This window comes from Stomoxys calcitrans, chromosome 5 (genome assembly GCF_963082655.1).
Source record: "Stomoxys calcitrans chromosome 5, idStoCalc2.1, whole genome shotgun sequence".
Lineage (NCBI taxonomy): Eukaryota > Metazoa > Arthropoda > Insecta > Diptera > Muscidae > Stomoxys > Stomoxys calcitrans.
The window spans coordinates 73,348,606-73,484,105 of NC_081556.1; the positions used below are offsets into that span (position 1 = coordinate 73,348,606).

At 38.4% G+C, this 135,500-nt stretch overlaps 2 protein-coding genes across 2 annotated transcripts; both read left to right on the top strand.

Moving 5' to 3' along the window:
• Positions 1 to 914: 914 nt before the first annotated feature.
• Positions 915 to 51,743, top strand: LOC106081353 (protein late bloomer). Its single transcript, XM_013243241.2, has 4 exons — positions 915 to 1,298; positions 50,535 to 50,693; positions 50,810 to 51,142; positions 51,205 to 51,743. Exons 1-4 carry the CDS (start codon positions 1,239 to 1,241, stop codon positions 51,274 to 51,276), a joined length of 624 nt encoding a protein of 207 aa, XP_013098695.1. The 5' UTR covers positions 915 to 1,238; the 3' UTR covers positions 51,277 to 51,743.
• Positions 51,744 to 75,290: 23,547 nt separating this feature from the next.
• LOC106081352 (CD63 antigen) lies at positions 75,291 to 131,599 on the top strand. The gene is made up of 8 exons (XM_059369816.1): positions 75,291 to 75,598; positions 75,694 to 75,867; positions 76,013 to 76,168; positions 76,241 to 76,435; positions 130,753 to 130,926; positions 131,009 to 131,164; positions 131,265 to 131,462; positions 131,528 to 131,599. The coding sequence occupies exons 1-8, from the start codon at positions 75,539 to 75,541 to the stop codon at positions 131,597 to 131,599; spliced, it is 1,185 nt and encodes a 394-aa protein (XP_059225799.1). The 5' UTR covers positions 75,291 to 75,538.
• Positions 131,600 to 135,500: the final 3,901 nt, after the last annotated feature.

The window sequence follows — 135,500 nt, forward strand, 5'->3', positions numbered from 1 at the left end:
AAATGGGAACAGACGCTGTTGTTGGCTATTTGAAGGCGCCTTATCATCTCGAGAATCATTGGCACTCAGTATTTAATTTAGAGCAAGTGTCACCTGACTCCTAACTGAGACACTCCTCTGGAAAATCGCTGACTGCCAGCGGCCACATTTGCAGCTACTTCGCTTAAAATCGAAGCTTTCCACTGTCCGTAACCTGTGGACGTTTTAGCTAAGCTTCCCGTTCCAGCCTGTGTGGTGCTCATGGTTATCCTGTGTCGGTCGGAATATATATATATATATATATATATATATATATATATATATATATATATATATATATATATATATATATATATATATATATATATATATATATATATTTGAAGTCTTTCAGACAAAACATAAAGTACAGAGAAAATTATTCCTTATCGTGTTCCCAAATTTATTTATTGATTTAAAAATGTCAAAAAAAAAAATGGGTAACCCCGTCTAATATTTGTCTAGCATCACGCTGTGGTGTGGTAGTGACGGATGACTTTAGGTGTGCGGCATGTCTGCTAATAACTTTTTTCATTCAGATTTTTAACGTGTTTGTTTTAAGTTGTCGTCTGTCGTCTGTTCATTACCAACCACATTCGGGTAAACGGGACTCCAGTCTGGCGCTTCCATGTTTCTACTTGCCATAAGTGACGTCATTGTTCCATACATCCCATTCCAATCGTTCTTCTAGACTCGTCGCTACCGCACTCGGCTCTTGCTAAGGTAATGTCATCGTGGAAGTCGACGTCGGCAACAACGTTGCCATTGACGCCGACGTTGTCGTCAATGCTGTCTCTGTTGCTTTGTTTGTTCCATTTCACACGATGTGTGTGCCGTGTCTCTGAGCTCATCCATGATACAGAGCACTGGGCTGAGCGGTGGAAAAGAAGGCAAACAAACTGTTGGCTGTTCGATTGCTCGCACTCGTCTGTTAGCTGGCCGAGTTTGTTTAGTTTGTAGGTGAACACCAAGCGTGAAAGTTGAACGAAAAATATAAGTACGCCGGATACGTCGTTAGCCGTGTTTCCTTCCTTCGAATCACATTTTAACGAATTTTTAAACTCGAAATACAATAAAAAAAAAAATTGAACAATTTTCTCCGCGCTTGTGAAAAAGTGATTGGCATTTTCAAAAAGAAAAATCTAAAAAAACAAATTCTTTTGCCAAAAGTCTCTAAGTGATTGTGTTCGAAGAAGTTTTTTTTGGGAAAATTAGCAAACATGGGTTGTGCTACTACCACCGTCAAAATTGCATCCATCATATTTAACATCATTTTGGCGGTAAGTTCAATGAGTCGCCATGGAGGCATACTTGAACCACCCATAGAGTATGGCAGCAAATACTCAAGTACATCCATAAATCAAATTGAGATGTCAAATGTCGTTACACCATTTCCTATGGAAAACTGTTAATAGTTAGTTTCGGCGGAACAGAGTGGAATGAAACAAAAAATAGAAAACCGTGACCGAAGGAGAGATCCATAGTTGCTTTTAACAATTTTTGCCAATGATCTCAAAAATAGTAACAAAATTTACACATGGTGTTGACAAAAATTCTATCCAAACAAATAATAAATAAAAATTCAATTCGTTGCCCAGCGCATCAACTAATCAAAATATATATTAACAACTAAAATGTGTTTGAAAATCTTTTATCATACCTCCGCATATATCCAATGACTAATTCTTCCTAATGTATGACAGAACTAATTTTTTTTCAACGTTATATCTAAAATTGTTTTAGTGTCGTGCTGATCTACATATAAGTGCTCTAGTGTATATATATATGGCCAACTCCATGAGAAACAAAACAAAAGAAATTAAAATCAAAAACTACTTAATCCTAGTTAGTACGACCAGAATCGAATCTTCCAACGATCTACGCCAACCGGTTGGAATAGATATAAAAAAATTACCATATCACTATTTTTGCCATTTTGAAATTGCAATTATATTGTGGTGAGAAATAGGCCAATCAAACAGTTAAAAAATCTTGTTAGTAAAAAAAGCAAACATGTTTTCTATAACAACAGAAAATGTGGTGAAAAGGAGAACTCGGTGATTTTCTGCTATTTTCGGGTGTTGAAAGTCTAACTCCAATCTTAAAAACTCATTACAAGGGTAGAAGGTTGTTAGCAGAAGGCTCAAGCATTAATCGGACTGTACTCATTGGTATGAGAAAAGTATTTCCTGATCCTAAATGGAATGTTTTTGAGAAATTAAGAATTTAGGTTATTAGCAGTGTGCAATCAGACTCACTATGTTATTAGCATACTCATCAGTGAGAGACAAGTACAGATTGGGGATATAATCAAGGAGAGTAACGCCCCCCAGTGCTAGTAATGACTTAGTATATGACATGAGTTGCTTTTTTCTCCCTTTCCAAAAGTTGGATTTAAAGTTCAATTTCCTGTTAGGCATAACGACTAGGTATTTTGCGCTTTCAGCAAATGGAAGAATCTTTCCTTCAAATTATACATGTGTATACCCTGCTAAATACGGATGGTTCCAAACTAGACGACCAGGTGGGCTTTGGGGTGTACTCTAAAGATCTAGAACAGGTCATATCGAAGAGGTTACCCGACCACTGCAGTGTGTATCAAGCGGAGATCCTTGTAATTAAGGAAGTGATGAAATGGCTAAGAACATCAGAACTACGATGCCATAAATAACTTTTCGGACATCCATGCAGCCATTAAATCCCTGGGGGCTGTATTTCTGAATACAAAAACCGGCCGCCAAAATCGCAGATCTCTCAACAAGATGGCGGAACAGTTCAAAATTCACTTGATTTGGGTGCCGGGCCACAGAGATATCCCTGGGAATTGTAAAGCGGACGAGCTTGTGAGACTAGAAACTACCTTACACATTCCAGGGAAACTACAATTTGTGGGTATGCCTCTAGCGACTTGTAAGCTAAGTTTTCAGGACCAGGCCTGAAAGACAACGAATGATATATGTTCACAAAGAGGAGCTGTGAGCATTCCAAAACTTTGTGGCCTAAACTAGACTAGAAGAGGTCTACTGCTTAGCTGTCACTGACTATAACAGACGTCTCAGTCATTGTGTCCATCACGACACGTCACTATCTAATTGGAAAACGTGCTGACAGACTGAAGGTTGCCAGCAACGATTTTTGTAGAAGCTGAGAGGAAATCGAAGAAGAAGAGACTATAGAACACCTTCTGTGTGTGTTTCCCTTACTAGCAGTCAGAAGGAGTTCCACATTAGGTTCTCATTTCTTCGAGAATCAGTCTGATTTAGCGGATGTGAATATTCGCAAGTTGTTGGGCTTTTTAAAGCGATCTGGATGGTTGAACGGTAGGAAATAGAAGACATCTTCCTTCTTCTATTCCTGTGGTATTACAATGGACGAAAACGTCTAAGTGAGTCTGATGGTAGACTGCCACTTAAACCTAACCTGACCTTACCTTACCTAACCAAGCAAATTGCAAATTTTGCCCATGAACATTCCACTAAGGAACACGTTCAATCTTCTTACATATCTATGAGTGCAGTGCGATTTAAGTTTTAAACTCAATGATAAGGGGCCTCCTTTTTATAGCCGAGTCCGAACGGCGTGCCTTAGAGCGACACCTCTTTGGGAGAAGTTTTTATATGCAAAGTACCTTGCAAATGTCCCTAGCATCAGGAGGGGAAAACCACCGCTGAAAATTTTTTCTGATGGTATAGCCAGGATTCAAAAACAGGCGTTCAGCGTCATAGGCGGACAAGCTAACCTCTGCACTACGGTGGCCTAGCCATACCCTGCTCAAAACTGAAAGCAATTACTCTGTTTTTGGCGGATTTACGCCTTTAGAGGGCGCAGTTCCCCTCTAAAAGCTAATGTAGTAAAATCGATAGTTCAGTTTAATTAGGAGCTAAATGTTTATAAAGCAGATGGACCCATATACAATCCTAAACAACCTACATCAATAATCAAAATTCCATGCGGCTATCTTTACTCGGAGCCACCGTAGCTCAGAGGTTAGCTTGTTCGCCTCTGACGCTGAACGCCAGTGCACCTTATCATCAGAAAACATGTTTAGCTATGGTCTTCCCTCCCAATGCTGGCGACACTTGTGAGTTATTTACCCTTGGTAATCAGCCGTGTAAACTTGTCTGCTAAGTGTCAAGCCGTTCTGACTCGGCAATAAAAAGGAGGTCCTGCATCATTGAACTTTAATTTGAATCGGACAGCACTCATTGATTTGAGAAAAGTATCCCCGCTGTTCCTTAATGAAATGGTCAAATTTGCAAAATTTTTTGTTTTTATCTTTACTCGTTCGAGAATTAAAATACTTTCGTAGACCGACGGGTATTGCTAGATCAATTTAAAATGTCAGAACAATCAAGAATATATACACTTTACGAGGTCTTACACCAATATTTCGAGGTGTTACAAACGGAATATCGTAGTTTGAATACCCTTATCTCATGGTGGAGGGTAATTATACCTAACAATTATACCTATGCGCAGTATCTCTTTTTAGCCAAACAAAGACTATTGAATAAGAACTGTTATGTTATTGGAGCTATATCAAGTTATAGTCCCATTCGGACCATAAATGAGTGTTGAACATTGAAAAAGTCATTGTGTATTATTTCAGTTCATTCGGATTATAATTGCGCCTTGTAGGGGCTCGGGAGATCGGTTTATATGAGAGCTGTATCAAGCTATTGATCGATTCAGACCATATAAGACACGTATGTTGAAGATCATGAGAGAAGCCGTTGTACAAAATTTCTTCCAAATCGGATGAGAATTGCGCCCTCTAGAGGCTCGAGAAGTCAAGATCCCCGATCGGTTTATATGACAGCTATATCAGGTTATGTATCGATTTGCGTCATACTTAGCACAGTTATTGGAAGTCATAACCAAACATCTCAGGCGGAATTTCAGCCAAATCGGGTCTGACTTCTTCATCTCTATTGGCTGAAGAAGTCAGATCCAAGATCGGTTTATATGACAGCCATACCAAACTTTGAACCGATTTAAGTCATACTAAACACAGGAAAAGATATCAAAACACTACGTGCTAAATTTCAGTCAAATCGGGTGAGAATTGCGCCTTCAAGAGGCTCAAGAAGTCAATACCCAAGATCGGTTTATATGGCAGCTATATCAAAACATGGACCGAATTGGCCCTTTTACAACCCCAACCGATCTACACTAATAGAAAGTATTTGTGCAAAATTTCAAGCGGCTAGCTTAACTCCTTCAAAAGTTAACGTGCTTTAGACAGACAGACGGACGGACATGGCTAGATCGACTTAAAATGACATGACGATCAAGAATATATATACTTTATGGGGTCTCAGATGCATATTTCGAGGTGTTACAAAGAGAATCCCATGGTAGAGGGTATACAAATCACACTTTATAAGAAAAAAGTCTTTACTGATAAAAGAAACCCTTTTTTCTGAGTGTATTAATTAAATTAAACTATAGTTACATACTAGCAAAGAAAACAATCAACATAACAAACGACAAAATAAACATGAAATTTGGGTTTGCTATGGTTAGAGTAAATATTTGTATCATAATTCATAACATAACAGATCTAAGCCCGTACACATTCAGACTTCAATTTCAAGGCGGAATTAATTTTTTTGCACTTTAAGCATCAAGCTCGTGGTGACATAATTATTACATTACCTCATTTTTGTTTTCTTTCTAAATATCATGGTTATTCCAAATATTTTATGTCATTCAATATGCTACAGTCAATCTATAGAAAACAATGCCAATAAAACTGTGAATTAATGTTACACTTAGAAAAATAAGTTTATTGCTGCAAATGTTGTCTGTTGACTTCAATTTAAATTCAATATAAATATAATTTAAATAAAATGTATCATGTTATGAGACATACGGGTTTATCTCTTTGACATGCATTAAAAAAGAATTTACGCCATACCCTTTATTTAAAAAAAAAAATGTTGTCGCTGGTGACAGAATACCACTTTGAATCAATTTAATGCCAGACGAAAAAGGATGTTAAGAATTGAAGGCGTCACATTTATATTATTGGCAAAATTCTTATTGAACTTTGCACTTAAAATATTGGCGGTGTTATGTAATATTTGTTTTAATTTGATAAAATGTGCGTTATACGTGTTGAAATACCCAAAATCTGTGAAAATGGAAATAATAAAAACTAAGGACGATTCATTGTTGGTGTATTCCTATGAAACCATTTCTGGGAATCAATGGATATGGAATCAAATGCTGGAAAAAATCGTAGTTGGTCACGGTGCAATCATAGTTTTTGAAATTATTAACATAAGAAACCAGTCAAATGCTTCTTGCAACAACACTTTTGCTGGCTTTTAAGTGATTTTTTTTACTATACTATTCTTTGAAAAGAAATCATTAAACAATGATCTTAAGCCGGACATATTGTCCTGCAATGGAATCTTAATCATTGTTGTTGGAGCAGCGTGTTGTACACTGAGGTGGCAGCCCTTGCCGATGAAGGAATCCATCGGATCGTTATAAACATACATAGTCGAAAAAAGTTAAATTATATTTTTCTTTAAATTTTTTTAAATTTTTTTTATTTTGGTACATTATGGGTGGAATAATAATCTAGTGATAGAGAGATTTGTATTAAAACAACACCGGTCTGGTAATAAAACCAATAAAAGTTTGGTATTAACAACAATACAGATTAGGTTCTAAGGTTAGTACCAAACGGTACTAATTATATTTTATATTTCATCTATACCAAGCTGTATTGCTTTGATACCAAACGGTGTTGTTTTACTATCAATACCGTGTAAGAGTCAAATGAGAACGTTTGGTATCAATTTTTTTCTAGGTTTATGACATTTAGGGTGTACATTTATCTGTATTTTTGGATTATTCAATTAATTGTTTATTGGAAAATCTGGGTTAGAACAAGACCAAAAAAGGTTGATTAAACGAAAATATGGGCTATTTTTTACCCAACACCGAAGGATGGGGGTATATTCATCTTGTCATTCCGTTTGCAAAGCATCGAAATATCCATTTTCGACCCTATAAAGTATTAATATTCTTGATCAGCGTAAAAATCTAAGACGATCTAGCCATGTCCGTTCGTCTGACCGTCTGTCTGTTAAAATCACGCTATAGTCTTTAAAAATAGTGATATTGAGCAAAAATTTCGAACAGATTTTTTTTTGTCCATAAGCAGGGTAAGTTCGAAGATGGGCTATATCGGACTATATCTTGATATAACCCCCATATAAACTGATCCGCCGATTTAGGCCCTTAGGCCCATAAAAGCCACATTTATTATCCGATTTTGCTGATATTTGGGACAGTGAGTTGTGTTAGGCCCCTCGACATCTTTCTGCAATTTGGCCTAGATCGGGCCAGATTTGGATATAGCTGCCATATAAACCTATCTCTCGATTTAAGGTCTTGGGCCCATAAAAGGTGCATTTATTGTCCGATTTCGACGAAATTTTGGACAGTAAGTCGCGTTAGGCCCCTCTAAATTTGGTCCAGATCGGTCTGGATTTGAATATAGCTGCCATGTAGATAGATCTCATGGTTTAAGATCTTGGGCCCATAAAAGGTGCATTTATTGTCCGATTTCGGCGAAATTTGGGACAGTGAGGTGTGTTAGGATCTTCGACGTCTTTCTTCAAATTTGCTCAGCTCGGTCCAGATTTGGATATAGCTGCCATATAGATCGATTTCTCGATTTAAGGTTATGGGCCCATAAAAGGAGCATTTATTGTCCGATGCCGGTGAAATTTGGGACAGTTAGTTAAGTTAAGCCACTTGACATACTTCTGCAATATCGCACAGATCGGTGCAGATTTGGAAGCTGCCATATAGACCGGTATCTCGTTTTTGGGTCCATAAAATTCGCATTTATTGCCTTTCGACATCACTTTTCACTTTGGCCCAGATCGGTTCAGATTTGGATATAGCTTATAGACTGATCTCTCGATTTGAAGTTTTGACCCCATAAAAGGCGCGTTTGTAATTTATTTATTTACATCCGCACAACAAGGATATAAAATTCTTAAAATTAAAGTACGGGTAATTTCTCCAACAATTGTACATAGTGAAGACTAATAAGCTATAGCTATACAATACATCACAGATTTTGAATGAATAATTTATTAGATTGAAATAAATTGATATAAATTGGTAGATTTATAATCCGATTTGGCTGAAATTTTAAACAGTGACTTATGTAGGGCTTTTCTACATCCATGCCGTATATGGTTCAGATCGGTCTATATTTGGATAAAGCTACCAAAAAGACCAATATTTTGTACTACAAAATTGAACAATGACTTGAGCTCCTTAGACCACTCAATGTCCGTGCCGAATTTAGTCCAAATCGGGCCATATTTTGATATATAGGCGCTATGGGGACATAAGTTATGAATTTTTCACCAGATTGTGATGATAGGTGGTTTACATATATACCCGAGGTGGTGGGTATCCAAAGTTCGGCCCGGCCGAACTTAACGCCTTTTTACTTGTATGGAATCTTATGGATGAAATTTCGGCCAGGTAGGGCACAAATGTTCGGAAAAATTTAGACAACTGACGCAATTTATATGTTTTTAAGCTTTTTTTAACATCCAAACGATTGATTAATTGAAAATATGTCATTTTTTCATCACACGTTCTGTTATTATAGCAACTTCTTGAAGTGTAGTCTTTTGGAAAATATGACATATAGACTAACGCAGGAATAATTTACGTCTGTCTTTGCTTTACATTAGCTTCCAAATGCGTTTAAGCTGTAACATGCATTAGACTTTATCGAAAGCCAAATTTAAAACTAGGAAAGAATTATTGAAAGTATTATAGATAGAAAACATTAAATAATATGGTGAAACACTAAAATTTTAATGAATGTCATCGCTAAGAAACACGGCAGGAAATATGTTATAAATATTAACAATAAAAGCAAATACTTAGCTACAAAACAAATATATATTTTTCCCAAAATTTCAAAGAAAATCGGATTTGTGTGAAGATATACCCAAAAGGAGAAATCAGAAAGGAAAATCTTTTTCCAAACATGAATAAAAGACAAAGTATATAAAATTTATGCTTTTTGGATAGATCTGAAGTTGTTTGAAAGTGGTGTGCAAAATTTTCATAGCTAATTTTCAAATTTTATGAACTTTTTATGTTGAAAAAACTGAGCGTTGCCAGCATGGCTTTTAGAGTACAATGTTATATTGTTATATCTTCAACCAAACGATAATCTGTGTGTCCAAAATCATGTCAACGCTCCACCCAGTAAAGCTAACTTCCCGAAATTTCGCACAGATACTTCCCATTGATATAACTCGATTGGGATAAATGGGCCAAATCGGTCTACGTTTAGTTAAAGCTCCCATAGAAACCGAACTCCCGATTTGATTTCCTCGTTAGTCGTTAGAAGACGTAATTTAAGTCCGATTAAGCTGAAATTTTGCACAACGTCTTCCGTTTTGACTCTCATCTGACATGGTAAATTTTCAAATCAGTCAGTAATCTGATATAGCTTCCATATAAACCGATCTCTGGACTTCTTCTGTGTTTCCAAGGTCCTGGTCGAATATAGTTCAAATCGGTCATTAAGCTGATGTATCTCCCATATTAACCATAGCTCAAATTGGCTTCATAGACGGTGCAAATCTTATCTGATTTGACAAAGCGGCTATGGTGAAATGTTCTAAATACTTTTTTAATCAAATTCAATAATATTTGAAATTTTCGTATACAAAAAACCTGTATCCTAACATCCCTGGATTTTGAAATATCTTCACCATCATGCATTATCTAGTGTAAAATTTCAAACTACTATCTAATAATTTTTTTATATATAATTTTATACCCTCCACCATAGGATATACTAATTTCGTCATACTATTTTCGTCGTAATAGGTATACTAATTTCGTCATTCTGTTTGTAACTACTCAAAATATTCGTCTGAGACCCCATAAAGTATATATATTTTTGATCGTCGCAACATTTTATGTCGATCTAGCCATGTCCGTCCGTCCGTCCGTCCGTCTGTCTGTCGAAAGCACGCTAACTTCCGAAGGAGTAAAGCAAGGCGCTTGAAATTTTGCACAAATTCTTTTTATTAATGTATGTCGGTTGGGATTGTAAATGGGCCAAATCGGTCCATGTTTTGATATAGCTGCCATATAAACCTATCTTGGATATTGACTCTTGAGTCACTAGAAGGCGCAATTCTCACCCGATTTGGCTGAAATTTTGCATGAGGTGTTTTGCTATAATTTCCAATGACTGTGCAAAGTGTCGTTCAAATCGGTTCATAATCTGGTATAGCTATCATATAAACCGATCTTGGATCTTGACTTCTTCAGCCAATAGAGCAATATATATATATGTATATATATATATACATTATGGGGTCTCAGACGAATATTTCGAGTAGTTACAAACAGAATGACGAATTTAGTATATCCCCATCCTAAGGTGGAGGGTATAAAAATAGGTAAATTTTCGTTGTAGCCTTATCCTCTTAAGAAACTACCTGTACCGTTCTTGTTGTGACTATTGAAGAGTATCCCACTATAGTGTTTACTAAGAATTGTAACGCTTTCACATCTTCCGCAATAAGACAGATACATCATATTAGAATTTAAAATCTTTTGACGCTTTGCCTGGCCTACTCTATTTCAAAAACACTTTTCAGTTTCAATTTGTTAATATCTTAATTAAATATGGTACTCCAATGTCAACTAGAAATGTGGAACATTCACCGTATTTTAATTTGTTTTTTTGGAAAGCTACAAAAACTAATTTTTTACGGCAGTGATGTCACATTTATAAAAAAAAAATAAATAAACAGCGCTATCCATAGCAAGGCCTTAAAATTCTAAATTGAGCAAATTAAACGAAGAGCAAGTCGGACAATTAAGTTAGCAGCTGTAGTCATTCAGGAGGACTTTGCGTGAATTGTAAGTCTGAAAATAGGTCAGACAGCAGGTGCACTTACAAAGTATTCGTCAGCACAATTTTCATTTTTTCCGGATTTGGATTTGTATGCTTGTGGGTTACCTTATATTATTTTTTGGTTCAATTCGTGCATAATTTATATGGTCATTGTATGGTCTACACTTTATTTCCCATAAAAACCATAACAACATAAGTCATGCGAGAGTGTACGTAATGTGTTGGAACACTGAAATACTTGCATATAGAGACACAATTTCGTGTCTAGCTTCCCAGTTTGGTTATGAGGAATTATTTCATAAGTACATAGTCGTCTTAGGAGGTGTTCTCCTTACTTTGCCCTTTAAAATATGTTGAAATATTTATTGGATTTTTCTTCGTATGACAAAGTTCGGCGGATAGAATTTTATGAATAAACACACAATCACACGTGTATATAAACAAAACATTTTTAATCAAAAATTATTACATAAACGATTAAACAATAGGTTGTATCGAATAAAAATCATCTGAGCATTTATAAATGGTAAATTAAGGAACAGAGGACAAAAATTTTATATATCAATGAGTACAACGATTTACGATTTTAGATTTTTTTAGGGTAAATGATAAGGTATCTCTCCTTTATAGCCGAGTCCGTACCACCAACATGGATTCTGTTAAAAACTTCCGCAAATGAAAATAATTAGAGGTCATATGTATACTTTACGTACCAAAGTTCCGCCAAATCAATTACATATCATATAACGCTTCCAGGGGCTCAGATTGCAAAATCCTGGAGATGGACCATACTTGGCATGGTTGTTGGAAGTCATAAGAGAAAACTATGTGCAAAATGGAAGGTAGTTTTTTTTTGGGAGCTGTTTTAGGCTATATACCTATTCGCATCATATTTGGCATGGTTGTTGAATAAACTCCTTGTGCAAAATTTCAACGAAATCGGATGAAAATTGAGTCTTGTTGTGGCTCGAGAAGTTCAAACCGGGAACAGGTTTATATGGGAGCTATATCCAAATCTGAGCCAATTGCCCCAACGACCTATATCAAATAAGAAATGTCTATGCAAAACTTTAACAGAATTGGCCAACACACAATATGAACCGACTTACTTCATTAAATAGTATTTGCGCAAATTTCGAGTCGCTAACATGCGATGGAATATAGATCATGAGATCAACTTAAACGGTCATAACGTTCAAGATTATATACACTTTAGACGCTGAAAAAACTACTGTCCTAATTTTAAAGATGTTTTCTAAAAATCGCGAACTTATTTCAATTTTACTTACTACTTTTAAGGAAACATTTCCTTAAGTAAAAGATTTATTACTTAATATTAAGGTTTTTTATCTTAAATGGTAGTTTTGCTTTGCGCCATGATATTGAAGGGACCAATAAATGAAAGTGAACATGTTGTTGAAGGTTAAGAAATGGACTTTGGGGATAGGCAATGATGTCCCTTAGTTTAAGACACAGAATAGCCTTACAAATAGAAATGTCTATAAACGTTGACATTTTTTGAGTAAAGATACAATTATTTATTTCAGTTCAAGCTCAAGGTTGAAGGTTGAATTACAAATACACTGCGAAGTAAGAATACGAGTCTCTGAAGTAAATTAATACCCAAACAGCAATTGAAATTCGAAACGGGTGATTTTGTCCTTTAGTATAAAGCAACTTAAATTTTAAGGTAGCATCTTTATTTTAAAGTATCGATTCTTTAGCTCGTAATCACTGCGTAAATTCTTCGAGCAAAAAAAATTCAAATGTTTCAGCCAACTTTTTTTCTGTATAGGGTCTTAGACCAATATGCGGTGTAAGTGCACCATCACCATATAAATAGAAGGTTACCCTACCAATTACCTATAATTTATTTGGACATTTCACTTAAGCACTTCCTTCTTGTTCCAAAACTTGAATACCGGATTCATAATCATCTCTTACAGATTTTTAATACGAGTCTTATATTGTTCCGATCGGCCTACATTTCCGTTTGGAATACCTTCTGAACGACCACCAGATATATGTTCCTAAAATTTGATATCATATTCGTAGTCTATTCCAAAATATCTGATTTTGCGGGGGATGTAGTGTTTTTCAAGTCCAATTTCAATTCATTTTAATAATTCCCGCCATAGAAGATGGGTATGCTAACTTCGTCATTCTATTTGTAACTCGTTGAAATATTGATTGGAAACCTTACAAAGTACATACATATACAGGGTTTAATTCAGGGACGCTACGAAAATAGACCGATAGTTTCAGCAAACGACGTCATATTTTTTGATGCTCTTTTGACATTTCTCTTAAGCAAGGTTTGCCGTTTCATGATGGAAAGATATACGAGCCAACAATGAGTCAAAATAATTCAAATTTACTACCGTAATTCGGACTGCTCATAAGGATTATTTCTGGCTGAATGGCTTGATCAATAAGCAAAATATGTTATTGGTCAGACAGCAATCCAAACGTACCCCATGAGTCATTACTTCTTCTGTGGTGATCAAGACCGGCACGTTACTGTGAATGGGAATTGCTACCGTTCAATGATAACAGAATATTTTTGAGCCCAATTGGATGATATGGACTTGGATGATATATGATTCCAACAGGACGGCACCACAAGCCACGCAGCGAATTTCATAATCGAACTTTTAAAACCCCAGTTTGGAGAACGTATTATCTCATGAAATGGTCCAGTTAATTAGCCGCCTCGCTCTTGCGATTTGTCGCCGTTAGACTATTTCCGTCAAGCCAATGGTCTATGCCAACAAGCCAGTGGCGATTGAAGAACTTCGTTCGTATATCGAAAGTCAAATTGCAGCAGTATCGGCCGATTTATACTTGAAAACCGTCGTAAATTCGGTTCAGCGTCTGGACTTCTGCAAGCGTCCTCGTGGTGGCCATGCAAAAAATCGAGTTCCATACATAATGGCATGTTGATATCCACAAATAGTACACTCATATCTTTTTATTTACTTTAGTGATGGCCTTGACTGCCATGGTTTAAATCCCGTTCAGGCTCCCCCAAAGTTCTATTCATAATTTTCTTTATTGCCTCTCAAGATCGATTTAACGATGTCCGTGTGTCTGTCCGTCCATCTGTTGTAATACGCTACAGCCTTCAAAAATTTAAGGTTAAGTTCTTGAACAGCACAAATCGGACCATATTTAGATCTAACTGCCATATAGATCAATCTGCCAACTTAGGGTCTGAAACCCATAAATGCTTTATTTACTACCCAATTTCGCAGAAATCTGAAGAAAATGAACTTTATTAAGACTCCCGACATCCGACCTAAATATGAATTAGATCGGACTATATTTAGATATAGCTGCCATATAGACTAATCTGCCGATTAAGGGTCTGAAGCCCATAAATCCTTAATTTATTACGAGATTTCGCTGAAATTAAAAATAGTGAACTGTTTTGAGCCTTCCGACTCCAGCTCAAATATGGTCAATATCGAACTATATTTAAATATAGCTGCAACATGCTGGCAACATTTGTGAGGTACTATGCCATGTAAAACTTCTCTCCAAAGAGGTGTCGCACTGCGGCATGCCGTTCGGACTCGGCTATAAAATGGAGGCCACGTATTATTGAGCTTAAACTTGATGTCGGACTGCACTCATTGATATGTGAGAAGTTTGCTCCTGTTCCTTAGTGGAATGTTCATGGGCAAAATTTGCAATTTGCATAGCTAGCATAGATAGCACCGATTTGCCGATTAAAGATCTGAACCCCCTAAAAGCTGCATTATTACCAAATTTTGCAGAAATTTGAAACGGTGAGTTGTAATAAGACTCCCAACATTCCACCCAAATATGGTTCAGATCAGACTATATTTAGATATAGCTGCCATATGGATCGATCTGCCGATTAAGGGTCTTAATCCCATAAAAAGCGGATTTATTGCCTGATTGCACTCAAAAAATTTTTAATCTCAACACTAGTTAAAATGAACTAAATTTGGGTAATATTGAACTTTCTGTGGCGCTAAAGAACAATATACTCGTTGCGAGTTGAACAATATCTTTGTAGTTACGAAATTGTTTATACATAGTTCTAGTCCACTTTTAACTTCCCACAGGTAAAATATTAACTTAAAAGAATTGAAAATTAAAGATACAATAAAATTATTGAAAAATTCGCTTTTTCGAACACTCTGTTTTTACTTGTTTATTATACCCATCACCATAGGATAGAGGGTTTGTTCATTTAATCATTCCGTTTGCAATACATCGAAATATAAATATCCGACCCTACAAAGTATATATACTTCGGATCGTCGTAAAATTCTCGTCGTAAAATTCCGTCCGTCTGTTGCAATCACTCTGCAGCCTTCAAAAATTGAGATATTGAACTGAAATTTGGAACAATGACGTCTTTTTGATGCACGCTGCTTAAGTTCTTGAACAGACCAAATCGGACCATCTTTGGATATAGCTGCTATATAGACCGATCTGCCGATAAAGGGTCTAATGCCCATAAATGCTTTATTTTTATCCGATTTCGCTGAAACTTGACACAGTGAGTAGTTTGAGGCTTCCCGATATCTGGCTCAAATATGATTCAGATCGGACTATACTTAGATATAGGTGCCATATATACCGATCTCCCGATAAAGAGTATGAAACCCATAAAAGCTTTATTTATCACCGGATTTCGCTGAAATTTTAAACTGTAAGTAGTTTTACACCTCCCAACATAGGACCCAAATATGGTTTAGATCGAACAATATTTAGATATAGCTGTCATATGGACCGATCTGCCAATAAAGGGTCTAAAGCCCATAAATGCTTTAATTTTATCCGATTTCGCTGAAATTTGACACAGTGAGTAGTTTAAGCCTCCCTACATCTGACGAAAATATGGTTCAGACCGGACTATATTTAGATATAACTGCCATATAGACCGATCTGCCGATAAAGGGTTTGAAGCCCATAAAAGCTTTAGTTTTCAACCGATTTCGCTGAAATTTGAAACTGTGAGTAGGTTTACGCCTCCCAACATGGGACCCCAAATATGGTTCAGATTGGACTATATTAAGATTTAGCTGCCATATTGGCCGATCTGCCGATAAAGGGTCTGAAGCCCATAAGAGCTCTATTTTTTACCCGATTTCAGTGAAATTTTGAAGCAGTGGGTAGTTTTAATTTTCCCTACACCGGACACATATATGGTTCAGATCGGACTGTATTTAGATATAGCTGTCAAATAGTCCGATATGCCCGTTAAGGGCCTGAAGCTCATAAAAGCTTTATTTATTACACGATTTTTTTGAAATTTGAAATACGAAATTCAACAGTGACTTATATTTGTTAGACAACTCAATGTGCTTGCCGAAGTTGAGTGCATAAGTTATCCAATTTTCACCGGCTTGTGACGAAAGGGGGTTTACATATATACCCAAGGTGGTGGGTAACCAAAGTTCAGCCCGCCCGAACTTAATGTACATGTTATACCCTCCACCATAAAATGGGGGGTATACTAATTTCGTCATTCTGATTGTAACTACTCGAAATATTCGTCTGAGATCCCATAAAGTATATATATTCTTGATCGTCGTGAAATTTTATGTCGATCTAGCCATGTCCGTCCGTCCGTCCGTCCGTCTGTCTGTCGAAAGCACGCTAACTTCCGAAGGAGTAAAGCTAGCCGCTTGAAATTTTGCACAAATACTTCTTAATAGTGTAGGTTGGTTGGTATTGTAAATGGGCCATATCGGTCCATGTTTTGATATAGCTGCCATATAAACCGATCTTGGGTCTTGACTTCTTGAGCCTCTAGAGTGCGCAATTCTTATCCGATTGGGATGAAATTTTGCACGACGTGTTTTGTTACTATATCCAACAACTGTGCCAAGCATGGTTCAAATCGGTTCATAACCTGTTATAGCTCCCATATAAACCGATCTTGGGTCTTGACTTCTTGAGCCTCTAGAGTGCGCAATTCTTATCCGATTGGAATGAAATTTTGCACGACGTATTTTGTTATGACATCCAACAATTTTGCCAAGTATGGTTCAAATCGGTTCATAATCTGGTATAGCTGTCATATAAACCGATCTTTGGTCTTGACTTCTTGAGCCTCTAGAAGGCGCAAATCTTATCCGATTGGAATGAAATTTTGCACGACGTATTTTGTTATGATATCCAACAATTTTGCCAAGTATGGTTCAAATCGGTTCATAATCTGGTATAGCTGTCATATAAACCGATCTTGGATCTTGACTTCTTGAGCCAAGTGGCGCAATTCTCATCCGATTTGGCTTAAATTTTGCATGAGGTGTTTTGTTATGACTTCCAATAACTGTGCTAAGTATGGCCTAAATCGATATAGAACCTGATATAGCTGCCATATAAACCGATCTGGGATCTTGACTTCTCGAACCTCTAGAGGGCGCAATTCTCATCCGATTTGGCTGAAATTTTGTACAAGGCCTTCTCTCATGACCTTCAATATACGTGTCTAGTATGGTCTGAATCGATCAATAGCTTGATACAGCTCCCATATAAACCTATCTCCCGATTTTGCTTCTTGAGCCCTTACAAGGCGCAATTTTTATCCGAATGAACTGAAATATTACACAATGACTTCTACAATGTCAATCAGCATTAAATTATGGTCCAAATCGGACTATAACTTGATATAGCTCCAATAGGATAACAGTTCTTATTCAATTATTATTATTTGTCTAAAAAGAGATACCGCGCATAGAACTCGACAAATGCGATCAATGGTGGAGGGTATATAAGATTCGGCCCGGCCGAACTTAGCACGCTCTTACTTGTTTTTATTTTGGTTTTACTTCACATTTGAGTACATAGTAATAATAATTCAATTTCCTCGTAACACCCTTATATTAAATCGCAGACACCAAAAAGTCGCAATGGAAAACCTCATTTCGAGTATTACAACAGCCAATGTAATACCTCTATGTATTACGATTTCTATAAACGAATTGTTATTTGCGTATAAACAATAATATCCATACATAAAAGTTCATACATTTATTTTATGTGTTTATTAGCATTTCAATATTAGCAACAATAAAATCTTAAACAGCATTGCATGCACAAATATTTGCCATGAGGTATTTGTTAATAGGAAAATTCATTACAAATCAATAAAAAATAAACCGCACACCCCTAAAGGGTATTTAGCCAATAAAATAGATTTGTGGTCTCTAAGTTCATGAAAGGGGGTTTCAAAACTTAACGTGCTTTGTCGGAAACTTTTTTTTCAATATAGCACAAACACTACGAACATTGGGTGTCTTAATAGATTTTAACTAATAGTTGGATCGATATCCTTCACAAAGCAACAGTCCCTATACATACGTATGTACATATAATATGTAAAATGAAGAAGATTTAATACACGAGAAGGTAAGGTGTAAAAATAGATTTTTTTTATATGTGATCAGTTATTGGAGACCAATTTTCAAAAAAAAAAAATAATTTTGTTATAACTTTTGCTACTTCTTGTACAGCTAACTATTGGGTTGCCCAAAAAGTAATTGCGGATTTTTTAAAAGAAAAATCATCAAGATGATTTTTTGACAATTTCTTAAAATAAAATACTAAATCAAAAAATTGTTTGAAAACCATTTTTTCAGTTGTGGCAAAATAGGTACGTTTAATTCTTTTAGTGTAATGCTTGGAATATTAATAATATTCGAAACCCATAAATTAAGTGCTGTGTTAATTTAATGATTGCCTTAAAATGTTAATTAAATGTGTATGCTAAATTGTTGAAAATAACTGAAAGCAATGAAAAACATATGATGTGTATTGAGTGACCAATGACACGACCATTTTCTTCTACATTTTTTACTTATGACATCATAATATGGTCGTACTTAGTTGAGACATGTGAGTGAACACAGAACACATGGGACTTTTTAAGAAATAAAAAGATTTATTGTGCAAACTGATTGCCCAATGCAATGATTTTCAATTCTCAGCAAATTACAATTTTTTTTTTCTGTGTGCTGGCAGAGAGTTTTGGAAAAACAGCAAGAAAGAATTTAATATGTAAAAACATTAAGGTGGGTCGATAGGAAATTTGAAAAATTATATAAATGAACAACAAATTAATGAATATTCGACGATTTTCACAATTGTCTACTCTATTGTCCACCGTAGCTCAGGGGTTAGCATTTCCGTCCATGAATCTGAACGTCTGGATTCGAATCCTGGCGAGAATATCAAAACAAATTTCAGCGGTTGTTATCCCCTTTAAATGGTGGCAGCATATGTGAGGAACTATGCTATTTGAGAAATAGTATGACAGCCATGTAAAAACTTCTCCCCAAAGATGTGTCACACTGCGGTACGCCGTTCGGATTCGGCTATAAAAAGGAGGTCCTTTACCATTGAGCTCAAAACTTGAATCGGACAGCAATTATTGACATGTGACAAGTTTGTCCCTGTTCCTTAATGGAATGTTCATGCAATTTCGCTGCTAAATAAATTTTTCGATTTTTTTGATGGAAAAAAACTAAAACTTAAACTTAAAGGCCACCGTAGAGCAGCGATTAGCAGGTCCGCCTATGACGCTGATAGCCTGGGTACGAATCCTGTCGAGACCATCAGAAAAAAAGAAAAACAACTTTTTCAGCGGTGGTTTTCCCCTCCTAATGCTGGCAACATTTGTTGCCATATAAAACTTCTCTCCAAGAAGTGTCGGCACGCCCTTTGGACTGACTCGGCAATAAAAAGGATGAGGCCCCTTATCATTGAGCTTATACATGAATCAGACTGGACTCATTGATATGTGAGAAGTTTGCCCCTGTTCCTTAGTGGAATGTTCATGGGCAAAATTTCCAAATTTACACTACTACTGTGGTACAAGGTATTATAACTTAGTGCATTTGTTTGTAACACCCAAACGAAAGAGAGATAGACCCATTGATAAGTATAACGATCGTCTCATAATCACTTTTTCATTCGATTTAGTTATGTCCGTCTGTCCATGTTAATTTGTGTACAAACTACATACAGGTCGCAATTTTTATCCGATCGTCTTCAAATTTGGTACAGGCATGTTTTTTTTTTTCCAGAAAGAAGAAAGATAGACCCATTGATAAGTATAGCGATCGACTCATAATCACTTTTTGATTCGATTTAGTTATGTCCGTCCCTCTGTCTGTCCGCCTGTCCATGTTAATTTGTGTACAAACTACAGGTCGCAATTTTCATCCGATCGTCTTCAAATTTGGTACAGGCATGTTTTTCAACCTAGAGACGAAGCCTATTGAAATTGGAAAAAATCGGTTCAGATTTGAACATAGCTCCCATATATATGTTGTCACTTGTCAAGCGTATCTATTACAGTTTGAACATATTTGTTCTTAATTTGATACGGGTTATTTTAATAACCCATCTGAAAACATCAGCCGAGGTCCATCAAAATTGGTTCAGAATTGGGTATAGCTCCCACATTCTACTTAAAGTGTAGGTGTAGGGTATAACACAGTCGGCATCGCCCGACTTTTGCCCTTCCTTACTAGTTTTATTTTCATATTGTCCGAAACAAATTGCATGTTCGTTTGGCGGTGGAGGCGTCACTTGGTCCCAAATTTGAATACAAGATTTTTTACTTTACTTATAAATACCCATCACTAGCTACTCATATTCTCCTGATGGGTCTTTTTGTGTTCAAAGTGGTTTTATTAGGTGAGGCCCACAGACCCACGATCTTACAAATTTTATGCTGTACAACAGCCAATCTGGGTGATGTCAGAGTAAGGGTGATGATATTAGGTGAGTAGAGCATAACTCCAAAAGAGCAGAGGGTTCTCAGGCCAATCTTACGATAATTTTTATATGGCCTAAAAATGTATTAATCGAATCTTATGTATCCTTCACCATAGATCGCATTTGTAGAGTTCTTTCTTTATAGGCAAGCAAAGGATAATGGACAAGAATTTCATTGCTATTGGAGCTATATCAAGTCATCGTCCCATTCAAACAGTAATTGAATTGAATATTGAAGACCATAGTTGAAGTCATTGTGTACAATTTCAGCCAAATTCTAATAAGAATTGCAACCTTTCAGGGCTCAAGAAGTAAAATCGGGAGATCGGTTTATATGGGAGCTGTATCGGGTTATAGACCAATTCGGACAATATTTAACACGTATGTTGAAGGTCATGGGAGAAGCCCGTCTGTCTGTCGAAAGCACGCTAACCTTCGAAGGAGTAGAGCTAGTCGCTCGAAATTTTGCACTAATACTTCTTATTAGTGTAGGTCAGTGGGGATTGTAAATGGGCTATATCAGTCCACGTTTTGATATAGCTGCCATATAAACCGATGTGGGATCTTGACTTCTTGAGCCTCTAGAGGGCACAATTCTTATCCGATTTGGCTGAAATTTTGCATGAGGTGTTTTACTATGACTTCCAACAACTGTGCTGAGTATGGTTCAAATCGGTCCATAACCTGACATAGCTGCCATATAAACCGATATGGGGTCTTGACTTCTTGAGCCACTAGAGGACGAAATTATTATCCGATTTAGCTGAAATTTTGTGCAACGGCTTCTCTTATGGCCTTTAACATACGCATCGAAAATGGCATGAATTGGTTCATAGCTTAATGCAGCTCCCCTATAAACCGATCTCCCTATTTTACTACTTCAGCCCCTAAAGTGCGCAATTCTTACTGGATTTGGCTGAAATTTTATACAATGACTTCTACTACTGTCTCCAATATTCAGTTTAATTATGATCCGAAATGAACCATAACTTGATATTGTTCCAATAACATAGCAATTATTTTCTTTTATTATTTGTTTGCCTAAAAAGAGATACCTTGGCAAGAGCTCGGCAAATGCGATCCATGGTGGCGGGTATATAAGATTCGGCCAGGCCGAACTTAGCACGGATTTACTCGTTTTTATTAAATTTATTTATCAATATTTTGCATTTCAATGGAATGCATTTTCAAGACAGTGAGAAACAAAATTCAATTTCCATGTACGAAATATCAATCTATAATTTAAATAGAAAACAAAAATTTATCGAATAAAGTATAGCAAAATTAAATGGAACAGTCTTGTATAAAAATATCTACATTTTTGTTCTTATTCCAAAAATTTTTAGAATATTTTCTTTTACCCACCACGGTAGGATTGCGGTACATTTATTTAGTCACTCCATTTGCAACACATCGAAATATCAATTTCCGACCCTACAAAGTATATATTTCGGATCGTCGTAAAATTCTAAGACGATTCAACGATGTCCATGTGTCTGTCCGTCCGTCTGTTGTCTGTGCAGCCTTCAAAAATTGAGATTTTGAGCTGAAATTTGGAACAGATACGTCCTTAGTGCTTTCTGGTTAAGTTCTTGAACGGTCTAAATCGGACCATTTTTGGATATAGCTGCTGTTTAGACCGATCTGCCGATAATTTAGACCGATCTGCCATAAATGCTTTATTTTTTATCCAATTTCCCTTAAATCCCGAAATTAAGGATTCCCGACATCTGACCTAAAAATGGTGCAGATCAGACTATATTTAGATATGACTGCCATATAGACCGATTTCCCTATAAAGGTCTGAAGACCATAAAAGCCTTATTTATTACCCGATATTGCTGAAATTTGAAACAGTGGGATAATTTAAGCCTCCCTACATCTGACCTAAATATGGTTCAGATCGGATTATATCTAGGTATAGCTGCCATATAGGCGGATCTCCCGATTTAGGGTCTAAACCTCATAAAAGCTTTGTTTTTTAACCGATTTCGCTGAAATTTGAAACTGGTGAGTAGTTTTAGGCCTTTAGGACCCAAATATGGTTCAGATCGGACTATATTTAGATGTAGCCGTCATATAGACCGATCTGCCGATAAAGGGTTTGAAGCAGATGAAAGCTTTATTTATTACCCGATTTCGCTGAAATTTAATACAGTGGGTTATTTTAAGCCTCCCTACATCTGCACTTAATATGGATTAATCAGACTATATTTAGAAGACTTTTCAACCATATAAACTGTAGTGGCTTCAATGGCCGTGCGTAAACGCCTCAAGGATACAATTACCACATTAACCACGCTCGACAACCCTGTCTATTATCTGTACTTTTTCACAATGCATGTATTTTTGTGTAAAGACAGAATTTTTTCTGCGACAATTACACTACTTCTGTGGTACACATGATTCTGTGCATCTGTTAGAAGTTGTATTGATGGCTTCGAACGCTAGACAACGGCAAAGGCTCTCGCCGTTGCTCCGTGTGCCCAGGTTCGAATGCAGGGCGGGCTATGCCGAAGTTTTTTTTTCATTTTCAAGTTTTTTGTCTGTTAGGGCGAAGATTATTAAATTTTACAATTTTTGTTTGTTTCTCTTTCGAGACTAGCTCAATAATCGGATTGTTTTTTGTTGAAACATTTGTTGCTCTACGTGCGAAGTCGGAGTGGAGATTATTTTCTCGTGATAATTTTCTCGACTACGAATCCGTCTCTGGGCAAAATTACTCGACGCTGACTCCGCAGCTGTAACAATAAAAAGTCTGCTGAAAATGGGACAGCAGTAATTTTTTGCTAAAACAGCAAACATTTTCTGCTATTGTCAGATGGTTAAATACTCATTTTAGACTTAAAATGTCAAAAAATCTTAAAGAACTTGTATATTACAACATATCTTTATTTTAAAGGAAAATTTTACCCAAATAATTTAAAAAACAGCTATAAACTAAAAATGCCTTAATTTGCAAAAAAAAAAGTACATTATTATATAGGAAATGTTTATTATTAAACATTTGAAACTGTTTCCTCCTAAGTTAAACATTAGAAAACTCAAAGTCTGCAGAGAGAGTTAGTTGATATCAACATTTTTTTTTGTAATTGTTACTGTTATTCATCTGACGCTATCTGCAATATTTGTATCCTATGTTTAGTACGACTTTAAAAAGGGTCTTATCCAATATGTCTTAAATTTTCCATATGAATTAGGTAGAATTCTTCTTATTGAAAGACATTCTTTGGAAGCGCTTTCAAAAGGGGCGTCACAAAATAGTCCATGATTGAAACCCCTTAACGGATAGCTTAACCTAAAACATTCAACCATAACCAAGTTCAATTTATGTGGTAAACCCCAATACTGTTTCTTATACATCTAACGTACCGTTAAAGTGTGTATCAAAAAAAAGGAAACAAAGTTCCGATAAGTCTTACTTGTGTTTAGTTTCGGTTTGAGTCACTAATTGCGGTCTCGGAAACCAGTCAAGCATGGCGACTGGTTCGTTATACTCGTGCCAATTTCAATTGATAATTTGTCCAAAACTAAAAACCAAACAACAAACCATTCTACTAAAAAATCACAACTAAAGTATAATAAATTAAAATCTTCAACTGCCAGAGAGTGTTGTCCGAAAGACTGATGATGCAACTTATTTTTGATGCGATTCTCTTATAGAGTGTTTCCCCGTATGGTAGCTAATCAGAAATATATAGCGAATTAATTGTTGGTACAAATCTATTATAAATACATTTGAAACCAGTTTAAAACACCTTCTAATATTTTTTTAAAAAATGCAAAACCATTCTCAGATGTGAAATTTCCACTTAATTTAGCCATTTCAGTATTGTTGTTAATCCAAATATTAGACATCATAATATTCCGGATTTTAAAACTCTACACTGATAGAAAAATGACGGTAATATGCCAATTGCAAATTTTTCCCATGAACATTCCACTAAGGAACAGGGACAAACTTCTCACCTATCAATGAGTGCAGTCCAATTCAAGTTTAAGCTCAATGATAAGGGGCCTCCTTTTATAGCCGAGTCCGAGCGGCGTGACGCAGTGCGACACCTCTTTGGAGAGAAGTTTAACATGGCATAGTACCTCACAGATGTTGCCAGCATTAGAAGGGGAAAGCCACCGCTGAAAATTTTTTCTGATGGTCTCGCCAGGATTCGAACCCAGGCGTTCAGCGTCATAGGCGGACATGCTAACCTCTGCGAAACGGTGGCCCCCCCGTTGGACTTGCCAATACCGCCTGTCATTAATTTGTTCGCAAAGATTTTCAATACCATTTGGTATTAATTCAATACCAGACAAAGTAGGCTATTAAGAATTGACGGCGTCATAGTTATATTCTTGTCATCGTGCCAGAAGTGTTGATTTTTGTACCTAAAATATTGACACCATTATAAAATATTTGTTAAACAAATAAATAAAATGATCTGATACAGTTTGAGTGCGTAAAAACCTGCTCAATTACTCGTAACGGTGAAAGTGGAAACGGTACAAATTCTAAGGACATTCTACATCAAAAATGTGACAGTCTCTTGTGTGGAAAACAATGCTGTGTTGGTGTATTCATCATGTTACACGGATGGATCAAAGCTAGAGGACAGAGTGGGCCTGGGGTTTATATTGGGAACCCAGAGACTGAGATCTGTTTTAGAATGCCTGACCATAATACGGTCCTGCAGGCGGAGTTCCGGGCGATCACGGAATGCGTGAAGTGGTGTGGTGTTAACGCGAGGACGTCGATTGTGAACATCTTTACCGACAGTAAAATTGCCATAAGGGAGGAAGGAGATAAACGCCTTTTCTGAGAATGGCAAAATCCGCATCCTTTGGGTGCCGGCCCATAACGAAGTAAGGGGAAATAAAAGGGCAGATGATTTGGAGGTGAAGGCCAGAGGACTGCCATCAATAAACTTGGTTAACCCGAAGCCTTTCGGGTCCACGCAGTCCGATTTAAGCGACGAATGCGCATGCAACATTGTGGAACAGCAAAACGGTCGGTAGGACGGCGAAAATCCTATGGGGGATCCAGATCGTGCGAAGACGAGGCTACTACTGAAAGGAAGCAAGAAGGTGGACGGAATAGCTATTGGAATCATAACGGGACACATAGGACTACGAGCTCACTTATGTAAAATCGTTGCGGCAAGTGATAGCATGTGTAGGGCATCCAGGGAAGAGGATGAAACGTTGGAGCATTTGCTTTGTCATGGCCCGACTTTCGCGTCTAACAGATGCCGGCACTTAGGTGGGGACACAATACCAGACATGAACCAACTTAGGGGAGTGGTATTGAAAACAATTAAGGATTTTATAAATAGCACGGAATTCCTAACTTAAAATGTTCTTTTTAGAGGTTACTTTATATTGTTTAGAGCGCACAACAAGCCAATTACAGGCTTAGGTGTATGCCCATAGTGGCATGGGGCGGATCAATATCTGCACCCTCTTTTCAACCTAATCTAACCTAACCTGGTGTATTCATATGAAAACCACTTCTGGGAATCAATGGATATGCAATCAATTCCTGAATACAATGAAGTGAGGTTGGTCACGGCGTAACATTACTTTTTTTAATAATTAACACAAATAATCGAAATAAAATTAGATTGAAATTAATTTCAATGTATTTGTTTTGGTTTATTAGGGGGTAGAATAATCAATAACGGTTTGGTACTAAAAATAATAACTGTCTGGTGCTAAAACCAATAATTGGTATTAGAATCAATATCAGTTCGGTATTAAGGCAAGTACCAAACGGTGCTAATCATTTTATGGTTCATTCATACCATTCGGTATTGTTTTTGTACCTTACAGTGTTGATTTACTATCAATATCGTATGATTCTGAAATGAGGACGTTTGGTTTTCAACTTTTCTCTGGGTGTATAAAGCTATTATGTCGGAAATTTGAATAAAAGCGAGTTTTCATTCATAAACAGAAAATTTTGCTTTGATGTGGTTTCTAAAATTCGACATTCCCTAAACCTCATATTGGGAGAATGTAAGACACAAACTTACCGATTTGTGTTTGACGATGTATAAAAACTACAGATTTGGAATGCTTTTCGAGAAGACTTGCTGCAACTTAATCAATATCGCCTGCTAAATGCTATTTCCAATCAATTCAATTATAAACGAATATTTAATATTAGTGAAATCACCCTAGCCCTTTAAAAATGTTTTTTGTGGGAAAGGCCATACGTTCAAATGTATTCTTAAATGCTGATAGTGTGACAAGTTTTTGAACAATTAGGGTATTTAAGATTGATAAATTATTTATTAAAATTTTAATTACTTTCAAATGATACTACTGCTTATGTCTTTGACTTGTTAAAACTTTCAACCAAAACACTGAAAAAAAGTTTGTCCTAATTTTAAATAATCGAGTCAAAGATTAGCAAACTTAATTTAAAGATGATCAATTTGCTAACTTTTTAAGGAAACATTCCTTTTGGTGAAAAATACTTCCGTTCATATTATGGATGTTTTATTTAAAATGAAGGTCAAAATATCGTGGAAATTTAGGAAGTTGATCTTGGGGCAAGACAACAGTGAATCGTAGTTAATGACCACGGTTCAGAAATAGAGAAATGAGTTTTTATACCTTACAACCACTGTGGTACAGGGTATTAAGGGTTAGGTTGAAAAGAGGGTACAGATATTAATCCGCCCATGCCACTTTGTTTGTAACACCCAAAAGGACAAGAGATAGACCTAATGATAAGTATACCGATCGACTCAGTATCACTTTCTGATTCAATTTAACTACGTGCGTCTGTCTGTCCATGTTAATTTGTGTACAAACAACAGGTCGCAGTTTTCATCCGATTGTCTTCAAATTTGGCACAGGCATGTTTTCGGACAAGAGACAAAGCCTATTAAATTTGGAAAAAATCGGTTCAGATTTAGATATAGCTCCCATATATATGTCCGTCCTATTTAAAGAAATATTGCAATAAAGTGGTCATTTGTTAACCGATTTTGATTGACTTTGACTTTTAGTATTACTGGTGAATTTCATAGAAATCGGTTCAGATTTAGATATAGCTGCCACATATGTAAATATTTATCCCGATTTTCACTTCTAGAGCCATTGCTATTGCATTTATTGCCCAATCTTGCCAAAATTTTGAACAACGATTTTCTCATGACTAGCGCAATATGTAAGAAGTTGGGTCGAAATCGGTTCAGAATATAAATATTAAAGTCAGATTTTGGGTAATTTGCAAAAATGTTGTCAATTGTCAGCCATAGTTATTACAGTTTGAACATATTTGCTCGAAATTTTGTACGGAATGTTTAACACCCTATCTGAAAATATCTGTCGAGGTCCATCAAAATTGGTTCAGAATTGAATATAGCTCCCACTTTGTACTTATAGGATAGGTGTGGGGTATTTACAGTAGGCCCGTCCCACTTTGGCCTTTCCAAGAATCTGGTTCCAAGTCGAGTGGTTTTGGCTGGGAAATCAAACAGATGATATGTGTCGTGTGGACCCAGGTCACAATCAGGACACACATCCTGCTCGTTAGCAACAATTCTTGCTGTGTAGGGGTTGAGACGGCTGCACCTGCTGGATTGTAATTGAGCCAGAACTACTCCGATTTGCCGGGGGAGGTGAATTTATTCAGGTGCAATGGAAGGCGCTCGTTCTCCAGCGACCATGTTCATGAATATTGTCTAGACCCGCTTGATGTAGAGGTTTTTCCTTGTGTCGTTGAACCTCACGCTCTAGATAATATATTTCCACTTTAGGGCTTCTGGGCGGTGGATACTTATGCACAAGATGACGATTTGGATGGTCCTGCTATAACATCCTAGAAGATTTTACTTGGACAGCATGTAGTTATGTCTTCGAACGACTAGGATTTTTGTCTCCTTTTCATTGAGAATTAATGAGACAGCCCGTCTCAGAGACCACACTGGCGCTGCATAACTTACCAGAGACCGGCCAATTGCTTAGGCAATAAGGTTTCTTTGGGAGCATCCCAAGTTCTGCCTGCAAGTGTCTTGTGGGCCTTGTTTCTACTTTTGACCTTATTGTAAATACCTGAGGCATGTGGGAGGAATGTGTATGAGCCATTAAATTTGACACCAAGGTCGGAATCGTTTATCTATTGACTTTTACATTCAGCTTATTATTCACCTCACCCGTATTTGTAGTAAAAAATGTGGCTAAAATGTGTTGATAACCTAATATAAACCAATATAAACCGATCTCCCAATTTGAAACTCTGAGCCACTGGAGGGTGCAATTTTTTCTCGATTTGCCTGATATCCATATCCGTCAATCAATTGATGTAGTTCATATATTCATTGAAAAGGTCATTCAAAGAACTTGACAAATGCGATCCATGGTGGAGGGTATATAAGATTCGGCCCTGCCGAACTTAGCACGCTTTTACTTGTTTTTTGATTCTGTTAAAAACTATTTTTTTTTTTTGGCTAGGTTTATGACATTTCTAATAAACGTCGGAAATGTATGTCGGGCATATAAGATAAGGCCCGGCCGAACTATACGCGTAGTTATTTCAAAAACCAATCTGAATGATTTGCTGTGGTTGCTTGTTGGTAAATTTTCACACAATGAAATGGCAGACTATACTGAACACTTTTCACAGATGACATTTGGATACATTATCAATACATACAATTTTTGGGAAGATTTTTTTGATCTAAGTGTGGAAATGGGCCTCACTTCTAGTAGACACAAGTTAATTTTAAGGCATACTTTAAGAACGAAATTGGGTAACCTAACATACACCTTTATTTCTGAACTTTTTTTTAAACAAATCTACGTTTGATAAACAAGCATTAATCGATTTTTACTCCACAAAGCGTCTTTTCGGGATATCTATATTTTCTTTTGTTAAACAAACAAGAATAACTACAAACAAGAAACAAACAAAAAAACTACAAACAAGAAGATTTAAAATTGTAATAAATTTCCATTTTTCGTTTATTTTCCATTTATTAATAGTCCATAGTGCTGAAAGGATTGTATACTCGTTTATCATCGCTTTGTACATTTGTACGAAATATTTAAAAATTAACTTCGCTTTAGATATCATTTGCGGCAGGCCTACAACCTTGCCTCAGCATCTCGGGTTGTTTGAATAAAATTTTGAAGATGTTTCTTATTTTGTCAATGAATGGTTTATATTAGCCCAGTGCTATTGGACTCATTTGAACTTAAATATTTGTTTTGTTTATTCTATTGTATATCATAGGTATCCAAAAACCATTGTTATTATTATTTTCTCATTTATAGATTTGATTTATAATTCACTTTCCCTTTTTATACCCACCACCATAGGATGGGGGTATACTAATCTAGTCATTCTGTGTGTAACACCTCGAAGTATTCGTCTAAGACCCAAAAAAGTATATATATTCTTGATCGTCTCGACGTTCTGAGCCGATCTAGCCATGTCCGTCCGTCTGTCGAAATCACGATAGCGGTCGAACGGTTAACAAATGACCATTTTATTGCAATATTACTGAAAATCGGACGAACATATATATATATGGGAGCTATATCCAGATCTAAACCGATTTTTTCCAATTTCAATAAGCTTCGTCTCTAGGCCGAAAAACATGCCTATACCAAATTTGAAGACGATCGTATGAAAACTGCGACCTGTACTTTGTACACAAATTAACATGGACAGACGGACGGAAAGACAGAAGGTGATTCTGAGTCGATCGGTATACTTATCAATGGGTCTATCTCTCTTCCTTTTGGGTGTTACAAACTAATTCACTAACTTATAATACCCTGTGCCACAGTAGTGGTGCAAGGTATAAAAACAAGTAAAAGCGTTCTTAGTTCTCCTGGGCCGAATTTTATATACCTTCCCCATGGATCGCATTTGTCAAGTTCTTTAAATGACTTTTTCAAATATATATGTGACCTATATCAAATTATTGACCGATAAGGACCATATTTGTCATGGCTGTTGTAAGTCGTAGAAGAACACCACCTCCAAAATTTCAGGCAAATCGAGAATTAATTGCGCCCTCCAGAGGCTCAGAAAATCATATTGGGAGATCAGTTTATATGGCCGCTATATAAGGTTATCAACTGACTAACACCATACTTGAATCAGTTGTTGGAAGTCATACCAAAAAATGTCTAAATTCATATATGATTGGCCGTACTCAAAATGTGAAATTTTGTAAAGCGATCTCTGAAACCATTATTGTTTCTTCCGGTTTTCCCAAGGTAGCCATCTCGGCCCTATCTTGTTTAGTCTTTTTATTAATGACTTACCTACCATAATAAAGCATTGTAATATTTTGATATTTGCCGATGATGTGAAGATCTTCGGATCTTTTAATGACCCAAATTATCAGTTTTATCTCCAGTCCCACTTTGATCTCCTTTATAAATGGAGCAATGTTAACGTTATGCAACTGAAGCTTTCCAAATGCAAAAGAATGAGTTTTTCACGACGAAAACCTTTTATTACTAATTATTTTATCGGATCCGATGAGCTTCAATCAGTCCATTCATTTAAAGATTTTTGGCTACTACACCCTTCTCTCTAATCTGATCGAATCCGTTCAAAGGCAATTTTTTATGTCTTGCCTCCGAGGACGTGGATGGGATCGTCAGTCTCCAGCTACATATAAATATAGACTGGGCCTTATTAAACTACCTACATTGTCGAGCCGGAGAACCAAGTAAAATGTTAATTTTGCAATGAATATCATCCATGGGAAAAATGAGTCTGAGTTCCTTCTTTGTAGAATTTTTTCAATGCCCCGATCAGACCTACCAGAAATGATGAATTATTACGTATAACTTATTATACAACAAATTTTGAAAACAGTGATCTTTTTCGATGTATATGCTATCAATTCAAAAAGTTCTGTAATATCATAAACATATCCGAGAATCGAGACACATTAAAAAGAAATATGCAGTTAAACAGTTAGTTTTTATATTATGTTATATATTTTTATACCCTCCACCATAGGATGGGGTTATACTAATTTCGTCATTTTGTTTCGAAGTATTCGTTTAAGACCCCATAAAGTATATATATTGTGGATCTCATGATATTTTAAGTCGTTCTAGCCATGTCTGTCCGTCCGTCTATCTGTCGAAAGCACGCTTACGTTCGAAAGAGTAAAGCTAGCCGCTTAAAAGCCTGATACGGCTCCCATATAAACCGATCTCCCTATTTTACTTCTTGAGCCCCTAATGGACGCAATTCTTATTCGAATTGGCTGAAATTTTGCACAATGACATCTACTTTGGTCTCCAACATTTAGTTTGGTTATGGCCCGAATTGCCCCATAACTTGATATAGCTCCAATAGCACAGCAATTATTTTCTTTTGTCCTTTGTTGGCCTTATAAGAGATACCAGGAAAAGAACTCGATAAATGCGATCCATGGTGGAGGGTATATAAGATTTGGCCCGGCCGAACTTTGCATGCTTTTAAATGTTTCATATAATATAATAGGTATTTATATATGTATATAGTGGTCTGAAGGATTTTTGTTATCTATAGACATAATAAAAACAAGTAAAAGCGTGCTAAGTTTGGCCGGGCTGAAGTTTGGGAACCCACCAATATGGATTCTGCTAAAATATGGGGCCATATCTAGTTACAGACCGAATTAGACCATACTTGACGCAGTTGTTGAGAGTCATAATAGAACATTATATGCAAATTTTTAGCCAAATCGGATAAAAATCGCTGTTTTTGCATGAGCTCAAGAAGTCAAATCGGTAGATCGAGTTATATGGGAGCTATATCATGTTCTTGGCCGATTTGAACCGCACAATTGTTTGAAAGTTATAATATTGTACAAAATTTCTGCCAAAACGGATGAATATTGAGGCTTCCAGGGACTCAAGAAGTCAATTCGGGAGATCGGTTTATATAAGAGCTATTTCAGGTTCTCGAGCGATTTGGACTGTACTTGGCACAGTTGTTACAAGTCATAACAGAACACTATGTGCAAAATTTCTGCCAAATCGGACAAAAATTGTGGCTTCCTTGGGCTCAAGAATTCAAATCGGTAGATCGGTTTATATGGGTGCTATATCCAAAGCTGAACCGATATGGCCCATTTGCAATCCCCAACGACCTACTTCAATACGAAGTATATGTGCAAAATTTCAAGCGACAGACGGACCAACAGGACAGACGGGCATGGCTATTTCGAATCAGAATTCCGAGGTGATTATATATATATATATATATTTTTTTTTTTTGGGTCCTAGATCAATATTTCGAGATGTTACAAACGGAATGACTAGATAAGTATACCCCCATCCTATGGTGGTGGGTATAAAAAAGGTCTTATCGGGAGAACGGTTTATGTGGCAGCTTAATCAAGTTATGAATTCATTTAGACCACACTTGGCACAGTTGTTGGAAGTCAAACTAAAATTGTAAATTTTCAGCCAAATCGGATAAGAATTGCGCCTTCTACAATAGAAGCTCAAGATGTCGAATCGGGAGATCGGTTTATATGTCAGCTATATCAGGTTATGAACCGATTTAAACCGTACTAAGCGCAATTTTTTGAAGTGGTACCAAAACACCACGTGCAAAACTTCAGCCAAATCGGATATAAATTGCGCCCTCTGAAAGTTAAAGCAGTCAAGACCCAAGATAGGTTTATATGGCAGCAATTTTTTGAAGTGGTACCAAAACACCACGTGCAAAACTTCAGCCAAATCGGATATAAATTGCGTCCTCTGAAAGTTCAAGCAGTCAAGACCCAAGATAGGTTTATATGGCAGCTATATCACAACATGGACTATTTGGCCCATTTACAATCCCAACCGACCTACACTAATAATAAATATTTGTGCAAAATGTCAAGCGCCTAGCTTTACTCCTTCGAAAGATAACGTGCTTTCGACAGACAGATTGACGGACATCGCTAGATCGTCTTAAAATGCCATGACGGTCAAGAATATATATACTTTATGGGGTCTTAAACGCATATTTCGAGGTGTTACAAACGAAATAAGTATACCCCCATCCCGTGGTTATAAAAAACATAAATCACAATTCAAAATTGGGGGGCAAATACCTAAGGGGAACTCCCCACTCATAAAGACGGTGTACACCACATTCCCGCTTCGGGTTGTTTTGAGGTTAAACGCCACTGGCACATAGCCCCAATCTTTCATATAAGTCATATATTGTATCTGGCGGTCTTCATACCCGTTTTGAAGGGGGCAGGTGTTTTCCACCCCTGACACTTGAACATGTAGACGTTATTTTACACGAATTTTAAAGTGCGGTAATAACCGTTACAAATCTTTCCTCATTTCCCTCATCGAAATGGAACCACTCTAATATTCGTTCACAAAAACATGTGTGCAATTTACTTTCAAAATTTATTAGCTAAATGTTCTTCTTTCAATCATCGTACGAGATGATTTCTTTATTTGTTTTGTTATTCTCTTTCATTTTCTCATCGTATTTATTTATTATCTATGTTTGTTTGGCACTACATAGTTAGTAACGGGCAAAGCATTTTTTTTATTTCTCATTTGTAATGACATTTTTTGTTTGTGTTTTTTGAAAATTAAAAACAAACGTGGAAACGACATTAATGTTTTAGTGGTGAGTTTATAATTTTTGTTTGGGGGGCTGTCAATGTTTTTTTTTCGTTTTTGTTGTTGCTATTGGGTTGTGGTATGAGGTCATCAGCTGTTACATTGTACACGCCGAGAACTGAGAACTGGCCTAAATGAGTGAAGTAAACCTTCGCTTGTCTCCATTTCAATTGGAAATAAATGAACAAAAATGAAAGTAAGGTGTACAATTTGTGTGTATGTGTACATTTTTTCCTTCCCGCCCGTTGGCAAGGTAAGGTGATGTCACTGTCTTTGGTGTTTTTTTTTAGGTCATGAGAAAAAGGATAAACCAAAACATGTTCTATGTAAGTAATAATTCCCACACAAAGGTAACAACAATACTCACCAATCAACCTAACCACCCACGCACTTTGAGCGTGGCCAAGCGCGTAGGTGTTGCCTAGGTGTCAAAGATGGTTCCATTTTTGAATACCACCCAAGAGCAGCACTTTTTGTCAGTTGAATGTGTTTTTTATTTTATTCATGACATCGAATACACTTTGCTGCTTTCTAAACCCAGAACTTTACTATTGTACAAAGGTGAATACGAAGTAGGTGGCATAAAGTGGACCAACCCAAACCTATCCATTACATATACTCGTTCATACTTAAATATCCCAATATTTGTTAATATAGTCCAAATCGTCAAACATTTGCCAGTATGACCATATATTTGAACTTTATGTTAAAAACGTGTTTCATTAAGAGTAAATGGCGCCATTTAGCATTAAATGTTATCTTTGACTACAAAATGTACCATCCATGTTTCCAATATCAAAACATGTTCACTAAGAGAAGAGCAATCAGACCTAAATACATTGAGATAACTTCAAAGAACTTTTAGAGTCTGGTCGAAAAACTGAAACTACAGGTACAGGTTTTTCAACTAACTTCAGATATGATAACAAGAATCATAGGAGTCATAGCGTTGGCATTAGAAGAAGTGAAAACCAGTGCAAGAATGATTTGTTTAACTCAATACAAATTAAATATGGAAGTTATATGCGAGGCTTTTTAAGCTACAGCAGTTTTTGGTCAACGAAAGTGTATAGAATCAAAAAAAAAAAAAAAAGAAAAGACTAATACAAAATATGCCATTTGAGAACGGCTAGAAATAAAACTTTGAAATTCAAAATGGTTAGAGCTGGGATGATATCGAGATCATCTGCAAAAGTTCAAGGCCCTCGGTATTCCGAATGCCTCTTGGCAGGGCCCTAAATTTGATAACTTTGGTATTGGGAAAAATTGTTCGGACAAATCTTTATTGTGGTCCGATTTTCAAAATTCATTTCTTGCTGGATGGTGCTCAAAAATGTCTACAAAAAAGTTCGCCAGATGTATACAATATATTCACTAGTTTCGGGGATATTTGGAAATAGGAAATGAGGCGAAAATTAAAAAAAAAAAACAAGTAAAAGCGTGCTAAGTTCGGCCGGGCCGAATCTTATATACCCTCCACCATGGATCGCATTTATCGAGTTCTTTTCCCGGCATTTCTTTTTAGGCAAAAAAGGATATAAGAAAATAGTTGCTCTGCTATTAAAACGATATCAAGATATGGTCCGGTTCGGACCATTGGGGCTCACAAAGTAAAATAGAGAAAACGATTTATATGGGATCTGTATCGGGCTATAGACCGATTCAGACCATAATAAATACGTTTGTTGATGGTCATGAGAGGATCCATCGTACAAAATTTCAGGCATATCGGATAATAATTGCGACCTCTAGGGGTAAAGAAGTCAAGATCCCAGATCGGTTTATATGGCAGCTATATCAGGTTATAAACTGATTTAAACATTATTTGACACAGTTGTTGAAAGTAAAAATGAAATACGTCATGCAAAATTTCAGCCAAATCGGATAGGAATTGCGCCCTCTAGAAGCTCAAGAAGTCAAATCCCCAGATCTGTTTATATGACAGCTATATCAGGTTATGGGCCGATTTCAATTATACTTGGCACAGTTATTGGATATCATAACGAAATACTTCGTGCAAAAATTCCTTCAAATCGGATAAGAATTGTGCACTCTAGAGGCTCAAGAAGTCAAGACCCTAGATCGGTTTATATGGCAGCTATATCAGGTTATGGACCGATTTGAACCATACTTGGCACAGTTGTTAGGTATCAAAACAAAACACGTCGTGCGAAATTCCATTCTAATCGGATAAGAATTGCGCCCTCTAGAGGCTCAAGAAGTCAAGACCCAAGATCGGATTATATGGCAGCTATATCAGGTTATGAACCGATTTGAACAATACTTGGCACAGTTGTTGGATATAACAACAAAACACGTCGTGCAAAATTTCATTTCGATCGGATAAGAATTGCGCACTCTAGAGGCTCAAGAAGTCAAGACCAAAGATCGGTTTATATGGCAGCTATATCAGGTTATAAACCGATTTAAACCATACTTGGCACAGGTGTTGGATATCATAACAAAACACGTCGTGCAAAATTTCATTCTGATCGGATAAGAATTGCGCACGCTAGAGGCTCAAGAAGTCAAGACCCAAGATCGGTTTATATGGCAGCTATATCAGGTTATGGACCGATTTAAACTATACTCGGCACAGTTGTTGGATATCATAGCAAAACACGTCGTGCAAAATTTCATTCCAATCGGATAAGAATTGCGCACTCTAAAGGCTCAAGAAATCAAAACCCAAGATCGGTTTATATGGCAGCTATATCAGGTTATAAACCGATTTGAACCATACTTGTCACAGGTATTGGATATCATAACAAAACACGTCGTGCAAAATTTCATTCTGATCGGACAAGAATTGCGCACTCTAGAGGCTCCAGAAGTCAAGACCCAAGATCGGTTTATATGGCAGCTATATCAAAACATGGACCGATATGGCCCATTTACAATACCAACCGACCTACACTTATAAAAAGTATTTGTGCAAAATTTCAAGAGGCTAGCTTAACTCCTTCGGAAGTTAGCGTGCTTTCGACAGACAGACGGACGGACGGACAGACGGACGGACATGGCTAGATCGACATAAAATGTCGCGACGATCAAGAATATATATACTTTATGGGGTCTCAGACGAATATTTCGAGTAGTTACAAACAGAATGACGAAATTAGTATACCCCCCATCTTATGGTGGAGGGTATAAAAAACAAGTGAAAGCGTGTTAAGTTCGGCCGGGCCGAATCTTATATACCCTCTACCATGGATTGCATTTGTCGAGTTCTTTTCCCGGCATCTCTTCTTAGGCAAAAAAGAATAAAAGAAAAGATTTCCTCTGCTATTAGAGCGAAATCAAGATATGGTCCGGTTTGGACCACAATTATGTTATATGTTGGAGACCTGTGTAAAAAGTCAGCCAATTAGAATAAGAATTGTGCCCTTTGGGGGCTCAAGAAGTAAAATAGAGACAGTGATTTATATGGGAGCTGTATCAGGCTATAGACCGATTTGAACCATAATAAACAAGTATGTTGATGGTCATGAGAGGATTTCAGGCAAATTGGATAATAATAGCGACCTCTAGAGGCTCAATCCCAGATTGGTTTATATGGCAGCGATTACAGGTTATAGACCGATTTGAACCATACTTGGCACAGTTGTTGGAAGTCATAGCAAAACACGTCGTGCAAAATTTCATTTCATTCGGATAAGAATTGCGCCCTCTAGAGGCTCAAGAAGCCAAGACCTAAGATTGGTTTTTATGGCAGCTATATCAAAACATGGACCGACCTACACTAATAAGAAGTATTTGTGCAAAATTCCAAGCAGCTAGCTCTGCTCCTTCAAAAGTTGCGTGATTTCGACAGACGGACGGACGGACGGACATCGCTAGATCGGCTTAAAATGTCACGACGATCAAGAATATATATACTTTATGGGGTCTTAGACGCATATTTCGAGGTGTTACAAACAGAATGACGAAATTAGTATACCCCCATCCTATGGTGGAGGGTATAAAAACGAATGGAGAGGTATCGGTTTACGCATACTGCAGCAAGGTCATTGTCCAAAATTGCAAAAAATTTATATTAAAAGGCGAAAATCTCTGAAACCAGTGAAGATATTGAGTACATTAAGCGAACTTTTTTGATGGGATTTTTGAATTTGTAAAATAGGACCACATATGAAGATTTAAAAACCCGAACAATTTTTTTAAACCCCGAGGTTACCAATTTTAGGGCCCTGAGGCGCCGCGACCACCGAGGCCCTTAAACTTTTGCACATGATCTCGATAGCATCTCAGCTCTAACCATTTATTTCAAATTTCAAAGAGTTATCTCTATCCGTTTGCAAATAGTATACTTCCACTATTTTTTGTTTCGATTCTATCCCACTGTGCAACATATATATAATGCCTAGTAAAGAAACACTGAAACTGGTCATAGAAATACAATTCCGCGAAAAGTAATGCCGGAAGATGATGGCACTGAGATGCATTTGTCAGTGAAGAAATCGCGTCAGTAAAGATCGCCTGGCGCAGATTATGTTTTATTGGTTGAATTATAGCCTATGCCCTATAGACAGGCTCTCTTGGTTAGGGAGATGGTAAACTATGCTAACATCGCCATGTCGTATATGCCTGTGGGATGGAGCGACAGAAATTGCATTTTCATTCCGAAAGCATTAAAGCCGTATTACACCACAATAGTAAAATATTTCCTTCTCATTAATTTGTCATTCATTATGCCAACATGCTCTAAGGCAGTTAAGATATATATATCTCAGGACATACATTTTTAAGGACAAAAAAGGTTATCGAGTTAAAAATTCCAAAACTAAATAATCATGTTATGAACTCGAATGAATGGAATAGAGGACAGATAAAACAAAAATCAGGTCATTTAAAATCAACTACATGACCTTGTTTCGCCTCAGTTATATTCAACTGTTTGGAAACGATGGCACCTCTTCTCCAAAGGCGACAATTCATTATTGCGCCAATAAATTGAATAAGAAAAATAACAAGAGTGCTCGTGCAGTTAATTTCATTTACTGCAAAAATAAGTCTAACATCCGCCAGCAAATTAAAAATAGATGATGCATATTTTTCAATTAACCAATCCACATTGGATAAATGATGAGTCTTTGCCATTGTTGGAGGCCAAGTGGGTCACTCGACTCAATGCAAAACATGTTTGCCTAACCAATTATTGAGGTGGCAGCCGCCAACACTAATAGTGAATCATTTTCTGAGTGTTTGGGTAACACATTGACACATTACACATGGGAATGGGATGTCCAAGGACGCCTTACAAAATGATTAATGAAATGATGGCAGAACTAGGGATGCGGAGTTGGAGTAGAAGTCAAGCAATATTTCCCCGACTCCGGAAAAGCTGAAAAAAATGTTTGAACAAAAAATGTATATTACAAATTTTTTCTGGAATAAATAATTGTTTTTTTCATGCTGAGGTGACGATCCTCGTCAAGCTCCTGCAGTTGGGAAAGCTCGTTCGGGTCCAATGGACCGATCGCCACTGGAACAGTTTATCTGTCGAAAGCACGCTAACTTTCGAAGGAGTAAAACTAGGCGCATGAAATTTTGCTCAAATATTTCCTATTAGTGTAGGTCGGTTGAGATGATAAATATGCCATTTCGGTTCAGATTTGGTTGTAGATCCCATATGAAGCCCAATTTTTATCCGATTTGACTGAAATTTTGCATGGAGTGTTTTGTTATGACTTCCAACAACCATGCCATGTCCAACTCAAATCATTCTATAATCTGACTTAGCTCCCGTGTAATCCAAACTCCCGGTTAGTCTACTACGGCCCCTAGAAACTGAAGTTTTTGCCAAATTTTGCCGAAATTGAGTTCAAAAAGTTAATTTGAGAAAACTTTTAGTAGGATCCATGGTGATGGGTTCCCAAGTTTTGTTGCGTTTTGCATTTTTACTTGTTTTAATTCAACACGGAGGTCTTTTTTGCTTTTTATTTAAATAATTTATCGATATTTCGTAAATGGAAATCGTGTTTCGTTTCTCATTTAGATTTCTCATGATTTTAAAATGCATTCGATTGAAAGGCAAAATATTAATAAATTAAATAAAAGCAGGTAAAAAGGCGTTAAGTTCGATCGGGCTGAACTTTGGAAACCCATCACCTCGGGTTTATATGTAAACCGTCTTTCGTCAAAATCCGATGAAAAATGCATACCTTATGCCCCAAAGCAGCTATATCGAAATATGTTCCGATTTGGACCAAATACTAATAAGAACAAGTCATTGTTCAATTGTGTATAACAAAATTTTGGTGTTTTTAGTAGCTATATCTAAAAATTAACCGATCTGATGTCAAAAAACCTAACATAAATCACTGTGTCAAATTTCAGTGAAATCGGATTATAAATGCGCCTTTTATGGGGCCAAGACTTTAAATTGAGATATCGGTATATATGGCAGCTATATCCAAATCTGGACCGATTTGAGCCAAACTAAAGAAGAATGTCGAAGGGCCTGATACAACTCACTGTCCCAAATGTGGGCCAAATTGCAGAAGGAACAAAATCGTATAACAAATGTGGCTTCTATGGGCCTAAGATCCTAAATCGGCGGATCGGTCTATATCAAGATATAATCCGATATAGCCCATCTTCGAACTTAACCTGCTTATGGACAAGAAAAGAATCTGTCCAAAGTTTCAGCTCAATATCTCTATTTTTTAGGACTGTAAGGTGATTTCAACAGACAGACGGACGGACATGGCTAGATCGTCTTAGATTTTTACGCCGATCAAGAATATATATACTTTATAGGGTCGGAAATGGATTTCGATGTGTTTCAAACGGTGGTGGGTATAAAAATCAGAAAGACCCTCAAATGAAATTAAACAAGTAAAAGCGTGCTAAGTTCGGCCGGGCCGAATCTTACATACCCTCCACCATAGATCGCATTTGTCGAGTTCTTCTCCCGGCATCTCTTCTTAGGCAAAAAAGGATATAAGAAAAGATTTGCTATATCAAGATATGGGCCGGTATAAAATTTCAATAAGAATTGCGCCCTTTGGGGTCTCAAGAAGTAAAATAGAGAGATCGATTTATATGGGAGCTGTATCGGGCTATAGACCGATTCAGACCGTAATAAACACGTATGTTAATGGTCATGAGAAATCCGTCGTACAAAATTTCAGGCAAATCGGATAATAATTGCGACCTCTAGAGGGTCAAGAAGTAAAGATCCCAGATCGGTTTATATGGCAGCTATATCAGGTTATGAACCGATTTAAACCTTATTTGACACAGTTGTTGAAAGTAAGAATAAAATACTTCATGAAAATGTTCAACCAAATCGGATAGGAATTGCGCCCTCTAGAAGCTCAAGAAGTCAAGTCCCTAGATCTGTTTATATGACAGCTATATCAGGTTATGAACCGATTTGAACCACACTTGGTACAGTTGTTTGATATCATAACAAAACACTTCGTGCAAAAATGCATTCACATCGGATAAGAATTGCGCACTCTAGAGGCTCAAGAATTCAAGACCCAAGATCGGTTTATATGACAGCTATATCAGGTAATGGACCGATTTGAGCCATACTTCGCACAGTTATTGGATATCATAACAAAACACGTCGAGCAAAATTTCATTCCAATCGGATAAGAATTGCGCACTCTAGAGGCTCAAGAAGTCAAGACCAAAGATCGGTTTATATGACAGCTATATCAGTTTATGGACCGATTTGAACAATACTTGGCACAGTTGTTGGATATCATAACAAAACACGTCGAGCAAAATTTCATTCCAATCGGATAAGAATTGCGCACTCTAGAGGCTCAAGAAGTCAAGACCCAAGATCGGTTTATATGGCAGCTATATCAGGTTATGGACCGATTTCAACCATACTTGGCACAGTTATTGTATATCATAACAAAACACGTCGTGCAAAATTTCAATCCAAGCGGATAAAAATTGCGCACTCTAGAGGCTCAAGAAGTCAAGACCAAAGATCGGTTTATATGGCAGCTATATCAGGTTATGGACCCATTTAAACCATACTTGGCACAGTTGTTGGATATCATAACAAAACACGTCGAGCAAAATTTCATTCCAATCGGATAAGAATTGCGCACTCTAGAGGCTCAAGAAGTCAAGACCCAAGATCGGTTTATATGGCAGCTATATCAGTTTATGGACCGATTTGAACAATACTTGGCACAGTTGTTGGATATCATAACAAAACACGTCGAGCAAAATTTCATTCCAATCGGATAAGAATTGCGCACTCTAGAGGCTCAAGAAGTCAAGACCCAAGATCGGTTTATATGGCAGCTATATCAGGTTATGGACCGATTTGAACCATACTTGTCACAGTTATTGTATATCATAACAAAATACGTCGTGCAAAATTTCAATCCAAGCGGATAAGAATTGCGCACTCTAGAGGCTCAAGAAGTCAAGACCCAAGATCGGTTTATATGGCAGCTATATCAAAACATGGACCGATATGGCCCATTTACAATACCAACCGACCTACACTTACAAGAAATATTTGTGCAAAATTTCAAGCGGCTACCTTTACTCCTTCGGAAGTTAGCGTGCTTTCGACAGACAGACGGACGGACGGACGGAAAGACGGACGGACATGGTTAGATCGACATAAAATGTCGCGACGATCATGAATATATATACTTTATGGGGTCTCAGACGAATATTTCGAGTAGGGTATAAAAATACAAATTTTAGGGAATAATTTCTTAGAGGAACTTTTGCCGAAATATTTTTTTTAGAGAAAAAACATTTCACAAAAAAGTTTTTCGAAATTCCAAAAGAAAAAGTTTTATTAAAATTTTTCCAAGAAAAAATTACATTAAAATTTTGCCTTAACACGTTTTGAGCTAAATTTTTTCGGTCTAAAAACAATTCATGCAATCTGATATTATCCGGCTGCAGGCGGTAGGGTTCTCTGTTTTTATTACAAACAGAAAAATAAAAACAATTTTTTTTTTTTAAATTTAAGCAGAAAATGTGTTTTTGCTTTTCAATAGCATTTGACTGGTATCCTAGATCCCGATTTAGTTTCGTACCACACCAAACTCGTCAGTACCTGCAAAAAATTAATGTTCTGGAAATTTTTACGACAAACAAAACACTTTTATTACGAAGATTTTCGTTTGTTGTAACCGTGTAACATATCGAACGTAAGCTATAAACGTAACTAACTTTGTTAATTGTGACCCCTTTAGCAGCTTCGTCTACGGTGAAAGGATCTTCCTTATGTTTTAAACCAAAAATTCTTTTATTGCAAAAATGCATCGATACCCGCGAACGATTATTCGTGTACTGGACCAATAATTATTCTCTTGTGTCTCTCCTACTAGAGAGAAAGTTTGAGTATTTGAGCGTATAGACCAGCGGTTGACAAAAATACTCACACTATTGCACAGTACTTTGTACGTACACAAGAAAATAATCCTATGCAGACCCATGGGTAGAATTAAGCCAAGGATAGCAAGGGGTCAGGGGGGTTCCAAAGCGTCACATAGCTTCAAATTTCAAAAAAGGGCGTAAGTTGTGAAATTGACCGTTACTGTTGGTACGAGTGTTAAGGGATATCTTCCAAACTTCGTAAGTTCTGCGTAAATGCCTTCAATCGGCTGTATACAAATATGGTCAAATCTAGTCTATACTCAAAAGCTGTGTATCAACAAACATAGGAAGTAAAAGCGTATTTCTGGTTTCAAACACTTGGTAGATCGCTTTATCCAAACTCAGCATGGCTGTTCATTGAAATCGGGGCAAAAATACGACTTTATGAACTCAAGATTTCTTATAGGGAGATCGGTATAAAGGGTGCTATATCAAGATATTGGCCATCTTTGAACATAAGGCTGTAGAGTGATTTCAACACACAGACAGACGGACTTGTCCAGATCCTATATGAATAATGACGATTTAGTACTTTGTAGCCTTGAAAATGTTTAATTTAATGTGTTGGCCAAACGGCCAACTCTTCGAAGGTGGGTATTAAAAAATATACCCCATTTTTGGCTTGTAGAACATTTGGTAGGTTTTGGTCGGGTTTGGTAGGATTTTTCTTAAATTTTGAAAAGAAATAATTTTCTTGAATGGCAACACTGGCTGAAACCTTAAATAACATCAATACATCAAGAATGAAAAGTATTGTCACGGTTAAAAAAAAAGAACTTTATACTAATACAAAATTTCCCATGAACATTCCATAAAGATACAGGGAATACTTCTCTCATATCAATGATTGCAGTCCGATTAAAGTTTAAGCTCTATGATAAGCGGCCTGTTTTTTATGCCAAGTCCGAACGGCGTGCCGCATAGCGACACCACCTGGTAGAGAATTTCTTACATGGCAGAATACCTTACAAATATAGCCAGGATTTTACTTGTCACAAATTCTTTCAAGAATATATACATGTTCTTTTATCGTAAACAAAGTCCAACGTTTCTCAGAAAAGAAGTTTACTTGGCGAAAAAGTCCTTAATGTTAAACAAATTATTTTTTGCGTGTAGATAGGATAAGATGTTAACCTAAAAATTTTAACAAATTATAATAATGGGAACCATGGTAAAAAATATTAGTAATGTACCCAATTCAATGGTGTGGGTATAAAAACATAACATTTGTAAGTGCTCGGAGTAGTTTGGTGGACTGCTATGGAGATCAAGTGCAACATAAGGACTATACAGCAGGTTCAGAGAACATGTTGTCTTGCCATAGGCGCAGCGATGAGGACCACGCCCACTAGGGCACTGGACACTATTCTAGATATACGACCATTTGACATACAGATTAAGTGTGAGGCAGCCACTGCGGCTATGAGACATAAGGCGATGAGGCGATAAGATGGGAGCAGCTCATACCAACGCGGTATAATTGAGGCAACGATAGAAAACCTGGAAGGAAGGGAAGAGGTTTCCGATCGGATACCTGAGATGACACTTGTGGTCTGTGCTGCCAGCGGCACAGTCTTGGATTGGCGGAACCCTTATGTGGCCATCTTGAATATCATGTTACACGGATGGATCAAAGCTAGAGCACAGTGTGGGCTGGGGGTTTACATTGAGAACCTGACTCTGACCATAATACGGTCCTGCAGACGGAAATCCGGGCGATCACGGAATGCGTGAGGTGGTGTGGTGCTAACGCGAGGACGTCGAGTGCGAGTAAGGTCACGAACAGTCTTGCAGTGTAAGAAGGAGATTAACGCCTTCTCTGAGGATGGCAAAATCCGCATCGTTTGGGTGCCGGAGGAATGAAAGGGCAGATGATTTAACGGTAAAGGCCAGAGGACTGCCATCAATAAACTTGGTTAACCCAAAGCTTTCGGATCGACACAGTCCAAATCAAAGGCGAGGGTGACGAATGCACATGCAACCCTGTGGAACAGCGAAAAGGTCAGCAGAACGCCGAAAATCCTATGGGGGGATCCAGATCGTGAGAAGACGAGGCTATTACTGAAAGAAAGTAAAAAGGAGGTCAGTATAGCTATTGGTATCATGGCGGGACACATAGGACTACGAGCTCATTGTGTAGGGCATGCAGGGAAGATGATGAGACTTTGGAGCAGTTCCTATGTCTTTGCCCGGCTTTCGCGTCTAACAGATAGTGGCACTTAGGTAGGGCCACTAACCAGACATAAACCAACATGGGGGAGTGGTATGGAAAACAATTAAGGAATTTGTAAGTAGCATGGAATTCCTAACTTAGATTTTCTTTTTGGAGTGGCATGGGGCGGATTAATATCTGCACCCTCTTTTCAACCTAACCTAAGTGCTCGAAGTCGACTGCGGAGTCGGGTCGAAATTGCTCGACTCCACAGCCCTGGGCAGAATGCAATTATTATTCTTAGATGATTGTATTTAGGATAAAGATTCCTGAATATCGAGCAAATCACATTTTACTAAAAAAATGTTTTTCTGTTAAATAATTTTAAAGCTGGACATCTTTACATTGAGTTCTTTAAAGTTAGGACAACATTGTTTTCGGTGCAGGTGGTGGTCATAAGTATACTCAATATAAAGCTTAAAAAAAATCGTACAAACACCATACGCCATACTCTTTAAATTTTGAACACTTAATTAAATCCCATTTAAGTTCACATATCGGCGGTGTAATGCTATCTTGTTCCATATGCCACTTTATTGATTTGGAAGTAAACGCACTTGAAGCGTGCAAAAAGTATTGAAATAGGCCATATTTGGTATATTAACACCTCAATATCTCGAAATCTAAATAAGATACTTGAAATGTTCTTAGTGATTCTGAAAAGGCATGACTTAACACCACAATAATCGAAAAAAAAATTCTTCAATAAATCCCATTAGATTTTTTGTGCTTTAATAAGAATTGCTCGCTCTAGAAGTACCAATTTGATAGACCGATTTTAACCATACTAGGCATGGATGTTAAAAATGAAAGAAGTTTTATCCAAATTGGATAAGAACTGCGCCCTCTAAAGGCTCAAAAAGTACAATCGTGAGATCAATTTATATTCGACCTAAATCGAAATATATCGGTATATGAGCTTACTTTATAGTTTTTAGAGCGCACAACAAGCCGATTACTGGCTTAGGTGTGTCCATAGTGGCACGGGCGGATAAATATCTGCACCCTCTTTTCAACCTAACCTAACCCAACCTAAATTAAAATATGGACCAATTAGACCCATATACCATCGCCTACGAATAATTCGTTTAGACGCTATCGCGATATCCGGATAGGCGGTCATGGTTACATTAGGTTAAAGTGGCAGTCTATTTTCTTAACAGATTCACTTAGACTATTTTAAGTCAATTTTGATTCCACAGTAGCGACAGACCAGGTCTTTGTTGCCAATAGAACGCACGACTCCCAAAATGGTTATTCGGTACCAATTTTGCTACCTGGGCAACTTACCGACATAGCAAAGTAAACGTAAAATGTCATAACGATCAAGAACATATATACTTTATAGGATCGGAGGTTTCACAAACGGAAAGACTAGATTAGTGTACCCCCATCCAATAGTGGAAGGTAAAAATGTTAAAAACGTTCCTAACTGTAAGGCTTTTGTTAGTCTTTAACAACGTTGTCCTTGTCCCAAAGCCAATTTCGTTAGTTTCAACAATATATTGATCTTATTTAAAAGATATTCGTCTTTAAAAATAAGACGCAATGTTAAGTATCTATTAAACTCCTATTTAGGATAAAAATTATTCAATAGCACATTCTACCATTTTCATTAGAAAGTTGGAAATTTTGGTATCTTTAAATTAAGTTATTTTTCTGAAGTTCTCAATTCTTAAAGGTTAAGATAAAGTTGTGTTCGGTGTGTATACTCATTTGAACTACGTTTATGTTTGGTCGTTTTGTTGTTTATTTAGGCATCTAAAACCTTTATTTTTATTTGTAAGCAATATTCAGCATTTGTAAACAATATAAATCGTTGAGTCTTACAACCCTCCCAAAATATTCTGGTTCATCCTTCCTGACGTCTACTTTTTATTTAGGAACAAAAAGAAACAAACAATAAAAGTTAACCCATTTTCCAACCTTCGATTGGTGTCTACTAATTGATTACGTTCTATAAATGCGAGCCATTTGAATTCGGCTGACCCATCTTCTCATCCCCATCATCAATATTGTTCAGTGGACCTCTGAATGAGTCACTCGTCATAAAAACAAAGCCGCACAAATTGGAATGAATAATAATGGCAAATGGCTGGATTGTCTAATTCAGTCATTAGTCTCGATGAACTTCAAAGGTATGCCTTTGTCTCATTCCACACGCCTATTGTGGAGACATCCAACATCCGTCTGAACTACATACTACTGCCACTAGTCGGTATCAATCATCGAAAAGGGGATGGCTTGTATCATCCAAACAAAAACAGAAATTAGATGACAGTAAATAATCAAGAATTTGGGAATGGGATTAGTCATTAATGTGCATAGTACGAAATGCCGCCATTTGAAAGCCAATACTTTGTGGTCTTATCAATAGCAACTAAGGTGATATTTATTGTCCAATTTATGAAAGTATAAAAACCAAATAACTACATTTTGTGAGATTTAAGATTTATAGAAATATCTGTGGTATTTAAGTCTGCGATCTGATCTAACATGTGAAGCAATAAATAATATTTTTATTTATGATTGCAACAGCTCTAAAAATTTTGTTTGAAGGCTCCCTTCATACCGAACAACACAATCGCACACATTGAAAATTTTTAGACGTTTATAACTTTATTTTTACGATAATTATTTAATGGAATTCTACAATATATAGTTGAAATGCTTCAAAAATATAATGAACCACTAAAATTATACCAATGGATGCCATTGGGTTTGTCATATGTTTTCTTTGGGGAAAAAGTTTGCAATTAAAGTTTGTTTTTGCTCTGTTTTTATACCCTCCACCATGGGATGGGCCATATCGGTTCATGTTTTGATATAGCTGTCATTTAAACCGATCTTGGGTCTTGATTTCTTGAGCCTCTAGAGGGCACAATTCTTATCCGATTTGAATGGAATTTTGCACAACGTGTTTCGCTATGACTTCCAACAACTGTGCCAAGTATGGCTCAAATAGGTCAATAACCTGATAAAGCTGCCATATAAACAGATCTTGAATATTGACTTCTTGAGCCACTTGAGGGCGCAATTCTTATCCGATTTGAACGAAATTTTGCACGAAGTATTTTGTTATAAAATCTAACAACTGTGCCAAGTATGGTTTAAATTGGTCCATAACCTGATATAGCTGTCATATAAACCGATCTGGGGACTTGATTTCTTGAGCTTCTAGAGGGCGCAATTCTTATCCGATTTGAATGAAATTTTGCACGAAGTTTTTTGTTATGATATCTAACAACTGTGCCAAATAAGGTTTAAATCGGTTCATAACCTGATATAGCAGCTATATAAACCGATCTGGGACCTTGGCTTCTTGAGCCTCAAGAAGTCGCAATTATTATCCAATTTTCCTGAAATTTTGTACGACGGATCCTCTCATGACCATCAACATACGTGTTTATTATGGTCTATATGGGTCTATAGCCTGATACAGCTCCCATATAAATCGATCTCTGTATATTACTTCTTGAGCCCCCAAAGGGCGCAATTCTTATTCGAATTGGCTGACATTTTACACATGTCTCCAACATACAATTTAATTGTGGTCCGAACCGCACCATATCTTGATATCGCTGTAATAACAGAGCAAAGCTTTTCTTTTGTCCTTTTTTGCCTAAGAAGAGATGCCGGGAAAAGAACTCGACAAAAGCGATCCATGGTAGAGGGTATATAAGATTCGGCTCTCGAACGAGCTTTTACTAGTTTTATTGAAGTCATAATATTATTTCATTTTGTTTTTGGAATTGGGTCCAGCTTAAACCAATGGGTTTGGTTTTTGTTTTTATTTAGAGTAGAAAAGCAAGACAATAAAAACTCCTGAAAAAGTGTAATGTGCAAAATACATTGGGCAGGCTAGATTGATCGCCATTTCGGCTCTATGAAATAAGTCCCCATGAAATAACCCCCCAAAAAAGACAATGAAATAAGTCCCCAAAATGCTCTATTGAAAGTAAAAACATCTATTATCGATACATAAACAGATATAGCCCCCATATAAACCGATCCCCCAATTTGACTTCTTGAGACCCTAGAATCCTCAAATTTCAATCGATTTGGTTGAAATTTGGGACAATCGGTCCATAAACACATATAGCCCCATAAAAATCGATCTCCCGATTTGACTTCTTGAGCTCTTGATTTGGCTAACATATGGCCTAAAACCTTTGGCTTATGACCTACAACATCAGTGCCAAGTTTTATTCGAATCGGTCAATATGTGATTTGTATATGACTTCTTGAGACCAAAATAATTCAAATAGAAAGTCAGTTAATAAGGGTATATTTTTAACAGAATGGTGGTGGGTACCCAAGATTCGGCCCGGCCGAACTTGGCACGCTTCTACTTGTTTAAACCATTGCTTTAATGTTAATATTTTATATTATAATTGAATTCCATATTTTTGTCAACGTAAGTTTGTATTGCCCAAATGTTTTAAACATTTGTATACCCTATTCCACTGCTTCGGTGCTTACTTTACGAATAACGAATGTGTTTTGAAATGGTTTTAATTGATTTATATTTAATTAAAACTTCACTTACTATTTAATCCTTTATATAGAAACTATCTGTGATATCAGTTTTTACATAGTTTTGTTTGTTCATTCTATTCGCAGATCTTTGCCATAGGATGTATTATTGGTATTTCCTTCAACCCGGATGCCATGCGTGAAGATATCGCCATTGGTGCCTACATTGCCTGCTCCCTCATAGTGTTCTTTGCTTTCCTTGGATGCTTTGCGGCAATACGTGAATCTGTTTGCCTAACAGCAACTGTAAGTAAACTCAATTATCTGCAATTTGGTTACTGTTTGCTTTCCACTTTGCATTTGGCATCAAACAATAAAACCCTTCCGAGATGAGACGATAACCACTTCCCATTTGTTTGCAGTGTGCCGTATTCCTACTGGTTCTGGCCGCCTTGCAAATTGCGCTGACATGTATAGGCATGAGCGACACTGGAGTGCGTAGCGGAGTCGACACCGTCAACAAAGCCTGGGAAGCCAATGCCATGGATGAAATACAACGCGAACATGAGTGCTGCGGCAAAGTAAGCCCAAATGATTACATTACTCTGAACAAGGCTGTGCCAAAAAGTTGCTACTTCGATGAGGATGAGGCCAACAGTCTCTTTCACGAAGGCTGCAAGGACAAATTGCAGCAATACTACGATAATGAGTCCTATTTCTTTGCCATTGCCTCTTGGTCCTTGGTGGTATTTGAGGTGAGTGAACATCTCTACAAACAAATTTCGCCATAACTAAGTTTTGGTTGTCCATTTTGTAGATTATTGGTTTCCTGCTGGCTCTCTTCTTGGTCATCAATTTCCGCAACACACAAAGACGCATGCAGTTTTAGGAATTCCATTAGGCTCTTCAGATCAACTTTTGTATTCTAGAAAATGCAATCAAATTTATAATAAATTTGGCATCGTTTCCAAATTCTAATCTAATTTTAATGTTTCAAAATTTCCAAAATTTCCATCTAATACCTCACCCCACTCCGCCCACCACTACCAACAAACACCTTAGATTTAAGCACAAATTCTAGCGATAAGGAACGAAATTTGGAGGAGAAGTTTAAGTGCAATTCATTGACTGTAATCGTGTGTCTAAGTGTCCAATTTTCAAATGAAACGTTTGTACATGTCAATTTTCTAGATGTCTAAGTAATAACTTTAAAGTACCTATTCGTTAGTTTATTGAAAAACATGTTTCTCTATGTGTATTTATTACATTTGTGTTAACTACTTATATTGTAAATTATTAGTTATTTATATACAACCAAAAAAAAATATTTAAATTAAATAAAGAAGACAACACTCATTATTATTGTTATCACTGCCATGACAATCATATGAAATGCAATGATCTCAGAAGCGCTTTGTTGATAAGAGTTTTACAGGGTTAATAAAAGTAAGGACAAGCGTTGCCGACCATATTGGACCCTACACTCATAGAAAAAAGTTTGCTGAAAATAGCAAACACTGCCTGCTGAATATAAGTAGTAATTCAGTAATTTTGCTGCTTTTGTAGCGGTATTTCTGCTATTACAGCAGTAGTAGCAGGCTTGCTGCTGAAAAGTCTGTTGTTTGCTGAAAACGACTGCTGCTCAATTGTCAAGGGGATGATAGAAGAAAAAAAAAGAACACACGTACATGTGTGTCTGTGGATATTTTATAATCACCACTGAATGTACACTTTTCATAGCCTTTTTTCTTTAAATTTAGATACAAAAGGTCATGCCAGTAATGGGCACATTAGTAGAGCAATAACAAAAAATGCGAGCTAGCTCAGCCACATTTCGAAATGTATACCAATAGATGGATCAGGTAGCTTCTCTGCAATAATATTCCACAATTTAAAATCATATCTTCCAACAAATTTCTAAAAAATGCCTAAAGCAATCAAAACAAGTAACAGGCAACTATAAAAGTAGCATACAATTTTTATTCAGCAGACTTGTGTACTCAAAACAGCAGATTTTGTTAGTTGAAATAGCAGCTAGAAAAGTTTGTTAGTTGAAATAGAAGCCAGAAAAGTTAGCTAATACAGCAGCCCTATATTTGCTGAAACAGCAGTAAGATCTGCTTTCCCATTTTCAGCAGGCAAAAACTGCTGTTTTAGCAAACATTTTTTGCTGTTTTGGACAACAAATATGGTTGAGTGTTTAAGTCTCAATTGGGAAATATGATTAAACTATATCTAAATTAGGTAAGACTTAAGGGAGAGTTTGAGAGAATGAAGATACTTTCTAGTTTCTACCATTAAAACATAGATATATTTTTAAAAAGCCCTACAACTTGCAAATATTCACATTTTATTGTCTCCCCTTCATCAAAGTCATATCAACTTCGGCAGAAGTCGTAACTTGCATCTTTCAGACTATCAGCATGTTTTATGACAGCCAACGATAGCAAAGCAGTAGACCTCCTCATATATGTTTCTCAATGCAGTTTACGCACAGGCCAGGATCACTTCAGGCCAAGATAAGTTCCATTCCTGAAATCTGCGGCAACAACAAACAACGACAACGTTTCCAAGTCTAGATGGCATCACATAATTTTGGATCGTTCACAATCCGCACTTTTCGACCATCTGTCATTCGTACATGTCGCTAGACGTATACCAATAGATTCCAATTTCTATGGGATGTGTAATGCCTGAGCTATCAAGGTCGTCTGCTATTTAATTCCCTCGGATATCTCAATAGTACGGCACCCAAAACAGGTGAATTTTGAACTGTTCAGCCATCTCGCTGAGAGATCTGCTACTTCTTTAATTGCATGGATCAGTCCTAGTCCTTAAGAGTACCAGCCGTCAATTACCAACGATACTGTAACTCCAATCGGTTCTATCAGGAATAGTGGTACAGTACTCTTTATCAAATAGCGGCTCAGGCAATGTGTAATCCACATCACCTGAAACATCAGTCATTGCATTTGATGCCATTTTTTTCAGTGCGGCTGTAATGCACAAACAAGCCTTTATTTGAATCCAGGTAAATATTGCACCGTAGTAGACTTTTAAGCCAAACCATAACACCATATTGATTTATGGGTCTGAAAACTTCAATATACAGTCAGTGCATGGCATGCAGTTTAAGCCCTCAAATTTTTTCAACGCCAATTTCCTGACCAGAAAAACACCCCAGTGTTTTGCGCTTTCAGTAAATGGAACATACTTTCCTGCCAAGGATAAAGGCGCCACTGTGGGTAACTTGTATTACTTTTTCCTTGGAGAAGCGGCTTCAACAAGCAACTTAAGACTTGAAGGCAGCATCTCCGAATCGTGAGCCATATATAGGGAAGCCAGCCAGTAATTAGACTTATTTATTTCAAGTTCGGCTACTACTGAATCTTCAGTACTTAGTGTCGGAAAAAGAAAACCATTTAGGCAACTCTTTGCAAGAACTCAGACTTTGGGAGATACAAAGCGTGTGTTCTTCTCCGTACTCTTGAGTAGTTTAAGTCCTATGGTTCCCGATAAGGAATACGTCAAATCCTCCTGCCGTCAGAAGGACTTAAAGTGCCGCCGAAGCGGCCTTACAATGGTGGAGATTTATTATCAGAAACCAAACCATAGTCAAGACTCAGAATTTCCACAACTGTTGCGTTAACCCGGAGGCCGCCGTAGCGCAGAGGTTAGCATGTCCGCCTATGACGCTGAACGCCTGGGTTCAAATCCTGGCGAGACCATCAGAAAAAATGTTCAGCGGTGGTTTTCCCCTCCTAATGATGGCAACATTTGTAATGTACTATGCCATGTAAAACTTATCTTCAAAGAGGTGTCACACTGCGGCACGCCGTTCGGACTCGGCTATAAAAAGGAGGCCCCTTATCATTGAGCTTAAACTTGAACCGGACTGCACTCATTAATATATGAGAAGTTTGCCCCTGTTCCTTAGTGGAATGTTCATGGGCAAAATTTTGATTTTTGCATCAGCCCAGTCTTCAGAGTGCGCTAGGAGCTTTTCCTCACAAGATTCTTTGGATCTTTGGATCTCATCATTATGAGTTTCCTTACCCATCACGGAGCAGTTGAAAAATTTCTTCAGGAAGTATTCAGAAACGACTGTTGAGTCGTCTTCTGCCTCCTTCTGCCGCTTCTATACACCTTCTTCTTCAATATGTTAAATCCATAGGAATCAACTCCTTCAGACTTTTTGAGGTCTGCGAAAGAGCCGAAGTTCAGTTTGAATACTGCCTGTCTCCGATTACCATTAACCTAATTCAATCTACCAATCTTCCAGTTGATGGTTGAAAGATTAAGATAACAGTCCCAAAGTCTCCCAGGTATGGACTCTGGATCCGAAGAAATGCTTGGTTTTCAAGCGTGTGCTATTGATTGAGTAGAAATATCTTCCTCAAGGCTAAATCTAGTGCTCCTGGCCAGATCTCGCCAATCTTTTTTAGGGCGCAACACTACACGTCAATTGAACGCCCCGAATGCAATTAGTTTGTATCGGTTCTGGCCCGAGCCTGCTACTTCACAAACTGAAGGAGGCACCACAAATTCCGGCACCTATACAGATGGTATGTTGAAACATTGACATACCACGCCAATTGTCCCTAGGTATGTAGTCCCTGGTCAACAACAACTATCACCAAGCTATCCTTAGCGACATTAGCAAAGGTTCTTGGACCCATATTAGTAATGTTCACCTTAGTTCATTTTAGGGATTCAATGTCCTCCAGGACATTGAACCTTTTGCCTTACTGTTGTTTCGTTTTTAAATCTCGACGTTTGTTTTTTGTGTTACCTTGCGCAGCGAATCTCTGAGCTCAATTAGGGCAGCCCTTCTTCTTATCGCTGAGAGTTTTATGATCATTAGCACCAAGACTCTCAATAAATCTGAGAGCGATGAACCTTTTACTATTCCAAGCATTCAAAGAGCGTATTGCTTTACCAGAGAAGACCCATAGCCTAAGCAAATTATAAGCATGCGAAGATAAAATGGATCGGTCTTGTCCTCAAGACTGGAAACAAGAGTCCTTGTCTACGGCCTTACAACGCCACCAGATTCAAACAAGAGTCTGAAATGGGAGTAGCTAGCACGCCAAATATTTACAACACGGATACATCCGATTCATATGATCAATTTAAGTCAAGGGTCTATGTCTAAAGCTGCCATTAGACGATACATCGAATGTACATCGAATACAAATAGAACGCGCTCTTATTGGCATGTATTCTCATATGTATTGTACTTTTTTTATATACATGTATCTACATGTATGTTTGATGAAATAAAAGCTCAATTTAATCGAAAAGTTGCATATTTATTCCAAAATCCATTTGTCATATTAAATTTTTCGTACGTATCACACGGTGTGTAAAATTTCCGAGTTGCTGTTTTTGAAATTACATGTGACATGTCTTATCGTCTAATGGCAGATTTTAAATTTCGGCCAAATGAGATTTAAATGATGGTTTCAAGGTGATTAAGAAGTGAAATCATAACATCGGTCTAGACATGTGTTGTCTCCAAGTAATACTATCAGCTTTATTTAATAGAAAACAAGTAAACAGGCATTAAGTTCGGCCGGGCCGAATTTTGGATACCCACCACCTCGGGTATATATGTAAACCACCTTTCATCAAAATCCGGCGTAAATTGCATACCGTATGTCCCATAGCAGTTTTATCGTTGTATATGTTTCGCTTTGGACCAAATACTAATCGGTACAAGTAATTGTTCAATGGTGTTGTCTTTTTGGAAGCTATAACTAAAAATAAACCGATCTGAACCATATGCAACACGGATGTGGAAAAGCCTAACATAACGAACTGTCCTAAATCTCGGCGAAATCGGACAATAAATGCGCCTTTTATGGGCCCAAAACCTAAAATCGAGAGATCGGTCTATATGGCAGCTTTATTCAAATCTGCACCGATGTAGGCCAAATTGAAGAAGGACGTCGAAGAGCCCAACACAACGAACTGTCGCAAATCTCCGCGAAATCGGACAATAAATTCGCCTTTTATGGGCCCAAGACCTCAAACCGAGAGATCGGACTATATGGCAGCTATATTCAAATCTGGACCGATCTGGGCCAAATTGACGAAGGACGTCGAAGAGCCTAACGCAACTCACTGTCCCAAATTTCGGCGAAATCGGACAGTAAAAGCGCCTTTTATGGGCCCAAAACCTTAAATCGAGAGATCGGTCTATATGGCAAATCTGGGCCAAATTGAATAAGCATGTCAAGGGGTCTTCCATAACTTACTGTCCCAAATTTCAGCAAAATCGGATAATAAATGTTGCTTTCATGGGCCTAAGATCGTATATCGGCGGATCGGTCAATATGACAGCTATATCCAAATCTGGACCGATCTGGCCCAAATTGAAGAAAGATGTCGAAGGGCCTAACAAAACTCACTGTCTCAAATTTCAGCAAAATTGGATAATAAATGTGGCTTTTATGGGCCTAAGGCCCTAAATCGGCGGATCGGTCTATGTGGGGGCTATATAGCATTGGGTGCACCAGAAATCTTGAAAAAAGGTGATTGTTTTTCAATAAAAGTTAGTATGAAAAATCTATTTGAGTTTCAGTTCAATCTGTAAATTTGTGTGAAAATTAAATGCTATTTGTTACTAAATTTCACACATATCGTTTTGTTATGACTTCCAACAACTGTGCCAAGTATCGTCCAAATCATTTTAAAACCTGATATGGCCGCCATATAAACCGATAATATGACTGATTGATTCCTAGACGACGTAGTTTTTATCCAATTAGGCTGAAATTTTGTATTTATCATTTTGGTATGACTTCCAACTGTACTTTGTATGGTCTACATTGGTTCATAACCTGACTTAGCTGACATATAAACCGATCTCCCAATTTGACTTTCTCAGCCGCTTGAAGGCGCAATTATTACTCGTTTTGCCCGAAATTTTGGTGGTGATATTTTTATATGACTTGTACGGCATAACAAGTACAGTCCATATCATTCAACAACTTGATGTAGCTTGTAGGTGGGAATATAAGATTTGGCCCAGCCGCTTTAACTTGTTTTATTTCATTTTAGACATTTCATTCGGAACATCCTAACTCCGGTTAATATAATCAAAACCACAAGTAACCATGGTTTGGAGCAGCAAATAAATATCTTTAATGACTAGAATAAGGGTAAAAACGCGACAAATAATACGTATAATAACTCATCTTTAAAGTAAATAAATTTTTTAGATAATTTATTTATAGTGCAACTTAAATTGAAGGAAAAATTCAAACAACGGTCATTGATTTATAATTTTCGTTTGACTAAAATTTTAAATCAATGACCATTGTTTGAATTTTCCTTTTTGAATAAAAGGGCAAATTAAATAAATGTAAAAAAGTTAAATCTAAATAAAATGATAAATTCCTTAATTAGCAATAGTATTAAATTAAAATTTATTACAAAATAAATAAGCTTCGGGTAAAGTATCCCTGGGAACTATTATTTCTACTACCTAATACAAGTAAAATCGAATCTTTATTTATTCTGCTTATACCACATACCTTGAAATTAATTTTCATAATACAGGAAAATGAGAGTAATGTTTAAGAAATACATAACTATTTTGGATTTCTTATGTAAATTTTTATGAAATTAGTATTGTATTAAAACGCAAAACAATTTCTATTACAATTATAATCAAAAGCATCCTGAAATTGAGTTCAGATATATTATTGAAATATTCAACTTGATTTTATTACTTTGGCATATACATACTTAAAATAAGGAATTGTGTGTACCAAACGGGTCAATTTAACCCCATATAGTTCAATTTTCATTCATTTAGGGTTTCACTTTTTTTTGAGTGTAACCTAACATAATCTATATATTTAGCTCCGTTCTTTGTATATGTTACCATATTAAAATCCGCATTTGTATCTAAGGGATGTACCGGTATTAAAGTTGCAAGACTAGTGTTAAGTGTCTTCATTTACTTACATTCACCATACCTTTCATATTCCTACAGAATAGTCATTTCGCCTCTTTCCTTTTGTCCTGATATCTCTCTATAATAGTGCATATTGCTACTGATACCGGAGTTTCTCCGTATTCATAATTTCTGAACATAATAGTACTAATTCACTCCTGGCCGTATCATGTGATAAAGGCTGCTGGTACCCAAGTGTGTTATATCCAACATTTTTCATATTTCACTGTTAGATTAACAAACGTTTCTATAAGCAATCTAAGTTTTCGGGAGTGGGGCCAACAATACTTTTTTATCCCCATTTCGTGGTCGAAACTGTTCCCTTTAAGCACTAACAGGTGCGTCATGGCGTCTATAAAACAACGATAGCTGATCAATATTGTCGTAACCATTAGCGTTAAACTCTTCCCAGAATTAATCTAGCAAATTTTGTCGAAAATTACTTAGTTTTTAAGATTCTGGGAATGTGTTTAAACCACCCTAGAGGCCTTCTACGCTTATGGTCGTAACACATTTCCTATCCAATAGCTCTTTGGGATCAATTCTTCATTTTATTAGTTTTTTTTCGCAGTAAATAGATTTTTTGTAGCTTAATATGTATCTCCTTTACTCAGGATAGGATGGGAGGGAGTATTTATGGTTATTTCGTTCACGTCTCATAAACGAATAGCCTGAAAAAAATAAAAGTATTTATTTAATCAGTTTTGAAAAGAAATTAGTTTCAGCTTCATGTATTATAAAAGCCAGAACCACCCCAAGGTTTGTGAATTTATGACCATCTTTATGTGGATATTCAACAATAACAAAAGCAATAAAGGAGAAAAAGCTTTCGTCAAAAGCTCTTTTGCCGTCTAGATAAAACAAATTGTTTACCAACTCAGATGTCAAGAAGTCATTGCTTGTTTTGATTATGAAATCGCTAGGAACAATACCCTCTGACAGCACAACAACTTTGATTAAGTTGATGACCAGCCAGATGAGGTACAATAGTTTGTTCGACATCAGCCCACACAGAAAAGCCAGAAAAGCCCCTCATATTCATAGTACACACCGCATGAAATAGAATTTGCGCCCAACAACTTGTTGATCGAATGTAGATAATATACAAATGCCATATGCATTCGTCGTTGTCTAGGACTCTTGGCATGCCAACGAACTTACCTTTGCCTTTTCGCATACAATGAAACGAAAAGATTAATGAAACGTGCTATTACTAGAAGTACCTAAAAACAGATTTCATGTGTCCTTTTACGGGCCCTGTTAGCATAAATTTGCATATACAAGGACAATAAGTGTAACTTGAAAATTTGTTGAATTTGCTTTGTGCTTCATGTCATTAGCCTTAAGCACACGAATTGGCATGTGGAGTATGGTACAAATGATTATTTGACCGGTATTTGGGTCAAAAGCTTTCGACTACTTTTTATGTACACTCAACCGAATTTGTTACCTAAAACAGCAAAAATGTTTGCTAAAACAGCAGTTTTTGTCTGCTAAAAATGGAAAAGCAATCACTACTGCTGTTTCAGCAAACATAGGGCTGCTGTACTAGCAAACTTATCCAACTAACAAATCTGCTGTTTTAAGTACACAAGTATGCTGAAAAAAGTTGTATGCTACTTTTTATGGTTGCCTGTTAATTGCCTTTTTTTAGAAATTTTGTTGGAAGAGACGATTTTAATTTGTGGAATATTGTCGTAAAGAAGCTACATGATCAATTCATTGGTATACATTTCGAAATGTGGCTGAGCTAGCCCGCATTTTTTGTTTTTGCTCTACTAATGCGCACATGACTGGCATGGCCTTTCGTATCTAAATTTAAAGAAAAAATGTTATGGAAAGTATACATTCAGTGGTGATTATAAAATATCCACTGAGACACAAATTTACATATGTATGTGTTGTATTTCTTCTTCTAACATCCCCTTCATAATTAAGCAGCAGTCATTTTCAGCAAACAACAGACTTGTCAGCAGAAAGCCTGCTAATCCGAAATTGTAGTACTAATATTCAGCAGATAGTGTTTGCTATGTTCAGTTCAGTTGTGTACCTATAGGTACACGCACAAAAAGTAATTCGTTTCACAAAAAGGCAACTTTCGTCAAGAAAACTTATTTTCTAAAAAGCTTTAGATTTTGTTTACGAGGAAAGTGCATCTTTTTTTGCGATAAAGTCTTGAAAGAATTTGTGACAAATATAAAGTTTTTTTACGCTGACAATACCTTTCATTCTTGCTAAATATATAATAGGTTAGGTTCAAAAGAGGGTGCTGATATTAATCCGTCCCACAGCACTATGGACATATACCTAATGCAGTAATCGTCTTGTTGTGCGCTCTAAATACTAAACCAGTAAAGAAAGGCAAAAGTCGGGCGGAGCCGACTATATAATACCCTACACGCTTGGGATGTCAATTAAACTATCTCATGAAAAATTTTGTAGAGATCGGACCAAAATTGTGGCTTCTACAGCCTTAAAAGGCAATATCGGATGAAAAATAAATATGGGAGCTATATCTAAATCTGGACCGATTTTTATAAAACATTGCGTACATATGAGGACGGTGAATAAAACGGCCCATGGCAAATTTTGTAAAGATCCGACCAAAATTGTGGCTGCTACAGCCTTAAAAGTCCACGTCAGATGAAAAATAAATATGGGAGCTATATCTAACTGGGACCGATTTTTATGGAACTTTGCACACATGTGAGGACGTTGAATAAAACGCCCCGTGCCAAATTTTGTAAAGATTGGACCAAAATTGTGCCTGCTACAGCCTTAAAAGGTGAAATCGGACGAATGTTATATATGGGAGCTATATCGAAATGTGAACAGATTTAGATAAAATTTTGCACACATATTGGGACATCACAAAAAGCACTTTGTGCCAAATTTGGTGGAAATCGCACCAAAATTGTGGCTCCTATAGCTTTAAAAGGGCATATCGGATGAAAGATATATATGGGAGCTATATCTAAATCTAGTCCGATTTCAATAAAATTTTGCAAACATTTTGGGTCGTTAAAAAAACACTTCGTGCCAAATTTTGTAAGGATCGGACCATAATTGTGGCTTCTACAGCTTTAAAAGGGCACATCGGATGAAAGATATATATGGGAGCTATATATAAATCTGGACCGATTTTTTCAAAATCAATAGCGTTGGTCCTGGGACCAAAGAAGACACTTACGCTACATTTTGTGAAAATCAGACAACAAATGGGCCCTGTACCTTGGTTACAATAATACATGGACAGACAGACATAGCTAAATCGAATCAGGAAGTGATTCTAAGCCGATCCATATACTCATCGATGGGTCAAGCTCTTCCCATTCTTGGCGTTGTAAACAAATGCACAAATCTATAATACCCTGTACCACAGTGGTGGTGTAGGGTATAAAAAGAAAACCTAAGTTAGGATTTCCGAGCATCTTACATACAATCCTTAATTGCTTTCCATGCCACGCCCCTAAGTTAATTCATGTCTGGTATTGTGCCTTCAGCTATGTGCCGGTCTCTGTTAGCCGCGAAAGCCAAGCAATGACATAGGAAGTGCTCCAACGTCTCATCATCTTCCCCATATGCCCTACACATGCTATCACTTGCCGCACCGATTTTACATAAGTAAGCTCGTAGTTCTAAGGGTCCCGTTATGATACCGAAAGCTACACTAAAGCCTCGTCTTCTCACTATCTGGATCTCCTCATAGGATTTTCACAATGTTGCATGCGCATTAGTCGCTCACGCCCTTAACTAGGACTGCGTCGGCCCGTAAGGTTTCGTGTTAGCCAAGTTTATTTACGGCAGTTCTCTGGCCTTCACCGCCAAATCGTTTTCTTTCTCATTCCCAGTTACTGCGCTATGGCTCGGCACCCAAACGATGCGGATCGTGCCATCCTTCGAGAAGGCATTACATTCCAAGACTGTTCGTGATCTTACCGTCATGACTGTTATTGTGCTTATGGCCTGTTTACTGTCCGTAAAGATTTTCATACTCGACGACCTCGCGTTAACACCACACCACCTTATGCATTACGTGATCACCCGGATCTCCGCATGCAGGACCGTATTATGATCAGGCAGTCTGAAACAGATCTCAGTCCCTGGGTTTTCAAGGTAGACCCCCAGGCCCAGTTTGTCCTCTAGCTTTGATCTAACCGTTTAACACGATCTTCCAGATGGCAATACTAGGGTTCCGTCAATCCAAGACTGTGCCGCTGGCAGCAGTGCTTCGCACTCGACCCCAAGTGTCGTGCCAGGTATCCGATCGGAAACCCCTTTTTTTAACAATTATAAGCAGATCTAAGTTAGTAATTCAAACTTTTCCAGAAAATATTTGGATTTATTTCGATGTTATGATACACAATTGTATTAAAAATCTTCAATGTTGCTCTAATATTTTTTGTCATTGGACGTAACTATGGCGAAATTTCAAAAATTGTCAATGTCCAAGTTTACCATCCGCCCATGGCTTTTTATCCATCACTGGTCCATATGCCTAAATACTCACCCTCTCTCTCTCTAGTGGGAGAGACACTAGAGAAGAATTATTGGTCAGGTACACGAATAATCGTTTGCTGCTATCGAAATACTTTCGCCATTAAAGAATGTTTGGTTTTACAACAAACGAAAGGTAATTTTACCGTAGCGTAGTTGGCAAAGGCTTTACAATAAACAAAGTTAGTTACATTGTATAATTCTAAGTTTAAGGCTTATGTTTGACATTTGATTAATAAAATTCTCCGAGTCGTACTGGATGCTAGTTGACAATAGATTATCGAATCTAAATAAACTTCTATTGTATAATCAAATGATCAAACCAATATGGTCTTAAGGAATGCAGCTACCAAGAATGAAGTAGAAAAGATCCAAAAAACTCAAAATTTAATGCTTCGCACCATAGCTACCTACACAGAGACTTAGGAATGAGGACAATATCGGAAGAAATATCCATCCACGTTCTGAAACATGCGAACAAACTACAGAGTCACGTTAACTCTGACTTGAACCATATTGTTCGAAACTATCCAGTCACCAGAAGACTGCAAAGAACTATACCAATGGATCTTGTCCCTAGTCTAGGCCATAAAACCCAGGAGAAACTAGGATGTAGTTACTGAACTATTTCCACAGCATGAATTCGAACTAGAATTAATTTTCTAGTTTATATTATATATCTACACGTTATTTTAAAACTACTAGAAGAGTGTAACTCAGCCGTAATAAAAATTAATAAAAAAAATGTTGAAGCGGAACGTTACATAGTTACAATAAAGGCAAAATGTTTAAATGTTCTAAACATTTTATTTATTTATTTTTTTTGCGAGTGCCGAGCACACAATTGCAATTATTTGCAAGCCCATGGCCCTGCTTGGGATTTATTGTATACGAACAAAGTAATGTGGAGTTATGTAAGCATTTTTGTCAACCACTGGTCTATACGCTCAAATACTCTCTGTTTCATTCTAGTAGGGGAAACACAGAAGAATAAATTTTGGATCCGTACATAAATAATCGTTTGCCGCTATCAAAGCACTTTTGCAATTAAAAAGTTGTTGGCGTTAAAACAACAGAAGGGTCCTTTCACCGTAGGCGAAGCTGCTAAAGGGTTTACAACAAACAAAGTTAGTTATATTCAATAATGTCACCTTTAAGGCTAACATTTGATATGCTGAAGCAGTCACTTCGTGACAAAAGTTGTTTTTTTTTTGTTGTGAAAAAAATTTTTATTTTTTCGTGTATGCACACACGCAATATACAAAACTTCTGGACTTTCCCTTCACGTTGATGATTTTTAAATGAAATGTGTAAAAAGGCGTTAAGTTCGGCCGGGCCGAACTTTACATACCCACCACCTCGGGTATAAACGTAAACCACATTTCGTCAAAATCCGGCCATATCGAAATATGTTCCGATTTGAACCAAATACTAATAAGTACAAGTCATTGTTCAATTGTGTAGAATAAAATAGTGAAATTTTTAGTAACTATATCTAAAAATAAACCGATCGGAACCATATACGACACGCATGTCGAAAAACCTAACATAAGTCACTGTGTTAAATTTCAGTGAAATCGGATTATTAATGCGCCTCTTATGGGGTCATGACTTTAAATCGAGATATCGGTCTATATGGCAGCTATATCCAAATCTGGACCGATTTGGTCAAGTTGCATAAAAATGTCGAAGAGCCTAACACAACTCACTGTCCCAAATTTCGGCGACATCGGACAATAAATGCGCCTTTTATAGGGCCAAAACCATAAATTGAGAGATCGGTCTATATGGCAGCTATATTCAAATCTGGACCGATTTGGGCCACATTAAAGAGAAATGTAGAAGGGCCTAATACAACTCACTCTACCAAATTTCGGCGATATCGGACAATATATGCGCCTTTTATAAGCGCAAAAACCTTAAATCGAGAGATCGGTCTATATGGCAGTTATATCCAAATCTGGGCCGATCTGAGCCATATTACAGAAGTATGTCGAGGGGCTTAACACAACCCACTGTCCTAAATTTCGGCGATATCGGACAATAAATGCGCCTTTTATGGGCCCAAATCCTTAAATCAAGAGATCGGTCTATTTGGCAGCTATATCCAAATCTGAACCGATCTGGACCAAATTGAAGAAGGATGTCGAAGGGCCTAACACAACTCACTGACACAAATTTCAGCAAAATCAGATAATAAATGTGGCTTTTATGGGCCTAAGACCCTAAATCGGCGGATCGGTCTACATGGAGGTTATATTAAGATATAGTCCGATATAGCCCATCTTCGAACTTAACCTGCCTATGAACAAAAAGATCTGTGCAAAGTTTCAGCTCAATATCTGTTTTTAAAGACTGTGGCGTGATTTCAACAGACAGACGGACGGACATGGCTAGATCGTATTAGATTGTTATGCTGATCGGGAATATATATACTTTATAGGGTCGGAAATGGATATTTCAATGTGTTGCAAACGGAATGACCAAATAAATATACCCCCATCCTTCGGTGTCAATTCGTTTAAGGTTAAACCTTTAGAGTCTTCTTGTGTGGTATAGATTGGGTCTTTTACGCGTAAATCAGAAAAAAAATTTTAAGCCAAATATGTTTTGTTTACAGCAAAATATGCTTGCTATACGAAAAATTAATTTGTTTACCTTATTTGCCTCTTGTTGTAGCCATATGTTGCAAGTATATTGATTCATCTTCTGTCTTCCTAGTTCAATTTCCTCTCTGAGATCATCTTGCTTCTCAATGATTCTTAGATCCAGCTCTAAAAATCTGGCTCCTTGAACTGGGTCGGTTCACTATGCCTCTCCAGTCAGATTCGCTGGTTCCGCTGGGCATCTAAATTTGTGCCATGGGTTGTAGTGCCGCACTCAGAGCAGATATTTCTAATAGTATCGTCTAACCTTGCACGATACGAGTTCAGGCTGTTATACCAGCCGCACCTCAGTTAATCCTGGGAAGTGCTGGCCTTCCTGGACAGGTCTTCCTCGTCATCAGCCATGGGTGAAGGGCGCCCTTTAAGGACTATATTCGAACGGTATCATAAGGTCAAGGGAGGCCACCGTGGTGCAGAGGTTACCATGGCCGTCTATGAAGCTGAACGCCTGGTTTTACATCCCCGTTTGTAATCGATTGGCCAGCGGACCGCACAATGCATTATAGAAAAAATTCTTATTTTGGAATTCTTATATTGGAATCGACTTCCGGCTAATATTTTTCCCACCCACTTTGACATCCAAAGAATTAAGACAAATGTCAATTAGCACTACATCATTTCCCCCCTTCAATTCCTAACTTCCTCTCACGCAATGCACTGCATTTATAGGGGACATCCCCTGCGTGTTGGCTGACAGAAAAAAAAACATTTGTGAGGTACTATGCCATGTAAAAACTTCTCTCCATAGGGCTGTCGCACTGCGGCACGCCGTTTGGATTGACCTTAACTTAAATAGAACTGCAGTCATTGATATGTGGCTTGCCGTATTTCCTAATGGAATGTTCATGGGCAAATTTGCATTTGCATGATAAGGTCGCGATAGCTACTACATCTTAGGGGATATCCTGAAGACGCCTTTGTATGAGGCAATCGTGAGCGGAATTGTGAGGTGTTGGCGGACTGAGTTCTTAAATATCCGGATATTCTACTTCTTGATGCTGGTGGTGGAAAAGGTGTTAAGTTCGGCCGGGCCGAACTTTGGATACACACCACCTCGGGTATATATGTAAACCAACTTTCATCAAAATTCGGTGAAAATTGCATACCTTATGTCCCATAGCAGTTATATCAAAATATGTTCCGATTGGAACCAAATACTAATAAGTAGAGTAGCAATATCTAAAAAAAACCCGATCTGAACTATATACGACACGGATGTCGAAAAGCCTAACATAAGTCACTGTGTCAAATTTCAGTGAAATCGGATTAAAAATGCTCCTTTTATAGGGCTAAGACTTTAAATCGTGATATCAGTCTACATGGCAGCTACATCCAAATCTGGACCGATTTGGGCCAAGTTGCAAAAATTTCGAAGAACTTAACACAAAGCACTGTCCCAAATTTCAGCAAAATCGGATAATAATGTGGCTTTTATGGGCATAAGACCCTAAATCGGAAGATCAATCTATATGGCAGCTATTAGATTTTTACGCTGATCAAGAATACATATATTTTATAGGGTCGGAAATATATATTTCGATGTGTTGCAAACGGAATGACAAAATGAATATACCCCGATCCTTTGGTGGTGGGTATAAAAATATTTAAATGGTTGTTTTTACTAAAACATACATATAAAACGAACAAACCAGATAAAATTTCTAATAACATTTTTATACCCACCACCATAGAAAAGGGGGTATATTCATTTAGTCTGTTGTAATCACTCATACAGCCTTAAAATATTGAGATAGATATTGATCTGATATTTAGCACAAATATGTCTTTTTGCTGCACGCAGGATAAGTTCTTGAACGGGCCAAATCGAACCATATTAAGATATATCTGCTGAATAGACTGATCTACTGGTAAAGAGTGTGAAGCCCATAAAAGCTTCATTTATTATCCGATTTGAAACTGTGAGTTGTTTTATTCTTCCCGACATCCGATCTTAATATGGTTCAGATGAGACTATATTTACATAGTATGCCGATAAAGCGTCTGAAGCCCATAAAAGCTATATTTATTATCCGAATTGGCGGTTAGTTGTTTTATGCCTCCCGACATTCGACCTTTATATTGTTCAGATCGGACTATATTTCGATATAGCAGCTATATAGACTCTATCTGCCGATAAAGAGTCTGAAGCCCATAAAAGCTATATTTATTACCCAAATTCGCAGTGAGTTGTTTTGAGCCTCCCGCCATCCGACCTAAATATGGTTCAGATCGGAATATATTTATATATAGCTGCCACATAGATATAAAATTTTTATAATTTTTATAAGTTTTACGGTAATGACAGGCGAAAACAGACGGCAAAGTCTTTGGAGATTAGAGAGAAAAGTTTTTTCTCCTTACCGGCCTTTGCCAGGTAATCACTTTCATCGTATGTTACGAATATTTTATATTCACAATGAAATGAAAAAATTGTTTTGGTTCGAACAGTTTAGTGCTTGTCCTTTATTATCTGTGTTCTTGCTTCCATTTAATTATTTCCTGTTTTCGTAGGTAACGTGGACAATTCGTTAAGTATGACTTTCCCACATTGCTTAGGGTGCCTCCAGTTCTCTATTTCAAAATATTATTATGAGGAATTTAGTGGCTATTACAAAATATTTAGTACATTAGCTTAACATATAACCTTTTGTCGTGTCCCATATTCTGACACTTCAAATGCAAATTTGCCGATGAACATTTCATTAAGGAACAGGGGCAAACTTTTGCACATATCAATTTTAAGCTCAATGATAAGGGGCCTCTTATTTATAGCCGAGTCCGAGAAGTTTTACATGACTGCCATACCAAATGTCGCCGGAATCAGGAGGGGATAACCATCGCTGAAAATTTGCATGACATTCTGGTTCTCGATTCGAAAACAGGCATTCAGCGTCATAGGCAGTCATGCTAACCTCTGCGCTACGGCGACCTCCATATTCTGACACTAAGTTTTTTAAACTTATTTTGCATGTTTTATTTGGAGCTTGGAGGTAGCTATTAATACTGACTACCTGAAAGTTACACTATTGAATTAAAAAAAAAAAAAAAAACAGAAAAAACTACACAAGAGGAAAAGATAAACGACACATCAATCGGCGTTTTGAAAGTTAACATCGTAAAGTAATCAAATTAAAGGGGGCAAGTTAGACCCTTCTGGACATTTTTCTATTATAAACACCACCGAAGGATGGGTGAATATTCATTTTGCCATTCCGTCTGCAACACATCTAAATATCCATTTCCGACCCTATAAAGTATATATATTCTTGATCAGTGTAAAAATCTGAGACGATGTAGCCTTGTCCGTCCGTCTGTAAGTTTAAATCACGCTACAGTCTTCAAAAATATAGATATTGAGCTGAAACTTGGCACAGATTCTTTTTTGTCCATAAGCAGGTTGAGTTCGAAGATGGGCTATATCGGACTATATCTTAATATAGATCCCATATAGATATAGGTCCATTTAGGCCCATAAAAGCCACATTTATTATTTATTATTTGGCCCATAAAAGGCGAATTTATTGTACACATTAGACACACATTACACATTCCGAAATGTATACAAATGGATGGATTGGGTAGCTTCTTTCAAAATTCAACAACATTTCTAAAAAAAAAAACGGCTAAAGTAATCAAAACAAGTAATGGGGGAATATGGAAAATAGCACAACATTTTTTTTAGCAGACTTTTGTACTTAAAACAGCAAATTATATTTGCTGATTAAGCTGACCGAAATTTTTGCCAAGACAGCAGCCCTAAATTTGCTGAAACAGCGGTATTGTCCGTTTTCCCATTTTCAGCAGGCAAAAACTGCTGTTTAACAAACATTTTTGCTGTTTTGCAAAACAAGTTTGGATGAGTGTACTTGTTTCAATTGCTTTATTTCGTAAATGTGTTTCGGCTTTATTTCGGCTTGAGCTTGCCCAGCAAAAACTGGGTAAGCACATATCATTAACCACTGGAATATCAGTAATCAATATCTTATTATTCCTAGGAACACCTAAGATTAAACAAGTAAAAGCGTGCTAAGTTCGGCCGGGCCGAATCTTATATACCCTCCACCATGGATCGCATTTGTCGAGTTTTTTTCCCGGCAGCACTTCTTATTCAAAACGGGATATAAGAAAAGATTTGCTCTGCTATTACAGCGATATCAAGATATGGTCCGGTTTGGACCACAATTATATGTTGGATACCTGTGTAAAATGTCAGCCAATTCGAATAAGAATTGCACCCTTTGGGGGCTCAAGAAGTAAAATAGAGAGATCGATTTATATGGGAGCTGTATCGGGCTATAGACCGATTCAGACCATAATAAACACGTATATTGATGGTCATGAGAGAATCCGTCGTACAAAATTTCATTCCAATGGGATAAGAATTGCGCACTCTAGAGGCTCTAGAAGTCAAGACCCAAGATCGGTTTATATGGCAGCTATATCAGGTTATGGACCGATTTGAACCATACTTGGCACAGTTGTTGGATATTATAATAAAACACGTCGTGCAAAATTTCATTCCAATCGGATAAGAATTGCACACTCTAGAGGCTCAAGAAGTCAAGACCCAAGATCGGTTTATATGGCAGCTATATCAGGTTATGGACCGATTTGAACCATACTTGGCACAGTTGTTTGGTATCATAACAAAACACGTCGTGCCAAAATTCATTCAAATCGGATATGAATTGCACACTCTAGAGGCTCAAGAAGTCAAGACCCAAGATCGGTTTATGTGACAGATATATTAAAACATGGATCGATATGGCCCATTTACAATACCAACCGACCTACACTAATAAGAAGTATTTGTGCAAAATTTCAAGCGGCTAGCTTTACTCCTTCGGAAGTTAGCGTGCTTTCGACAGACAGACGGACGAACGGACGGACGGACGGACAGATGGACGGACATGGCTAGATCGACATAAAATGTCACGACGATCAAGAACATATATGCTTTATGGGGTCTCAGACGAACATTTCAAGTAGTTACAAACAGAATGACGAAATTAGTATACCCCCATCTTATGGTGGAGGGTATAAAAATAATGGGTTTCCTATAATGATTTAAATAATAACTACTTGGAAATAAACGGGAGTCCATCGTAATGCAGAGGATAGCATGTCCGCCTATGACGCTGAACGCCTGGCGAGACCATCAGAAACAATTTTCAGAGGTGGTTTTGCCCTCCTATTGCTGGCAACATTTGTGAGGTACTATGCCATATAAAACCTCTCTCCAAAGAGGTGTCGCACTGCGGCACGCCGTTCGGACTCGACTATAAAAAAGAGGTCCCTTATCATTGAGCTTAAACTTGAATCGGACTGCACTCTTTGATATGTGAGGAGTTTGCCCCTGTTCCTTAGTGGAATGTTCATGGGCAAAATTTGCATAATAAAAAGTTAAAGAAAGTCCCTAAACTAAGTTATAATCCTAAAAAAATTTTGATAACGAAAAACATTTTGTTAATTCTTAAATTAATTAAAAAATTCACAAGAAATCAATCATTTTCATAAACTCCACCATAGGATGGGGGCATATTAATTTCGTCATTCTGTTTGCAATATGCGTCTAAGACCCTATAAAGTATATGCATTCTTGATCGTCGTGACATTTTAAGTCGATGTAGCCATGTCCGTCTGTCTGTAGAAAGCATGCTATATTTCGAAGAAGTAAAGCTAGGTGCTTGAAATTTGCACAAATACTTCTTATTAGTGTAGGTCGGTTATAAATTAGCTCAATCGGTTCATGTTTTGATATAGCTGCCATATAATCCGATCTTGGGCCTAGACTTCTTGAGTTTCTAGAGGGCATGTAGTGTTTAATACCACCTCCCACAATTTTGCTAAGTGTGGCCTTAATTGGTCTATATCCTGATATAGCTGCCATATAAACCGATCTCCCAATTAGACTTCTTGAGCTTCTATATAGCGCAATTCTTATCCTTTTTCGGCTGAAATTTTGCAAATATCGTTTTGGTTTGACTTCCAACAACTGTGCCAAATATGGTATAAATCGATTGATAACATGATATAGCGGCCATATAAACCAATCTCTCAATGTTATTTTCTGAGCATCTGGAGGGCGCAATTATTGCTCGATTTCCCCGAAAATTTGAAGGTGGTGGTTTCTGTGACTTCTAACAGCCATTACGATCCATATCGGCCAGTAACTTGATATAGCTCATATATATTTGAAAAAGTCATTCAAAGAACTTGACCATGGTGGAGGGTACATAAGATTCGGCCTGGCCGAATTTAGCACGCTTCCACTTGTTTTGTTTTTCATTGTTTCTATAATTTGGGATTTATTTTTGATTTTTTTTTTTTAATTTATTAAACTGTCTATATCATCAACGCTTTTTAGAGTATTGAAATTAATTTTTCGTATTTTTCTATAAAGCTCATAGATTGAGTGGCAGAGAGGGCTGCACATGCCTTTTCCCAAAGTCAAGGCTTTTTGACCACGGTAGCTCTCTACATTTTTCTGTTATAGAAATCTCTTCAATAATTTTAACATATATTTTTATAAATACTAGCTATAGGAGTAAAGAAGATACTATAGGCCCAGTTGTACCCTTTCCGGGCTTCCTTTCTGTCAAAAATTTTATATACTCTGAATTTCCTTTAATTTTATTGTAGTAACATATCGCATAGATTGAATAGGTTAAACATTCTCAAGACCCTCCTAGACTCTTTCTGGGCTTGCTTTTTCCTTATTCGTTATCTAATCTGTATTTGTACGAACAATTTATTATTGTCTTCTGGTGGCATGTTTACTCTGAAGCACTTTCCTACGCACAGAAAAATTTATCTGCTGATTTCATCTAACACTGTCTGCTGATATTAAGCCAAAAATTTTAAACTTTTGAATAAATCCATTAAAAATTGTTTAACTTCTAAACAACAATTACGGCATTTGATATCAACCAAAAAAAAATTGCCAATTAAGGCGTAAATTTGGTTTGGTTTACATGTATTAATATAATAGAAGTAGTTTTTTTGTCTGCTGTTAATAAATTCGTTTGTTTTAGCAAACATTTTTGCTGTTTTTACTAACAAATTTTTTTGAGTGTACAAATACCTGAAACTAATTGATTGAAGAATTTTGTTTCGGGTTGCCCACTAACTAATGGATTCTGTTAAAAATTTCTGCTTACCAAATTTTTGCTAAAACAGGCAAAACTAGGCTTCTGAGGGCCGCAGAAGGCTAATCGTGGGATCGGTATAGTTTATGTGGATGCTATACCGGGTTATTGACCGATTTGAACAATATTTACCATGGATCTTGGTTATCATAAAAAACACGATGTCAAAATTTTAGCCAAATCGGTTTGCAATTGGAGGGCGTCGAGTTAGAATATATGTGCTCTATGGGGCCGCAGATCAATATTTCAAGGTATTAAAAACGGAATGACCGTACCCTAATTTTCAGAAACGCCAGATCTCGGAGATGGGTGGTGCGATTTAAGCGAAATTTTGTGTGCTCTCATATAGTACTCAAAAAATAAAAATTTACACCAATCACGACAATATGGGACTCAAATCAAAGGTATTTAATATAAAAAAACGTATCTGATATCCAATTGTCAGACCAAGTGCTAGGGGGACCACCCCAGGCCCCAAAACACCCCTAAATCGGGCATATTTACCGACCATGGCAATATGGGACTCAAATGAAAGGTATTTGCGAGTAGAATACGAATCTGATATCCAAATGTGGGACCACGTTTCTGGGTGTTCACCCCTTCCCCAAAACACACCCCAAACTGGACTTATTTACTGACCATGGGAATATGGGGCTTCAATAAAAGGTATTTGAATGTAGAATACGAATTTGATATCCAAAAATGGAATCAAGTGTTTGGGAGCCGACTCACACCAAAGGCTCATTAAAAAATTTTTTGAGTGGAACACGAATCCGATATATATTTTCAAGGCCAACTCACTGAGCGGCCGCCCATTCCCAAAACACCCCCAAGCTGGTCATGTTTGCCGATTATGGAAATATGGGGCTCAAATTAAAGGTATGTGGGAATAAACCACATATCTAATATCAATATTAGGGGCCAACTATCTAGCGAACGTCCCATCACCATAACAACCCCCATATAGGACATATTTGCTCACCAAGACAATTTGGGTCTTAAAGAGAGTGGAATTAAATATTCATAGTTTTTAGGGCCAATACCCCAAGCCGGACATATTTGCTGACTTTTGCAATAAGGAGTTTAAGTGTTATTAGAAAACGAATTTGATATCCAATTTTGAGGCCAATGGCAATATGGGGTTCAAATAAATGATATATAGATATATGAGAATAGAGCACGTTGCTGATATATTGTATTTTCCGAGCTTAGTTTTTGGGGGACCACTCCAATCCCCAACACACCCCTAAATCGGGCATATTTACCGACCATGTTAATGTGGAGCTTAAATGAAAGGTATTGGGGGGGGGTAGAGCAAGAATTGATACCCACTTTCGGGACCAATTTTTTTGGGGTATACCCCTTTCCCAAAATACCCCACAAACAGCAATTTTTTACTAACCATCGCAATATGGGGCTCAAATAATGGTATATGGGAGTAGAATACGAATTTGATATCCAAATGTAGGACTATGTATTTAGGGCATCACCCCTTCCCCAAAACACCCCCAAAGGGGTAAACATTTTTCGACCATGCCAGCTATTTGAGATTAGATCCCCAAAATAGGTTATCAACTATTTTGGGGACATGTGTTTGGGGGACGCCTCATCGTGTAAACTCTCCTAAACCAATAGCAATATGGAGTTTAAATAAATGGTATTTGAAAGAAGAACACGATGCTGATATTTTTTCAGGGCCAATTGTCTGGGGGACCACCTCACCCCCGAAAACACCCCTAAATCAGATATCATGAGATATCGGGCTGAAATAAAGTATTTTAAGAATGGAGTACACTTTACATCCAAACTTAAATTCGTAGACCAATAAAGATCATATGGGATTCAGATAAAGGCACTTATATTGTTAAACTGTTAGTCAAATTAGCATGGTATTTCACTAAAAGGTTTTTAATTGTTGAAAATAAGAATTCCAATGAGACTTTCGTTCCATATAAAGTAAAAGAAGGCGCATCGTAGCGTGGTCTAAGAGAGTCTGTTTAGAAAATAAACTGCCACTCTAACTTAACCTGTAACGCTAGGATTATTACAGGCACTTGCGCATTGTATATGAAAATAACACATTTTAACAACGGCATCAGCAAGTTAAAAACATTTAGTTTACTAAAAACCTTCAACTGGTGAGGCGGTTTATTTCCTATTTAGATATACATCCGTTCATGGTCATTACACATCAATACCGAAAATTATTTTTGAACATTCAGAGACATAAACACACACCTGCCATCGTTACGGAGCCTTTAACAACCACATACTTGACAAAGCTTTATGAAGTTTTCAACAACGAGTTTCCATCGTAAGCACAACAACAACAAAAATGCCAATGAAAGTGAAATGGGAAACAGGCAGAGAGAGAGAGAGAGAGACCAACATGAAATTGTGTGAAGGGAAAGCTCAAACCATGACATCACTGCAGGATAACACTCGTCGTGTAACTTAATAATGACGAACGAAGCGGAGACCAAAACAAAATAGACTGATGAACGAAGTAAACAAAAATGCCATCGATAACAGCAACAACTACACCAAGACGGGGGACTAGAAATGCAGAGAAGCAAAAACTTTTGAAAGCTGGAACGCAGTTAAACGGATACCGAATCGAATCAAAAACTTGCCACTGTCACTTCCAAAGCGATTAGTTTATTGTTGGCTGTGAAAGCAAGTGGAGGCCAGCAACAAAGGAAAATAAACGAAAAATAGAAGCAAAACAAGAAATTGAGTTGAATTGACTTTAGGAAGACCAAGAAAGTCATTTCAAAGGAGCAATTTTGTGTATTTCGCTTCGCTGAGTAAATACAACAAGAATATCCATCGAGCAAGTGGCACAGAGGACGGCCTAGAAGAGGCACCACCGACATGAATTGCCAATTGTCATTTTACAAGGTGCTCTTGAGCATAATAAACACCGTGCTATCGGTACGTATGAGCAACGTCTTCAAGAAATTGTTAAAGTATCACGTATACGTCTCGTGGAACGCCATTGTCACTTTGTCCCTACTCTACATTTGCAGTTGCTTGGCATTGTCCTGATAGCGTTGTCCGTTTATGAACTGAATTCCTCCACACCTGGCACCTTCGAACACGTAGCGGTGGTGGTGCAGATATTTATCGGATCCTTTATTATACTCACCTCATTTACGGGCTGTATTGGTGCCTGTCGTCATTCCTTGAGTCTTGTTTGGAGTGTAAGTATTCCCGCGGGGGTCTAGGGGTGTCAGTTTTTATGTCATGCTTTGTCCTTTTGACACATGGCCTTTTTGTTTGTTTGTTTCGTTATCATTTCCCCCCTTAAAAAACTGATGCCTTGTGTCTTTCAACCCAACTCCCTAGTATGCCATGTGTATTGGATTCTTAGTGGCATTCCAAGTCTACATCATTGTGGCTGCCCATTCCACTGACTACGCTGCAAATGCCCGTAATGACTTCGACAAATTGTGGTCTAATTATACAATGAACATGGACAGAATTTCAGGCATTGAAACTAGCGTAAATATATCAGCCAACTACAAAAGAGCCATTGAGGGAGATGTTTTCACACCTTCTTCTATCACATTTCAGTATCATTGCTGCGGACGAAATAGTCCGAAAGACTATGAGCCCACAGGTGGTCCAATACCAAAAAATTGCTACCTCAAAGAGGAGAGATCAAGTGAGAATCTCTTTAAGGAAGGCTGCTTGGAAGTTGTAGTGGAGAATGCCTCGAAGAATGGGCATATTGGCTTAACAATCAAATGGATCATCTTCCTCCTGGAAGTAAGTACTTTCTCACATCTAAACGTTGAACGACTTTCTCACATAGTAACACGTTAATCTACGGTTTAATATCTAACTTTGTGGTGGCCGCTCATTTGTGTGTGTCCTTAGAACTTGCTGTACGTGGCATTATTGTGAACATTAGTAGGATTTTATACCACCTGTGCACGCACTGTGGGATGGAATCGAAAAAAAAACTAGTAAAAATCTGTCCTCTGGAATTTTGAAACGTAAGCTCTGAGGTGTTTACGATGTGCAATCTACTGAAAATTAAAATTCGGGTTAAAAAATTTTTAGAAAAAAAAAATTGATTTTTGCATATTAATATTTTTGTACCCTCCATCATAGGATGGGGGGTATACTAATTTCGTCATTCTGCTTGTAACTACTCGAAATAAAATATAAAGTATATATATTCTTGACCGTCGCGATATTTTATGTCGATCTAGCCACGTCCGTCCGTCTGTCCGCCCGTCCGTCCGTCTGTCTGTCGAAAGCACACTAACTTCCGAAGGAGTAAAGCTAGCCGCTTGGAATTTTGCACAAATACTTCTTATTAGTGTAGGTCAGTTACTATTGTAAATGGGCCATATCGGTCCATGTTTTGATATAGCTGCCATATAAACCGATCTTGGGTCTTGACTTCTTGAGCCTCTAGAGTGCGCAATTCTTATCCGATTGGAATGAAATTTTTCACGACGAGTTTTGTTTTGATATCCAACACCTGTGCCAAGTATGGTGCAAATCGGTTCATAACCTGATATAGCTGTCTTATAAACCGATCTTGGGTCTTGACTTTTTGAGTCTCTAGAGGGCGCAATTCTGGTCCGATTGGAATGATGTTTTTTTGTATATCCAACAACTGTGCCAAGTATGATTTAAATCGGTTCATAACCTGATATAGCTGTCATATAAACCGATCTCGGGTCTTGACTTCTTGAGCCTCTAAAGGGCGCAATTCTCATCCGATTTGAATGAATTTTTGCACGAAGTATTTTGTTATAATATCCAACAACTGTGGTGAGTATGGTTCAAATCGGTTCATAACCTGATATAGCTGTCATGTAAACAGATCTGGGATCTTGACTTCTTCTAGAGGGCGCAATTCCTATCCGATTTGGCTGAAATTTTGCATGACGTATTTTATTTTTACTTTCAACAACTGTGTCAAATAAGGTTTAAATCGGTTTATAATCTGATATAGCTGCCATATAAACCGATCTGCGATCTTGACTTCTTGATCCTCTAGAGGTTGCAATTATTATCCGATTTGCCTGAAATTTTGTACGACAGTTCCTCTCTTGACCATCAACATACGTGTTTATTATGGTCTGAATCGGTCTATAGCCCGATACAGCTCCCATATAAATCGATCTCTCTATTTAATTTCTTGAGCCCCCAAAGAGCGCAAATCTTATTCAAATTCGCTGACATTTTACACAGGTCTACAACATATAATTTAATTGTGGTCTAAACCGGACCATATCTTGATATCGCTCTAATAGCAGAGCAAATCTTTTCTTATATCTTTTTTGCCTAAGAAGAGATGCCGGGAAAAGAACTCGACAAATGCGATCCATGATGGAGGGTATATAAGATTCGGCCCGGCCGAACTTAGCACGCTTTTACTTGTTTTTTTTTTTTATTCTATCCCACTATGCGTCGTGTCAAACTTAACACCGGTATTCAAACTTAATGTGGATTGCAAAGGAGTATTTATTTTATTTATACGCCTTGATAGATTTCTTTATAGAAATGTCAAATAACCCTATTTTAAGGCTTCATTGAGTTTTGTTAATAAGGCCGTAAATATCTAACTTGATCAAAAGTCAGGCGACTCAAATATTTAGAAATATACATAATGCATAAAGAATTCAATAAACTGGTTGATCTATTAATTCACAAGTATATTCTTGATTAGATTTGGATATAGCTGCCATATAAACCGATGTCCCAATTTGACTTATTGAGCCATTATAAGCCGCAATTTTCGTTCGAATTCTGATACGATTTCGAACAACAGTGCCAAGTACTTTTTAAATCGCTCTATAACCTGATATAGCTCACATCTAAACCGATCTGTCGATTTCACGCTTGCAACCCCTAGAAGCGGCAATTTTTTTGTTGAGAGTCGTAACAGAACAGTATTTGGCTGTTGTACGAATTACAGTCCAAATCGGTCTTAACCATATACACCGATCTCTCGATTTCAGCAGCTGGAGCCCCTGAAACCTGCAATTTTTTTCGATTTGGCTAAAAGTTTGCACGTAGTGTTCTGTTACAACTTCCAACCACTATTCGAAAAATGGTCTACATGGGTCTTTAACAGATGAAGCTTCCATAAAAACCGATTTTTCGATTACCTTGTTCGACTCCTAGAAGCTTAAACTTGTGCCAGCTTTGGAAGAAATTTGGTAGTAAGGATAAAATTATGCCCTTCTACAAAATTAATTTAGCGCACATTTTTAGCAGAATCCATAGATTCGACTCGGCCTTGGGTCGACACGTATGTTTGAAAAAAATGGACTATATCATTATTTACCCTCCATATAGACCAATCCCCAATATTCCATCGATGAAGTACGCAAATGCGAATTTTTTAAACCTTTCGACACCCATTAAAGGCCTACAAATGTCACACTCTTATACCCACCACCATTGAATGGGAGAATACTAATCTATACAGAACAAGTAAAGGCGTGCTAAGTTAGGCCGGGCCGAATCTTATATACCTCCACCATGGATCGCAATTGTCAAGTTCTTTGAATGACTTTTTCAACTACATATGACCTATATCAAGTTATTGACCGATATGGACCGTACTTGTCAGGGCTGTTAGGAGTCATAGAAAAACACAACCTCCAAAATTTCAGGCAAATCGAGTAATAATTGCGCACTCTAGAGGCTCAAGAAGTCAAGATCCCAGATCGGTTTATATGGCAGCTATATCAGGTTAAATACCGATTTGAACCATACTTGGAACAGTTGTTGGAAGTCATACCAAAACACGACATATGCAAAATTTCAACCATATTGGATAAGAATTGCGCCCTCTAGAAGACCAAGAAATCTAATGAAAAGATCAGTTTATATGGCGGCTATATGTCAGGCTATGGACTGATTCAGACTATACTTGGCACAGTAGTTGCTAAAACACTTCATGCAAAATTTCAACCAAATCGAATAACAATTGCGCCCCCTAGAAAGTCCAGAAGTCTAGAGCCAAGGTCGGTTTATATGGCTATAGGGATTATATGGCACCTATATCTAAACAAGAACCGGTTTGGTCCATTCACAATCCCAACCGATCTACACTATTGAGGAGTATTTGTGCAAAATTTCGAGCGCCTAGCTTTACTCCTTCGAAATTAAGGCTGCTTCCGACAGACAGACGGGCGGACATAGCTAGATCGGCTTAAAATGTCATGACAATCAAAAAAATATATTCTTTATGGTGTCTTAGACCCATACTTCGAGGCGTTACAAACGGAATGATGAAAATAGTATACCCCCATCCTATGGTGGAGAGTTAACGCAATAAAATCGAGCCAAAGAACCAAACCTTTAAAATAAAGATGCTGTCTTAAAATTAGATTTCCTGTTAACTAACAGACGCGACCATCTTTTCCGAATTTCGTTCGCTGACTGAATTTTTTTTTTACTTTTTTCTTAACCTAAAAAAACCAAAAAGTTAAACACACACCTATTTCTAAAGCGTCTTTCGTCTTCTCACGATCCAGATCCTCTCATAGGATTTTCCACATACTACCGACCGTTTCACTGTACCACAGTGCTACATACGCTTTCGTCGCCTACGCCCTTAACTTGAACTGCGCCCCACTGTGTTGTGAGTTCATAGTAAATGCAAATTTGCCCATGAACATTCCATTAAGGAACAGGGCAAACTTCTCAGATACCAATGAGTACTGTCCGATTCAAGTTTTATGATCAATGATGATAAGAGGCTTCCTTTTTATATCCGAACGCCGTGCTGTAGTGCGATACCTCTTTGGGGAGAAGGTTTTACATGGCTAGTACCTCACAAAAGTCTCCAGCAGTAGGAGGAAATAACGACCGCTGAAAATTGTTTTCTGACGTTCTCGCCAGGATTCGAATCCAGGCGTTCAGCATCATAGGCGGACATGCTAATCTCTGAGCCTCTTTGTTAAGTTGGCCAAAAATAGAAGGAGTCATTGTAGATGAATGAAACTTGGTAAAGATATTTTTTATTATTATAAAAGACGTAGCACCAAAAATGGACCATATAGGTCTGCCTTTTTGGAATGGATCCCATAAAGACCGTTCTTATGGTTTTACTTCCCTAGCCCACAAAATGCATATCTTCTATCCGATATCCCTGAAAGTTGAAACAATAGACTTGTTTTGGATCTCTTCTAAACCATGCCAAATATGGGATACAAATCTGATAGTTTTTGTAAGGGGTGATTGTTTAAGAGCCATAGAAAAGTTTTTTCAAAAAAAGACACATAAAATTCTGATGCACAAAAACCTTATTTTAATCGATATAGTTTTAATAGATATAGTACCCTAAAAATAAAAACTTTCTATCCAAATTTCGGATAGGGTACTTAGGGGGGCCGCCCCACCCCAAAACCTACCAAATATATATTTAGACCAATCACGACAATATGGGACTCAAATGAAAGGTATTTAGGATACGAAAACGTATCTGATATCTATTTGTCGAACCAAGTGCTAGGGGGACCACCCTAACCCCCAAAACACCCCTAAATCGGACATATTTACCGACCATGGCAATATGGGACTCAAATGAAAGGTATTTGCGAGTAGAATACGAGTCTGATATCCAAATGTGGGACCACGTTTCAAGGGTCCACCCCTTCCCCAAAACACCACCCAAACAGGACTTATTTACTGACCATGGGATTATGGGGCTCAAATTAAAGGATTGTCAGTGTAGAATTCGAATCTAATATCCAAATATTAGACCAAGTGTTTTGGGGCCGCCTCTCCCCAAAAACCTACCCCAAAGGGGACACATTTACGACAATAGCCACATGGGTCTCAAATGAAAGGTATTTGGGAGTAAAGCACAAATCTGATATCAATATTCGGAAAAATTGTCTATGGGGCCATCCCACCCCCACAACACCACCCAACTCCCAAAACACCCCTAAATAGGACATATACCGATCATGGCAATATGGGACTCAAATGAAAGGTATTTGCAAGTGGAATACGAATCTGATATCCAAATGTGGGACCACGTTTCTGGGGGTGGACCCCTTCCCCAAAACACCCCCCCAAACAGGACTTATTTACTGACCATGGGAATATGGGGCTTAATTAAAAGGTATTTGAGTGTAGAATTAGAATCTGATATCCAAATATGGGACCAAGTGTTTGGGGGGCAGCCTCACCCCAAAACATCCCCCAAAGGGGACAAATTTACGACCATAGCCACATGGGGCTCAAATGAAAGGTCTTTGGAAGTAAAGCACAAATTTAATATCAATATTCGGGAAAAGTGTCTATGGGGCCGCCCCACCCCCACAACACCACCCAAATAGTAAGTATTTGCTGACTTTTGCAATATGAGGCTCAAATAAGAGGGTTTTTAGAGTGGAACACGAATCCGATATATATTTCCAAGACCAACTCACTGAGTGGCCGCCCATCCCCCAAAACTCCCCGCAAGCCGGTCATTGCCGACTATGGAAATATGGGGCTCAAATTAAAGGTATTTGGGAGTAGACCACGTATCTGATATCAACATTAGGGACCAACTGTCTAGGGGACGTCCCACCATAACAACCCCCAAATGGGACGTATTTGCACACCAAGACAATTTGGGTCTTAAAAAGAGTGGAACTAAATATTCATAGTTTTTAGGGCCAATACCCCAAACCGGACATATATGCTGACTTTTGCAATAAGGAGTTTAAATGAGATATGAAAACGAATTTGATATCCAATTTTGAGGCCAATGGCAATATGAGGTTCAAATAAATGATATATAGATATATGAGAATAGAGAACGTTACTGATATATTTTCCGGGCTTAGTATTTGAGCGACCACCCCAATCCCCAAAACACCCCTAAATCGGGCATATTTACCGATCATAACAATGTGGGCCTAAATGAAAGGTATTGGGGGGTAGAGTCAGAATTGATAACCATTTTCGGGACCAATTTTCTGGGGGTCTACCCCTTTCCCAAAATACCCCACAAACAGCAATTTTTTAGTGACCATCGAAATATGGGGCTCAAATAAAGGTATTTTGGAGTAGAATACGAATTTGATATCCAAATGTAGGACCAAGTATTTAGGGCATCATCCCTTTCCCAAGACACCCCAAAGGGAAAAAATTTTTCGGCCATGCCAATATGTGCCTCAAATTAAACGTATTTGAGATTGGGGCCATATGTTTGGGGAACGCCTCATCATGTAAACTCCTCTTAAGCCAATGGCAATATGGGGCTTAAATAAATGGTATTTGAGAGAAGAGTACGATGCTGATATTTTTTCAGGGCCTTGTATCTGGGAGTACACCTTACATCCAATCTTAAATTCGTAGACCAATAAAATTCATATGGGATTCAGATAAAGGCACATATATTGTTAAATTGTTAGTCAAGCGATATACTATTTTTGTTGCATGATATTTCACTAAAAAAAATCTTTAATTGTCGAAAATAAATATTCCAAGGAAAATTTTGTTCCATATAAAGTAAAAGAAGGCGCAGCGGAGCGGGCCCGGGTCAGCTAGTGAACTATAAAATAGCCCCACCAAAAGATAGTTTAAAGGCGTTAGATCTTTATGATGATGCCACCAGCCCATATGATGATGCCACCAGCCCAATGATGCCACCAGCCCATAAACCTCATCAAACTGTGACTTGCAATTCTTCTGGCTGATCTTCATTCCAAAATCTACAATTCTGCTTATTTACGTACACGTTGAGCCAAAAATGAGCTTCTCCGCTCAATGAGAGAAGCGCGCGAAGAACTTTCTTAACAGAGCACTCATGTTGATAAAAAAAAATTAAATAATTTGCAAGCGTTGTTCGTTTGTAGGACTATTCATGGTTAAATGATTGACCAAACTGAAGATATTTGGCAGTGAAAGAAAGCACAAAACGTGCCTAAACTGTTTAAATCGGGGTTACCTAAAAAATAGTAACTTAAAAATCACCCATCATGTTGCTGTCATATAGACCGATCTCCCGATTAATGGTTTTGGCCTATAGAAATATATTCTTCAGCCGATTGTGCTGAAATTTGGATCACTGAGCTCTTTTACACCTCTCAAATCATGTGCCGAATATGATCCAAGTCGGACCATATTTGGATATATCTACCAAAAGACCGATCTTGCAAATTTGGGTCTCGGAACCATAACATACATATTTGTCATCCGATTTCGCTGAAATTTGTCGCAAAAAACTATTTAAGAATCCTATCCAAGCAATCTATGAATCCAATCGGGTCATATTTGCGTATAGCCTTTAGGGCTCTCTAGACCTGTTTTGCTCGATATCTGGTTCATACATTGTTTTTCTTTTTTTTCGTTTTTTAAACGATCTTGAAACAATTTTTTAAGCGCTGAACATGTCCAGATCGGCCCATACTTTGATATAAGTTTGGAACATGGAGTTGAACTAAACCACGAACCAGGTATGGCCCAAATCAGACCATATTTGGATATAGCTGCCATATGGACCGATCTGGGATCTTAAGCCATAAAATCCTTATTTATAACCAGATTCTCTTGAAGTTTTAGTGACTTATATAAACTTCTAGGTACCTGAAACGAATATGATCCAAATCGGCCCATACTTGGACATTAATATAGATATAGTAAGTTTATAATGAAATGGGGTAATAAATTTATCCAAAGTTCGGCACGGCAGAACCTAATGCGTTTTTATTTCTTTCTAAAATTTGGTTAGGTATATGCTTAAGAAGCAAAGTCGGATGATTTGTTTATTCAGAAGCAATAGACACTGATTCAGACCATACTTGGCATGGCTGTTGGAGGTTATAGGAGAAATTATAATGCAAAATGTCGATCAAGCCAAATCATAATTACGCCCTCTAGACGATTGGGAAGTAAAATCGGGAGATCGGATTATACGGGAGTTGGAGGTCGTAGATGAAATTATGCAAAATTTCACCCAAATCGAATAAAATTTAGGTGAAATTTATAGGGGCTCAAGATGTACAATCGGGAGATCGGTTTTTTATATTTATAAAGTATAGTCCGATTTAATCGGAGTTGAATATGGTTTGATATTTTAAACGTAATGACAAAATTGATATATCACTTCAGGCACGGTATGTTTAAGAAAAACTTTGAAAAATAAAAGGTTAATTTTTAAATAAAAGAGCGGGAGCGGAGCGGAAAATTCTTGCCGGAGTTGGAGCGGAGAATAGGAACCCGCACGCATCCCTGACTATCACACGAAATAAAGGGAGAGTTCCCGTAGCACCCCTTTTCCTGTTTGTTTTGCTTTCCTCAACAGTCGTTACAACTCCGATATAAGGAAATTGGGGAAAATATTCTCCCAATTTAGAACGGATAAAAAAATATATCTTCACCGAATTTTATATGGTTATAGCTGAGGTATTAACCAGATTATGTGCTCTAGAAGACTTTTCAAAGTTGCTGACCTTGGCCCTCAAAATTTTGTTCTAAAAGCTCATTTATGGTGCGATTTTCAAATCTCTTTGCTTTAAAGTGCTCGAAAAACATTAGAAACAAGTAAAAGATTGCTAAGTTCGTCCGAGCCGAATCATATATAACATCCACCATTGATAGCATTTGTCGAGTTCTTTTCCCGTTGTCTCTTTTTAGACTAACAAAGGAAAGGATTAAAGAAAATAATTGCTATGGTATTGGAGCTATATGAAGTTAAGGTCCGATTCGGAACATAACTTGAATGAATGTTGGAAACCACAGTAGAAGTCATTGTGTAAAATTTCAGCCAAATCGAACATGGATTTCGCCCCTTTATTTTACTAAAAAAGTAAAATAGGGAGATCGTTTCATAGGAGAGGTGTATTAGGATATAAACCGATTCAGGCCATATTTGACGTATGTTGGGGGTCATGAGAGAAGCCGTTGTACAAAATTTCACCCAAATCAGATAAAATTTGCGCCCAATAGAGGCTCAAGAAGTCAAGATCCCAGATCGGTTTATATGGCAACTATATCAGGTTATGGACCGATATGAACCATACTTCATACAGTTGTTGAAAGTCATAACGAAACACCTCATTAAAAATTTCAGTGAAATCGGATTGGATTTGCAACCTCTAAAGGCTCAAGAAGTCAAGACCCCAGATCGGTTTATATGACAGCTATATCAGGTTATGGACCGTTTACAATCATACTCAGCACACTTGGCGAAAATCATTAAAAAAAACACCTCATGCAAAATCCCAACCGACCTACACATATAAGAAGTATTTGTGCAAAATTTCAAGCGGCTAGCTTTACCCCTTCGATAGTTAGCGTGCTTTCGACAGACAGACGGTCGGACATGGTTAGATCGACATTAAATGTCATATATATACTTTATGGGGTCTGAGACAAATATTTCGTGGAGTTACAAACAGTATAACGAAATTAGTATACCCCCATCCTTTGGTGGGTGGTATAAAAACATGGTTGTGTGTGCGGGATATATTTTATAGTGTCCAAGATATTCGATATACAATTTCTTTTGCAATTTTCGCAGAGTCCGGTTCTTTGCTTTCCCAATGTTGTTTGTGAAGGGATTTCTGAATCGATTTCAAATTTGTTTAACCGCAATATATGCCAAAGTTCAATTCTTCAATCAAAAGTTGTTGGAGTTACATACCAAATGCAAATTTTGCCCATGAACATTCCACTAAGGAACAGGGGCAAACTTCTCACATATCAATGAGTGCAGTCCGACTAAAGTTTAAGCTCAATGATAAGCCTCCTTTTTATAGCCGAGTCCAAACGGCGTGTCGCAGTGCGACACCTCTTCGAAGAGAGTGTAAAACCTCTAGTACCTCACAAATGTTGCCAAAATTAGGAGGGGAAAACCACCGCTGAAATTTTTTTTCTGTTGGTCTCGCCAGGATTTGAACCCAGGCGTTCAGCGTCATAGGCGGACATGCTTACCTCTGCGCTACGGTGGCCTCCGGTGGTGGAGTTACATACCAAAAGAGTGAAAAAGGCTATATTTTGAATTTATTGGTCAAAAAATTTAAAACTGGAAACCCCCTTCGAGTTCTCAAAACACATAGCTGAAACCGCCATTTTGATAACTTTTTTTTGTTTTTTTTGTTTGCTCCATTTGTTGGATCTCTTTGTAAGGATTGAGGTCCCTACGGCTTTTTTACTGTAAAATGCCGATTTTGGAAACATTTCTTAAAGAAAACATGTAAAATGCCCATCCTAGGGAAAGATGTTGCAAAAAAATCATAGTTTTTTTGAAAAGATTCTTCTCTATAATATCCTGCAAAAACGAACGATATCTTAATTTGTTTTGGTATTATGATAATCTCTATTTGAATTTTGGTTTTCACATGAGAGTTAATTTAATAGCTCTTTGGCATTGATATTTCTAAGATCTGCATTTAACTAAATCCAAAAACAATGCCTGTCCGTTTACACGGCTTTTTTTGTGTAAGTGACATACACAAGCGTACACACGTGTACATGAATGTGCATATCATACACAATTCTGGAAAACAGTTGCACATTTTGATACTTTTATCGACTATTCAGCCATGAAATCGGGATTATTTGGGATTTAAAAATAAGTCCTTCAAAAATGGCTTAAATGACAAAAATGCTTATTGGTTTTGTTTACAGTCCTAACCACTATATGACACTCTCATAACCTGTATCGAAACAATCTCGCTGTCCTACAATAATATTGTAATAATGCAATATATTGACAAAATATATTGTTAGGTTCAGTACCCACGACACCTCTGATCCCACCCATTTTACAAATCATTCATCCAGCCTTCTGGTTATATTTTTATATCCTCCACCATAGGATGGGGGTATACTAATTTCGTCACTCTGTTTAAAATACGTCGAAATATGCGTCTGAGACCCCATAAAGTATATATATTCTTGATCGTCATGTCATTTTAAGTCGATCTAGCCATGTCCGTCCGTCTGTCTATCGAAAGCACGCTAACTTTCGAAGGAGTAAAGCTAGCAGCTTGAAATTTTGCATAAATACTTTTTATCAGTGTATGTCGGTTGGGATTGTAAACGGGCTATATCGGTCCATGTTTTGATATAGCTGCCATACAAACTGATCTTGGATCTTGACTTCTTGAGTCACAAGAGGGCATAATTCTTATCCGATTTGGCTGAAATTTTGCATGAGGTGTTTTGTTATGATTTCCAACAACTGTTTCAATTATGGTTTAAATCGGTCTATAACCTGATATAGCTGTCATATAAACGGATCTGGGGTCTCGACTTCTTAAGCCTCAAGTGGGCGTAATTATTATCCGATTTGGCTGAAATTTTGTACAATGGCTTCTCCCATGACCTTCAACATGCGTGTCAAATATGGTCTTAATCGGTCTTAAGCCTGATACAGCTCCCATATAAACCGATCTCCCTATTGTACTGAAATTTTACACATAGACTTCTACTGTGGTCCACAACATTCAATTCAATTAGCATAGCAACTCTTTTCTTTTATCCTTTGTTTGTCTAAAAAGAGAGACCAGGAAAGATCTCGACAAATGCGATCCATGGTGGAGGGTATATAAGATTCGACCCCGCCGAACTTAGCACGCTTTTACTTCTTTGTTAATAATGTTTCCAATGCCTTACTATATGATCAATTTACTGCACCTAGATTTTCAAAATATGACTTTGGCTAGGTTAGATCTAAAAGAGGGTGCGGATATTAATCCGCCACATGCCACTATTGACATACACCTAAGCCAGTAATCAGCTTGTTGTGCGCTCTAAATACTAAACAAGTAAAAGCCTGCTAAGTTCGGCCGGGCCGAATCTTACATATCCTTCACCGTGGATCGCATTTGTCAAGTTCTTTGAATGACTTGTTAAATATATATATATATATGAAGTAACACGAAAACACCACGTGCAAAATTCGGCCAAATCGGATCAAAATTGCAGTTATGTAAAATTTCAAGCGTCCATACGACGCACAGTGGGATATAACCGAAAAAAAATTGGTAAGAAATATGCCATTTGATAATGAATAGAGATGACACTTTGAAAATTTAATGGTTAGAGCTAAGGTGTTATCGAAATCATGTTCAACATTTCAAGGCCCTGGCGCTTCTTGGCAGGCCTCTATAGTTTTTCACCTCAGCATTTCGAAAAATTGTTCAAGCTGCAATACTCAACTGGAACCTAACCTGAATTTAAACGAACTTAAGGAGCATTTTGTTTGAACAAACGCTTATTATCCTATGATAATATATATGAAAATATGTGCATGATAACTGTAGAAAGTAAGTTTTCTTCTCTTTGTGTATATGAAACTGATGACTTCCACAGCATTTTTTCCATCAAATCGAATGCAAAAGATACTGAAGAAATAAATCCATGATTTATTAAATTAATTACACCCAAGATACTACCACATTCAAGGCATATATAACATAACATCATTGTTCTGTTCTAGCTAAATCCACATTTACGCTTGAATTGAAACATGCTAAAATTGTAACCACTCGCAAATCAAAAACTTAGTACCGTTTAATTGTCATTTTGCCATACATGTCTAAAGAACCGGAACCCATAATGGCTAACCAAATTAAGCATTGTCTGAAATTTCAAAATCTGTTATCAAACTAGCAATCTGGATTTAGAGAGATAAGAAGTGGTTCTACTGCTATGGTCGATGTCATTGAAAACCTTCGTAAGAATATGGATAACAAAATGATATCCTTTATCCTTCTTTTGGATCACAGCAAAGCCTTTGACACTGTTAACCGTAATAATCCTATCCAGAGACTTCTGAAATCATTCAATATCTCTGAGACTGCTTGCAAGCTGATATCGTCGTATCTAACTCAAAGATCGCTGTCAGTTTTCTGTAACAATAGTTGGCCGGGCCAACTATTGTTGTTCGGCCGGGCCGAACTTTGGATACCCACCACATCGGGTATATATATGTAAACCACCTTTCGTCAAAATCTGGTGAAAAATGCATACCTTATGCCCCATAGCAGCTAAATCGAAATATGTTCCAATTTGGACCAAATACTAATAAGTACAAGTCATTGCTCAATTGTGTATAACAAAATATTGGTCTTTTTAGTAGCTATATCTAAAAATAAGCCAATCTGAACCATATACGACATGAATGTCGAAAAGCCTAACGTAAGTAAGTGTGTCAAATTTCCGTGAAATCGGATTATAAATGCGCCTTTTATGGGGACAAGACATTAAATCGAAATATCGGTCAATATGGCAGCTATACCCAAATCTGGACTGATTTGGGCCAAATTGCAGAAAAATTTCGAATAGCCTAACAGAACTCACTGTCCCAGATTTCGGTGAAATCGGACAATAAATGCGCTTTTTATGGCCCCAAAACCTTCAGTCGAGAGATCGGTCTATATGGCAGCTATATCCAAATCTCAACCGATCTGAGCCAAATTGAAGAAGAATGTCGAAGGTCCTAACACAACTCACTGTTTCAAATTTCGGCGATATCGGACAATAAATGCACCTTTTATGGGCCCAAAATCTTAAATCGAGAGATCGGTCTATATGGCAGCTATATCCAAATCTGGACCTCGTTCCTCGACTTACTTCTGCAATATGGCACAGATATTGCAAAAGTAAGTTGAGGAACTTTACTTAACTCATTGTCCCAAATTTCGGCGACATCGGACAATAAATGCGTCTTTTATTGGTCCAAAACCGATCTGGGCCAAATTGAAGAAAATGTTGAAGGGCCTAACACAACTCTCTGTCCCAAATTTCAGCGAAACCGGATAAAAAATTTGGCTTTTATGGGCCTAAATCCCGAAATCAGCGGATCGGTCTATATGACAGCTATATGAAGACATAGTCCGATATAGCTCATCTTCGAACTTAACCTGCTTATGGACAAAAAAAGAACCTGTGCAAAATTTCAGCTCAATATCTCTATTTTTAAAGACTGTAGCGTGCTTTCAACAGACAGACGGACGGACATGGCTATATCGTCTTAGATTTTTACGTTGATCAAGAATATATATACTTTATAGGGTCGGAAATGGATATTTCGATGTGTTGCAAATATTAAACCACATTATTGACAATTTCCATTGTAATTAACTTTGGACTTAGATCTGTTTTAGACTGCCTGACCATAATACGGTCCTACAGGCGGAGATCCGGGCGATCGCGGAATACGTAATATGGTGTGGTGCTAAAGCCAGGGTGTGATAATCTTTACGGACAGTAAAATGGCGACAAGAGCAATAACAAACAGGACAGTAAGGTCACGAACAGTCTTGGAGTGAAAGAAGGAGATTAACGCCTTCTCTGAGGATGGCACAATCCACAACGTTTGGGTGCCGGGCCATAACAGAGTAAGGGGGAATGAAAGGGCAGACGATTTGGCGGTGAAAGCCAGAGGACTGCCGTCAATAAACTTGGTGGTCGTGGCTCAGAGGTTAGAATTTCCCTCTATGACGCCGAACGCCTTGGTTCAAATTCCGGCGTTATCCTGTCATATTAAAACTTCTCTACCAAGTGGTGTCGCTAGCTCCCATGAATCCCTGTTCGGTTTCTAGAAGCGTTAGTTTTAGCCTGGTTTGGCAGAAACTTAATACGTAGACCACAACATTATTATTAACATTAACATTATTACAAATCGCCAGATTGCAACTTATAATATATTCAATAAGCAGCTCACCCCTTTTCGTTGACATTCGTACTTGCTCATATCTGGTGATGTGTATTAGAATCATTTCCTACAATGAGGCTTTTCTTCCCTACAGAAGCGGCTTTAACCAGCGACTTAATGCTTGAAGGCGGCATCTCTGGATCATGTACCATATATAGGGGAAGCCAGCCAGTAATGAGATTTATTAATTTCAAGGCTGGCTTCTTAGAATCTTCAGAGCTTAGCGACAGAAGAAGAAAAACATTTAGATTACTATTTGCAAGAAAACAGGCTCTGTGGCTTCCATTCCCCGTATCCTTGAACAGTTTAATTCCGGGAACACTTAGTCCACGAACCATTCCCGTACACAGCCATGGTTCCTGAATAAGAACCAGGTCAAATCCTTCTGCCATCAGAAAGATGGCATAAGTTCCACGTCCCATAGTCGAGATTCAGAACTTCCACTACTGTTGCGTTAGCCTCGGCGGACTTACGCCATGAGCTTCTCCTCCTAAGATGTGTTCGATCCTGTCATTATGAGTTTCCGTACGCATGCAGGGGCAGCTGAGAAAGAAGTGGAACCACTCTTCCTCAAGACACTGAACACTTGCGGCGTGACGATTCCTCTACAGTTGTTTCACTAGCTGCTGCAATCGAAGAACCTTTTGAGTTCCGTTCTTTCTTGCTGGCACATACCTTGAGCCCAATTCAACCGGATTACCCATCAGGGCTTTTCGGGTCCCGTTTCAACGTCTTCCTCCCCTGATTCGATCATAGCGCGTCGATATTCTGTCTCCTGAAAACCGCCAGTCTTTAGAGATGCGTCTGATAGTTCCTTAGAAAAGTATGCTGCAACAACTACTCTGTCGTTTTCTGTCTCCTCAACCCCACCGCCTATATACACCTTCAGTTTCAACCTGTTGAATCCGGAGGATACAACTATTGGGTTGCCCAAAAAGTAATTGTCGGTAATATAGTAGTAATATAGTCGGCGTTGACAAATTTTTTCAACGGCTTGTGACTCTGTAATTGCATTCTTTCTTCTGCCAGTTATCAGCTGTTACTTTTAGCTTGCTTTAGAAAAAAGTGCTTGTTTGGCGTCAATTTTAATATGGGTACCACATAAATCGAGAGATCGGTCTATATGACAGCTATATTCAAATTTGGACCTATCTAAGCCAAACTGAGAAAAGGATGGGGTATACTAATTTCGTCATTCTGTTTGTAACACCTCGAAATGTGCGAACTAGCCATGTCCGCCCGTCCGTCCGTACGTCTGTCTGTCGAAAGCACGCTAACTTTTGAAGAAGTAGTGCTAGCCGCTTGAAATTTTGCACAAATACTTCTTATGAGTGTAGGTCGGTTGGGATTGTAAATGGGTCAAATCGGTCCATGTTTTGATATAGCTGCCATACAAACTGATCTTGGGTCTTGACTTCTTGAGCCTCTAGAGGGCGCAATTCTCGTCCGATGGTATGGTTCAAATCGGTCTATAACCTGATATAGCTGCCATATAAACCGATCTTGGGTCTTGACTTTTTGAGCCTCTAGAGGACGCAATTCTCACCCAATTTGACTGAAATTTTGCACATAGTATTTTGTTATGGTATGGTTCAAATCGGTCTATAACCTGATATAGCTGCCATACAAACCGATCTTGGGTCTTGACTTCTTGAGCCTCTAGAGGGCGCAATTCTCGTCCGATGGTATGGTTCAAATCGGTCCATAACCTGATGTAGCTGCCATATAAACCGATCTTGGGTCTTGACTTCTTAAGCCACTAGAGAGCGCAATTCTCATTCGATTTGGCACAAATTTTGTACAACGGCTCCTCCCATGGCCTTCAACATACAATACGGTCAGAATCGATCTATAGCTTGATACAAATCCTATATAAACCGATCTCCCGATTTCGCTTCTTGAGCCCCGAATCGGACTATAACTTGATATAGCTGCTCCTCCGTCCATATTCATTATGCTTTGATTGCCTAAAAACAGATACTGCGCAAAGAACTCGACAGATGCGACCATGGTGGAGGGTATGTAAGATTCGGCCCGGTCGAACTTAGCACGCTCTTACTTGTTATTTTTTGGGACACTCTAATGTTCATTGCGGGTGTTCGACCAATCCTCACCTATGGGTGCCTGATGCGATACCGTGTTTTGAGAGAGTGGGTAGATGTGGTAGGTTGGAGAATGTACAAGGTATTGCGGTGGTGCTGACATCGAGGGCGAGGAGGAGTGCTCCGAGAGCAGCACTGAGTGCCATACTTGATCTGAGATCTTTGCACTTGTACGGAGAGTGCGCAGCGATGAGAACTGCACTCATGGCGTTCTATGAATTTCAAGCATTCGCTTGTTCTGGGAAAAGGCCGTTGACGTGGGACTATGTGGTTGACGGATCATTCTTCGAGTTTGACTTCCCTGGTATTGAGCTTTGGGCTAGGGACACTTCGCCCTTCTTGGTTCCCTCTGTTTACGCGGGTGGATCCAAGCTGGGCAGGGGTCCAGAAAGTCACATTGACTCCTGGACTGGAACAGTGTCTTGCAGTCTTGGATGTGATCCTGGGTCAGGAGCGGCGGCCCTCTCATACTGTCTCAACAGAACATTCAGACGACGCTGAACCCATGGCTGTGGGTCTTGTGAAGTCGAGGCTTGTCGGAAGGTGCAAAGGAGCGTCTCGGACGTTTGGAAGCTGCTGTCAAATTGTGCTGGGTTCCGAGAGAACGTAGATTGTCTTTGAGATAGGAAGAGCAACGTAGGACTGGTGGTGGGAGTCCTGACCGATCACTGCGATATTAGGTCGCTAACACCGCCAAAGCCTTCGAGTTGTACTACAAATTTTGAAAATCTTTCTGAGTTCTCTTGCAAATTGGAAATTCTAAGCTCGACGAAGGGTTTGTTATTTTGTTCAAAACTTCCCATTAATCATTGTAAGGAAGAACTTGTAAAACATGGTACCTGTCTTTTCACTTTCTAACTCAAAATTGTGTGGTATTATTTCGTTGATTTGAAAGTTTTAATAATTTGTTTTAGATTGCATCATTTCGTATATTTCCTTTGAATATTTGAACATTATATGACGCCAAAAGTGAACTGAAGAGGTACGAGGATTTCTTTCAATACTCTAAATACCCGATAGACGACTGGTCAGCAGGAGCTTTTGCCGAAAACACTTGGTTCGAGTCTTCAGGACAATTTGCCTAGACCCTCGGCCTTCTCTGGCAAACAAATACGCTCTTTAATAGGTTGGAATAATAAACGGCGCATCGTTCTCAGGTTTAATCCTAAAACTATCAACGGTAATGAGAGAGGCTCCCTTTATTAGGATCGGAGATTCGCTGCACAGACCTTCCCAAAGGCTACACGTCTTGATTCGGAAGCGACATCGCAGTCAACCAAAAGGCTGCGGTCATCTGGAGCGCATCCAAACCCCAAAACAACTAAGGCAAACAATATAGCGAAAGATATGCGTCCAAGAACCTTTGATAATGTCGTTAAGGACAGCTTGGTGATGGTAGTAGTCGACAAGGGAGAAGAACAGCGCTGCATACCTAGGAGCAACTGAAGTGGGATAGTCAATGGACTGTCATCTGTATACTCCAATGTTCCTGCGAAGTTGCCAAGGCCTTCTCCAGTTTGCGACGATGTAGGCTGATGTCGGGGCCGTTACTTTCGGGGATTAACAATCAATTGACATGTATCGTTGCGCCCCAAAAAAAGATTGGATTTAGTCAAGAAGGAAAATATTCCTTCTCGACCAATGATACACGCTTGGATTTCCTCCCATCCTGAATCCAAACTTGGGAGACTAAGAGACTGTAGTCTAAATCTTTCAACCAACATCTGCAAGATTGTAGAATAAATGAGACTAATGCCAACCGGAAACATTCAGTATTGTTACTAAACTCCGGTTGTCTCGCAAATCTCAACAAATCCGAAGTAGGTTGCCCAAAAACTAATTGCGGATTTTTTAAAAGAAAGTAAATGCATTTTTAATAAAACCTAGAATGATCTTTAATCAAATATATAATTGGCATTTTGTTCGATAACATTTTGCCACCTTTCTGGCAAATTTAGTATTCCACGCTCATAGAACTATTGGCATTTATCTGCAAAAAACTGAACATAGTGCGATTTTATAGCCTCATTATTGCCGAAAGTTTTACCATTTAAGGAGTTCTGCAAAGATCGAAATAAATGGTAGTCTGATGGTGCAAGGTCAGGGCTATATGGTGGATGCATCAAAAGTTCCCAGCCAAGCTCACTCAGTTTTTGGCGAGTGACCAAAGATGTGTGCGGTCTAGCGTTGTCCTGGTGGAATATGACACCTTTACGGTTGACCAATTCTGGTCGCTTCTCCTTGATGGTTGTATTCAACTTGTCCAATTGTTGACAGTAAACATCCGAATTGGTTCCTTGGAAGCAGCTCAAAATATACCACACCCTTCCAATCCCACCAAACAGACAGCATAACCTTCTTTTGGTGGATATCAGCCTTTGAAGTGGTTTGAGCTGGTTCACCATGCTTGGACCATGATCGTTTTCGACTAACGTTGTTGTAAACAATCCATTTTTCATCTCCAGTTATGATTCGTTTTAAAAACGGATCGAATTCATTGCGTTTAAGGTGCATACCACAAGCGTTGATTCGGTTTGTTAAATGAATTTCTTTCAATACATGTGGTACCCATATTAAAATTGACGCCAAACAAAAAAATGTAAAAAAAAAAATCGCGCACTTTTTTTCTAAAGCAAGCTAAAAGTAACAGCTGATAACTGACAGAAGAAAGAATGCAATTACAGAGTCAACAGGTTGAAACCGGAGGATACAACTATTGGGTTGCCCAAAAAGTAATTGTCGGTAATATAGTAGTAATATAGTCGGCGTTGACAAATTTTTTCAACGGCTTGTGACTCTGTAATTGCATTCTTTCTTCTGTCAGTTAACAGCTGTTACTTTTAGCTTGCTTTAGAAAAAAAGTGCGCGAAATTTTGTTTAAATTTTTTTGTTTGGCGTCAATTTTAATATGGGTACCACATGTATTGAAAAAAATTCATTTAACAAACCGAATCAACGCTTGTGATATGCACCTTAAACGCAATGAATTCGATCCGTTTTTAAAACGAATCATAACTGGAGATGGAAAATGGATTGTTTACAACAACGTTAGTCGAAAACGATCATGGTCCAAGCATGGTGAACCAGCTCAAACCACTTCAAAGGCTGATATCCACCAAAAGAAGGTTATGCTGTCTGTTTGGTGGGATTGGAAGGGTGTGGTATATTTTGAGCTGCTTCCAAGGAACCAAACGATTAATTCGGATGTTTACTGTCAACAATTGGACAAATTGAATACAACCATCAAGGAGAAGCGACCAGAATTGGTCAACCGTAAAGGTGTCATATTCCACCAGGACAACGCTAGACCGCACACATCTTTGGTCACTCGCCAAAAACTGAGTGAGCTTGGCTGGGAACTTTTGATGCATCCACCATATAGCCCTGACCTTGCACCATCAGACTACCATTTATTTCGATCTTTGCAGAACTCCTTAAATGGTAAAACTTTCGGCAATAATGAGGCTATAAAATCGCACTATGTTCAGTTTTTTGCAGATAAATGCCAATATTTCTATGAGCGTGGAATACTAAATTTGCCAGAAAGGTGGCAAAATGTTATCGAACAAAATGCCAATTATATATTTGATTAAAGATCATTCTAGGTTTTATTAAAAATGCATTTACTTTCTTTTAAAAAATCCGCAATTAGTTTTTGGGCAACCTACTTCGGATTTGTTGAGATTTGCGAGACAACCGGAGTTTAGTAACAATACTGAATGTTTCCGGTTGGCATTAGTCTCATTTATTCTACAATCTTGCAGATGTTGGTTGAAAGATTTAGACTACAGTCTCTTAGTCTCCCAAGTTTGGATTCAGGATGGGAGGAAATCCAAGCGTGTATCATTGGTCGAGAAGGAATATTTTCCTTCTTGACTAAATCCAATCTTTTTTTGGGGCGCAACGATACATGTCAATTGATTGTTAATCCCCGAAAGTAACGGCCCCGACATCAGCCTACATCGTCGCAAACTGGAGAAGGCCTTGGCAACTTCGCAGGAACATTGGAGTATACAGATGACAGTCCATTGACTATCCCACTTCAGTTGCTCCTAGGTATGCAGCGCTGTTCTTCTCCCTTGTCGACTACTACCATCACCAAGCTGTCCTTAACGACATTATCAAAGGTTCTTGGACGCATATCTTTCGCTATATTGTTTGCCTTAGTTGTTTTGGGGTTTGGATGCGCTCCAGATGACCGCAGCCTTTTGGTTGACTGCGATGTCGCTTCCGAATCAAGACGTGTAGCCTTTGGGAAGGTCTGTGCAGCGAATCTCCGATCCTAATAAAGGGAGCCTCTCTCATTACCGTTGATAGTTTTAGGATTAAACCTGAGAACGATGCGCCGTTTATTATTCCAACCTATTAAAGAGCGTATTTGTTTGCCAGAGAAGGCCGAGGGTCTAGGCAAATTGTCCTGAAGACTCGAACCAAGTGTTTTCGGCAAAAGCTCCTGCTGACCAGTCGTCTATCGGGTATTTAGAGTATTGAAAGAAATCCTCGTACCTCTTCAGTTCACTTTTGGCGTCATATAATGTTCAAATATTCAAAGGAAATATACGAAATGATGCAATCTAAAACAAATTATTAAAACTTTCAAATCAACGAAATAATACCACACAATTTTGAGTTAGAAAGTGAAAAGACAGGTACCATGTTTTACAAGTTCTTCCTTACAATGATTAATGGGAAGTTTTGAACAAAATAACAAACCCTTCGTCGAGCTTAGAATTTCCAATTTGCAAGAGAACTCAGAAAGATTTTCAAAATTTGTAGTACAACTCGAAGGCTTTGGCGGTGTTAGCGACCTAATATCGCAGTGATCGGTCAGGACTCCCACCACCAGTCCTACGTTGCTCTTCCTATCTCAAAGACAATCTACGTTCTCTCGGAACCCAGCACAATTTGACAGCAGCTTCCAAACGTCCGAGACGCTCCTTTGCACCTTCCGACAAGCCTCGACTTCACAAGACCCACAGCCATGGGTTCAGCGTCGTCTGAATGTTCTGTTGAGACAGTATGAGAGGGCCGCCGCTCCTGACCCAGGATCACATCCAAGACTGCAAGACACTGTTCCAGTCCAGGAGTCAATGTGACTTTCTGGACCCCTGCCCAGCTTGGATCCACCCGCGTAAACAGAGGGAACCAAGAAGGGCGAAGTGTCCCTAGCCCAAAGCTCAATACCAGGGAAGTCAAACTCGAAGAATGATCCGTCAACCACATAGTCCCACGTCAACGGCCTTTTCCCAGAACAAGCGAATGCTTGAAATTCATAGAACGCCATGAGTGCAGTTCTCATCGCTGCGCACTCTCCGTACAAGTGCAAAGATCTCAGATCAAGTATGGCACTCAGTGCTGCTCTCGGAGCACTCCTCCTCGCCCTCGATGTCAGCACCACCGCAATACCTTGTACATTCTCCAACCTACCACATCTACCCACTCTCTCAAAACACGGTATCGCATCAGGCACCCATAGGTGAGGATTGGTCGAACACCCGCAATGAACATTAGAGTGTCCCAAAAAATAACAAGTAAGAGCGTGCTAAGTTCGACCGGGCCGAATCTTACATACCCTCCACCATGGTCGCATCTGTCGAGTTCTTTGCGCAGTATCTGTTTTTAGGCAAACAAAGCATAATGAATATGGACGGAGGAGCAGCTATATCAAGTTATAGTCCGATTCGGGGCTCAAGAAGCGAAATCGGGAGATCGGTTTATATAGGATTTGTATCAAGTTATAGATCGATTCTGACCGTATTGTATGTTGAAGGCCATGGGAGGAGCCGTTGTACAAAATTTGTGCCAAATCGAATGAGAATTGCGCTCTCTAGTGGCTTAAGAAGTCAAGACCCAAGATCGGTTTATATGGCAGCTACATCAGGTTATGGACCGATTTGAACCATACCATCGGACGAGAATTGCGCCCTCTAGAGGCTCAAGAAGTCAAGACCCAAGATCGGTTTGTATGGCAGCTATATCAGGTTATAGACCGATTTGAACCATACCATAACAAAATACTATGTGCAAAATTTCAGTCAAATTGGGTGAGAATTGCGTCCTCTAGAGGCTCAAAAAGTCAAGACCCAAGATCGGTTTATATGGCAGCTATATCAGGTTATAGACCGATTTGAACCATACCATCGGACGAGAATTGCGCCCTCTAGAGGCTCAAGAAGTCAAGACCCAAGATCAGTTTGTATGGCAGCTATATCAAAACATGGACCGATTTGACCCATTTACAATCCCAACCGACCTACACTCATAAGAAGTATTTGTGCAAAATTTCAAGCGGCTAGCACTACTTCTTCAAAAGTTAGCGTGCTTTCGACAGACAGACGTACGGACGGACGGACGGACATGGCTAGTTCGCACATTTCGAGGTGTTACAAACAGAATGACGAAATTAGTATACCCCCATCCTTTTCTCAGTTTGGCTTAGATAGGTCCAAATTTGAATATAGCTGTCATATAGACCGATCTCTCGATTTATGGTCTTGGGTCCATTTTTTGCGCATAAATAATGCATTTTTCACCGGATTATGAGAAAAGGTGGTCTACATATATACCCGAGGTGGTGGATATCCAAAGTTCGGCAAACCCGAACTTAATGCCTTTTTACTTGTTTGAAATTAAAGTGGATATCGCATTTGTTACCCAATAATCCCGAAAATTTGCACACATCACTTTTTTAGCCTTAAGGCAAACGCAGTGTATTTTGATAAAAATCTGATTTAGATATAGCCACCATATATAAAGATCGACCGATTTATACGTTTGAGGGTGTAATTACTATAATTACACGATATTTGGCATTTCATGCTTTCAGTTGAGTATTTGGCCCCAACTGAAAGCCTCTGCCAAATTTAATCGAAATCGAAATTGGTAGTATCTATAAAAATGTTTTGAACCTTTAATAAATTCTTCACATTTTTCTTCACTATTTCAGTTATGTGCCTTAGGAATTGCATCCTTGCTGGGAATCAATTTGCGGAACAAGCGTCGAAGAGAACAATTTGAAAACTAGTAACGTTTTTTTATTGCAGAGTTAATCCTATTGCCATACAAACGGATATGTACACCTAAACCTATATACACACATACACATACATATACATATATATATATATATTTTTTTTTTTTCGAATCATTTTATTTTGTTTATTTATTGTTGTAGTGAAAGCTAAGAGCAAACGTAAAACATAAATGTATTTACAACTATGACAGGAACCACGAAAGACATGCAGACAGACAGAATGACCATTTGAATATACAGAGTACCTTTTAATAAAACACACCTACGCATACGTTATATTGTAGTTACATGTGTGTGTGTTTGCGCAATGACATGAATAAATGTAAGAATCTTCTCCATACTCAAAAATTCTCATATTCTCACATACAGTCTATATTAACAGTTGTTCAAATGCGTTTACAGATAATAAATCCACACTCATACATATTTCTGAAACCCTTTACCTACACACTCAAACATCACAACATTCGATATACTCATTCATGCATACATACATGTATTACAAAAATATTTTATACAAAATAAAAATAATTGTTTATAAAAAATATTTGATTTTTTTCAAATTTCGGTAAATGGGTACCGCCAAAAAGTTTTAAGTACCAAAATGGCGCACAGTAGTTCAAAACAAAACTCAGAGAAAAGTTTGGTTTTACAAGGAATTTTTGAGAAAGCCTATTGAAATCAAGGCTTGGCATGAGGCTATAGAAACAATGGGACATTTGATTGATTTTTTTTTTTTTTTTTTTTTTGTAGCCAACTTATCACTCTACCACACCTATGGTATGCCACGGTATTATGACATTTTTAAAACTTTAAATGCCCATATGTATTTATACGAAACGACTTAGAATCGCTGTTTGATTAAAATTAGTCATGTTCGTCTACCACCCCGTGATTTTTGGTATCAATGTACAAATCGCATTTGTTATCCGCTTGCCATCAAATATTGCTCATAGCGTGGTAGCTGATCATACCACATGTAGATGCAGATCATACCACAGGATGGATGGGAAGAGGTTTTGGATCAAATACCTGAGACGTTACTTGAGGTCGAGTGCACGGCACTGCTGCCAGCGTTGCTGGTGTTGCAATCTGGAAGTTCATGCCACACAGATGGATTAAAACGAGAGGACAATTGAATTTAAGCTAAAGGACATTGCTGAACTCCTGTGTTCTCACTAGCAGTCAGAAGGGGGTCCACTTTAGGTTCTCATTTCTTTGAGAACTTTTCTGATTTAGCGGATGTAAACATTCGCAAGTTGATGGGCTTTTTAAAACGATCTCGATGGTTCAAAGGTAGGAACTAGAAAGCATCTTCCTTCTTCTGTTCCTGTGGTATCACAATGGACGAAAACGTCTAAGTGAGTCTGATGGCAGACTTCTACTTAAACCTAACATAACGTAACCTAACCATGCCATACATAGAAGCCATTTGAAAACTTCCCCCCATGGCCAAGTTCTAGGAGACTATAATACACATCACGTTTTATGGAATTCTGCCCTGGGTAGTGACCAGCTTTGGCAGAGTAGATTGAAGGCTCCAAGTCAGTGAAGATTCCGAAGAGGACGGATCAGACCACCTCCCCACAATTCTCACCATCGACCGACCGCCCCACTTCAAAACCTCTGAGCGCTGGTCGTTTATCAATCAGAAGAATGCCACTTGAGTCGGTTTCAGAGAGTACACTAATCGCCACTTCAACGCCGCTAGGTAAGGTTGAAACAAATAAAAAGGCATTAAGTTATATATCGGATATATATGTAAACCCCATATCGTCACAATCCGGTGAAAATTGGATAACTTAAGCACCCAAATTCGGCACGGACATTGAGTGGTCTAATATATATCACTATTCAATTTTGTAGAACAAAATATTGGTCTTTTTGGCAGATATACTCAATTATCAACCGATCTGAACCATATTAAGGTCGGATATCATGAAACTCAGAAAAAATCACGGGGACCCTTCCCCGTACCCTGATTTTCAAAAACGCCAGATCTTGGAGATGGGTGGTGCGATTTAAGCGAAATTTTGTGTGTTCTCATATAGTACCCTAAAAACAAAAATTTGGTACCCAAATTTCGGATGGGGTACCTAGGAGGGCCGCCCCACCCCAAAACTTACCAAACATATATTTAGGCCAATCACGACACTATGGGACTCAAAAGAAAGGTATTTAAGATAACAAAATGTATCTGATATCCAATTATCGCACCAAGTGTTAGGGGCACCACCCCAACCCCCAAAACACCCCTAAATCGGATATATTTACCGACCATGGCAATATGGGACTCAAATGAATGGTAAAGGGTGATTTTTTTGAGGTTAGGATTTTCATGCATTAGTATTTGACAGATCACGTGGGATTTCAGACATGGTGTCAAAGAGAAAGATGCTCAGTATGCTTTGCCATTTCATCATGAATAGACTTACTAACGAGCAACGCTTGCAAATCATTGAATTTTATTACCAAAATCAGTGTTCGGTTCGAAATGTGTTCAAATTTTGACAAATTTTGTTCAGCGATGAGGCTCATTTCTGGTTGAATGGCTACGTAAATAAGCAAAATTGCCGCATTTGGAGTGAAGAGCAACCAGAAGCCGTCCAAGAACTGCCCATGCATCCCGAAAAATGCACTGTTTGGTGTGGTTTGTACGCTGGTGGAATCATTGGACCGTATTTTTTCAAAGATGCTGTTGGACGCAACGTTACGGTGAATGAACACATTTCGAACCGAACACTGATTTTGGTAATAAAATTCAATGATTTGCAAGCGTTGCTCGTTAGTAAGTCTATTCATGATGAAATGTCAAAGCATACTGAGCATCTTTCTCTTTGACACCATGTCTGAAATCCCACGTGATCTGTCAAATACTAATGCATGAAAATCCTAACCTCAAAAAAATCACCCTTTATTTGCTGGTAAAATACGAATCTAATATCCAGATGTGGGACCACGTTTATGGGGGTCCACCCCTTCCCCAAAACACCCCCCTAACAGGACTTATTTACTGACCATGGGAATATGGGGCTTAAATAAAAGGTATTTGAGTGTAGAATTCGAATCTGATATCCAAATATGGGACCAAGTGGTTGGGGGGCCGCCTCTCCCCAAAAACATTCCGCAAAGGGGACAAATTTACGACCAAAGCAATATGGGGCTCAAATGAAATGTCTTTGGAAGTGAAGAACGAATCTGATATCAATATTCGGGAAAAGTGTCTATGGGGCCACACCACCCCCACAACACCACCCAAATAGGAAGTATTTGCTGACTATTGAAATATGACGCTCAAATAAGAGGGTTTGTAAAGTAGAACACGAACCCGATATATATTTCCAAGGGCAACTCACTGAGTGGCCGCCCATCCCCCAAAACATCCCAAGCCGGTCTTGTTTGCCGGCTATGGAAATATGGCGCTCAAATTACAGGTGTTTGAGAGTAGACCACGTATCTGATATCAACATTAGGGATCAACTGTCTAGGGGACATCCCACCACCATAACAACCCCCAAATAGGACGTATTTCGTCACCAAGACAATTTGAGTCTTAAAGAGAATGGAACTAAATATTTAAAGTTTTTAGGGTCAATACCCCAAACCGGACATATTTGCGGACTTTTGGAAGGAGGAGTTCAAATGAGATTGGAAAACGAATTTGATATCCATTTTGAGGCCAATGGCAATATTGGGTTCAAATAAATGATATATAGATATATGAGTATAGAGCACGTTGCTGATATATTTTCCGGGCTTAGTGTTTGTGGGACCACCCCAATCCCCAAAACACCCCTAAATCGGACAAATTTACCGACCATGTCAATGTGAAGCGTAAATTAAAGGTATTGGGGGGTAGAGCAAGAATTGATACCCACTTTCGGGACCAATTTTCCTTATCCAAAATACCCCACAAACAACAAATTTTAACTGCTCAAATAGGGAGTAGAATGCAAATTTTATATCCAAATGTATTTGGGGCACCACCCCTTCCCCAAAATACCCCAAAGGATCTAGCTTTTTCGACCATGTCAATATGTGGCTCAAACGAAAGTTATTTGAGATTATAAAACGAATTTGATAACCTATTTTGGGGCCATGTGTTTGGGGGCCGCCTCATCGTGTAAACTCTCCTAAACCAATGGCAATATGGGGTTTAAATAAATGATATTTGAAAGAAGAGCATGATGCTGATATTTTTTTTATATTTTTTTTAGGGCCAAGTGTCTGGGGGACCACCTCACCTCCGAAAACATCCCTAAATCAGATATCATGAGAATATCGGAAAGAAATAAAGTATTTTAAGAATGGAGTACACCTTACATCCAATCTTAAATTCGTAGACCGATAAAGCGCTTATATTGTTAAACTGTTAGTCAAACGAAATACTATTTTCGTAGCATGGTATTTCACTAAAAGCTCTTTAATTGTGGAAAATAAATATTCCAAGGAAACTTTTGTTCCATATAAAGTAAAAGAAGGTGCAGCGGAGCGGGCCCGGGTCTGCTAGTTGGGTAAAAAATAAAGCTTTTATTGCCTTCAGACTCTTTATCGGGAGATCGGTCTATATGACATCTACATCTAAATATAGTCCGATCTGAGCCATATTCGATGTGTTGCAAACGGAATGACTAAATGAATATACCCCTTTTCCTACGGTGGTGGGTATAAAAAAGGTGCGGATATTAATCCGCCCCATGCTACTAAGGATATACACCTATGGCAAAAATCGGCTTCACTACCGCTAGGCCGCATAACCGGACTTCAAAACGCGATGCAGCAAAACTGTTGTAAATCTTATAAGCTATCTGAATCTGCATATAAGTTAAAAATCGGTCCAATAATATCTTCGTAAATCATAAAAATTTTTTACCTGAGGTTAGCAATTTCCAAATAAAATTAGTGGGAGAAAGTTACTACTTTAATATATGAATTATACACACTTCGAAATGAATTTTAAAGGACAACTTCAGTAAAAAAAGTGCGATGAAAAATTCCTAAAAATAATTATATATTTGGGATAAAATCGAAAAAAGATTAAAATTAATTTTTTAAAATGACGTGTAATTTTGCGGAGCTATAAAATCGTAACGAATCTCTATTCGTCATGACTTTCCACAGTTTAGAGATAAAATGGTTCTTTAAATAATAAAAATCTTATAAGTAAAAATCAATTTGTGTTTGTTTGTAGGTTTGTTTGTAAGTTTGTGTGTTCCTTATAGACTCAGAAACGGCTGAACCGATTTTCTTGAAACTTTCACAGATGGGTGGTGCGATTTAAGCGAAATTTTGTGTGCTCTCATATAGTAGCCTAAAAATAAAAATTTGGTGTCCAAATTTCGGATGGGGTATCTAGGGGGGCCGCCCCACCCTAAAACCTACCAAACATATATTTAGACCAATCACGACAATATGGAACTCAAATGAAAAGTATTTAGGATAAGAAGACGTATCTGATATCCAATTGTCGGACCAAGTGCTAGGGGGACCACCCCAAGCCCCAAAACACCCTTAAATCGGACATATTTACCGACCATGGCAATATGGGACTCAAATGAAAGGTATTTGCGAGTAGAATACGAATTTGATATCCAAATATGGGACCACGTTTCTGGGGGTCCACCCCTATTCCAAAACACCCCCCAAACAGGGCTTATTTACTGACCATGGGAATATGGGACTTAAATAAAAGGTATTTGAGTGCAGAATTAGAATCTGATATCCAAATATGGGACCAAGTGGTTGGGGGGCCGCCTCTCCCCAAAGGGGACACATTTACAACCATAGCCACATGGGGCTCAAATGAAAGGTATTTAGGAAGTATTTGCTGACTTTTTCAATATGAGGCTCAAATAAGAGGGTTTTTAAAGTGGAACACGAATCCAATATATATTTTCAAGGGCAACTCACTGAATGGCCTCCCATCCCCCAAAACATCCCCCAAGCCGGTCATGTTTGCCGACTATGAAAATATGGGGCTCAAATTACAGGTATTTGGGAGTAGACCACGTATCTGACATTAGGGACCAACTGTCTAGGGGACGTCCCACCATAACAACCCCCAAATAGGACGTATTTGCTCACCAAGACAATTTGGGCCGTAAATAGAGTGGAACTAAATATTTATAGCTTTTAGGGTCAATACCCCAAACGGGACATATTTGCTGACTTTTGCAATAAGGAGTTTAAATGAGATTTGAAAACGAATTCGATATCCAATTTTGAGGCCAATGGCAATATGGTGTTCAAATAAATGATATATAGATATATAAGAATAGAGCACTTTGCTGATATATTTTCCGGGCTTAGTGTTTGAGCGACCACCCCAATCCCCAAAACAACCCTAAATCGGGCATATTTACCGACCATGACAATGTGGGCCTAAATAAAAGTATTGGGGGATAGAGCAAGAATTGATACCCATTTTCGGGACCAATTTTCTGGTCTACCCCTTTCCCAAAATACCCCACACACAGCAATTTTTTAGTGACCATCGCAATATGGGGCTCAAATAATGGTATTTGGGAGTAGAATACAAATTTGACCATATATTTAGGCCATCACCCCTTTCCCAAAACACCTCCAAAGGGAAAAATTTTTTCGGCCATGTCAATATGTGGCTTAAATGAAATGTATTTGAGATTAGAAAACTAATTTGATAACCTATTTTGAGGTGATGTGTTTGGGGGACGCCTCATCCTGTAAACTCCTCTTAAGCCAATGGCAATATGGGGTTTAAATAAATGGTATTTGAGAGAAGAGCACGATGCTGATATTTTTCAGGGCCAAGTATCTGGGAGTACACCTTACATCCAAATTTAATTCGTAGACCAATAAAGATCATATGGGATTCAGATAAAGACACTTATATTGTTAAACTGTTAGTCAAGCGATATACTATTTTCGTAGCATGGTATTTCACTAAAAAATCTTTAATTGTCGAAAATAAATATTCCAAGGAAACTTTAATTCCTTACATAGGGTTGCCCAAAAAGTAATTGCGGATTTTTTAAAAGAAAGTAAATGCATTTTTAATAAAACTTAGAATGAACTTTAATCAAATATACTTTTTTTACACTTTTTTTCTAAAGCAAGCTGAAAGTAACAGCTGATAACTAACAGAAGAAAGAATGCAATTACAGAGTCACAAGCTGTGAAAAAATTTGTCAACGCCGACTATATGAAAAATCCGCAATTACTTTTTGGGCAACCCAAAAAATTAAAAGAAGTCGCAGCGGAGCGGGCCCGGGTCGGCTAGTAAGAAATGTACCAATCTATCTATCTATATATATAACAAGTAAAAGCGTGCTAAGCTCGCCCGGGACGAATCTTATATACCCTCCACCATGGATCGCATTTGTCGAGTTTTTTTCCCGGTATCTCATTTTAGGCAAACAAAGGATAAAAGAAAAGAATTGTTATGTTATTGGAACTATATCAAGGTATGGTTAATTTCGGATCATAATTGAATTGAACATTGAAGGTCATAGTAGAAGTAATTGTGTAAAATTTCAGCCAAATTTATTGGGTTGCCCAAAAAGTAATTCCGGATTTTTTAAAAGAAAGTAAGAAATGCATTTTTAATAAAACTTAGAATGAACTTTAATCCAATATACCTTTTTTACACTTTTTTTCTAAAGCAAGCTAAAAGTAGCAGCTGATAACTGACAGAAGAAAGAATGCAATTACAGAGTCACAAGCTGTGAAACGCCGACTATATGAAAAATCCGCAATTACTTTTTGGGCAACCCAATGTAAGAATTGCGCCCTTTAGGGGCTGAAGAGGAGATCGATTTATATAGGAGCTGTATTAGGCAGACAATATTCGACACGTATGTTAAAGGTCATGGGAGAAGATGTTGTACAAAATTTCAGCCAAATCGGATAATAATTGCGCCCTCTTGAGGTTCAAAAAGTTAAGACCCCAGATCGGTTTATATGGCAGCTATAACCATACATAGCACAGCTGTCGAAAGTCATTACAAAACACCTCATGCAAAATTTCAGCTGAATCGGATAATAATTCGGCCCTCAAGTGGCTCAAGAAGTGAAGACCCCAGATCGGCTAAATGGCAGCTTAACGACTTAACGTTTATAGGACCTTAACGTTACAGTTGGAACCAGTTTTAGCTCATCGATAGACAAGGCAAAAAGACTTGTTGCTGGGCAACACTTTTTTGTTTAAAAGTTTTACATGGTTTAATAGTAAGAACTATCGCCACCGCACCAAATATATAGACTGGCAAATTAGTTCTTTACCACAGAAAATTGTTTAGTATAACAATTTGATTTGATTAAAAAAAAAAACAAGTTAAAAGGCGTTAAGTTGGGCCGGGCCGAACTCTGGATACCCCCACCTAGGGTATATACATATGTAAACCACCTTTCGTCAAAATCCGGTGAAAAATGCATACCTTATGCCCCATAGCAGCTATATCGCAATATGTTCCGATTTGGACAAAATACTAATAATTACAAGTCTCTGGACTTTTTAGTAGCTATATCTAAAAATAAACCGATCTTAACCATATACAACGCAGATGTCGAAAATCCTAACATAAGTCACTGTGTCAAATTTCAGTGAAATGGGATTATAAATGTGGCTTTTATGGCCTCAAAACCTTAAATCGAGAGATCGGCCTATGTGGCAGCTAAGGGGCTAACACAACTCACTGTCCCAAATTTCGGCAAAATCGGATAATAAATGTGGCTTTAATGGGCCTAAGTCTCTAAATCGGCGGATCGGTCTATATGGCAGCTATATCAAAATCTAGACCGATCTGGGCCAAATTGACAAAGGATGTCGAAGGGCCTAATATAACTCACTGTCCCAAATTTCAGTAAAATCGGATAATAAATGTGACTTTTATGGGCCTAAGACCCTAAATCGGCGGATGGGACAAGAAAAGAATCTCTGCAAAGTTTCAGCTCAATATCTCAATTTTTAAAGACTTTAGCGTGATTTCAACAGACAGACGTCTTAGATTTTTATGTTGATCAAGAATATATATACTTTATAGGGTCTGAAATGGATATTTCGATGTGTTGCAAACGGAATGACAAAATGAACATACCTCCGTCCTTCGGTCGTGGGTATAAAAAGACTAAATGATGGCTATTTAATAGGTAGTCATATGGTATGGTGGTTGACTATGAATGACTATTCATAGACAAACACCACATTATGATCCACTCCAAGCGAGTAGCACTAACATTTAAATTATCGCTATCTACTACCTGTTTTCAATTGGATTTAGTTGATCCAATTGAATTTAATTGATCAGGTCAGTAGATGGCGCTAATTTGGGGAAGCCAACATAAACAGAGAGAGGGTAGAGTGGTCAATATTTATCATACAGTATTAATATTTATTAATATTAATCATACCTATCGGTCCTTTGAATAAATAAATTTAATTATTTTCAAAAACATCAGATCCCGGAAATGGGTAGTGCGATTTAAGCGAAATTTTGTTTGCACACTTACAGTAACATAAAAACAAAAATTTGGTATCTAAATCTGGGGCCAATGAGAGCTGCCCACCCCCTAACTGCCAAACGGATTTATAGACTAATCACTACAATATAGGTATCAAATTAAAGGCATTTAGGAGTAGAAAATGAATCTGCTATCTAATTGTGGGACTAAGTGTTTCGAGGGACATCCCACCCCCAAAAAACCTCTCAAATTGGTCATATTTACCGACCATGGCCGTATGGATCTAAATAAAAGGAAAGATCTTTCGGAGTAGAGCACGAAATTGACTTTCACTTTTGGGACCAAGTCTCTGGGGATCCACCACACCCCAAACAGGAATTTTACTTACTTGGGGTTTAAATACCATATGACTACCTTTTAAATAGCCATCATTTAGTCTTTTATTTAAATCAAATCAAATTGCCATACTAAATGATTTTCTGTGGTAAAGAACTAATTTGCCAGTATAGACTGGTAGTATTTGAGAGTAGAAAAATCCACAGGAAAATTGGAATACATTTTCAACTCAAATTAGGCAGAAATGTTCAAATTTAGAGTACTTTTCTTCAACATAGCATTATCTGGCACAGCAGAGCCGACCGGGCTCAGCTAGTCTTATATATATTAAAATTAATTTGTGTTTATTTGTTTGTTTGTTTGTTGAGTATAGACTCACCCTTAAATAGGTTTATTAGACGATCATAACAATATGGGACTCATATGAAAAGTATTCGGGAGTAGATTACGGATATAGTCAGGAAGAAGGAATAGGCTCTATAATTTGTTAATATCGGAACTGGACGAAACCTCCCCCGTTACCCCAAAAGCACCACCAAAAATCAATAGTGGACCGATAAGGACAATATGGATATCAAATGAAAGGTATTGAAGGGTAGAATACGAATATATTAAAAATAGGGTCCAAGTACTCAGAAAGTTGCGCTAACCCCAAAACTTTTAAAAACAGAAAATTCAAAGTCCATATCTATATGGGGCTCAAATTAAAGGTATTCGGGAGTGGACTGATAGGTACAATATGTGCATCAAATCAAAGGTATTGAAGACTAGAAAACGAATATCGTATTCAATTTTGGGTCTAATTATCCAGCAGAACGCCCCACCCCAAAACTTCTCTAATCAGATATATTCTACGTTCCTATCAATATGGGACTCAAATGAAATGTATTCAGCAGTAAATTACATTTATTGCATACAAAATTAAGTCCATGTAATGGGAGGTCGCCCCAACCCCAAATCGGGCATATCAGCCCACCATGGCTATATGGGATTCAAATGAAAGATATTTGGGAGTTGATTACTAATATGACATTAAAATATTACTTTCAAGCCTAGGTGGCGCTTTTTCTCCTAAAAATACATTAAATAGTTTTATTGACCCCTTATGACAATATGGGACTCGCATGAAAGGTATTTGAGAGTAGAAAACGAATTTAATATCCAATTATGGAGCCTAGTGTTTGGGGGTACGCGACTATAGCAATAAGGAACTCAAATTAACGGTATTTGGGAGTAAAGAACGATTTGATATCTATTTTTGGGCAAAGTGCCGGTGGCCACCCTAACCCAACACTCTCCAAACGGTTCATACTTGGCGACCATGGCAGTATGGGGCTCAAATTAAAGGGATTTGAGAGTGGAGCACCAAAATATCTCCCTATTATATAAAAGCTATTTGGGGTGGAAATTAATTGATATCCATTTTCGGGACAAAGACCCTGGGGTCCACCCCACTTTCAAACACAACTTATTTACCGATCATGCCATTATGGGGCTCATGTGAAATGTTTTTGAAAGTAGAGCACGAATGTTATATTTAGTTAACTTTAATATACAAGTGACCACCACCGAAATACCCCCTAATCCGGAAATATTTACCAATACGGTAATATAGGACTCAAAGAAAGGCATTTGGAAGTAGAATAAAAATTTGCCACCATTTGAATATACAGAGTACCTTTTAATAAAACACACCTACGCATATGTTATATTGTAGTTACATGTGTGTGTGTGCGCAATGACATGAATAAATGTAAGAACCCACACTCATAAATTCACATATTCTCACATACAGTCTATATTAACAGTTGTTCAGATGCGTTTACAGATAATAAATCCACACTCATACATATTTCTGAAACCCTTTACCTACACACTCAAACATCATAACATTCGATATACTCATTCATGCATACATACATGTATTACAAAAATATTTTATACAAAATAAAAATAATTGTTTATAAAATAAACATGATTTTTTTCAAATTTCGGTAAATGGGTACCTCCAAAAAGTTTTAAGTACCAAAATGAAGTATTAAAATCATTGATGGCGCACAGTAGTTCAAAACAAAACTCAGAGGAAAGTTTGGTTTTACAAGGAATGTTTGAGAAAGCCAATTGAAATCAAGGTTTGATATGAGGCTATCGAAACAATGGGACATTTGATTAATTTTTTTCTTTGTAGTCAACTTATTACTACACCACTCCTGTGGTATGCAACGGTATTATGACTTTTTTATAACTTTAAGTGCCCATATGTTTGTAGTATGTATACCAATCGACTTAAAATCGCTTTCTGATTCAAATTAGTCTTGTTCGTCTATCACCCCGTGATTCTTGGTATCAATGTACAAATCGCATTTGTTATCCGCTTAGTTATCAAATATTGCTCATAAGGCGGTAGCTAATCATGCCACATGTGGTAGCAGATCATACCACAGGATGGATGGAAAGAGGTTTTGGATCAAATACCAGAGACGTTACTTGAGGTCGAGTGCACGGCACTGCTGAAAGCATCACAGTCTTGGATTGATGGAGCACTGGTGTTGCCATCTGGAAGGTCATGCCACACAGATGGATTAAAACGAGAGGACAATTGAATTTCAGCTAAAGGACATTGCTGAACTCCTGGCGAGAACATCAGCATTTTTTTTCGGCGGCGATTATCTCCTCTCAATGCTGGCGACATTTGTGGAGTACTATACATAAGAGCAGGACAACGAATGATAGATGGTTACAAAGAGGGGTGCATATGAGCATTCCAAAACTATGTGGCCTAATCTAGACTTAAAGAGGTCTACCGATTTGCTGTCAGTGACTCGTCTCAGTCGTTGTGTCTGTCATGACAGGTCACTGTCTAATCGGAAAACATGCTGACAGACTGAAGGTTGCCAGCAACGACTTTTGCAGAAGCTGTGAGGACATTGAGGAAGAAGAGACTATAGAACACCTTATATATGTGTGTTCCGCAATGGCAGCCAGAAGGAGTTCCACTTGATGTTCTCATATTTTGAGAACCTGTCTGATCAATTGTGTAAACAAAATATTGGTCTTTTTAGTAGCTATATCTAAAAAAAAACCGATCTGAACCATATACGACGCAGATGTAAAAAATCCTAACATAAATCACTGTGTTAAATTTCAGTGAAATCGGATTATAAATGCGCCTATTATGGTCCCAAAACCTTAAATCGAGAGATCGGCCTATATGGCAGGTATATCCAAATCTGAACCGATCTGAGCCAAATTAAAGAAGAATGTCGAAGGGCCTAACACAACTCACTGTCACAAATTTCAGCTAAATCGGATAATAAATGTGGCTTTATGGGCCTAAGACCCGTAATCGGCGGATCGGTCTATATGGCAGCTATATCCAAAACTGGACTGATCTGAGCCAAATTTATGAAGGATGTCGAAGAGCCTAATATAACTCACTGTCCCAAATCTCAGCAAAATTAGATAATGAATGTGGTTTTTATGGGCATAAGACCCTAAATCGGCGGATCGGTCTACATGGGGGCTATATCAAGATATAGACCTGCTTATGGACAAAAAAGAATCTGTGCAAAGTTTCAGTTTTGAAGACTGTAGCGTGATTTCAACAGACAGACGGACGGACATGGCTTGATCGTTTTATATTTTTACGCTGATCAAGAATATATATACTTTATAGGATCTGAAATGAATATTTTGATGTGTTGCAAACTGAATGACAAAATGAATATATCCCCGTTCTTCGCTGGTGGGTATAAAAAGACTAAATTATGGCTATTTAAGAGGTAATCATATGGTATGGTATGGCCACCCTAGCCCCAAAATATCCTCCAAACGGTTCATACTTACCGACCATGGCAATATAGGGCTCAAATTAAAGGATTTGGGAGTGGAGCACGAATTTAATATCCATATTTGAGTTGAATTGTCTTCCCTACAAAGCACATTCATTACCCTAATTTTCAAAAATACCAGATCTCGGTGATTAGTAATGTGATTCGTTCGAAATTTTTACACATATGCAAACAAAACATGGTTTCTATTGTTGGGGTCGGGTGCCGCGGGGGCCGTCCAAAACCCGCTAAACCACGACAATATAGAGCCATGTATTTGGAGGACCAACCCAAAATACCTCCCTATTATATAAAAGCTATTTGGGGTGGAAATTAATTGATTTTCGGGAAATTGATATTCATTTTCGGGACAAAGACCCTGGAGTCCACCCCATCTTCAAACTCAACTTATTTACCGATCATGCCATTATGGGACTCATATGAAATGTTTTTGAAAGTAGAGCACGAATTCTATATTTACTTTACTTTAATTTACAAGTAAACACACCCGAAACACCCCCTGAACCGCAAATGTTAATAAAAATTTGCCCAGGAACCGAGCAGGGGTAAACTTTTCACACATCATTGAGTGCTTTCCGATTCAAGTTGAGTTTATCAATGATAAGGGACCTTTTTTAAAGCCGACTCCGGACGGCGTGCCGCCGGAAAATTATCTTTGAGATAATTTTTTTTATGACCATGCATGGTACCTCGCAAATGTCGCCATTAAGAGGAGATAACCACCGGTTCAAATTTTGTCCGATGTTCTCGCCAGGGTTCTAACGGAAACGTTCAGCGTCATAGGCGGACATAGGCTACAGTGGCACGAATTCGATATCCACATTCAGGGCGAAGTGTCACCAACATAAAAAGAGAGTAACAGAAGGTGCAGCAGAGCGGGCCATAAACATGTGAGTCTACTCGAAAGTGTTAAGAACTTGGTAATCGGGGCTTTGCGATTTGAGAAATTTGAGGAAAAACTAATTTTTTGTCTCAAAATTGTCAATTTTAATGGTATTAACATATATACTGATTGGCCAAATCGTAACTTTCGCAGCATTATTCGCATCTACATTCAGTGCTCTTTAAAATATAAACAAGTAAAACGGCGTTAAGTTCGGCCAGGCCGAACTTTGGATACCCACCACCTCGGGTATATATGTAAACCACCTTTTGTCAAAAACCGGCGAATAATGCATACCTTATGCCCCATAGCAGCCAAATCGAAATATGTTCCGATTGGACCAAATACTAATAAATACAAGTCATTGCTCAATTGTGTATAAGAAAATATTGGTATTTTAAGTAGCTATATCTAAAAATAAACCAATCTGAACCACATACGACACGGATGTCGAAAAGTCATTGTGTCAAATTTCAGTGCAATCGGATTATAAATGCGCCTTTTATGGGACCAAACATTAAATCGAGATATCGGTCGATATGGCAGCTATATCCAAATCTGGATCGATCTGAGCCAAATTGAAGAAGAATGCCGAAGGGTTTAGCACAACTCACTGTCCTAAATTTCGGCGAAATCGGACAATAAATGCGCCTTTTATGGCCCCAAAACCTTAAATCGAGAGATCGGTCTTCATGTCAGCTATATCCAAATCTGGACCGATCTGAGCCAAATTGCAGAAGTATGTTTAGGGGCTTAACTTAACTCACTGTCCCAAATTTCGGCGACATCGGACAATGAATGCGCCTTTCATGGGTTCAAAACTTAAATCGAGAGGTCGGTCTACATGGCAGCTATATTCAAATCTGGACCGATTGGGGCCGCAATGACCTGAGATGTCAAGAGGCCTAACACAACTCACTGTCCAAAATATCGGTGAAATAGGACAATCAATATGCCTTTTATAGGTCCAAGAGCCTTAAACGAGAGATCGGTCCATATGGCAGCTATATCCAAATCTAGATACAATTTACTGTTCCAAATGTCATCAAAATCGGACAACAAATGTGCCTTTAATGGGTCAAAGACCATAATTCGGCAGATCGGTCTATATGAGGGCTACATTAAGATATAGTCCATCTTTGAACTTAACCTGCCTATGAACGAAAAATCAAATCTGTGCACAGTTTCAGGCCTATATTATTTTAAAATACTGTAGCGTGTTTTCAACCGACACACGAACAGACTGACGGAGGGACATGGCTGGGTAGTCTTAAATTTTGAAGACGATCAAGAATATATATACTTAAAAGGGTCAGAAATGGATATGTCGATGTGTTGCAAACGAAATGACAACAAGTAAAAAGGTGTTAAGTTCGGCCGAGCCGAACTTTGGCGACCCACCACCTCGGGTATATATATAAACCACCTTTAACCAAAATGTGGTGAAAATTGCATACCTTATATCCCATAGAAGTTATATCGAAATATGATCCGATTTGGACCAAATACTAATAAGTACAAGTCATTGTTTAATTGTGTATAACAAAATATTGGTCTTGTTAGTAGCTATATCAAAAATAAACCGGTCTGAACCATATACAACTAGGATGTCGAAATGCCTAACATAAGTCAATGTGTCAAAATTCAGTTAAATCGGATTATAAATGAGCCTTTTTTGATGCCAAGACTTTAAATCGAGATATCGGTCTATATGGCAGCTATATGCAAACTTGATCGATCTAGACCAAATTGCAGAAATACGTGGAGGGGCTTAACTTAACTCTCTGTCCCAAATTTCGGCAACATCGGACAATAAATGCGCCTTTTATGGGCCCAAAACATTAAATCGAGAGATCGGTCTATATGGCAGCTATATCCAAATCTGAACCGATCTGAGTGAAATTGAAGAAGTATATCGAAGGGCCTAACACAACTCACAGTCCCAAATTGCGGCGACATGGAACAATACATGCGCTTTTTATGGCCCCATATAGACCGATAGATCGGTCTATATGGCAGCTATATCCAAATATGAACCGATCCGTGCCATAATGCAGAAGTATTTTAAGGGACTTAAATCAACTCACTGTCCCAAATTTCGGCGGCATCGGACAATAAATGCCACTTTAATGAACCTAAGACCCTTAATATGGCAGCTATATCCAAATCTGGATCGATCTGAGCCAAATTGACATAGGATATCGAAGGGCCTAACACAATTCACTATTCCAAATTTCAGCAAAATCGGCAGCTATATCCAAATCTGAACCGATCTGAGCCAAATTGACGTAGGATATCATAGGGCCTAACACAATTCACTATCCAAAATTTCAGCAAAATCGGACAATAAATGTGGTTTTTATGCGCCTAAGACCCTAAATCGGAGGATCGGTCTATATGGCAGCTATATCCAAATCTGGACCGATCTGAGCCAAATTGACGAAGGATGTCGAAGGGCCTAACACAACTCACTGTCCCAAATTTTAGCAAAATCGGATAATAAATGTGACTTTTATGGGCCTAAAACCCTAAATCGGAGGATCGGTCTATATGGCAGCTATATCCAAATTTGGACCGAACACTGTCCCAAATTTCAGCGAAATCAGATAATAAATGTGGCTTTTATTGGCCTTAGACCCTCAATCGGCGGATCGGTCAATATGGGGGCTATATCAATATATAGTCCGATATAGCCCATCTTCGAACTTAACCTGTTTATGGACAAAAAAGAATCTGTGCAAAGTTTCAGCTCAATATCTCTATTTTTGAAGACTGTAGCGTAATTTCAACAAACAGACGGACGGACATGACTAGATCGTCTTAGATTTTTACGCTGATCAAGAATATATATATTGGGTTACCCAAAAAGTAATTGCGGATTTTTCATATAGTCGGCGATGATAAATTTTTTCACAGCTTGTGATTCTGTAATTGCATTCTTTCTTCTGTCAGTTATCAGCTGTTACTTTTAGCTTGCTTTAGAAAAAAAGTGTAAAAAAAGTATATTTGATTAAAGTTCATTCCAAGCTTTATTAAAAATGCATTTACTTTCTTTTAAAAAATCCGCAATTACTTTTTGGGCAACCCAATACTTTATAGGGTCGGAAATGGATGTTTCGATGTGTTGCAAAATGAATATACCCCCATCCTTCGGTGGTGGGTAAAAAAGAAATTAACACCTACTGGAAGAAAAAAAAGTTATAAAGGAAATAAAGATGTTATGTTTTTTACAAAACAAATATAATTTTGTAACCTTTCTAAAGATGTAAAAAATGTTAAATCAGTTCACAAATACTCCAACAATTTTAGAAATATTGAGCATAGCTTGACTAAAATTTTCAAAAAAAAGTTAGTTGTAAGTCTAATAATGAACTGTTAGAGATATTCTAATCTTTTCAGCACGTAGGGTTTTATGGGCTCAATTTTCTAAAAGAAGAATCAAGCCGATCGTCCTATAAATGAATATTTGGTAAGCAATTTAAAATTTTACTTACTCGAGATAACCAACAGCCCCATGGATCAGCCTCTGGACCTACTAGGGGTCCCCAATTTTGCATACTTATTGGAAAATACATACATTGACAATGTTAAGCTTCGTCTCATTATCTCTATCTGCTCAAAAGTTCCAGAATTATTTCCAATATTTTGCGATTTGACAACACTGTGCGACATAACTATGAATGAAGAGATGCGCCAGGTTGTTTGACCGTCAATTTATTGAGCATCCCGAGAGAAACAATGCTCATAGCCTCGTAACCTTTGCCGATGGACACCCATCACAATTTACGGTGGACGGATGGACTTCGAAGTCTGCGTTGCACAACAACTACTTTGCAAATTTTTCCCATGAACATTCCGCTAAGGAACAGGAGCGAATTTCTCACATTTCAATGAGTGCAATCCGATTCAAGTTTCAACTCAATAATAAGGGGCCTCCTTTTTATAGCAGAGTCATAAGGGCGTGCCGCAGTGCAACACCTCTTTGGAGAGAAGTTTTACATGGCATAGTATCTCAAAAATGTTGACAGCATTAGGAGGGGAAAACGACAAATGAAAATTTTTTCTGATGGTCTCGCCAGGATTCGAACCCAGGCGTTCAGCATCATAGGCGGACATGCTAACCTTTGCGCTACGGTGCCCTCCCTTTGCAAGCCATCACCGAACTCATTTCCCGTGACTTCAATCATCGTGGCAATACATCCATCGAAAGCATACGACATTGCCAACACTAGGGGAACACGAATTATCTGAGTGGTCACCAATCGTTTGTAGACATCGTATATTAACAACGAATTAAACCAAGAGAATAAGAATACATGTGAGTTAAGCGTCCAAGTTAGCAAAAAGGAAATTTTCATTTTATGCGCCACTGCTCTGGACATACCCCACCTTAATCGCAGAGTTTCTAGATCTGGATATTCAACAGAATAGAACCAAGCAGACGAAAGATAGAACACAAGTCATGCCTGCACCAACAACAAAGCAACAAAAATTGGCTTGCAAAGGGAGGCCACAGTAGCGCAAAGGTTAGCATGTCCGCCTATGACGCTGAACGCCTGGGTTCCAATCCTGGCGAGACCATCAGAAAAAATTTTCATTTGTCGTTTTCCCCTCCTAATGCTGTCCAAAATTCCAAAATTTTGTGCTGAGATATATCTCTGGATTTAACTTCTTGAGCCTTTAGAGGAAGCAATTATTATTCGATTTGGCTGAAATTTTGCACAATGACCCCTGGTATGACTGTCGAGAACTCTCTTTTCTGGCGGACATTCATTGAGAATATTTTGATGCGATAGAAACATATTTTATATTAGTTTTAAACTCTCTTTCTAATAAGGGGCCGAAGGAAAGCCCTTTTCAAAAAATCCAAAATGTTGGTACATTTTGGATTTTTTGATGTGGACTGTAAAGTTGGATGCTGGAACTTTGCTTCCGTTCCAATAGTAACCAATATGATATTGTCCAGTAAAAGATCTTAACTATGGAATCTTCAGTATGCGGCAGACTTGCTAGATAGCCAAATATATGAAAACTTTGTGTCTATATTGACCACACTTCCCTGTAGTTAACATATTTCCAGCATTTTGGCGAATCGCGGGGATGGGCTTCTGAAAACACACATTTCTGTTTTATGGCCCATGAGGGAAATTGTTTTTTTTTTCGTCAGGGCAGGGAAAAGGCGAGTATCATTCATATGAAATGTCGATGGAGAATACTACGGTCAGTAGTCGTCATTCACTCAGTTGCGCTGGCTGGCAGGCTGGCGGACGTTCGTTTACTCACTCACTCATTCCGATGTTAATGCGAGAATACAGAATACAAATTAAAAAACACCCCGGCTGTCTATGAACAGACGAGCATACATAGAGACGACATGCAAACATATTTGCGAGTGTAGTATTTTTGGAAAATCTTGGCATATTTAAGAAAAGCCAGCAACAACTATGGCGGCAAAATAAAACATTCGGAGAGCAATGAAAGACACTCTGTACTGAGGAACTGAAAGCGTTAAAACATTTTCGCTGTTTTTTCGCATTTTTCCTATGGATGGATGAATTGTTTCATTTAAACATTTACTCGTTTGCCGTTTGGACGTGTTGCGACGCGGCGCGTTATTGTTTTGCTTTGCGTTCATCAGGTCTCCCACAAAAATTCAAAAAACAGAAAAAATATTCACAAAATTTCATTAGAGGACCTACTTTCACATACTATTCCCCCCGGTCATCGCATAAGTCACCGAAATGCAAATGAGTCGCACCTGCCTGCAATGGACGATAATCGTCTTTAATACCATGTGTGTTGTAAGTGTCCCCATGAATCATGCCAATTTAAATGTAATTATGAAAATTAAATGTCGCGAAATAAATTGATGCAGTTCGAAAAGTTTAAGTGACAATCAAGTGAACTGTGATTAAAGAGAGACGTCCGAATTTGAGATGTGATGTCGCCAAAAATATTCGGAAATTCAAAGAAATACATGTCGTATACGTAATAATTATTTGCAACTATAAACATACTCATTCGTGAAGGTGTGTGTGTGTGTGTGAATGTGGAAAACTCACTCACACTCATCCACGATTTAATTCAATAACATAAACAAATAGCCTGTTAGTAGCCTTCTACTATCTCTAAAAGTTTACTCATCTCAAATAAAATATTTTTATGAAAACAACAAGTTTATAAACAAAACAAAACAAATTTCAATTAGTAGGAATCTCGAAAAAGTTTTTAAAATTCATCATTAAAGGTGAGAAAGATATGTTTTCTTATTCTTTTGGCTGTGTTGTTTGGGACACATGCTTATTATGACAGTGCAATTCCGCTAAAGCAACAAATATTGCCGAAATTGAAGGGCAGCCGAGGGCAACGGAAGATGAAATTTTTAAGTAACTGCACATCATTCAAGTAAAACGGCCTAAATGTACCCTTCGCGGTCTGTTGCCCCTACTGTGAGCACATACTACAAAGCCAAATTCAGTGCTTATAAGAAATTCTAAAAATCCGTTCGGTTCCTAGACACTCTTGTTAAAAATATCCAATAAAATGCTACTTTCTTTCCATTCTATAAATCAGAGGTAGTAATTTTTCTTATTCTATCATATCAAAAACCTTATTGAAATCTCAAAAAGTGCGAAATTACATAGTGAAAGTGAAATTCAGTTGTGGAATTGCATAAAATTCAATAATATTTGCAACCCGCCAAATGTTTTCTTCCAAAGATGTTCCTGCAAGATGACATGTGGCCTTGTACGTGACCAATAGATTCCCCAATACTTTTCGATTCGCAAATTACCGTCCCTAATTCGTATGCGGCGGTCGTTAACAATAGAGTAATCAGTTTTTAACTATGAACCATGTTGTTAATGGTTTGTGAATTATAAAACAAATGGGCTTCGAAGCACTAGGCAGCTCACTACCTTCATAGGGTGCTAAAGATAGCTACCCCAATTGACACCCTGAACAAGTCAGGGGAGACCAAGTTAAAGACACTTAAAATCATTGGTTGTTATCCTTCATTCCCCTATGTCAACCAGGTTGTTTAAACCAAGTTTAAAAATATATTATTAGCCATTTTTTACTGCAACGTAGACTCACTTTGTGCAAAATGAACTCAAATATTAAAACGATTTATTTTTATATCCGCCACCATAGGATGGGGTATACTCATTTCGTCATTCTGTTTGTATCCCATCGAAATAATGATCTCAGACCCAACAAAGTAAATATATACTTGACCGTCTTGTCATTCTAAGTTAGCAATTTAGGTCCGCCTGTCCAACGCATGCAGGAGCCACTGACTCTTATTTAAATACTGAGTGCCAATGATACTCGAAATGACAAGGCGATTTATTGGCGCCTTCAAATAACCAACGGCCAACATCAGCGCCTGTTCCCAGTTTCGGGGCGGTTGGAGGCGAGCATCGGATCTTTAAGCAAGCGGCTCGCGACATCGAGGGATACACGTACGATCCCACAAAACCCATGCGGTTGGGAAGCTGGACCAGTAACCTGCCCTTGGAAAAGTATAAGAATTACATGGGCTTGAGAGAAGCCGTTGTACAAAGCTGTTCTGCCAAATCGGATGAGAATTGCGCCCTCTAGAAGCTCATGAAGTCAAGATCACAGATCGGTTTATATGACAGCTATATCAGGTTATGTACCGATTAACACAGTTGTTGGAAGTGATAACAAAACACTACGTGCAAAAATACAGTCAAAACGGATGAGAATTGCGCCCTCTAGAGGCTCAAGAAGTCCAGACCCAAGATCGGTTTATATGACAGCTACACCAGATTATGAACCGATTTGAACCATACTTAGAGTTTTTGGTAGTGATACCAAAACACCACGTGCAAAATTTCAGTCAAATCGGACGAGAATTGCGCCCTCTAGAGGCTTAAGAAGTCAAGACCAAAGATCGGTTTATATGGCAGCTGTATCAAAACATGGACCGATTTGGCCCATTTACAAACCGCACCGATCTACACCAATAAAAAGTAATTGTGCAAAATTTCAAGCAGCTTGTTTAAATCCTTCCAAAGTTAGCGTGCTTTCGACATACAGACGGACCGGCAGACGGACGTACATGGCTAGATCGACTTAAAATGACATGACGATCAGGAATATATATACTTTATGGGATCTCAGACGCATATTTCAAGGTGTTACAAACAGAATGACGAAATTAGTATACCCCCATCCTATGGTGGAGGGTATAAAAAGGACCATGATCTGACGATCTGTACCTGAAATGTCCGTACACTTTATAAATTAGGTACATCACATGCATTGGCGGATGTATAGGAGAAGTGCAAGGCAGATATAACAGCCTTGCAGGAAATGCGATAGACCGGAAATGGCGTCACAACAACACCAAACGTTGACGAACCATACTATAGCAGCCTGACACGAGGCATGAATTTGGCTGAGGGATTTGTGGTTAGTCGGAGACTGAAACAACTTGCACGTGTTTCGTCGCTTGGTAGATGAGTACGAATAACCAAGTTCGATTTCTTATTACTCTGCGAGGGTTCCAATATATATTTCTGGCCTAGACAACACCAAATGTTGCCAGCTGCAATCTGACATTTCCATCGGAAAGTTTAATATAGATCGAAGCATCCTAGGGCAGTTCTAACACCAGCATACGATCGATATTTCATAAAACCTAGCCGTAAAAAAAGGTTTGTTCTCATTGGATCCCGCACAATTGGCAATCGCTCAAAAATAGGCTGGTGTCGAATGGTGCAAGGTTAACTAAGATTTAAGTGATAGTCTGCTATTGGACTCGCCTAAACTTTTCGTCCATCGTGATACCATAGGAACAGGACAGGAATATGCCTTCTAGTTTCTATCGTCCACCCTGATCGCTTTTAAACCCCAACATCTTGCGAATGATCATATCCACTAAATCAAGCAAGTTCTCAAAGAAATGGGAACCTAAAGTGGAACTCCAGCAGAACGGTAGACCACTTCATGTCCAGTTCATTTTTGAGTGTCACAACCCGTACTTTATGTCCATCTGCACTTAACGTTATCTGTCAGTCTGATCCTTGGAACTTTGCTTACGTGTCCCTAGAGGCATACCCACAGATTCCAGTTCCCCTGCAATGTGTAAGGTATTTTCTAGTCACGCAAGCTCGTCTGCTCTACAATTCCCTGGGATATCTTTGTGGCCCGGCACCCACATTTCGTAGAGAGATCAGCGACAGTCGTGGGCTGTATTTGAACTCAGAAATATGTTCCCCAGACATAAATGGATGTCTGAGAAGATAATTTTGCCAGTCGTCGATATGACATTACATCTTAGCCATTGCACCACTTCTTTCATTGCAAGGATTTCCGCTTGATACTCACTACAGTGGTCGGGTAATCTTCTCGATAGGACCAATTCTAGTTCTACAGTGTACACCCAAAGCCCACCTGGTTGTCTGGTTTTGAACCATCTGTATAAAAGTCTATATAAATTCTATTACCAGGGATATGGTAGTTCCAATCGGTTCTATCAGGAATAGAATACTTTTCATCAAAAAAAAGCCAAATCAAATCTGAAGATCGGTTTATATGGCAGCTATATCATGTTATAGGCCGATTTGGGTCATACCTGTCACGGCTGTTGTCATAACAAAACGCAACGTGCTCTAGAAGCTCAAGGGGGTGAAATCGGGAGATTGGTTTATGTGGCCCATTTACAATCCCAACCGACACACACTAATAAGAAGTACTTGTGCAATATTACAAGCGTCTTGTTTTACTCCTTCGAAAAATAGCGTGCTTTCGAAAGACAGACGGACGGACATGGCTAGATCGCCTTAAAATGTCATGACGATCCAGAATATATATACTTTGTTGTATATTGTAGCCATTGAGTGGAGCGGATAGGTTTTTTTCGCTTCTCAAAGAAAAAAATATATATCGATATCTCGGAATAATTACTACCCATTACGAAAAAATTAAAATCCTTTTGGAGTAGGCTAGAAATGGATTCTAAAAACTTATCAGCTGCGGTAGTGTCGTCAGACCATAGCGTTTTGTCCTCCCATCCTATAGGTGTGGATGCCTTGGCACCTGTAGTCGAGAGTAAAACTTCAAGCGCACAACTAGTCGTCAGACTAATTAATGAGAAAGAGACGGATAAACCAGAGGGATGCACAGTTCGTCCCCAGCCTTTAAGTAAAGGTTGTGTTTCTGACTCGGATTCAGACAGCGACCGTGTCAATGAAACAGTCATCGCAGCCGAATCGAGAGATGAGGGCATCGGGATGACGGCAGAAGTGAACGATGGCTTTGCTTAGCTCAAAGGCAGACCGGAAGAGCGGTCCGGGGCACGATGAAGGAGACAGAGGAGTATGTATCTGCAGCGCAATTGGGCGAAAGTGCAGGATGCTGAAAGGGATAGAACTGACATTCCAAGCACTTCTACGGAAGCTGGAAAAAGAATCAGATCTCCCTAAGAGCATTACACTGCTAAATGCTGAAGAAGAAAAAGAGCTCCCCGCTTTCAAATAAATTGCAAATTTTGACCATGAACATTCCTCTAAGGAACAGGGGCAAACTTCTCACATATGTATGAGTGCAGTCCGATTCAAGTTTAAGCTCAATGATAAGGGGCCTTCGAACTGCGTGCCGCAGTGCGACACCTCTATGGAGAGAAATTTTTACATGGCATAGTATCGCACACATGTTGCCATCATTAGGAGGGAAAAACCACCGCTGAAAATTTTTTCTGATGGTCTCACCAGGATTTGAACCCAGGCGTTCAGCGTCATAGGCGGACATGCTAACCTCTGCGCTACGATGGCCTCCCCCCGCTTTCAAGTATTCTTGGAAGACAAAGCCATCCATCCCGCAATGGAGACTCCGGACAGTGTCCTGCGCTGGACGACAAAATCGGAACAGGAACGAAGGAAGCGCGCAACGCCCCTGAGTCTTCATGGAGGACTGTGACTTCCAAAAGGAGGCCACAGTCATCACGGAAGGGGAAGATGGTCGCTGAGAATGGGAAGGAGCCGCCCTTTTACGTCAGAGTGGCAAGATTCCTGGGCAAGCAAAACCAAGGTTTAGTCGCATAGAAGTGGGAGGTCTTCTACAGGGAGGAGAAGGAGAAAGGAACTCTCTTTGTGGTTGGCATTGATCAAGTTTCAGTGACGAGTTTGGCTAAGACTAAAGGCAAAGCTGTCTTTTCAGGATTGGGAAGACTAGGATAAGCAGAAATTCTAATTTTGAGACTTCAGGCCGTGCAGTGGCAGGTGATTCAACACCGCCCAACGAACAGGGGGGGCTGACAACGAGACAATCACGGCCTCTCTCAATATTGGAAACACTAGGATAAGCAAAGATCCTAATACTAAAATGTCTGGTAGTGCAGTGGCGAGAGACCCAACACAGCCTTACAATTGGGGACCCTATGACGGACCCATTACCGACTTCAAGATTCGGAATACTGGGATAGGTAAAGATCCTAATATTGAAACATAAGGCAGCGCAGCGACAGGAGTCTCTAAAGATTTGAAAGACTTAGATAAGCAAACATCCTAGTATTGAAACATCAGCCAGTACAGGGAATGAACACTCAATACAGCCTAACGAACAGGGACGCTACGATGGAACCATTACCGGCTTTATAAAGAGTCAAAAGACTAGGATAGGCAAATAACATAATACGATGACATCAAGCAGTGCAGTGGCCGGAAAGTCAATGCAGTCAAAAGAACAGGGAGCAGACAATGAGATCATCACCTACTCCCAAGATGCTCATTTACTGGAGGACCAATGATTGAGGTAATCCAAATAAACCTCCACCGGAGCAAGACTGCTACACAGGCTCTGATGGAGAAAATCAGCAAGGGCAAGATTCATATTGCCTTAATTCAGGAGCCATAGACGAACCGGAAGGCTACTCAGAAGAAGACTTGAGCAAGATAATTTAGATTGTCAACAGGTCAACAGGATTGCTACTGCAATGGTGGGGTCCTTCGAAGATAGCTGTCCTCTTCGGAAAAGGAAATCAGCCCAAGAAAAACCCTGGATGACCGGGGAAATTCGCAATATTGGGAAGGAGGTCCACAGATTTTTTAAAAGAGAACGTTTTATAAAAGTGGAAGTTTATTGGGATGTGTATTACCCACGGCTCAAGGAATACTATGACGGGACTAACGGAGACACCGGAATCTTGGCATAATGACGATAATCGAAGGTTTATAATTACGGAGTTTATGGTGAAGAAATCCTGGAGGAGCTTCAAACCATTTAAGTCACCCGGATCTGATGGAATATTTCCAGCGTTACTACAGAAAGAGGTAGACTATCTGGCGCCTCAACTGGCGAATATTTTCACAGCGTGCCTAGGACTTGCATATACTCCGAAAGCCTGGCAGGAGTCAAGGGTGGTGTTTATACCCAAGCCCGGCTAGGCAAGTTATACGACACCAAAGGCCTACAGACCCATAAGCCTTACGTCATTTCTACTCAAAACCATGGAAGAATCCTTTAATGCCAAAACGTACAAGCTGGCGGTATCCATTGACATCGAGGGGGCTTTTAACAATGTGCTGACCGACACACTGATCCAATCCATAGACCAATACCGGGTGGACCCGCTCCTTAGAGACTGGAAAAACAATATTATGGGTCGAGGACGTCGAGTGTGAACATCTTTACCGACAGTAAAATTGCCATAAGGGCAATAACAACCAGGACGGTAAGGTCACGAACAGTCTTGCAGTGTAAGAAGGAGATTAACGCATTCTCTGAGGATGGCAAAATCCGCATCATTTGGCTGCCGGGCCATAACGGAGTAAGGCGGAATGAATGTGCAGACGATTTGGTGCCGACCCGAAGCCTTACGGGTCGACTCAGTCCGAGTTAAAGGCGTGGGCTACGAATGCGCATGCAACATTGAGGAACAGCGAAACGGTCGGTAGGACGGCGAAAAACCCTTTGGAGAGATCCAGATCATGAGAAGACGAGGCTATTACTGAAAGGAAGTAAGAAGGAGGTCAGTATAGCTATTGGTATCATAACGGGACTATGAGCTCACTTATATAAAATCGGTGCGGCAAGTGATAGCATACGTAGGGCATGCGGGGAAGATGATAAGACGTTGGAGCATTTCCTTTGTCATTGCCCGGCTTTCGCATCTAATAGATACCGGCACTTAGGTGGAAACACAATACCAGGCATAAACCAACTTAGGGGACTGGTTTTCAAAACAATTAAGGATTTTGTAGGTAGCACGAAATTACTAACTTAAAATTTTCTTTTTAGAGTTTACTTTATAGTTTTTAGAGCGCACAACAAGCCGATTACTGGCTCAGGTGTATGTCCATAGTTGCATGGGCCGGATTAATATATGCTCCATCCTTTCAACCTTTCCTAACCTAACCTATACTCTGTTGGGTCTCAGATCAATATTTCGTGGTATAATCAAATAAGTATAATCCAATGTGCATTTTTAGTGGTTTTTTTTATAAAACCATTATGAACGCATTAAGTATGGCTAGTGAAATCGCCGGTCCAAATTTCTGCGAAATCGGATAATAAATGCGCCCGTTATGGGTTAAGACCCCAAATGGCCAAATCGGTCCATATGGCAACTATATCCAAAAACACCACCCAAAATCAATAGTGGGCCGATAAGGACAATATGGATATCAAGTGAAAGGTATTGAAGAGTAGAATACGAATATTTTAAAAAATGGGTCCAAGTACTCAGAAAGTCGCGCTAATCCCAAAACGTCTAAAAGCAGAAAAATTTAACGTCCATATCATTATGGGGCTCAAATGAAATGTGTGCAGATCGTAGTGTAGCGGGGTCACCCTAATTATCCAGCGGGACGCCCCAACCCCAAAACTCCTCTAAACAGATATATTCGACGTTCCTATAAATATGGGCCTCAAATGAAAAGTATTACATAAATGGCATAAAAAAATTAATTCCAAGTAATGGGAGGTAGCCCCACCCCCAATTGGGCATATCAGCCGACCATGGCTATATGGGATTCAAATGAAAGATATTTGAGAGTTGAGTACTAATATGACATTAAAATTTTACTTTCAAGTCTAGGTAGCACTTTTTCTACTAAAAATACATCAAATAGGTAAAATGACCCATTATGACGATATAGGACTCACATGAAAGGTATTTGAGATTATAAAACGAATTTGATATCCTATTTTTGAGCCTAGTGTTTGGGGGAACGCCCTAAATCACCCCCTAGACGGAACTTCATTCCGACTTTAGCAATAAGTAACTCAAATCAACGGTATTTGGGAGTAAAGAACGAATTTGATATATATTTTCAGGGCAAAGTGCCGGTGGCCACCCAGCCCCGAAACACCCTCCAAACGGTTCATACTTACCGGCAATGGCAATATGGTGCTCAAATTAAAGGGATTTGAGATTGGAGCACGAATTTGTTATCCATATTTGAAACGAAATGTCTCCCCTACAAAGCACATCTCTTTACCCTAATTTTCAAAAATAACAGATCTCGGTGATTGGTAATGTGATTCGTTCGAAATTTTTTGCACTCCCACAGTAACCAAAAACAAAACATGGTTTCTATTGTTGGAGTCGGGTGCCGCGGAGGCCGCCCAAATCACGAGAATATAGAGCCATGTGTTTGTGGGGCCACCCCACCCCAAAATACCTCCCTATTATATAAAAGCTATTAGGGGTGGAAATTAATTTATTTTCGGGAAAATTATATTCTTTTTCGGGACCTGGGGTCCACTCCACCTTCAAACACAACTTATTTACCGATCATGCCATTATGGAACTCATATGAAATGTTTTTGAAAGTAGAGCACTAATCCTATATTTACTTTACTTTAATTTACAAGTGAACAACCCCGAAATACCCCCTAAACCGGAAATATTTACCAATACGGTAATATAGGACTCAAAAGAAAGCAATTTGAGAGTAGAGTAAAAATTTGCCCAGGAACCGAGCAGAAGCAAACTTCTCACACATCAATGAGTGCTTTCCGATTCAAGTTTAAACTCAATGATACGGGACCTTTTTTTATACCCGAGTCCGAACGGCGTGTCCTTTTTGGGGAGAATTTTTTACATGACCACGCATGGCTTGGTACCTCGCAAATTTCACCAGCATTAGGGAGGAATAACCACCGCTTTAAATTTTGTTCGATGTTCTCGCTAGAATTCGAACGCAAGTGTTCAGTGGACATGGGCTACAATGGCACGAATTCGATATCCACATACAGGGCAAAGTGTTCCCACCCTAAAAAGAGAGTTAAAAAAGGCGCAGCGGAGCTGGCCCGGTTCGGCTAGTATGTAAATATTTATAACCGGATATGGTCAATATTCGTTTTGGATTTCGCGGCCATAGTGAAACTCACTGTGACAAATTGAAGCGAAATCGGACAATAAGTGCGCCCATTGTGGCTGCTATGATTACATCTGACAAACTGGCAGACGTACAGACACACGGACATTGTTAAATTGTCTTAGAATTTTACGACGATCAGAAATATTTACACTTTGTAGGGTCGAAAATGAATATTTCGATGTGTTGCAAGAGGAATGATTAAATGAATATACCCTCTATGATGATGGGTATAAAAACAGCGAAACCCCCTTTCGGTCTAGTTCGATTAATCGTTGAAATTTATTTTTCAAATAACGATTAATCGAATAATCCAAAAACACAAATAAATATACACCCTATTATTTAGCTAACTAAATAGACTTTTGGTGTTCTTCTAACATTTACAATTCACGATTTTATTTAATCCCGCACCAACTACGAGTATTACCACATTTTGTTTCTCTTTAAAGGTTCTTGGTATTTTAGCGGCTGTTGTTAGTTTCTTTGAACTGCAGAAATATGACTTTGGAAGTCCGGACTTTACGGAAAAAGTCATACACATGGGAATAGGAGCCATATTGGTAATATCGGCCTTCGTTGGATGTTGTGCAGCCGTCAATGGGTCAGTGAAGATGTTGGTGTGCGTAAGTAGTTCCCTTAGGGATAGACAATATCCACCTAGCAATTCCATATATACTAAGTTACTAACTAACGTGAACAACACAGTTCACTGTTATTTTAATGGCATTGATAGCGACACACATATGGACTCTTTGGCGCTACAACGAGGACAGGGTACGCACCTCAACTACAAATATGGTCAACTTTCACTGGATAGCAGAGACACATGAGCAAGGCAACATGGACATCCTTCAAGAGACCGTAAGTAATTAGCTCTGAGGTGTGCATCTCATTCCACCAATGGCGTTCTTTTTTTTTTTTTTCTTGTATACTCATATGTTAATCCAATGTAATCTTTTAGTATGAATGTTGTGGCAAAAACGGTTACACGGACTACCACACCAACAGCATGACTGTTCCAGATAGCTGTTACTTTTTCCACAATAACAAAAGGGAATTCTACCCACATGGCCAGGGATGCCTGCCAGCCGCATTGGACGCATACCTTTACATATATCGCATTGAAAAATGGTCTCATGTGGGGCTAATATGTTTCGAAGTAAGAACAAATTCGATTTTTTAATCACACCTAAAATGTGATAATCCATTTAACTTTCCAACCAGGTTCTGGGCATCTCTTTGGCTTTTGTGCTGATCTTTAATTTGACAGCTGACACCCGACGTTATAATTATTAGTTTTAAGTATTTAAAATATCTAATTTAATTCGATATTTAATAAATTTATTTTTATAACTTTCATAAAGAAAATCGCCAGTAATAATTAAAACTGCTACAAGATCCGTACCAAAGACCAACAACTCCACTATACGCAACCTGTGACGTGCCTGCCAGCTGAGCTTCTAGTGATGACTATGAACACCACATAGATAGCAGCTCAAAGCTCCAGTCTGTGTGGTGCTCACAGTTATCATGTGCCGCTGTACATTGTATGGTTGACGGATTTAAATCCCGGCACAAACATCAACATAAATTTTCTGCGGTGGTTATCCCCTTATTACTGCTGGCGAAATTTGTGAGGTATAGTTAGTAGTAGTTATCTGCAACGGCTGGTGAGGAAAGCAAAACAGACAGCTTTCGCCACATTAGGTTTAGAATAGCACTGCCAGCGACGAATTCGATAAGCTTCCGGAATAAGTTGAAAACCAACTGGACAAAGTTCAGAAGGCTACTCAGAAGAAGACTTGGGCAAGATAATTCAGATTGGCCAAGCATACAAGAGATTGACGAAAATGTCAAAAGGATTACCACTGCACTGGTGGGGTGATTCGAAGATTCGAAGAAATCCCTGGATGACCGGGGAGATTCGCAATACTGGGAAAAAGGTCCGCAGACTTTTTAAAAAAGCACGTCGTAAAAAGGCGGAAGTTTATTGAGATGTGTATTACTCAAGGAATATAATAAGACTACCAGAGGGGCAAAACGTGCCTCCTGGAAGCTTTTTTGCGACCAGATCGATAGCGTTAATGACGCCGCCAAGATAAAAACGTTTCTCTCAAAAACCCATGTCCAAACTGATACCTTAGTAGACTGCATGGAAGTGAGAGCAGAAACAACGGAGGACATGTTGAGGCTTTTGATGAAAACTAATTTTCCACAGGATACGAAGGAATCCAAAGTTAATAATAACGGAATTTATGGTGAAGGAATCCTTGAGGAGCTTAAAACCAATTAAGTCAGCCGGACCTGACGTAATATTTTCGGCGTTACTACAGAAAGAGACAGACTATCTGGCGTCTCGTATGGCCAAAATTTTCACAGCGTGCCTATACTCCGAAAGCCTGGTAGGAGGCAAGGGTGGTGTTTATACCCAAGCCCGGCAAGGCAAGTTGTGACACCAAAGGCCTACAGGCCCAGAAACCTTACGTCCTTTATACTCAAAACCATGACATCCAGCGAACTGCTCAAATACAATCAGCATGCCTATGTCAAGGGAAGGTCGGTGGTAACTGCCCTGCACGAGGTTGTGCATAAAATAGAAGAATCCTGAGATGCCAAAACGTACACACTGGCGGTGTGCATTGACATCGAGGGGGCTTTTAACAATGTGCGGACCGACGCACTGATCCAATCCTTAGACCACTACAGTGTGGACCCGGGCCTTAGAGACTGGATAAACCATATTCTAAGGAACAGGTGGATAAATTTTATGTCCCATGACATAAATATAAGGAAGAAAGTGGCACAGGGGACGCAACAGGGGAGCATTTTATCGTCACTTCTATGGGTGACCACCATAAATGACCTATTACGAATGCTGACTGAGGAGGGATTTGAACCCATCTGCTACTCAGACGATGTTATAATACTTCTAAAGGGTAAGCATCCGAACGAGCTATGCAGAAGGGCCGAAAGGGTCTTGCATATGTCATATGACTGGGCTAGACCCAGAGGTCTCAATGTTAACCCAGAGAGGACTGAAATATGCCTATTCACGAGTAAGACGAAGGTGGGCCAATTTAACGCACCACGTTTCCTCAATAAGACAATTTCGATATCTGACAAGGTCAAATACTTAGGTGTGATCTTGGATAGGAAACTGAATTGGAAGTGTTACATTCAGGAGCGTACTGAGAAGGCTCACAGATGTTGGGCACTATGTATGCACTATGCCTGTATCCTAGGATAGTCCACTGGCTCTACAGGAGAGTGATAAGACCAATACTTACTTACGCCTCAGTAGTTTGGTGTACTGCTATGGAGAAAATGTGCAACATAAAGACCATACAACAGGTTCAGAGAACATTTTGTCTTGCCATAGGCGGAACGATGAGGACCATGCCCACTAAGGCACTGGAGACTATTCTAGATATCCGACCATTGACATACAGATTAAGTGTGAGGCAGCCACTGCGGCTATGAAATTTAAGGCGATGGGATAATGGATTTAGGATGGGAGCAGTTCATACAATCGCGGTATAATCGAGGCGACGATAGGAAACCTGGAAGAAGGGAAGAGGTTTCCAATCGGATACCTGAGATGAACCTTGAAGTCGAGTGTGAGGCACTGCTGCCAGTGGGACAGTCTTGGATTGACGGAACCCTAGTATTGCCATCTGGAATATCATGTTACACGGATGGATCAAAGCTAGAGGACAGAGTGGGCTTGGGGTTTACATTCAGAACCCAGGGACTGAGATCTGTTTTAGACTGCCTGACCATAATACGGTCCTGCAGGCGGAGATCCGGGCGATCAAGGAATGCGTAATATGGTGTGGTGCTACCGCCAAGACGTCGAGTGTGATAATTTTTACGGACAATAAAATGGCCACAAGAGCAATAACAACCAGGACTGTAAGGTCACGAACAATCTTGGAGTGAAAGAAGGGTGTATCGGTATCGTTTGGGTGACCGGGGTGGACCCGGTCCTTAGAGACAGGATAAACTATATTATGGGTCAGTTTAACGATATCCGGTCGATCACGGAATGCGTGAAGTGGTGTGGTTCTAACGCTAGGACGTCGATTGTGAACATCTTTACCAACAGTAAAATTGTTATAAGGGCAATAACAACCAAGACGGTAAGCTCACGAACAGTCCTTCTGTGTAAGAAGGAGATTAACGCCTTCTCTAAGGATGGCAAAATCCGCATCGTTTGGGTGCCGGGCCATAACGGAGTAAGGGAAAATGAAAGGGCAGACGATTTGGCGGTGAAGGCCAAAGGACTGCCGTTAATGAACTTGGTTAACCCGAAGCCTTTCAGGTCGACGCAGTCCGAGTTAAGGGAGTGGGCGAGGAATGCGCATGCAACATTGTGGAACAGCGAAACAGTCGTTAGGAAGGCGAAAATCCTATGGGGGGATCCGGATCGTGAGAAGACGAGGCTATCACTAAAAAGAAGTAAGAAGGAGGTCGGCATAGCAAGTCGATTAGTGGCTAAGGTGTATGTCAATAGTGGCATAGGACGGATTAATATCTGCACCCTCTTTTTTAAACCTAACCTAACCCATACAGTTATCTAAAACTTCCCTTACTAAACTTAAAACTTTTGGGGGTTTTAAGTGACCTTGAACGCATCAAATCTTGTGCGAAAATCACAAAGTGTGCTTCCCCGACAAGAACTCTACTCACTCAAGACTATTTTCATATTTGTTTCAAGCCTTGTCTTATTTGGTTACTTTCACTTAATTTATATACCATCCACAATAGGATGGAAGTATACCAATTCCGTCATCCCATTTGCAAAACATCAAAATAATGGTCTAAGACCCCATAATGTTTATGTATTCTTCATGGATATGACATTTTCAGCCGATGTAGGCATGCCCGTTTGTCTGTCTGCACGCTAACTTTTGAAGTAGTAGAAATAAGATCTTGAAATTTTGCACAAATACTTTCTATTAGTTTAGTTGGGGTTGTTAATGGGCCATATCGGTCCATGTTTGGATATAGCTCCTATATATTCGATCTCCCGATTATACTTCTTGTGCCTCTAGAATATGGAATTCTTATTCGATTTGGCGGAATTTTTGCCAATCGCTTCTCCTATGATATACTATTGTACATATATGCCCGAATCGGCCTAAAAATTAATACAGTTGCCATATAAACCGATACCCCGATTGATTGAGCCTCTAGA

Bases quoted from the DNA above. Each gene is read 5' to 3' on its own strand.
- LOC106081353 (XM_013243241.2), top strand. From the start codon at position 1,239: ATGGGTTGTGCTACTACCACCGTCAAAATTGCATCCATCATATTTAAC. The intron at 1,299-50,534 runs GTAAGTTCAATG...TTCTATTCGCAG, and splicing joins TATTTAACATCATTTTGGCG to ATCTTTGCCATAGGATGTAT. The intron at 50,694-50,809 runs GTAAGTAAACTC...ATTTGTTTGCAG, and splicing joins CTGTTTGCCTAACAGCAACT to TGTGCCGTATTCCTACTGGT.
- LOC106081352 (XM_059369816.1), top strand. From the start codon at position 75,539: ATGAATTGCCAATTGTCATTTTACAAGGTGCTCTTGAGCATAATAAAC. The intron at 75,599-75,693 runs GTACGTATGAGC...CTACATTTGCAG, and splicing joins TAATAAACACCGTGCTATCG to TTGCTTGGCATTGTCCTGAT. The intron at 75,868-76,012 runs GTAAGTATTCCC...CCAACTCCCTAG, and splicing joins CCTTGAGTCTTGTTTGGAGT to TATGCCATGTGTATTGGATT.